The sequence below is a fragment of the Mesocricetus auratus genome, unplaced genomic scaffold (assembly GCF_017639785.1).
Source record: "Mesocricetus auratus isolate SY011 unplaced genomic scaffold, BCM_Maur_2.0 Super-Scaffold_15014, whole genome shotgun sequence".
In the NCBI taxonomy this organism is placed as follows: Eukaryota; Metazoa; Chordata; class Mammalia; order Rodentia; family Cricetidae; genus Mesocricetus; species Mesocricetus auratus.
Genome location: NW_024429186.1, coordinates 11,381,656 through 11,493,680, shown reverse-complemented (window position 1 = coordinate 11,493,680; position 112,025 = coordinate 11,381,656). Strand labels below are relative to the sequence as shown.

At 50.9% G+C, this 112,025-nt stretch overlaps 1 protein-coding gene across 4 annotated transcripts; it reads right to left on the bottom strand.

Annotated features, from left to right (window-relative positions):
- Nucleotides 1–18,803: 18,803 nt before the first annotated feature.
- Nucleotides 18,804–109,582, bottom strand: Bcl11b (BAF chromatin remodeling complex subunit BCL11B). 4 transcript variants are annotated; one of them, XM_013112234.3, is made up of 4 exons: nucleotides 108,501–109,582; nucleotides 95,085–95,447; nucleotides 71,105–71,320; nucleotides 18,804–25,664 (listed from the first exon to the last, which is right to left on the bottom strand). In XM_013112234.3, the coding sequence occupies exons 1-4, from the start codon at nucleotides 108,556–108,558 to the stop codon at nucleotides 23,653–23,655; spliced, it is 2,649 nt and encodes an 882-aa protein (XP_012967688.1). In that variant the 5' UTR covers nucleotides 108,559–109,582; the 3' UTR covers nucleotides 18,804–23,652. The 4 variants fall into 4 exon arrangements, with proteins under 4 accessions (XP_012967688.1, XP_005068402.1, XP_012967691.1 ...); XM_005068345.4 differs by having other exon boundaries at nucleotides 95,085–95,450; nucleotides 108,501–109,581; XM_013112237.3 differs by lacking the exon at nucleotides 71,105–71,320 and having other exon boundaries at nucleotides 108,501–109,580.
- Nucleotides 109,583–112,025: the final 2,443 nt, after the last annotated feature.

Sequence of the window (112,025 nt, the reverse complement as noted above, 5' to 3'; positions counted from 1 at the left end):
CAGATATTCCATGACACTCTAAGAGCTAGGCAGGTGGAGAGACAGTTGGAACCACAGCCACCAGCTCCCATGCTGTGGCCCTTGGTTGCTGGCAGTTAGGCTGGTTCCCTTCGGTGTATAGTACATAAGGTGTTGATTTCACGGAGGGGCTTCGAGGAAAGCAGGGCTTTTGGTGTGGTAGCTGCGGTGTTGGGTCAGCTGTTTTACCTGGGTTAAGTCTGAAAAGGGCGCCCACTGTCCCCTTCTTTCCAAACGGTTCTGTGGCTGGATCTCCGGGTTTTGTTTCCATTGAGCGGCTGCCAGCCTCCAGGACATCCAAGGCCTGTTAAGACAGGTCCCGCACAAGGCCTGGAACCAGACAGGCCCCTGTGCAGAGCTGGAACTTCAACTCCTTCCAGGTCCTTCCAACTGACAACCTGGCTGGAAGGCTACCCCGTATAAAAGTCGGGGTCCTTTGAAGGGACAGAAGCCCCTGCAGAGGAATGGAGACAGCTGAAGGGAGACACGTGGGACCTTCTGCAGGGTCTGGCCCTGCCGCTCACCTCCTGCCCCAGCTCATGGTTTCACCCTTTCCCTCGTCCCTGTAAAGCCCCACCCCTTCTGTCTCTCCGTTTTCCAGGCAGCTCCAGCTGGGTCTGCCCAGTGCCTTCCCGTCTCAGCATCACACTTCTCTGTTCTCTTCTCATTCGTTTGTCCTTGTCCCTCCAGTTTCTCTTCCCTGGAGGAACTCCCCTCGGGTTCCTTTCTTCATCTGGCCACATAAGGGCCGGAGGGCAACAGCCTCAACTTCAGAGTCAGGCTCTAACCTACCCAACCTCCTACTGCCTATGATCACAGACCTCTGACCTCTGAGAGACAGCTTCCCTCACTGTAAAGTGTCTCAGCAGACTCTAAAGGGGACCACTGATGTAATGCATGAAAAAATAATAAAAACCCACAAAGCAGAATTCAGGGAGCAGAAGCTGGTGTGGCGTGGATTTGTGGACAGGAGTGAGGGCATGGATGTACAGGCCTGCTCCGCTCTCCCAGCTCAGCCTGCTGGCTCCTCCTCCCTGCCCGGGTCTCCTTATCACCGGGCATCCTAAGGGCCAGTTTGCCTCCCAATAGTTCTTAGTCCCTCTTCTCCAGAAAGAGCTAGGCCAGAGCCCCTTTGGCAAGAGGGTAAGCTGGCAGACAGTTCTAGAAATAAAGCTTTTGTGGTGGAACAGAGAGACCCTCCTTTGCCTGCTTGCCTATAAAATTGGCAAAATTCAATAGCCACAAACTGGGAAAGAGCAGCTCCTGGGCTGAGAGAGAGGAGACTAGGTTCTGAACATCACTGCTAAGAGAAGAGAAGGCAACGGTGGCAACAGATGAGCACTGTAGAAATAGCTTAGTAAGCACCACCCGGAGTGTGGGGCACACGCCTGTAACCCAGCACTCTGGAGGCTAACCGGGAGGATCGTGACTTCAAGACCAGCTTGGACTATGTAGTCACACACACACACACACACACACACACACACACACACGCACGCACGCACGCACGCATGCACACACGCACTCCCATCTCAACAGAACAAAATGAAAGATATAAATAAAGATTTGGGGTTTAAATTAAAAGGAAAATTTATAAAAGGATCTTTGTGTGTGATGTGTATTTAATAAACTATAGAATACATGTACATTTATATGTAACAACATATAGTTTGTAAATGTATGTAGCTTATATCATGGATCTATAAGATATCTAAAGCATATATAAATTTACAAATGAGAATACCGTAACAATAGGAACTGTCCAGATATGTCACTGGCTACCTTGGAAAGTTGCAAGCTCCCCGTCGTTGGAGGTGTGCAGGCAGAGGCTGCGGGGCTGCTCTGAGCCGCTACGGAGAGCAGAGCACATGTTCTGAGGGTTCTCACACTCTCTGCTGCAGCTGGGCTATGCTGGGAGGGAGTCAGCTCGGGCTTCCCTTTACGGGTGGGTGACAGAGGTCAGAGGCAATGTCAAGGGCAGCCAGCTTCCCCTTCCAGTTGTAATCAGGAGACAGTCGGTAAGTATGTGATGCTCAGTGGGGTATGAGAGGGCTGAGCGAGAGTGGGGCTTGGGGAAATAGCTCTGGCCGGAGCATGGGACAGCGCCACTGGAATCTCAGCATGGGGGGAACATGCTGTGGGTTCTCCCTCTCTAACACCCAGCCCCAGAAGTCTCAATCAGAGAGGTATGGTTCTAAATCCCAGAACTGAACCCTGTCCTTACTTTCTCCTCTATCAAATGGGCTAGAATTAAGCATCTAGTGATGTGGTTGACAGTGGCAAGAAATGGCATTTACAGAGGGGCCAGCTCTGAGTCCTGCCCACTTGCCTGGGCAAGCCAGCAGGACTGTGGAACTCTATAAATGCAGGAGACACTCTGACCCCAAGGCCACTTCTGCCTGCCTCACAGGGTCCCCTTTGCTTCTGTAGACTACCACACAGGAATAAGCCTGTGACAAAGCAAACGTGCTGAGCATTGGGTCCACATCCTAGAGCGTCACAGGGACCCATGACAGACAGAGACTAAGCAACTGCAGCTCACGGATGGTGGCTCCAGAATGCATTGTGTTTCTTTTGGACAACAACCCCGAGAGCCTGGAGGAGCGGAGGCCACGCCCACGTCACTCAGGGTAGCAGACTGCCTCGTTCTCTTGACTTCAAACTCAAAGCATTCCTCACCTCCACTTCCGTTTCCTGGAAGAAGATAAGTGAAACATTCATATTCACAACAGCGCCATGGTTCAGGCAGCCCTGTCCACATTGCAGGACACCCTCCCCCATCCCGGCCGTCTCCTGGTGACATTTTTCCCTTCTTTCTGAGAATGGCAGAGGGCAGAGCCCTGAAGCACTCATGGCTCTCTCTCTCTTGCCCCAGTCAGAGTTGGAAATCTCTACAATGAACCCAAGAAAGGAGCCACAGTCAGAAGGGGCTGGGAGGCAGGGGCTGCAGGCTGCAGGTTGGGGAGGGGCGGGCATTAAAGAATGAAGCAGCCCTCTGTTTCTTCCCAAAGCGGTTTCCATGTCTAGAAGTCTCTGCCTTGATTGGATCTGCATGAGATGTTCCTGGGAGAGAAAAGGACTTGTCACGTTTCTGCCATAAGAGCATGTTCATACCAGGAACAAGGGAAGGCTCCAGCAGCCGCCTCGCCGTCACCACGAGTGGCAGCTGAGTTGAAGTCTCTTTTCCCCGGGCACGTATCCCTGGTCTCCTGCGAAGCGGCCTCTCTCAGGGGAAGGCGGATCTCCCTGTCTGTCAGCTGCACAGCCTCCCAGCCGGCCCTCCGTCCTGTCTCTGCTGCAGGTCTACGAGGCCCTGCTTCAGCAATGACAATCTCTGAGTGAAGACAGGAGAGCCGGGGCCAACTTCTTACAGAACAGACTTCTTGGAAGGAAGCCGAGGGGTGGCAAAGGAGGCCCACAGCCAGACTAGGACAGCCGTCCCCAGGAGGAGCCCAGCAAGGTCCCCCATGATCTCAGTCAGGGAAGGACACCCTCCACCCCCCAGTCAGTCTGCGGCCTCACGTCTACAGAACACCCTGTCTTCCAGGTATCCTTCACGGCCCCTCCCACGAGCCTCTTCTTGCTTCCAGGAGCCCACCTGACATACATCCCAATACTCACCATTCTGTTCTCCAAGACCAGTTGTTGCCCAGAACATTCACACCTGGCTTCAGTCTACGCTGTGGCTCTCCCAGTGTTGAGCGTGGAGTAATAAAACAGCATAGGCCCTAAGCTACTCCTGGGCTTCTGTTCCTGGGGGAGTATTTCAAAGAGTTACACAGTGACACAGCCCTGTTTGTACTCAGTGGGGCCATGTTTCCAACCAGAATTCCCAGCAAGAAATCAAAATGAATCCTTCTGTCTTAAGGACAGGGTTTATACACTTCTGACACGAGACTGCAGAAAGCAAGCCTCCATGCTGAAGGGCAAGAGACTGCAGGGGTAAGAGACCCCTGACTCTGCACTCAGCCCTGTAGCCGCCATCTGCTTGTGCATAGGACAAAGCTATGACAACTTTGTAAGGGGTTTCAGGCATAAAGCTAAGGTGTAGACACAGACTCAGGCCAGTGGTTCTAGACACAGCATCAGGCGCTGACCTGACGGGGTGGGGGCAGTCTCCCTAAGCCTCCTTAGCTACAGAGCAGGGTTAGCCATGCGTGTTTTCTACCCACATATGTCTGGAGTCAGTAGGGCTCACAAACCTGGTTGCGAGTCACATCAGAGTGAGCATGGCCAGGTGAACGGAGAACACCCAGAGAGGCCCAGTTGAGTAGCCTGTACAACCCACCAGCGTCAAGCCCAGCCCACAAACACCTGAGTATGGCTGCTCACGGGACATCCCCCCACAGGCTCAGAGTAGGGAACTTGGCCTATATCCTTTCTCGACTTTACCGTCTGCCCTCGCAGGCCCCACCCCATTCGTCCACCTGTAGTCAAAAGCAGCTTGGCCAAGCGACATCGAAGGATCCCTTCCACCGATGAGACCCCGAGGGCCTCCGCTGTCTAGATTAACACCCAGTGAGGTTTCACAGAAGCCAGTGAGGCGCAGGGTCAGAGCGGAGATGAAGATGAAGGGTTCGCCCTGTACCATCGGGCAGAGGTGAGGCCCAGCTTCCCAAGAAAGCCTGTATGTGGTGCTTCCCCTCTGCCACCGCCTGGGATCTCTCAGATCTGCTCGCCAACCCCTGCCTGCTCCTCCCTGCCCTGGGGCCTCCTTCTGCAGGGCCACAATACAGTAGGGTCCCTTCTGCTCTGAAACAATCAGTGCCTGAGAGATCAAGAGATGTCAGTGGGGCAAAGGGTACCTGGACATTTAGATCAAGGGCCTTAATCTTAACCCAAGACCCCGGGGGTAAGGGATTGCTAAAAGGGCCACTTTTCTGCAGGGCATCGATCAAGTTCTCAAACTATTCTGCCCACTGCCAAAGACTATAGAGGTGAGAGTAAGCAGGGAGTTGGAAGTCCTTTCTCCTTGGTTAGTTGGCCTATCACAGAGTTGTTGGTAGAGGGCCTGCTTGTAAGAGGCTGGGTATACAGTGGATTCAGACCTGTCCTGTAGTCTTTACAGTCTCCAGGGATGTTCGGTTGTCAAATATTAATCAGACAGGTAAGCATTAGCCAGCAGCTCTACCTGTTAGGGTGAGACAGGAGAAGGTCCCAGGCCCTGATCGTGGACACATGACAGGTTGAAGTCATATCCAAGAGCCCTGAGTGACACTTCAGTGTGTGACTTGCAGATAGTTTAGTGTAAAGGCAGGATTACGCTCTACAGGAAGGCTAGTAACCTGTGAAGCCTGATAGAGCAATTTCACTGAGAAAATGAAAATGAATACTCAGGGTGGCTCCCTCTGTGGCACAGGAACCTCCAACTCCCCAATATCTCCTGGAGAGGTTTTGAAGGGAACCCTCCATAAGCCAGAAACCCCAACTGCCCTGGAGACCTGCTTCCTCCTGCCACCACAGGAAATCTGTTAGCTCTTGGGTAGTGGTTCCGGTTCTGCCACCAGAAGGCCACACACATGGTGGCCCAAGGGCTGTCGCCAAGATAAAGAGACCCATTGTTGAAGGAGAATTGCTACAGCCCCAGCAAAGTCCCCTACGTACCTGGGGGCTGGCAGAAACACAGGAAGCAAGGGGCCAGGCTCTGCTTTTAGCATCAAACATTGTTCTAGAACCATAGCACATATACCCACCATCAACAGTCCACAGGTGGAGAACTACATGCCACAGATGAGTTCCTGTGGCCGCTTCCAGTGGACAGAGCCAGGGCACAGCTTTGAGTTCAGAAACCACGGCTCTCATTGCTCACCTGAGTTTGTACCTTTTGGAACAACATTCCACCAGTTCACTGCTTCTGGCAGGAGAAAGCGAGCATCGAATGACCCTGGTTCAGAGGGGAGTAGGACCGTGTGCAGGGACCGATTGTGCTCCCGGGACCAGCAGAAGCTGGTGGGTGGTCCAGCCAGCTGGGCTCAGGCCCCTCCCACTGAAGCAGCTCTCTGCCCCTTCTGCCACTGTGCCTGGGGCTACAAAGGCCTGATCTCTCACCCACACAGTACGGCCTGCCCACTGCCTGGAATTCCACAGTCATGGCTACATCCGGGCCTTGGAGAATAGAGGCCACACGCAGGCTATCTGGGGAACATCGGGGCTGCCACAGAGGAGCAGGGGAATAGGGCTGGACTTGACCTATGTAGCAAGCAAGGAAATGCATCGCAAAGACAGCCAACAAGGGTATTGCTCGGGGAAGGATAGAGATGGACAGAACACAGACAGGAACAGTACAGTGAGGAAGCTGGGGTAGGAGGCCAGAGCTAGACATGGAAGAGGCGCCCATGGCCATGCTGAATCAGGAAGGTCCCCTCTCCAGTCAGTGACAGGGCTCTGGCCAGACCTACGACATGGTCACACTAGACTCTGCGAAGGAAAGCAAGGCAAGGCGGCATGCAGCTGGCCCCCACAGCCCCAGCCCGCCTGGCGCCGATCAATCCCCAAACCCCTCCCCCTCAGGAAGCAGGCCTAGGCTAGCTTGGAACAATCCCAAATCAATAATACATCTTAATCAAATAGTAGCAAATCTTTAATTGAAACCAATCACGAAATTGCCTTCTCCTCCCTTCCCCAGAGTGTGCTTTTGATTAGGCAGACAGAAAGCGGCATAATTTCCCACCCAGGGACTCAGGGTCCTACCCAGGCCCCCTTCTCTGCTCACAGCTGGGGAAGATAAGCTTCCCAAGGGTGGGGAAGTGGGGGTTGTGGGATCCAGATAGGCCTGGGTCCAGGGCTGGGCTGCAAGTATGGGTTTCCCTGTGTGGTCCCTGGGGTGTAGGAAACACTTGGGGACACGTCCTGTGATACCAGAGAAGATTCTAGAGCCTACAGGATGGGCTATTGTCGAAGGACTACTAAGAGCTCCATTTAGTAGAGGTAGGTAAGGATGGTAAGACTCTTGGGTAGCTGAGGACTGGAGGTGCCATGAGTGATTTGCCTGCCACCGGAGGCCGAGGACTCAGACAGACCCTGTCTTGAACTTCTAGGCCTCTGTCCAAATGCAACCAGTGCAGTCACCTCCTGCCCTGTCACATATGTCCAACTTTGAGCGCCTTTTAGACTCCACTAGACCTCAGTCCATTACTATTGACCAGAACACATCGACAACATCCATGCCTTTGACCCTGGCTCTGCAAGGTGACACATACCAACAGAACTCCTGTCTAGCTGTGTGCCGTGTTTGCACACCTAACCGTACCTCAGGTGTCCAGGGGCTTCCTCAGGCCTGGCCTCGTGGTCCCCATAGACCACACCACTCTGCCTAGTGTCCTGCCCCCTCGAGAACCCTGAGTCTTGCCTCTAACTGTCTCTGGGGTTCACCCGGGCATCCTGGGGAGGCAGAGATACTTGTAAGCTGGTGCCATGTGAATATCACACTCCCTTCCTACCCACTCCTCTGGTTCCTTGGAAGATGTTCCAACTCCATATGGTATTGGTAAGACAGTCAGATCCTGTCTCCCACCCATGGCAGTAGCCAAGCTGTCAATCAGAGTACCCCACCCTAGCCACGGCAGCTTGTCGGAGATGGACAGAGGAGCCAGACAAGGACAGTCGGAGGTTCCTGCCGAGCCTGAGACAGCAGAAGCATCTTACAAATGAAGCCAAGCAGAGGCCAATGGGAACACAAGATCCAAGAGGCAACTGCTGTTGCATCATCAGGGGCTCTGAATCCAGCCGGGTGAAGGCTTACTAGAAGCAATGAAGTCACTTTCATTCCACCTGAGCGTAACTCTGTCCCTGTCATCAAACAATTCCTAGCCAGCCTGCCATGTGGAAGGGGGACTCTTAACCTGGTGTTGATGGAAATGTCACGAGACCTGTGAGCATCCCAGTGTCTAAACACGTGGCTGAGGATGGACAGGCATCATTACACTGTCCAGGAAGTCTGGGGTCAGTGGGTCTCAGCCCTGCCCCCATGATACCCTCACATCTCACATGTCCCAGCAAAATGATCCCCGGCCCTCTGTTATCACCTGACTGAGAAAATACACAAATCACTAATGAATGTGTCAGTTCCCTCGGAAGCTGCATTTCCAGAAGAAGCAAAGTGTCCCTGTCTGCTTTCAGTTTTCTGTGGCAAACACCATGACCAAATCCAACTTGGAAATTGTCCTGGCTGGTTTTGCATCAACTTGACACAAGCTAAATTAACATTTACATTTAGCCACGGGTAAACATTTGGGATGTTCTTGGGGTTGAGTCCTATTCTGTATTGTTGGCTATTTTTTGAATAAAACTTTCTGCTTTTACTATCCTTCAAAACAAATGCTTAAGAGTCCTATTGCTGGTTCCTACAGCAAGGATACACTTAACTTCCTAAGACTTTACCAAGCCGTGTTCTAGAACTCTGCCATTTTGCATTGTCCCGGCAATCCCTGGGTGTTTCTGTTGCTTCCCGCCCTCCTCAAAACCTGTCACTGTTAGACTTCTAATGTCAGCAGTCAGTGACTAGCGATTTCTTTCTTTTCCCAAGTTGCATTTTGCTAATGCCCCATGGTAGCGAGCAGGCGTTTAGTATCCATGGAACATCTTTACTATCATGTTCTTACATCCTTTACCTAGTCTTTATGTTATGGCCTTTATCACTGAGTGGTCAGGGTTCTTTTTCATAGACTGTATCTCCCGGCTTGTACCGGCCTTCCTAGCATAGAGGTACCCAGGCTCACAGATGAAGTCAGGCTTGTGGAGGCAAGGATGGCCGAGGCTGAGGCCACTCTGACCACACTGCATCTCCAAGGAGCTTGGCTGCTGGGGAACGCTTTGTGAATTCTACTAGAATGATTCTCAGGGTCTGGAGTCACGGCAAACATGACATTGTAATCTCAGTTATGTTTTATTTATGGGGAGTGTTGCTGCAGCCAGGGTGTGTTAACAAACAAAGATGATTGCATCTGGGCCACTCTCCCTTCCTGAGGTAATTAACACAAAGTAATGCACCAGTTGTGGGGTGCAAAGAGACAGCAGCTTTCTTTCCATAAGAAATTGTGATCCTCGGAACCCAGGCCGAAAGGGTGGGGGCAAGGGAAGTGGGAACACGTTTTATCTTTGGGTAAAGGTGCGTCATTAAAAGGCACTGGCATAAATTATGCTTCCTCTTTTTAAAAAAATCCATACAACATTAAGAAAACTACGGAGTATAAAATGTCAGGGGCAGAGATGTGTGGATTCGCAGCTGTTAGCAGAGTGGGCCGGGGGCTCCCTGTGTATCTCGAACAGCATAAATTAAAAATATTGACTGCAACCCAAATAGCATTTGCAATCAGCTCAATGTTGCAATGTGTTATACACACCATTTGCTTTTAAAAAAATTAAAATATGAATCAAACCTAGATGACAAAGAAGTTCAGCTTCTGGGGGAAAATCAAATATATCATCCAAAGGCCACAATTCATGGACAAATTGCTGTTAAAATTTATTACTTGTTTGCAAAATGTACTCTTGATCATTGGTAACTGCTAAATGCTTGGGCGCTTCTGACTAAATAAATAAATAAATAACACACTCTGCATTTGTTATGGGGGAAACGAATGAAAAAATAAAAACACCTGGAATGTCTCAGCCCGGATGGAAGAGGCTAGAAGTGAGTGCTGTCGGGCTGGGTGAGGCAGAGGCAGGGGGACCAGGGAACTCAGGATGGCTAAGCAGGGCAGTCTCCTTCCTGCACCTTTGGACACTCTGAGCTGTCCAGTAATGTAAACAGCACCAGCGTCCACGCTGCAGCCTCACTTGTAGACTGTACAAGTCAGTGGAGTGTCCCGCCTGCCCGTCTAAGCCTTGTGTGACGATCCAGGTACTCACCCTCGTTTGTTTACAGATGGGATTGCATACGGGGTTCTCTGAGTTCCCACGCTGAGATCATACAGGCTCACCTCATCTCTAGCAGAGTTCCACATAGGAGGCAAGGCAGGCACTACTGTGTGCATTGTGGTCTGCACCCATTCCCACCCCAACCACGTGCACTGAGCAGGGGCGTGGGCAATTGTTTGTGGGCTCCTCCCAGCCAAGGGCCTGGGTTAGGAACGGCCACCGAGACACAAGAAGAGGTTGTCTGGAAGCTCCAGAAGGTCTCCCTGACTTTTGAGAGGGAAATCCCAGAAATCAGTGCCCTGGCATAGACAAAATGGAGAGAGAAGGAGTATGGTGAGCTGAGCGGAGCTGTGAGGTGGGACTAGGCATACAGAGTCCAGCAGGAAGAATACAGTCCCAAGCATGAAGCCCTCTACAGAGTCCCTGAATTGAGGGCAGGGCCATGCCACTACCTCCTGGTCAACCAGACAGGCCAGAAGTGATGGTCATGTCTGTGAGGACGCCTGCAGAACACCATGCTGTCTTCCACTGCGAACAGCTCAAGGCAGAGGCATCTTGGTCGGTGTCATCCGAGCGCTTTCTGTGATGTCAGAAGCACTCCGTGTGAGCTGCCCATCGACAGTCAGCAGCCGTACTGTAGAGCACCTGACAAGCAGCAAGAGCAACTGAGAAACGGGAGGTCTAACTGTATTGACTTCTAACTCACTTAAATATATATTGTTGCCAAGGCAGAAGGAGCCGCTGACGTGTGCGTGCGTGCGTGCGTGCGTGCGTGCGTGTGTGTGTGTGTGTGTGTGTGTGTGTGTGTGTGTGTGTGTGTGTGACAAGTGGAAAAGAGGCTGCCTGGGGGAATTGGGGACTTCCTAGGGACTAACAAAAGGAAAGCCGGTGGGTTGTTGTTGAATACTCTCCATGTACCCCGGGCCCTGTCTCCACTCATTGGATCCTTAAAGTTCTATAGGTATCCTTGTTCTCACATTGCATGCAGGGAAACAGAGGCAGGGAGATTCCAGCCCTCAGGCACTTAGCTAGCAGACAAGAAAGGTGGATGAAATCCCTACAAAAGCCAGGGTTGCTCAGTTCTTGGGGCTGGAGTAATGACTCAGTGGGTAGGGGCACTTGTTGTACGAGCATGAGGACATGGATCCTAAAACCAAGAAATAAAAGTTGGCGCCGGGCGGTGGTTGCGCACGCCTTTAATCCCAGCACTCGGGAGGCAGAGGCAGGAGGAGCTCTGTGAGTTCGAAGCCAGGCTGGACCTCCAAAACAATACAGAGAAACCAAAAAAAAAAAAAAAAAAAAAAAGTAGGCGTGCCCAGACACATGCACCTGTACCTCGGTGCTGTGGAGAAAGGAGACTTGAGGACAGCTGGTCACCAGCCTAACCCCAGATTCAGGGAATAAGGTGGAACATGTCAGAGCAGATCACCCAACTCCTCTGGACTCTGTGGGCATACATAGGCACACACATCCACATACATGTGTATGCCTGCACCGCACATACCCAAATCATACACGTGCAAAATAAATAAATTCCGATTCCTTCCCCACAGATGGGTCCAACATTTGCTATTAATGTTCACACTTGAGAACCACATGATCACGTTACAGAAAGCTTGCAAAACTGAATCCCACTAAATTTTAAGTCCGTTTATGATTTTTGGGCTGAGCTGAATTCATAGCTTGCCTCGGCCACATGCGGCCCGTGGGCCACAGACTGGACCTGTCTGCTGTCACATTTCTCAGGTCTAAAGGACACAAAGAACAGTGCACAGAGTTTGGAAGCAGAGCCATTAGTATCAGAGCTGTGACCACTACAGCCACAGAGGCATGGATGGTAAATGCAGCAAGAGCCTGGATGGGAGCAGACAGCGTGGACAGCATCCAGGATGGCTCTGTGGGGCACTGGGCATCATCTCTTTATTTATTAATAGTTCTTTATAAGAGTGCCTTCAATATTCATGAGGTTGCAATAAAATTACCTAAAGAACAATCTTATTAAAAATGCTGTATCAAAAAGAATATAGAAAGAGGAATTATTTTAAAACCTGAAATGTATATTTCTGATATTTTTATTGAATGTTAAATTTAACACTGAGTTTCCTGACAGTGGTGGCAAAAATGTAAACTGCAGTTAGTTAGGTAAATTTGAATACAAAATGAAGCATTAAGGTATTAAGGGAATATTTGTTCCCCATTGCTAAGTTCTCCTGGTCCCTGATAGAGACATGCGGAAGGATAAAATATCCCCAATACTTCCTATCCTGTTTTATTTATATAAGTGTGCATTTATTATAAATACAAATGCATATCTCAGTGGTATGTCATACATGTACATATATGTATACATGTATAAACAATATATCTGTATGCATATATTCAATCCATGAACCCTAGAATCCACAAAAGCTAGAGAAATGAAAAACAGACTGTTAAGAATTGACTCCACAGACTCAGAAAGGGAAGTAGGGACATTGGGTTCTAACGTCCACGTGTGGCTGTACATACGGAACCCCATATTTGGAGTTACTCATCAAAGCCAGGGCAGGAGAAGTCTCATTCATCAGGAGGCAGCTAAGGAAGTGCGCTGCCCACCTCCACCCTATCTGAGCTTTGGAATTACGAGCGCATGGGGTCCACACAGACAGTCTCTTCCTGTATCCGTTACCCTTTTGTTGCTGCAATGGAAGACTTGGGGAAAGGGTCTGTGTTTGGCTCCCAGGAACACAGTCCATCATGGCTGAGAAGGCGTGGCAGCTGGTCACATGGCATTTGCACCCTAGTAACCCACTCCTCCCAGCGAGACCCCACTGCACGGCCCTCCCTGAGGTCAGAACTGAGTGTTCCAGCGCATGCACTCACTGGGAACGTTTCATATTCAAATCACAGCACTTGCTACCAGCTCAGGTCCCTAGGCAGCACCAGACAAAGCCCCGGGAGGCACTGAAGCTCCAAAGGCTGTTTTCATAGTCGGGACACTGCAGATGCGCTTGGAGGAATCTGCGCAGATGAGCTCGCAGTCTGAAATTACAAACGAAAGAGTCAGATGGACGAGAGTCCTCGGAGGAAAAACCCCTCTGAGGGGGGGTAGGTGACAGAATGCACTGATAGAGACTGTAGAGCTTCTACGTTCCCTGCATGGCCAGCAACTTGGCAGAGAGCCCCTGCAAGCTTTCTTCGTGTCCACACAGTCAAAAGAATTGCTGGGTGTCAGGAGTTCCCCTGGAAGGATCTGTCAGCAACAGATAAAAACCCGAACACTACAGTGAACCTTGTTTTAGATGCTGATGTGGGCAGGGCAAAGGTGACACAATCCAGATCATCCTCAGCTCCCTCAGATTGTGTTTTCCCCGTTGTTCAAATAAAGAAACAAGGACACAACGAGGCTGCACAGTTGGATTCTGAGCCTGCAAGACCAAGGACCATCTGTAAGCTAGGATAGCCAGCTCCCAGCATGCCTCTCTCTCCCAGCATGCCTCTCTCTCCCAGCATGCCTCTCTCTCCCAGCATGCCTCTCTCTCCCAGCATGCCAGTGTTAGCAGCCTCCATGCGCTGTTGTTCGGCAGACAGAGACTCCTTAGCTATGCAACCTCTCAAGCTTCCTGAGTCGGAGAGGGCACTGGGTCTCCTTCCCTGACTTCCTGTCATCTCCAGGCTTCTACTGGGTCTCTGGCTGGCTGTTTACAGCACTGCTTCCATTCTTCACTCCCACACTGTCTCAGTTAGCTACCCTGCTGCTGTGATTAACGCCATGACCAAAAGCAACTTGGGAGGACAGGGTTTATTTTTCTTACAACCTGGAGGCAGGAACTGAGGCAGAGGCCATGGAGAAATGCTGCTTACTAGCCTGCTTCTCAGCCTGTGTCCCAGGGTTTCTATTGCTGTGAAGAGGTACCATGCCCTCGGCAACTCTTACAAAGGAAAACATTCATTGGGGTGTTTTACAGTTTCAGAGGTTTGTCAGGTAGTAGTGGCGCATGCCTTTAATCCCAGGATTAGGGAGACACGGAGGCAGGCAGATCTCTGGGTTTGAAGGCAGCCTAGTCTACAGAGCTAGTTCCAGGACAGTCAGGGGTACACAGAGAAACTTTGCCTCGAAGGAGAAGGAGAAGGAGAGAAAGAAAGAAGGAGAAGGAGGGAGGGAGAGAGAGAGGGAAGGAGGAGGGAAGGAAGGAAGGGGACCAGCTTCAGAGGTTTACTTCATTATCATCATAGTGACATACAGGCAGACTGGTGCTAGAGTTCTACATCTTGCAGGCAACAGGAAACGAACTGAGACATTGCCGGGTATCAAGCATATGTGAGATTTCAAAGCCCACCTCCACAGTGACCATACCTATTCCAACAAAACCACGCCTCCTATTGGCGCCACACCCTTTGGGGGCCATTTTCCTTCAAGTCACCACATTCTACTCCCTGGACCCCAAAGGCTTGTAGCCATATCATATCTTGTCCTCTCCTTCTTGGACAGCTTCAGTGAACAAATGCATGGCTAGATCTTTGGCTGGACTGCAGCTGTTTCATGATAGTTTTCTAGAAGAGAAGTAATTACAGAGATTAAAGAGAAAAAATGAGAGCCGGGCGGTGGTGGCGCACGCCTTTAATCCCAGCACTCGGGAGGCAGAGGCAGGCGGATCTCTGTGAGTTCGAGGCCGGGCTGGACCGATAGCCTCTGAAACAATACAGAGAAACCCTGTCTCGTAAAAACCAAAAAAAAAAAAAGAGAGAGAGAGAGAGAGAAAATGAGATGGCTCCTACCAACACAGGTACAGGAGGGTGTTTGCAGACTGTCCATTGGTAGTAGGAGAAACTTTCTTAGGTGTAGCCTACCATCTGTGCCCAATCTACATCCACACATTAAACTAGGAAGCATGGGATCATAGCATCCAAACATTCTCTAGATTTTTATGTTTGTAAAATGTATTTATCTTTGATTATGTGTATTTATATGTATCTGCGTGTAGGTATGTGCATATGAGTGCAGTGCCTTCAGAGGCCAGAAGAGGGTGCTGGATGCCAAAGAGCTGGTGTTGTGGGCCCCTGTGAATTCCTCAACATGGGTTCTGGGAACTGAACTCAGTCCTCTGCAAGTACAGTGTGTTCTCTTAACCACTGAGCCCTCTCTCAGGTCCCCTTTTCTAGCCTTCAAAGAGATAGCATTATTCCATACACAGTTTCCATGTTATTACCAAAGTAAATATTTCCTAATGAGCAAGCTATTCTTCACTCATTTACTCTTTTGTTGCCAAACAGGGAAGCTGCTTATAAAACTTTGCCATCATACATGTCATGAATAATAAGTATTCTCTCATCGTGCATAATAAAGACCGTGCTATGTTTCTTCTTTCCCTTTGGCTGCCGGGAAGCTTACCCTCAATTTACGGCTTAAGTATGCAGTTCCATTTTCGTGAATGTGCACATTTACTTTAGGTCCTAGTCCCTCAGGTCCTAGTGTTTTGCTGTTTATTTGTTTCTTGTATGTTTCTTACTGGCCTGCTTAGAGCCTTGGGGATCAAGGACAAATACCAGTTAGTAATAACATACTTCACAGGATGCTGAAGTGACCATCCAGGAGCCTAGCTTTTCCCTCTGTCTGCGAATCACTAATTAGTACACCTAGCTTAGTTTTCAAGAATGACATCACCATCACCAGATCAAACACTGAGAATCTCATTTAGCCTCTTGATACACAGTACCCAGAGCCTCCCAGGGAGAAGAGGGACATAGCATTGGAACGCGATACAGATGATCAAAGCAAACCCAACACAGGCGAAGGGCAGGGCCGTGCCCAATGTGGAAAGTGTTTGCGGGGCGTGACACCTGTCAACTACCTCTGGGCTTCCTAGATCACTCTGAATGCAGCAGTGGGCCATCCTCCTCCACTCTGTCCAGGACGTGGAGCAGGCACACAGCAGAGTCTTGCTGACAGGAGGGGAGGAGGCAAGCGGGTGGTGCTGTCCCTACCCCAGGCCTCCTTTTTTTTGGATGAGACGCTAGCCAAGCCTTTGGAGACTGAAGTCTCCAGTGCATTTTGAACAACCAGAACAAAATCTTCCGTGGCCTGGCCCAAGAGCTACATAACATCACTTGGGACTTGAACAGATAAATATCCCTCACTTGTTCCACACGGGACCCCTAGGATCACAACTGTACTGTGTCCTGAACCAGACATTTCCTATTTTCGATTTGTTTTCATATAAGAAATTACAAAAAAATATAACTTTCTTTTTGTTGTGGTCTGAAAAACTAAACCATAGTAAAGGAAAAAAATATAACTTTCTTTTCGTTGTGGTCTGAAAAACTAAACCATAGTAAAGGGAGACATAAAAATGGGAGATGCAGCCGGGCGGTGGTGGCGCACGCCTTTAATCCCAGCACTCGGGAGGCAGAGGCAGGCAGATCTCTGTGAGTTCGAGGCCGGGCTAGACCGACAGCCTCCGAAACAATACAGAGAAACCCTGTCTCGTAAAAACCAAAAAAAAAAAAAAAAAAAAAAAGAATGGGAGATGCTTGCACCAGCTTCCCGCGGAAGCCCATCTGTCAACACACCAAGCCCTCACTACCTGTTCCCGAATTACAGTCCCAGCTCAGATGCAGTGACTCCATGGCAGGCTGTGCTGGCTGACCTGGAAGGGTGGAGCAGGAGGCGGGAACTCCAGAGAGCACGAGGAATAAGTGAGTGGGTAGATGGGCTGGCAGCTGGGTAAGTGGATATGTGGACAACCTGTTCTGCCCACTGAAATATACATTCCTGAGAGGCACGAAGTTTATTTACCTCTAACATCCATTAGCATCTGTGACACAGCATGGGTCTTTGATGTTTATGAAGCGAACAGACTTGTGGGTGGGTGGATGAGTGGATGCTTGAGTGAGTGAGTGGGGAGGTGGATGGATGGATGGATGGGTGCTTAGATTGGTGAGTGGGCAGTGCGTGAATGTTTAGATGGATGCTTCTGTGGATGAATGCATGCATGTAGGATGGATTCGTGAATCGACGATTAGACGTGCGGTACTTTGGGGCCTGGGGGGGGTGATTCCTGTTCCTGTGTCAGCTAGGAATATACTAAATGATTTTTAAGGATTCCTACTTCTCTATGAAGTTGACTGTGCTCTTCCAGCCACCATGAAGTTTCTCCCTCAGACATACTCTGCAGATGCACGTTCTCTCTGTTTCTCTCTGACTGTCTCTCTGTCTCTGTCTCTGTTTCTGTTTCTGCCTCTCTCTGTCTGTCTCTGTCTCTGTCTCTGTCTCTCTCTCTCTCTCACTTGCAATTGTCTTTGAAGGAGCAGCCCACCCCAACCTTCCTGCCACCTGGCTGATCTGTTTCCCCCTCATTTCCGCCCCATCCTTCATTGCCCACACTACTGTCCTAAAATCCCTCCTTACCCTGCTTCTCTTCTTGAGAGCAAAAGACAAGCCAGAGACCTCCTTGTGTTCCCACTTGTGACATCCAGCTCAGCCCTGGCTTTGGGAATTAAATTGGTTTCTGGGTTCAGCCTGTTTTGACGTCTTTTAAGCATCCTCGATGGTTTGCAATCAGAATCCGATGAAGCCGTCTTGAAGAATATTCAGGGCAGGCAATTAGTGGCTCAGGCTTCACCTGCACAGAGAGTCAGCGTTTTCATCCTCCCTGGCTTGAAAGTTACATGAGATTCATTATGTATTTCCATCACATTAACATAAAAAGTCCCATTCATCTAGTTTTATCTCCAAAGCAGACAAGGAAATTTTCTCATTTTAATTGCTGGACCTTGCAGCTCAGAATGGGATGACTAGAGGTGTCCAGAAACTTCACAGATGCCCAAACCACAATGGGATGGCTGGAAACTGCAGAGACCCCATGATTTACGCCATGGGGGAAGCCTTCAAATCACAACCAGAAAGTGGGGTGTTCTGTTCTTGAGGCTGTTTCTCACTCTCTGTTTGGAGCCCAGGCAGCCCACATCATCGCCCTTAGGGGCTTTCTGTCTGAAGGCAAAAATGGTTCCTTGCTGTTGTCTTAACGCTTTACTATACAGACAAGGAAATAGAGACTGGGAAAAGGGAAGGGACTGATCTGAGATCATAAAGCCATTTATCAAGGAAACCGTCTAAATGGGTCAAACCCTTCCACTGCCCTACTTTGTCCTCAATTTGCCCAGTGGCCCTTGACTTGTCTGTGGAAGCCAGCTGTTCTTGAGCCTTTGTTAGTTCACTCATCTGAACAGTTTCCGTGACTCAGCCTAATAATTTGTTTCCACGGCTTACAGAAGAGGGTGTCTCCCCCAAAAGAGCTCACTCCATCGGTTCTTATTGGAAGACACTGGAACATTTCGATTCTGCTATTCAAGGTGTCTCTGGCAGAGAACACCAAGGCTCAGGAATTTGTTTCTAAGCCCACTGGGGGAAAAGGAAAACTCCTTCCCTGGGAATTCTTGCCCCCTAAGCTATAGACCCTAATGCTGCTTCCAGACAGCGCCAGCATTGCTGCCATTTTTTTTTTGTTTCAGTCAAAACAAATGTAAGTCATTTCATGTGGTTCAACCTGGAATTGAACTGAGCTCAAGGGTCTTCATGTGACCGGAAGTTCTCTGAAGAAACTGCAGCTACCGAACCCACTACAGAGCACTTGGCCGCGACTGAACAGGGATTGTGACACAGACTGTCCAGCAAGATCAAAATTATCTTTGGCTGTAGTAAACTACTTTTCATAGCCATTTTTTGTGTTTTGTTATTTTTTGTTTTTTAGACAAGGTCTCGCTGTGTGCCCTCACAGTGTACAACCAGGGCGAGATCCATCCCAACCGTCACCGCTTTGCGGAAGTACTGTCTCTCCTCCTGACCACGGCTGAAGGTGTGGGTCAGAAGGGAAATGGAGAGAGACCTTTAGAAATAAGCTGCCCATTCCCCACCTTTAAAAGACACAGAAAAGGACAAGGTTTGGAGATCAAGTTAAATGTCCCAATTTATTTTCATAACTTGAAACCAGAACAAACTTGGTTTTGAACAAGCGTACAAATGAAATGGCAGACACATGCTGAACTCAACATTGTGACATTAAGGGGGAAAAAACAGGCCCAAAATCATGTACAGAGAAGAAAAGGAACAATAAATATTTTACTAAGCTGTATTGAAATGACCTCCTGTCATCTCAACATTTTATCCATAATTAAAAAAAACAAGTGCCTGTTTTTAAAACAGAGCACAAATACCAAGCAATAATAAATAGCTCCAAACTTGTTGTAAGAGACAAACCCTCTAGGCAAACAATAAAAGCTCATACGATAAGTAATAGAAAAGGTAATAAAAATATTTCGCCTCGCCAGTACAAAAGCAAACAGCTGAAGTCAATGTGCCTTTGCTACGCAGGGCTGACACAGAGAGCACCAAAATCACGGATTCGCCTGCGCCCAACAAAACCTTGGACAGAAGGCCCAGGTGGAAGGCTGTTCACCTCGGGGTTCACATTTTGCTTAGAGTAATCCAGTCTCCTCTCCCCTCCCCCTCCCATAAGGACCTTCCAACAGCAAGTGGCAGGTTTAAGTTGGGAGCAACTTTGGGTAAAGTTGTGGCAGTGTGGAGCCCGACCTGAGGTCCCTTGGGTCACCCACGCTAGAGCCCTTTGGCTGGGTCACCTGCTTCGGGGAGGTTAGTTGGTCGGGTTTTCTCTTTGACAAGAGAAGCAAGTTTCTCTTCTCTCTGCAGTTGACAGAGACACACAATCCTTGTGCTTTAGGATGGCTTAGTCCTGGCATTCTGGTGACAGATGAGCTGGTGAGCGCTGGCTAGCTTTTATGGGCACAGGAGAACCCCACAGAGGCTCCCAGGCATCTAACAGGGTAGCTGAGGGTCAGGGCAGCAGAAGAGCAGGGCAAACCTGGGCCTTGGGGCAAGCATGTGGGACACTGAGACCTCGGCATGGCACCCCACTTGGTCCCCATACTTTAACCGTGCAAAGGCAAGTCAAATAGGAAACAGTGGGACAGGCTCTTTGCGTTTAGTAAGGACCTGCCTGGAAAGATGCACGGTAAGATTTCATCACCTGAAATGATGGTTTCTTACATTTCCTGAAATTAAAAAAAACAATGGCTTCCTGATATAGATATTTGTGAAAAGTGTATTATCCCCTCATCCAATAATCAACCACTTCATTATCTTAAAGCTACTTGGCTTTACAAAAAAAAGGGGGGAGGCTGGGGGAGAGGGGACAAAGAAGGGGAAGAAAAATTAAAGATGAAATGAACAGATAGAGGATTGGAGGAGACGGGAGAGGGCAGGAGGGAACACAGAGGGAGAGAACGATGGAAAGGCACAGAATTCCTTCATCCCAGGCCCTCGCCATTCTGAAACTGATGGATGGATTTGCAGAGAAAAGCAGCAAAGCCGAGAAGGAACGCTAGCAGACACTCTCCACGGAACGGAAGGACCAACATGCGTTCAGGGCCCTCCTCAGCCCACCTGCACCAGTCTCAGTGGCAGAGGCTCCCCTGGGCCCAGCTGCTCCTTCCAGAGGCTCCTTCCCGAGGCTTTACCCAACCAGGTTTGCTCAAGGACAAAAGCAGCTGTGGATGCATTCTCTCTCTGCTCTTGAGGGTGGTCAGAGGGTGGAGGGGGCAGCCACGGTAGCCATAGCAGAGCAGGAAGGTGACCTCAGTCACCCCTACACCCACCATCTTATAGAAGGTCTCTCAGAGAGAGGGCTCTCTTTTCTCCACTCAACACAAATAAAGCACTTCCCGCTGAATCTGTTGTGGCTGTACCAAAAGAAGCCCGATGCAAAGTTGGGGCATTCAGATGGAAGCCCAGAGCCAATAGATCTTTGAGTAGGCCAATTCTGACAGAATATTTACAACTAAAATGACTTGTGAACCAAACCATTTGACTCTCCCCTTTTGTGTCTTTTTTTTTCTTGAAGGTTGTCAAACAACCTTTTTTTTCTCCTGTACAAGAGAATTTAACATACAAATGTGGGTAAGGTTTTTTCTTTTTTTCTTTTCTTTTTGTCTTTGTTTTGTTCTGTTCTGTTTTGCAATATTTTATCCTGCCAAATTAAAAAAATATATTATGGCAGCCTGTTTGTTTTTGTTTTTTTCTTTTTATTTCCAAATTCACTAACAAAAAGGTACATTAAATCCCTTTAAAAGGACAAGCTTACAGTTAAAAAATTACAAGCTCCAGTAAAAATACAGCGAGAGCCTACATCATATGAACCGACCAATATATCCATTCCAGAGGGACGTGGGGAGAGAAAAATAAGTACAGGTCAGAAATGTGATTTTTTTTCTGCAAAGCAGTAACAATATTAAGCACTTTTTTTCTACATACTTTTTCTACACGGTGTAGCAATCCCCTTTTAATCCCCAAATACAAGTTTCTATACATTTGTTTTCGAAATAAAAATTCAACACCCAAGGCAGAAAAAAATTTACTAAAACTCCGACTTTACAGTTACTGTGACAGAACAGATTTCATAGACCCACCATTTAAAACTTACTGTAACGGTTTCAAGGAAAAGAAAAAGGACTTTTTTTCTCGTTTTGTAAAATGCCCAGGCATTCTCAATTATTACAAATACTGGTCCACTTTGACAGTAATCAAGAAATTTCAATATATATATAATGTATACTAAAACCCCGTCACCAAAAGAAAACAATATACACGTAGCCATTGTGGCATTTCTGTATAACCTATTAAGCAAACTTTGAAAATAAAATAAAAAAAGATCGCTCCAACACACATACACACGATTTATTTTACCCTTGTATGTATCCAATACTGTAAACGTATTTTTAAGACAGAGTGCACTAAATTTAAATTTAGAAAAAAAAATTAGCCATTGTTCCTGAATTGTTTTTGCTGTTTGTTCTTTCATTCAACAATATCGGCTTGTGTCACTTGAGTTTTAATTCAGCAGTAAATCACCTCCACTCCATATCTAAGCAGCGTTGTCCCCAAAATAAAAGGGGCTGAAAACAATTCTGCTAATGGATGTCCAGGGCTGTGCTGGGTTTATTTCTTCATTTGATTGGGTCTTATGGCATTTTCGCGTCCTCTATCTTCAACCAGGATTTTTTTTTAATTTAAAGTAAATGTGGCTTTGTTTCTAAAGAATGTACTTTTCTTGTTTGCTTTTTAAAGTCTTTTCATCTCAAAAAAAAAAGTTTTGCATTTGTCTCAAGAGACTCAAATAGGAAGATCAGTTTTCAAGGCACACACATCAAATTGAATGGCAGTAGAGAAACTGTCCAATAAATTATTTAATTTTGTTCTTTATAGTGCCAGTATTGTGAATGCCACGCTTAGCAATACTGACACTCAATCTCAGCTGTCCCTTACAGTTTAACCCACCTCTGGGCCAAAGACAAGAATATGCTGCAATTTCTTGTTTAGAAGCCATTTAATTTAAATGCAAACAAAAGCTCTAAAGTGCGGGTCAACAGAATTCAAACACCAAATCCAAACAGGTCCAATGTATAGTATGTCCCGACTAATTGGAGGAAGGAAAAAAACAAAAGACAAATATGGAGGCAGTGTGGGTCACCTTGGGTGGTACTCCTCCCAACTCCTCCAGCAAGAAAGAATAGGCAAAGATTCCCCTGCCCTGCAGCGCTGCTACAACTACACGAGAGAGCCTGGAGCTAACGTCCCTAGGCCACCATCAGGACCCGTTGTCTGCTTGGGACACAGTCAGTTACTAACCGCTGGAGCTCTGCAGGCTGGGGGCGAAAGAGAAAGGAGCATCACATCAAGAGAAGCCTGAAAGAACAATGCTAGTCTCTTCCTTCCTGCCACTGCAGGCCACTCACTGCTGTCTTCCCAGTAGGTACCCTCGGCCCTTATACAGCCCAGTCTACAGCAAAGGGCAGAGGCGGCTGCCCAGGGTACTCCGGGATCCCGCAGACAGAGACAGTATCTCCTGGTAATACACAATTTCAGGAGGCTGGGGCTGTTCCCAGAGTCACCCTGGAAAGTTTCTTGGGGTCCCGAGTGGGGCAGAAGCTCGCATGCCACACACCCCTCCCTCAGAGGTGTCCTTCCGTAACATGAAAGTTGAATTCCACAGAGAGAAGGTCTCCGTGACTCAAGGGGACATCAGTGCTAAGTCTCCAATCCAATGCTGAAACAAAGTGCTACAATTTTAAAGATTGTAATCCGCTGTCCATCCACCTCCCGGAAAAAAAAAAAGAAAGAAAAAAGTTTGTTTTTGAAAGCCATCCCCTCCCCACCAAAAAAACCCACATGCCACTTTTTTTTTATTTCAGGACAAAAGTAAATGATGAAAAGGCGAACAACTTTAAAAGTCATTTAAGTATTGGCTTCTTGACAAGAAATTACACATGCTTAGCTTAAATTTCAAAAAAGCAGCACCCCCCCCACACACACAAAATTATAATTTAAAAGATAGCTTCCCTCTACATCACTTGAGAGTCATTGCTCAAACTACTACTGGGTTATTAAAAAATGAAGGGATGGATACCCAACAAAATCTTTTAAAGGAATTTTAAACAGAAATAATAATAATAATAAGTACCTGCACATACATGCCAAAAAATTACAAAACCCAATAAATACAGAAATTATTGCACAGTTAAAAGGCTCCACAATTTTTTTTTAAATTTTTACTGCCTTAATCAACCCTCGGGTTTCCATAGGACTTTGCAGACACAGGTTAGGTTGGACTGCCGCCTCCCTGGGCCCCGGGGATACAGAGGCCAGTCCGGTCACCGGGTCCCGTTGGCGATGGTTGGCGATGGTCATGCTGTACAGACGCACGCTGTGCCCCCCAGCACACGTGCTTAGCTCCTCTCGGCCTGCTCGATTTTGACATCATTAGTCAGCAAGTGTTCACCGTGCCACTTTTTCATGTGTTTCTCCAGGGTGCTGTAGACGCTGAAGGGCATCTGGCAGATGTCGCAGCGGTACACCTCCTTGCCGATCTGCCCATGCGTCTTCATGTGGCGCGTGAGCTTGCTGCTCTGTGCGCACGCGTAGTTGCACAGCTCGCACTTGTAAGGCCGCTCTCCGGTGTGGCTCCTCCGGTGCACTGTCAGGTTGCTACAGTTCTTGAAGACCTTGCCACAGTACTCGCACGTGTCGCTACGGCGGCCCTCCTTGGAGCTCGGCCGCCCAGGACCCGGGCCACCCAGGTGAGGCGTGCTGCCCCCGCTCGCCGTGCCGCTGCGCCCCGACAGCCCACCATCCAGCAGGTCCCCCGGTGGCGTGGAGAAGCGCAGGCTGCCATTCTCGGACGAGTGCTCGGACGACGTGGCGAAAGGCGACTGGCGCGCATCCGTGAAGCCCAGGAATGGGTCCTTCATGAAGTGGCGTGAAGCGGCGTAGCCCACGAGCCACTGCGAGTACACGTTCTCGGATGGGATGAGCGCGGCAGGCGGCAGCTCCAGGTCCTTCTCCACCTTGATGCGCTTGGCCGCGTGCAGCCCGGGGCCGCCAAGCCCAGGGCTGGGCAGCGGTGCGGGCTTGCGCGGGAAGAGTGCTGGGAAGGGCTCTGCACCAGGTGCGAAGGCCCCACCACGCCCGTTCACCGCGCCAGGTGCCCCTGCGTCCCCGCAGCCACCAGCACCCGTGTCACCCGCATCACCTGCACGTTTCAGGAAGGCGCCACGCTTCTCCCCATACTGTGGCAGCGCGCCCAGCCCCGCGTCCTCCATCACCTTGCCCAGTGCCAGCGCTTTCTCATCCGCCAGCGCCGCAGCTGCGACACCCGCACCAGCCACGCCCGGCACGCCGCCCCCGTTTTCACGGCCGCGGCCTAGCTCCGAGTCCATGCTGAAGCTCGACTCAGGCCGGCTCTCGTTCTCCAGCAGCAGCTCCTCTTCTTCTTCCTCCTCATCCTCGTCGTCCTCGGGTTCTGGGCCCAGCGATGGGTCACTCTCGTGGTGACGGAAGTCGCCATCGGCTGCTTTGAGGTCGCCGGGCAGCTCGCTGGTGCCCGGCTCTGGGGAGCTGGCAGCCGACAGCCCGTCGTCCGAGCGGCCGGCCAGCGAGCCCGCCTTGTGCATGTGCGTCTTCATGTGGCGCTTGAGCTTGCTCGCCTGCGAGCACGCGTGGTCGCACAGCTGGCACTTGTAGGGCTTCTCGCCCGTGTGGCTGCGCCGATGCACGATGAGATTGCTCTGGAATTTGAAGGTCTTGCCGCAGAACTCACACGACTTGCTCTTGGCGGGCGGCTGCGGCGGCGGCGTGCCCGCTGGCATGGGTGGCAGCGGTGGCGTGCTGAGAAACGGAGATTTGGGGCTGGGCTGGAAAGGGTTCAGCAGCCGGTGCATAGGGTTGCCACGGCCTGGGGACACGGGCGGTGGCGTGGAGCTGTTGCCAGCCAGTTCTCGCAGCCGCCGCGAGAAGTCCATGGCAGGGGAGTCTATGGCCATGGGGTTCAGGCGCATGACTCGGTCGAAGGCACTGGGGTGCTGGGCCACGAGCCCCATCTCCTCTGCACTGAGGCGATGTGGGTCCAGGTGATGGCGTGGCGGTGGGCTGAAAAGTGGCGGCGTACCTGGCAGGCGACCCTCGCCGAAGCCAGGGTGGTCCCGCAGAATGGGACCTGTCATGCGCAGCAGGTTGAAGGGGTTGCTGTCCCCCAGGAAATTCATGAGTGGAGACTGCGCCACGGCCTCGGGCCCGAGCGGAGGCGGGATGGTGAGCCTGGGCGTGAGCGAGCTGCTGGCCGGCCCGGGCTCCAGGTAGATGCGGAAGCCATGCGTGTTCTGCGCATGCTGCAGCAGGAACCAGGCGCTGTTGAAGGGCTGCTTGCATGTTGTGCAAATGTAGCTGGAAGGTTCGTCTTTACCTGGGGAAACACGAAGAGAAGGCAGAGTGTGAGCAGTTGTAGCGGAGCTGGGGTGGCCACAGGGCGGACAGCCCTGCTGCTTCTGCCCCACATGGCAGGGGACAAGATCTACGAGCAGACCCGGGGAATTCTTGGAGTCGCTTGTGCACCCGAAGAGTACCCAGGCCTCATTGTGACCATCCAGATGTCAGGGAGCAATGGGACCTATGAAAAGGCCCCATGACTCCTGGGAGTCTCGCTTTTGAAGCCAAAGATTGGACAGGTCTCCTTGCATCCACCCAGACGGCAGGGGACAACAGGATCTATGAGCAGGCCCCAGATCACCGGGGAGTGACTTGCATTCAATAGGTCTGGTTTTGCTCTCCCTGAAAGCGTTCTTCTTTTCATCGTTTTGGGGACCAGAGGGTAGAGAGTGACAATGGCTACATTATGTAAAAGACAGCCAGGGTAATAAACCTCAGCCCCACACCATCTAGACAAGGATTTTTGACTCAGTCACTGTTGACATCTAGACCCCACCCTCATAATCCATTGCTGGAGTGAAAATCCCCACCCTCCAGTGGTGCAGACAGAAATCTATACTCGTCATCAAATGTCTCCTCTGGGATAAAGATTACTCCATCTCATCCTCCTGTCGGTCGGGGACTACTGACTCCATTGCTTTGCAAAGCAAAGTTTAAGTTTGCTTTGCAAACTTAAAAATTTTTTGAACAGCAATTGCTATGAAGCCCTTTGGTAGAATGCCTGCCTAGCATGTATAGGACTTACACTCAATTCCCAGCGCTGCTAGGGACAGACATCCAGATAGCGCTGTGATTCCTTGCCTACATTTGAGATTTTAGCCACAGGAAATTTCTGCGTCATGGGCCAGTACCTGTGCAGAAAATACTGTCCAATGGAAAGCCAGCTATGTGAAGCAAGACTAACACAGTTCAGAAGTCTGCTATTCTGAGAAAGCCTCCCTTACCTATGGCCTCACACACACCCACAGTGTGGAAATCAGCTCCACAGTCCCCAAGGAGGGCAGAAGGTGGGGGATGGGGCTCTAGCCTAAAAGAGTCGTTTGATGTCTTCCGCAGGGAGACAAAGGAAAGAAAGGAGGTCGCCAAATGTGACAGCAGTCAGGACGAAGAGCCACACGTGTTGATTTGTTACAACTGGCTCGGGTGACATCAGTAACAAATGGTCGTGGACACTAGTGGCCTTGAGCCAAAACACCACGCACTTGTCAGTCATCTGGGCGGTCGCAAGATAGAGGCCGAACCTGTTGTCTCAAGCCGTTGACCTCAATGCGAGGCTGCATTCTGCCTGCCAGAACCTTCCTAATGCTTCAGATGAGTAAGACAGGCGTGGACAGGCCTGTCTGCCTTCATCGGATGCAGCGGCTCAGTAAGAATAGGCCTCTCATTCCAGACCTGGCACAAAGTATGGCAACCTCAGTCTTGAAAAGCCCCTCTCCTCTGTTTAAACTTGCCTGTATCAAAAAAAAAGATACTAAAGCTGACACTAAGTCAGGAGTTTCAAACTCCCTAGCAGAGCCAAACAAGAACAGTTACCATATCCAACAGCAGACAAGACAATAGGAATGGCCCTACCCCATCTCTGCTTACCCCAGCCTATCCTGGGGCTTCTATAATCCTGGGCAGACGTCATCTTCTTCCCACCAGCTAATTTGCATTTCCTAGGAGGCTGCATGCTCACTGTGTATGTATGTTCTGAAGTCCTCCTCGGCCTCAGTTTCCAGGGCGCACCTCTCTAAGTCAGGTTCACTAGTGAGCCACGGTTCACAGAAAAGCACTGTGCCATCGTGGAGCAGGACTGAGAGTCCCTTGGACCAGGGCACCAGCATCAGCACTGGAATCCGGGACATGCTTTTGCAAGCCAGGGATTATCCCACTCTCCCCGGATAGTGTGCCTGTGGGTTTGGTGTGGTAGGAAGTGAAGCAGAGAGAATGGGGGTTGGGGGGTAAACGAATCCTGAAGTTCACCCTCATTCATTCCACTGTATATGTGTGTTCCTGAGTGCACATATGTACGCATGTATGCACACATGCATGTAGAGGCTAGAGGACAACTTCAGGTGTCATTCCTTATGGAGCACCATCTTACATTTCTTGAGACAGGGTCTCTCACTGGAACCTGGTGCTCACAGATTAGGCTAGTCCATCTGGCCAGTATGCCCAGAGATCCTCCTCTGCCCACCTCCCCTGCACTGAGAATGCAAGTGCATGACTCCACCCCGTGTTCTTCAGGAGTATTCTAGGCATTGAACTTGGGTCCTTATACCTGCACGGCGCACCTTTACAGAAAGCCATCTCTCCAGGCCTCACTCCACTTTTGTAAACTGCCACAGGAGCACTGAAGAGCCAGCTTGGCGGTAGAGTGCTTGCCTAGCACGCACGAGGCGTGCGCCGTGCAGCGTCAGCCCTCCAGCTAAACAAACAGGAAAACAAAACACCAATCCTGGAGATCAGGGGCCATTGGTCTCTCCAGGTGTCCCAGCCTGTCTGGATGGGTCTGTACTCTGCACAGGATGCCTAAAGGGACTCTTCTATCTTAGCCTGGTTTTACAGGGCCTGGGCAGCCACCATGCTCACTGTCAGGGCCTTCAACTAACAGAAGAACAGTGTCTGCCACCTCCATGTTCAGTATTAGCTGATGCCCTTGGGGGACAGGATGTCCTGCCTCAGATAGCTCACATTCAAACAGAGCTGGCCAGAAGACAGGTTTTAGACTCCTTCTCACATCTCGTGCGTGTGTGCGTGCGTGTGTGTGTGTGTGTGTGCGTGCGTGCGTGCGTGTGTGTGTGTGTGTGTGTGTGTGTCATAAAAAGGTGAATACAAGTCCCTTTCAGATACTTTGGAGCTACTAACACAAATGAAGTGCCATGTCCTAGGAAGTCCCATGTCAAATTAACAGTTGTTTCTGTGTCCCTCTCTGGAGCCCAGTCACTCTAAGTAATGGATTTATGGCACATGGCTGCTGAGGGCTGGGGGAGTTCTTAAGCCAGGCCCCATTTCTTCTCAACATCTCCATTTCCTCAAGTAGCTCTGAAGCACTTCCTGCCTCTTTATCTGGTGGCCACACGTTTTTCTAGATTGTTCTGCAGCTAGCAATCAAGCAGTGTGGCTATCCAACAAATACAGAAGTCCAAAGCTGATTAGGTAGCCATAATAACTGATTACATTAAAAAAAATAAGGAAGTGTATGCCCAAAACTCGGACATTTATTGAAGGTGTGTATGAGTAGATGTCACCTCTATAGTTAACTGTGAGGAGCAAGAGGGTTGCTTACTCATCAGTTCATATTTCAGGGCCATTTGTCACCCCACGATGAGAGCTATCTTTATCTGAGCCCCTGAATGTCCCACCATTGAACTCAAAGATTCACTGTAGGCAGCAGCCTCCCCAGTACCCGAAGGAGAAAAAAGAAAATCGCCTGGCACTTGAAGTCCCTCCCTAGACAACTCTCTCTCCAGCCACCCCCTTCTTTTTTAAAATAAAATGTTCATTTCCATATGATGACCTCACAGCTCTCTCTTGCCTAGAAATAGCCCTGAGCACAGGGCTGCTCACGTTTAAGAACGGAACAATGTCAGGGAGTCTTGGGCGAGCCACTTGGAGCATCTTTCTATTCAAGAACTGAATACGTGTGTTATCGACGCAGCACACTCACAGATGGCTGGCAGAAGAGCCTCAGACAGACAGCAGGTAGCTTCTGACTCAGGGCTGGCCTGGGCCCATCCCAAGCTTTCCTCCTCCTCCTCCTCAAACTCACCGCCACCGCACACAGTTGTTCCGGAGGATGTCCTGCAGTAGGAGGTGGCTGCTTTGCTAACAGACAGGACAGGATCCCCTAGCCTCACATTGCTGCTGCGGTAGCTGTCGCTAAAGATCCCAACCGCTGGGTCCAGATTGCTTAGAAGCATCCATCCTGGCCTACAGACCTAGAAACGCCAGCTACATCTGTCTCACTAAATCACACAGAGCAACTCAGAACCCAGGGCCCCGCTGTGTCTGCCCTTGCTTCCTGCCTCTTTATGTTCATAGGTTTTTTTTTGTTTTTACAGCACATACTAATTCTTTCTTCCTGCAGCTACCAAGAGGCTGTCTTCCCATTTTCAAATGCAGAATCTTACCCCAGATCCATTCTGACAAGAGGCTCCCACACACGGGAGCATCACTTAACACGTGTGCTTTGCTCACAGAAGGGTGTAACCAAACAAGTGATGTCATTTCTCTGAGCCTTCACTCCCAGTCACTAAAACAGAAAAGCAGTGAAGACCTTCCTGCCTCTGTAACCCATGCATTGCTGTAGAGATGCAGCAGTAGGCATTATACATTTTGGGATTTTGTCACCCATCCTTGTACATGGCTGTGGGTGTTTTGGGGATGCTTTTTGGTTTAACTGTCGGTAATAAGGCCTATGTGAATTGTAATGCAGCTTGCTTCAAAAATAGCAACTTCAGAGAGAAACCTACAGACGTTGAAGGACACGTCTGTCCAAGCAGGGGAACTGGTCTGGGCCTCCCGGACCCCTCAACACTGCACAGCGGTTTGGCATTTTCACCGCCTCGGCTCATGTCCGCCTAGGTCACCACAGCCTCAGAGGGAAGCTAAGGGAGGATCGCATTCATTCTAGATCACGAGGACATACAGTTTAGAGACTCCGAGTCACAGCCAGGAAGTGGCAAGGCCACACCCTCACCATCTTCCCAAGCCCTGTATAGGACCCCAGTAGCCTCCCTGCACACAACTGCCAACCACAGTACCCGTCACCCTTTCTGCAGGTGTGGAGGTCAGTTTCACAATAATAGTGCTCTCTCAGGCAAGGGCACGGATTGTCCTTGGACAGCCTCCATTAGGTCTATGACAGACCTTCACCCTAAGCTGGAACAAGGGGGCCATTTTAGAGAGACAGAGAGCCTGCCAGGTGACATGTGCTACTGGGGGGGGATGGGGAGGGACCTATTGAAGGGATCACGTGATGCTGAGACGAGTGGACTTTGGACAGAGATTTTATTCCTGGATGCCTCTCAGTGATCACCCTCATCCAGGACCCAAACTGGTTTTGCCTCATCACTTACCACTGCTAAGAGGGCTGTCTCCACAGCTCCACAATGGCAACTTGTACAACCATTATTCAAGTGACACGTAGATCCCATGTTCATTTTAAAACTCCAGTGATAGAGCACGTGCCTAGCATGCATGAAACCCTGGGTCCAATCCCCAAATCTCCCAGCACCAACATAAATTCAAAAAAAAACATTTCTTCCTTCATGACGTCAGAGAGAAAAGTGTCAACTGGGCTCCTTGAGTGTTGGTGGTCATCTACAAATCCACAAGCATCCAGCCGGTTCCCAATTCACTCCATCAGGCCTCAGCCCTGGGAGGTGGAAACTAGCGAGGAGGCTAGGCAAAGGTAGCAACAGACAGTAGGAAGTGTATACTGTGAGCCAGGGATGAGCTAAGGACACCAGGGCCTCGGGCAGCTCTCCCGAAGCTCAGCAAGGCCGACCAGTGCACACTCAGTGCTATTTCACGGTAGGGAAACTGAGGACTAGAGGAGATAAAGGGATCTGCCTGACGCCCCACAGCTGGCAAGCGGCGGTACCTACGTGGTGCACTGTCAAGACAGAAGCCGCTCAAGAGAGAAGTGTCCAGAGCTCAGGGACCTAGTGTGGGGGTAGGCACCTGTGCCGCCTCGATATTTTACCTTCCATCCAGCTCACGTGCGAACAAAAAACGACAAGATGTGTTGCTTTGGGCTATAATTGTGGTAAAGGAACTCATGCTGATTGGCTCACGAGAATGGAATAGATGCACAAGTAATCCACTGAAGCAGGGTGTGATTCCGTGGTAGCTGCGACAGTGGCGGGGCAGGGGCTGGCGGGGACGACTATGTATGACTGTTGATACTTAGTGATGGCCTCAGCCTAACAGACAGATCCAGCTATCCATCAGCTGTCCATGCAAACCTTGAATCCTCTTTGGCTGTGCATCAGACAGCGTTGAGCAAATGCGGCCTCTCTGCTGTTTGTGGGTCCCGGTGCACAAGAGCTCAAGCCGTGGGAATAGGCAGGACTAAATAAAGTTGGAAATTCTTCCTATTGGCGGAGGGCAATCACAGCATGGACCCAACGACTGAGCAGGGTGTATGTGCTTGATCCCTCCTCTCACAGAGAGACACATACAGCTCACAGTCCAGGGGGGCCGGAGGTTACCTCACAACTATTTAGTGAAAAATATGGGGGATGGAACTGGAGAGACAGCTCAGTCAGCAAAGTGCTTGCCTCGAAAGATCAATTCTCAGAACTCATGTTTAACAAAATATCCAGGCACGATGACGCACATTAGGAATCCCAGTGTGGAGAGCCCATCGCCAGTTAGCCTGCCCTACTTGGCAATTTCTAGGCTTGGGCTTGTCAAGAAAAGTTTGAGAAGTAAAGAGGTGGTCCTCTGGCCTCTAACACGTATGCACCCAGACACATGAGCATGCGCACACACACGCGTGCGCGCGCGCACACACACATACATGTACACACGTGCATACACACAGAGAAACACAGATTTGTATGAATGGTGCTGGGAGAAAACAGGGTACTAATGGAAGAACCACGGGCTTGACTGCATTGGGGTTTGAATCTGCATCACACTGGTTTCTGTCCTACATCCTCATAATAACTGCACACCGTGACCATGCACGGAAGAAAATAAAGACGGTGTGCCACACGACTGACCTTGGACCATCTATTTATGCTCCGTCCTATGGCTGGATTCCAAGCTGAGTGCTGGGACTGCAACAGCATGGTGTTACGATCATGCGTGGGCTTTCATGTCCGTGCCTTGTGGGCCTGCAGTTCACTGCGGCCTGGGACACTTCCTTAGCCTTTGCAAAAAGAAGCTCCTGCTGCCACTTGACACTGGTCAAGTTGATGGATATCAATGAAGACTGGTTCCCATTAGCGACGTGGAGGCCTTGCTGCAGGTGTTTGTCGTAGTAAACTGCCCAAGACGGGTCCCCATCCTGTACTTCCTGGGTACACAGCAGGTGACTCAGGAAACACAGAAAATGCACAGCCCGCACTCTTCACCACATTCTGTGTGTTTTTCCCTCAGTCTGCACCACGGGAAGTGTCACTACCCGGTTTCATGGAATACCTGTCCTCTGTACCCCACCAGTGTTCCCTCGGGTTGTCAGGCCCCCTTTATGCGAGTCACCATGCTGGGTCACCATTCTTTGACCTCGGCCTTGCTACCTCTGACTCGCATGAAAAACGCCTTAGGAGAAAGAAATCAAACGTCGCCACGGGTGCATGGGCACCACAGCCTCACAGCGTATTAGCTGGAAAAGCTGGAATTCGCACTCAGAGCCGCCTGACCTGCGTTGGCTTTGTGTCCTTCCACACAGCCAGCTGTCCCTGCCACAAAAGAAGTACCTACTACTGTCACCAGCCCTGAGAGCGCATGGACCTCTCAGTGCAGTCATCCACCTATGTCAGTGAGCACCAGACAGGCAGGGAAGCCGAGTAGTAGGGGTCCAAGTGCAGAAGAAGAAAAAAAGCCAAGAAGAAAGAGGTGTGACATTGAGAAAATCTTATTCTCTTCCCCTCCGTGGCTTCATCTACCAGGTGTTACCTCACCCTGGGAGAAAAGCTCCCTGCTTACCACCCTCACCACAGTGGCAAACCAACTGCCACCCAGTCCTCTCGGCAGCCAAGTCTTACTGGAAATGTAAGTGAATCTTGCTTCCCTCCCTTCCAGGAGGCCACGGGTTGGGGTATGGGCATGGTGGCCAGTTACCCAGAATATTGTCAGGCTGAGTGGACGCTGCCAAAGGACTTCAGAGACACTGAGGGGAGAAGCAAAAAGATTAGGGGCGTGGCTGGAGGGCAACACTCAAGCTCCTGAGAGAACCAGAGGTGCTGAGGTGAGGGAGATGGGACTGCAAGGCAGCCTTTGTGAGCGCGTCTAGGTATAGGACAGGCAGTCCTGATGGCGGGCGCAGCTCTGCCCGGTGAAGAATGAGAGGGAAGTGGGAGATGCCACAGCCACCACACAAAATCCAGAAGTTTTGCATTCCAGAGCCTTACACGGAGGACCGGCCCCACTCACCCCCTCAGCCTCCCAAACCGCACTGAAGGCTGGTTGTTAAGAATTAGTCTGTTCCCAGGAGCTCCATCTCCAAGCGCACTCTATGTCCGGAAGCCCAGAGTCTGTACCTTTATGCAAATGTTACCAGCAGCTTCCCAGCACCCTTCATCCTTGCGTCAAATCCATCTGAGTGGTTGAGTCCTCCCCCTTGCACTCTCTACACTCCACGGGAGGGTAAAGCACTGTGAACCAGGATCTCTGAGCATCCAGACATGGCGAGAAGGGCTACCTTCGTGTAACTGCAGCCCGGAAAGACAGTGGTGACTATGGGCTCTTCCAGCACAGGTTCAAGCCACTGGTCCCTAATGAAAAGTGAGTCCTGGCAACTTGGGAGCCCTGGGGAAGACTCTCTGAGGTCACCCTAGTGTTAACTTTAGAAGGGAGAGAGAGGTCAGGCTAGCAGAGGAAAATAAGTGCGCAGAGCGCAGGGATGGTACCCTGGATGCAAAGACAGGAAGCACTGGAGGCAGAACGCTAACAGGGTTTGCAACCCATCTGAGAAGAGACTGGAAAAAATTAGCCAGATACAGAGTAAATCCCAGCTTCTAAAATTCTCAGTGAAAATGGTCAGAGTAAAAAAAGAAAAGTTTTTGTTCCAAGCCCATACTCAGGGCATTTACAAGTCAAGAAGTGTGTTGGTCTAGCAAAATCTACAGCAAAGAATGCCGTTGAAGCCCTGGTCAGTTTCCAACCTGATGCCCCCTCTACCGTCCCAGACGTGGAAACTACAATAAAAATGCAACTTCAAACGGAAGTCTGAAAGCGTCTAATGTAGGCGACAGCTCTCTCTCAGTCTCTCAAGCAGGTCATCTCAGCAACCTCTCATTTACAGCTGAGAACCGTGACTCCGCACCTTCAGGACCAGGGTGGTCTAGGCTAACAGGAACAGAACTTCAGCTGCAGGCACCAAGCACCCCTCATGTCCCAAAACAATCTTTATTTCAACCGTTCAATTTTGTGGTCAGACCAGGTGTGCAATGTCAGGCTCGGGGAAACAGCCACCCAGCCCCGAAACAAGAGAGAAATAGCTGACCCAGAGGCATCTCTGAGCGGGCTGAAAAACATCGGTGTTTGTCACAGACTTGAAGAGTGGGAGGACAGGATGCATGAGGAAGGCATGGGGTGCGGATCCCCTGAAATCTGCCATCCATTGTGGGCTTCTCTGCACCCCACCAACACCTCTGCAGCGGGCTTTGCTTTATGTGTGTGGATAAATGTCCATCTGCTCTTGCATAGGAAAGTATAAGTGTGCAGGGGAGAAGTGTGTGCAGAGGTCACCTAGGACGCTCTTTCTCAAGAGAGATCCATCCTGGATTTGCTCTGTTTTGTTTTGAGATGGGGTCTCTCTCGCTGGCCTAGAGTTTACCAACCAGGCTGAGCTGGCTGGCTAGAGAGTTCCAGGGAAGCGCCTGTCTTGGTCTCCCCAGCCCTGAGATCTCAGGCTCATATCACCCTTCGTGGCTTTTTTTTTAAACATAGGCTCTAGGGATCAAAGGCAGGTCCTGGGGCTGAAAAGCAAGAGCCTCACCAACTGTGCTAGCCTCAGCCCCTCCTGTGAGCTCTGAGGCACTGATGGACAAATCCATCTGAGCGGCTGAGCCACTCCATGCCACCCTCACCCAGTGGGGGGGTTTCGAGAGAGCTCTGGAGCAGGAGCTGCACAGAGAATGTGCCAGAAACTGGCAAACCATGCTTGTCACTTAGTGGTCAAAAGGCGGTACCTTTAGGAAACACACAGAAAAGGCAGGGACACTGCAGGTGTTGGCAAGCATTCACACGTGCACCTCCCTCAGACCCTCTCATGGCAGCTGAACCTCACCCCAGTGGACTTCCTTTCCCTCCTAGGGGACACAGGACCTCATGTGTCATGGCTTCCTTCCCAGGAAACTCTCTATCCTTCCTTCCTTTCCTTAAATCCACAAAAATTTCCACTTTGTACCCCAAGAACTATGGCCAGGGCAGTAAATCTCGTTTTAATGGAGTGTACGTTTAGCTCTGAGGAGATAATTGACGTTATGGAGAGCCTCAACGCCCGAGTTATATAGGTTAGCTAATGCAGAGGGGACTCATTACCGACACACTACAAACAAGTCGTAATATATGTATATTGTTCTGAGTGGTGTTATAGCGAAAGTGTTCTGGTCCACGGGGATTGATAAAGCTCGAGAAAACAGCAGATACGCACTTGTAAATTTGTCTCATTTGTCTCTGAAGTTAAAGGTTATTCCCTTGTTCTGAATTCGTAATAAAAACATGCTAGCCCAGGGTTTGTGGAGAATGTTTGAATATTTAAATTGTGTATAATGATAGGCAATTATAGGGTAAAAACTGGACCTTATGAATGGGGGGAGTGCCATGCGGATCGCCGAGTGCTTTACCCCCAACGACTCTTTTATCTTTAATGCATTTTGTAAGCACCGTCACCACCCCCGCTCCCACCCCCGCCCCCCACGGGGTTGAGGCACACACCACATTCCATAGCCACTAAGCAGGGACCAGCTAGACCTGGGTTTGCCTGGGTAGGTGCCCCCCCCATCATCCATTTTGCATCCTTTGGTATGCAGTGTGTCTCTCCAGCCTCAGATGGAAGCTGAGGCAAAGGGCTCCTCTCCCTCAGAGCTGGTGTCAGGGCTGCTATGCGGCTGAGGAGATGACAGGCTGGGCTCAAGGAGGGGCCCTACACAGGACACCTATGAATTCCCTCTGCCCCCCCACCCCCGTCCTACATATCCCCATGGCCCCAGGAGGGGTCAGCAGAGAATCCCAGCTGTGCCCACAGCCTGGGGTGGGGACAGGGGTGGCGTTGTGGCTTTTTGCTGCAGCCCAGGTGCCCGCCCGGTCCCGGCCACCAGTCTACCCAGGTTAACCAACTACAGTGTAAGAGTAACTCCAGCCAGCTTGTCACCAAGCACAAAAGTCGTCAGCCAGTGACTGCTCTTTTTTGCACCACAATTAAGACGAATCAATACGACGTGCCACAAATGGTATTTTACTCTCAATAAGAACCGGAGCTGAGTTTATTCAGAATATTTTAGCGCTTCCCCGGGGGATTTTGGGCCGACGCAGATGGCAAATAAAGTACTCAGCCTAAGGCTACAGCACATTATGGTAATTCTGATGTCAGATGTACTCTAATATACAGCTCTATTTAATCACCCCATTATTTCACATTTCCATATGAAAAACCTGCGCCTCTTCCGCACAGCTTTCCCTCTGCCACCGTGCCAAGCTTCCTCCAGCCCTCTGCCGGCAGCCGGGCTGTGGTCATCCTTACCAGGCACAGCCCCACAGCACTGGAGTTTCCGGGTGCCCAGACGAACGATTAGAAAATCAGAGGGCTCGGATGCAGGCCGACATCGCCACCATGGAAGACAGACGTTAAGCACATGTTCACCCACAAAAAAAATGAGGAATATAGGGGTGACACCACACACACACACACACACACACACACACACACACACACACACACGCACGCACGCACACGCACACACGGGCACTGACAAGGAAAGAAATTAACGTCAGACAGTGATTACAGCCATGCTTACAACACATCCTCCTCCAAACACTGACAGCCCTAGCATGGTGACTGGGTGGTCTAGCAGCTAGGTACAGCCACAGCCTGTGACCCACACCAGCTGTACCAACTGGTCCTTCCAATACCCTGCCCACCACCCTAGGATAGAAGGAAGTAAGCATGGGCAGCCGGGAGGGCTGGCCCAGTGACAAAGGCTCTAGATGTCAGAAGGGTTAGAGCTGAGGAACCACAGCCTGAAACTGTAAGGGCTGGGGCCAGAAGGTCCTTGGACCTAGATACTGTATCAGAGAACCGGAAACTATGAAGCTCAGACCCCGGGGAGGTGGGGTCCTATGAATTCCACATGTCTGCAGAGCCTCAGGGCTGGCTGGCTGGCCAGCTGGCTGAGCGCTATCGGTGGAAGCTAGAGTTTTGGCTGGGCCCAGGAAATCACTCTTGTGTAGTCACATGGCGTTCCAAAGGAGTTGGGCACAAAACCCATTGACCACCCAATTCTAGATTTCTTGAAGATGAGTCTGCTGAGAGGAAATGACACCTGACACCTGGCCCTACAGAGTGTCTCAGTGATGAGTTAATTTAAAGCCACAGAACATGATTCTTGGAAATGGTTACAGCATGGGTCATTAGAACGAGCATTTGCCTTGGAGCAGGCTGAGTCCTGAAGGGGACCTCCAAGGAAGGAGGGCAGTGGAGAGGGGGTAAGGAGGCAGGGAAGAAAAGAGATGACAAAACCAAGCAAGTCCCAGAGAACATTTCAGAGTCACCAGAAAATTCCTAAAAAGATTCTACTCACCAAGACAAATGTCAGAGCCAGGTATGGTGGCTCATAACTGTAATCCCAGCACTTGGGAGGCCGGGGAACTGCTGTGAGTTAAAGGCCAACTTGGGCTACATAGTAAATTCTCAGGTAGCCTGGGTTAAAGAGACTCTGTCTCAGAAAAAAAGGAACCAATTTTCCAGCATCGTCTTAGGTGCTCAGAATGGGGAAGACTATAGAGAACACCAGCTTGATTACTTGAAGGTACAGGTGTCTGGCCTGGCCTTCCTGACCACACAAGCTCTTAGGTGACACCTTTGAAAGCCAGCTTGCCACTTGGGATCCCTGCTGTCTTCAAGGGACACATCAAAGTCACTCTTAAATCAGAGTCAACCATGTTACATTAAAATATGCTTTGGGGTAAAATTTGACAGCGCAATTCAATCTCGATTTCTAAGGCCTCAGATTCGCTTCCTGTTGTTATTTTGCAACATAAACATGGATCTTCGCATTCCTCCGCCATTTTCTAGTCTTGGAAAACAGGCTAGATCACTGGTTCTCAATTTCACCCCTCTCGTGGCCTTTGTCTGGAGACGTCTGGGTTGCCATGTCCAGCAGGAATGGAGGTAAGATTCTGGCATCTCTTGGGCAAAAGGCAGGGAGGCCATGATGATGCACAGGTCATTCCTCCTACCCACACAAAGCGACCCGGTCCAGAGGGAGAGCAGTCCTGGGCTGGACTATTCACCTTCTGTACTGCCGCCCCGGCATGCCTACCAGAAAAGATTACTGAGGAAAAGTGAGAGGAGCAGTGAAGAGGAGAGAGAAGGGAGGAACAGGTTAGAAGGGACAGCAAGGGGAAGACAGAGGGAAGGAGACCACATTGTATCCTTTTTGTTGACAAATCTCAGAGCTGATGGCAGCCTTGAAGTCTCCATGCCATGGAAAGGGGGTGGCAGCTTGGAGAGCAAAAGCAGAAAGAGACCCTATCCCCTGCCAGCACCCCTGCCCTGCAGCCTGCTACCAAGCATCCCTCCATGTGAAACACACCTCCCTCCAGAGCTCAGTGACCACGAGGGCAGGGCAGCAAAGGCTGCCCTAGATTTGGCAGCTCAGCTGCGAGCCTTGCAGCGGCTGCTGCATGAGATGAAAACCCAAACACACTTCCTGAAGTCAAAGAGATAAAAATACAGTTTCTGCTGCGTAGACCACTCTCGAATTTCTGTGTTACATATGGGGAGGTGGGGGATGACCACGCAAGCATAAGTGATTTTAAAAAAATGATCTAGAGAGATTACATAAAAAGCACAATTAAGGGACGCTCACCATCCTGGGGGCCTTCCAGAGCGTGCCGCTTCTGGGCTATTTTTAGAACAATCACTGAAGTGATTCTTCTTAGTTGTAAAAACACTCCAAATCAGAAAGTCAATTTTTCCTCTATTTGCAGAAGTGAGCTGGCTCCTCTGGACAGAGCGCGCGTGTTTTGCTTGGCGCCTGTTCATAAGACTGTCTTGGCATGGTTTCCTTGGAGCGCGCACGGTGAACCTGGCTCGCACACACAGTAGCACTTTCATTTGAAGCGCCCCAGCCACGCTTCCCTAATAACAGCCTGGGAACTGCAAAAAACGCCCGTGAGCCCAGCCCTTTAAATGGGGAACAGAGCAGGGCTCTGGGGCCAGCTCACCACAATAGGGACTTGGGCTCAGGCCTTCTGTCCAGAAACAAGGCTCCCATTAAAAGCGGAAAACAAAACAATACCAGTAAACTACTTTCTGGCAACAGCCACATGCTAACTCTCATCTCCCTACACACACACACTCACACACACACACACACACACACACACACACACACACACACGCCCACCCTTGCTGGCTTCTCACAGCATCCTGCTACCCGGACAGAAGCCAGTGTTTCTTCCAATCACACGGGGTGGACAGACCCGTCTCTGCAGCGTCCATCGCCTTAGCTGAATTTGAACGAGCAAGTACTACTCTCCTCAACCATGATGTGCCTAATACCTGTACTGAAGTTGTAAGAAAGATGCTGGAAATGGCAGTTAAGGGGGTTGCATCTGGTCAGTGCTCTGTAGACACAGCCCCTGAACGGTAAGACTGCAAGGAGCCAACGAATAAGTGATTGTAAGTGAATGGATGAGTGACTGAGTGAATCAGTAATGAGTGAGTAAATCAGCGACTGACTGAGTGAATGATTAAGTGGTGAGTGAGTGAGTGAATGAATGAATGAATGAATGAATGAGTGGACGAGTGCAAACCAAAAGAGGGGGCTACAAGGTCCCATCTCACAACTGCCTGTGAACAAATTCCTCTCATCACAGATCCATGGCCCTGCAACTGGGACTCAACTGCAGCTGCCACTCAAAGAGAGACTTGCAGGTACAATTTTCCTCCCTCTGCTGCATCAAGAAATGTAGCGATTTGGGCCTCTCGGAGCTGGCTCCTCACTAGCGGCTCTGTTTCACACATTCCCTTTTCTTTCTCTCTCTGTGTTGTTTACAAAGGTTTCATTATGTTTTCAACTAATCAGAAAGGCCCCGCTAATACACAATTAACATGTGATTATAAAAAAAAATTAAAATAGCTTCCAGAAGAAGGAAACGTAATTAAGTAGAGAATGCTTTTCAATAAGAGCTTGCTTTAACCCATTGTCAGAACACAGTCTCCGTTCGTCCACAATGCCTGGAACAGATGCCAAGGGCAGAATGTTAAAAGCAAGTGAAAAAAAAAAAAGGACATTATTCTGGGGGAATAATAACCACCACTTGGCACAATGAGCCAGGGAACTCAGATTCCGGCAGCAGAGGGGCGACCTCCCCCAATCCACTTACACACTGCAAAAATACTTCCCTTCCACAGCTGTAAAGTGAATGACTGTGGCCAAGCCTAGGACAATTGGAACAAGTGTCCAAGGTGTAAGGGACAAAGGGGCACATACAGGTCTTCAGAGCCCACTGCTAGCATTAGTTCTAGTCCCTGGGAGAAGACCTTAACTGAGGCCTCCTATGATTATTGCTGGTGATTATTTTCCTTTAAATAATCTGGGGTTCAAATTCCAGAAGGGTTCTGTCTCCCAAGCCAGAATGTATTTGAACAGGCTATCCAGGAAGCCATTTTACTTCCTTTCCCTACATAATCAGAAATATTTCTGTATGTCCCTAGATGCAGCTGATTCGTTGGTCCTGGTGCAGGTTGATGCAGCTTCAGGCACTGGAATGCAGGTCCCATCAACATAGCCCCAAAGCAAACCAGATATCTGACAGTTCCCCCACAAGACGTGAGTTTTGTGAGAGCCAAGCACATGCTGACCCATGATGCATTTGGGGCTCATGGTTTCTCCCAAACACAGTGGAAAAGAAGCATGCCCAGGGACCTGTCTTCCCTCTGTGGAGGCTCAGCCTAAGGCTAGATCCAGGTTCCACCCTCTAGTTCCCCTATACGGGTCTGGTAATACAGGCTGGTAACAGTATCACCAGGAAGAGGCCTGGGGTGTGGTCCACACACCATCATCCTATTTCTGCCCTCTGCCTCTCAGAATCTCAGTTCACATGACCTACATGCTCAGCAAAGAATTTAACGTAGCAGCTAAGTGACTAGGAAAGGCATCTAACTTCTGTTTGTCCCTGCTTGTGAAATTCCCTATCTATAAAAGAGCCTTGGAGGAAAAAAAGAGAGATTCAAAGGTTTTCTTGGGGCTAGTTCTAGAGGAAGGGAATGGAGCGGCCAAGACCAGGTCTAGGGGATATACTCAAGAACCAGCCTTTAACCAAGGGACGTATTGCCTTCCATGGCAACAGCCCAAGGAGGAAGCTATCAGCCAGCCATGAGGATAGGCATCTCATCATGCTCACACAGCAATCCCATCTTACCATGGCCCCCAATGGGTACAGCAGAGTCAGAGTTTATGAGTGCAGCTCATTTTCCCACAGAACCCATTGACAGGGGGAGGGCATCTAGCAGGATAGAGTCCCACCCTTCCCACTCAAGCTGGCCTTGGTTCAGAGCCTCTGATGTCCCAGGTGGCCGATCCAGGTTTCAGCTCCTAGATTACTGTCCTACTCAGGTAAAGGAAGGACCTATATCTCTTGAAACTAATCCAGGTGATGCTCTCTGAAATGTGCTGAGTAAGCCAGCCTGTGCTCCTGACCTACACTTCTGAGTCCTGCCCAGCAAACCCACCCTAGGCATCCACAGAAGTCCACACTGACCCACACCTCAGTTCTTATCTCTTGGCTTCCCAACATTACCCTGGCTTCCTCTGCGATACACTCCATCATACTTCAGAGGTTGACTAGAACTCAAAGGATGAAGGCACTCCTGGCATCTCAGCCCAGTCCCACTCTATGATAGGACACTTCTATGGGCTCAACATCCTCAACAACATCCCACCCTCCTGAGGCTTGCTGAACAGCTTAGAATGCCGTCAGCAAGCCCAGGTGAGGTTCATCTACCTTAGGTTACAGTCTGAGAATCCAAAGCCCGAAGACATAGAGCAACCTTCCAGAGGCCACACGGTTCACCCCCATCTCAGGACTTCTGGCATATAAATACTCAAAACATGACACAAATGTCATCCCTTTGCCTGCACCCCAGGAAGACCGGTCTCTCGTGCGCAGGAGCTTGTCCTGCTCACCCCCACAATCCTATCACCACACAGCACATAGTAGGTACTCAAGCAACTCCCGCTGGACTCATCTGAGATGCCTTCCTATCCTCTGCCCAGAAGGGCTGTTAAAATTCTGCAATCGACTCCCGCCCCATGCAGCAAGAACTGACAATCCTTCCTAGATAAATATCTGGAAAGAAGTCGAGAAACAATTAAAACTAGAAGCTAATAAATGATGAAGAAGCCCAGGAGCCAAGTCCTGGCCCACTTCCCAGTCTTCATTCATGCATCAAAAAAGCCCCAGCGGTCCGAGGCTTTGAGAGGGCAGCTGGGCAGTGGGGCTGTCCGGTGTAATATAAATGGGATGTGATATGATCGAAGGTACTCATTGATTCCCACAGCAGACACTATCTCCCGGTGCCCCCCACTGCCTGCCACATCCCCCCAGCCAAGCCCCCTTCTCTGGGAACACGTGACAGATGATCTTGTAACCAGGCAACCAGGGGGAAGAAAGGTTCCCAAGTTCCTCTGCACGCGTGTGAGCAGGGATGGCTGCATTCTTTGCATGGTGGCTACTGGCTACAAATCCCTTTCCTGAGTCTTAAAAAGCAGGGCAGGGACAACACTTAAACACCTCAACTTCCCTGTCCACACTAGGTGGGCTGACCCATTCTCTTAGTGGCCACTCTTTGTCCCTTCCAAACACCATCACTCAAAGCTGGCTCCCAAAGAGCTGGCCGTGACAGGCCCAGGACATTGTCTTTCCAGAACAGCCCTCGATCTGCAGCAGCTCCTGCCCATTCCTGGCCATGCTGGGCCCCAGCTGTGACACCAGGCAAGTGCCTGCCCTCAGGGTGGCTGGAAGAATGACAGCACTAGGGAAATGCCTGCCTGGCCAGAGTGTTTGTGGGTGTCTGCTAAGACGGCAGGAGACGAGAGGTCTTGAGGGTCTTACAAGCGAAATGGAGTCCCATGGATGGCCATGGTGTGTACCTGCAACCTCAAAACCCTTGTTGTTGCTTCCCAGGGTCGAGAAGACATCCCAGAGGCCCAACACCCTCTGCTTACTTTGGTACCGCACCTGCTGGGTGTTTGGGGGAAGAGAGCCCACCATACTAACGGAGACTCAGGCTGGAAGTTGTAGGAAGAAAAAGACCCTACTATGTGCTGGGAACTTCATTCAAATGTTTCTCCTGAACTTGAGGATTTACTCTCACACATGGCCGTTTACTTATCGTTTTTTTGTTATTGTTGTTCACAGTTGGAAGAACTGAGTCAGTAGTCACAGGCCTGCCCTTCTGCCTCCCTGGTCCCTGAGTCCTTGGGTACACAACCCAACCTCTGCTCACAGCCGCCTGTCTTAAGAGGACCACTACATGGAGGGCTGGTGACACGGGGCCAGAAGCAAGGAGCGGGTATGTGAAAAGAAAAGGGTCCCTGGGCAGAGGACAAACGGCATCAGGGGCCTGGCAAGTGCCACGCCCCACCCTGGAGACCAGAGACCCAGTGGCCCCGCCTGCCCATCAGCAGAAGCTGCTATGCAAAGCAGGGTCCCACACTTTGAATTCCTGGCAGAAATGTCATTTTCTCTCTCCTTCTAATATCCATAGTTCACCTAATAAAGAAAACGAGTGAAGATGAGAAATCGAAAATTGGAAAGAGAATAATTTTTTCTTTATGTGACAAGACTCTAGCCCCGCTGGGTGTCAGGAGGTGTCGAGGGGCATTCAAGAAGGAAATGAAGAGCTTGCTGGGGTGTGTGGGATGGAGGATCACCTGCATATCTAGTGAACCTCTTCTGATAACATGGAGAGGCCCACCCACTCTGGCCCCCACCCAGGCACACGCACAGAATAGGATTATTAATGCGTCCTTCTGAGTGTCAGTGACCAAAGCCAGAGAGGCTGGTGAGCAGTTCGGGTGGAGGAGACTCGGGAAGCCATCCTTCAATTTACCAGCAGCATGAAGGAACCCATCCTCAGAGAGTCATCTCCTACACATCCCTGCCCTGGGATACAGGACTCTGAAGGACCCTGGGCTCCTGCCTCCCATTTGAAGCCCCCAGTGGGGTATGGAAATCACGTCAATAAACAAAAGGTACCTCCCAGGACACACACACACACACACACACACACACACACACACACACACACGGGTGTGGAGCGGTGTTGGGAATTGATCAATCACAGCCCGCTGACACTAGTATCTTCAGTTGCATCCCCATTACATGTAAGGGCGGAATGGTTTTCTGGGAAGAGAAAGGCAGAGCTAATGAAACCACAGGCTTGGCACAGGCTGCTGGCACAGGGTACCCAGCCAGAAACTTTCTTTTCCCATCAGCAGAAGTCACTGAAACTTTGGGGGTTGAGGTCACTGAGCTTTCTGCTTTTCAAAGGTCAAGTTCATCTCGAAAGAAACGTAAACTATATAGACAAGGATCCTGGAGAGAGTATAAGTGCTAGGGTGTGCTCTGTTAGACCCGGGAGCTGTCATCCGCTCTGGTGCCGGATCTATACCAGCTACATCCTCACATTGCAGAGTCTGAATTTACTGTTGTCCCTCTTGGCATTTCCCCCATCCCTGGAAATGCCTGTGGTGTTGCCACTTTTAATTGCTGTGAAAAGTTCCTTCGTGTGTCCGCTTTCACGGTTCTCTTCCTAGGGGGAGTCTGCTCCCTTCCGGTTTCCCACTACCACAAGGATGCCACAGGTGTGTGCGTGTCCTGATGCGCCTCTACGGTCAGTCTTCATGGCGTCCTTGGAGCAGCATCCCTAAGACAATGGGTGCTCGCATCACATGCTTACGGCTCCTTCCAGACACCCAGTCTCAGGCCCCCAGGATACTGGCCTCCTCCCCTACCAGGGACTGGTACATCAGGAAAAGTTTCCCTCTATGCCACGAATTACCATGGAAAAACATCACCCATCTAAGGCCAGGACGAGGTGGCCTCTCGTTGTTCCTGCCAGGCACATCGCCATCTCCCAGGGTGCACTCCGGAAGCATGCCAGCCCCAGTGACACGCCTATATACCTCACTCAGGCTCCCAAGTCACAAAACAATGCTTTGTCCACAAACAATCATGTTTTGAAAAACAAACAGAAAGAGCATGGCTGGTACTTTCCCAATACTTTCCACTTCCTGGAAATGTGAGATAATGAATAAAAATGTTCATTACCAAATTATTCACTTTTCCTCCCCGATTCACGTCCTGGTAATTACCGTGACCAGCCTAATAAAAACTGCTACAAACCGAGGGTCAACTGGCAGTTAGAAGTGTTCATTTTCATTTCAATGTATTCATCTCTGGCTCCTAATGGCCTCATTTTCTCCCATGCTCCTTAATAAATACCACTGAATTACAGGTTAAATAGCTAAATTAAATTATTGCAATTATAGCGTGCAGAGCCCTGAATCCGGGTTTACCTTTCCTAGTTCAATTAGAGGCGAAGTTTCAACAGCCACAGAATCCTGATTGCTGTCAATAATCTCAATGCTGAGAGTCTCGCCCAGATATTTGGTGGGGTTTTATTCTCCCTTCTCATGTCTAAGGGGCTGATTGGAGCACTCCCCAATGCAACCGAATCACACAATCAAAAGTGGTTTCTGGAAATCGACCACAAGACATAATTGGTTCTTTTCTACTGAAAAGAGAGAAGACTTAGCAGGGTTCTGGCTAGATGCGTGCATGTGTGTGTGTGTGTGTGTGTGTGTGTGTGTGTGTGTGTGTGTGTGTGTGTACACAAGCCCCATTTTCTGAAAGGGAGAGAACATTTCCACACAGACAGACATACAGACAGACCCTGTCTTTCTCATGCCACCAGCTATTTTCCTGGTCCACACTAAAGAACTTCTTCATTATTTAAATATATTCTTCGAATGCTTATTGCTTTTACCTCTCCACAGGATTAATTATCCAGCATCCCTTATAAGACAGAGTATCTTAATAATACAAAGTGCCTGAGAAGGAAAGAAGAAAAATAGAATCTCTGCCAGATCTGTTTCCCCAAATTGCAAGCTGTGACAGTGTATTTCTTGTGTAACAGCTCCCCCTGACTTCTCCATCCCTCGCTTCGAAGGCAACGAATTCTACCATGGACAGGGACTCTTGTCTTTTTTTTAAAAACAACACTCTTATTAACACAAAACACAGGTAGGGGGCAAAACCCCAAGCGTCTACCAAGAGTATACAGAAATCCAGATGTGATGGGAATTTGCGGCATGGAGAAGAGCCCTCTGTCCAGGCACTGAAGTCCAGGTTTGGCCACTACTAAAGGGACAGCAGATTCCCTGGAACCAGAGGAGCCAACCCGGTGGAAGAAGCCCCATGCCCACCACCACTGCTGAGTGACAAAACCAGGATGCACTATCCAAGTCAAGGGACATGAGCAGGACCCAAGATTGTAAGCACAGATGTAGACAGCTACGTAAGCCTTCATGCTTGCTGAAGGCCTAAGCCTGTAACCCACTCCCTGCCCCAATTGTCCATGTGTTTAGAGTCACAGCCACAGTCCCAGATCCCTGAAAATCTGCTCCAAGACCTAAGCTGCAACCCCCTCCACACCCCAGGTCCATATGTCCCTGGCCTAGGGCAGGAGGCTGGTACAGCTGTTGTTGGCCTACCATAGAGCTGAACAGAAGCTGTCAGTGAGCCTGGAGCTTCCAGAAGGTGAAGCCTGTACTCCACTGACCTCCAATCCCAGGCATCCCAGGCGGGCGCAGAGCGCACCGGGTCAGCAAACTAACGGTGAAGCACTGACTGCAAAAGGTGTGGCTCCCAGGCCTCTCCACAGGCCCATGGGCTCAGCCATCCCCAGCAGGTAGGGAGAAGGCAGAAGACTGTAGCAAGGCAGGCCAAAGGGACACACGCCTCCCCAGGTTCCCAGAGAATGAGGCAAGTGGCCAGGGGTGTGTGCCAATACGTCTATAGGGAAAGAAGGGATTCTGGCCAGGGATTTCTACCCTAAAGCAAGAGCTGGGTTAGCTCTGAAGAAGGCCAGAAGGTCACACTAGCCAGTAGCTAAAGAGCTGTTACATACCAGGACAACACAAATACTGTTGGAAATGGGTAGGAGAGCATGAAAACAGCACATGCGTGCACACACACATACAGGTACTCACACACACATGCGCGTGTGCGCACACACGTGCAGATACACACACAGATATACTCACACACAGGTACACACACACTCACGTACACACACACATACAGGTACATACATGCAGGCAGGTACACACACACAGGCACACACTTGCAGGTACACACACACAGAGACACACAGGTACGCTCATACACACACACAGGTACACACACATATAGGTACACTCACACACAGGCACACTCACACACACATGCAGGCACATACACACATATAGGTGCACTCACACACACACATGCACACACAGGTACACACACACATAGGTACATGCACACAGATACACACACATACACACACACGCAGGTACACATACAGGTGCACACACACGAAGGTACACATTTAGGTGCACACACACACATGCAAGTACACATACAGGTGCACACACACACACATGCAGGTACACTCACATCTAGATTCAATCCTGGCACCAAGCTGAGGAATGCATTAGTACCATCATCATTATCCATCTCACGGTGAATCTGAGATGTTTCTTCCCCATTTAGAGATGAGGATCCGCTAGGGTTCAGAGAGGTGAAGTGTCGAACCTAGGATCAAACTGCTGGAAACCGCTGAGTCCTTACTAAATAGGCATTCCCTGGGAAATGAACAACCCACTCTTAACCCTAGTCAGTGGTTCTCAACCTTCCTAATGCTGTGGTCATTTAGTACAGTTCCTCACGTCCTGGTAACCCCCAACCATAGAATTATTTCATTGCTACCTAATAACTGTAATTTTGCTACTCTGATGAACTGTGATGTAAATACCTGTGTTTTCCAGTGGTTTTAGGCAACCCCTATGAAAGGGTCAGTCAATTCCCAAAAGAGTTGATACTCACATTGCCCTAGAGCAATGTATTTACCTTCAGATGCTGCCAGCGGTCAGCTGGACCTCCCCTCTGCACGCTGTCCTGGGCTCCCTAAAGCTGAGCGTCGCCGGTTGATGACGGCCTCAGGAGAGTCCTCCCTTGAACCCTGTGCTCTGGTGTCTCCTCCACCTGCTTCGCCCTGCGAATGTGGGCCCTGACTCGACATCCAGGCTGCAGTTTGGCACAACACACTGCTCACTGTCCTTTAGGACCCACACCAAAGTCTCCAGGCAGATGCCAGGGAGTGGTGGTAGCCTCAACCACGCAAACACCAGAGCCCCTTGCTTGGTCTTGCCTATTAGATCCTTTCCTCGTGCAGGGAAAATGCCTGACAACGAAGTAGAGCCCGAAGAGTTCATTTTGGAAGACAGACTGCTATGGTAGAAAAGCGTGGTGACAAGGCACTCACGGTCAAGAAGCAGAGGTGAACATGGTGTGGCTCTCAGCTGCCTTCCTGGTTCTTATTCACTCCAGAAAGCCAGCCCACAGGACAGCGCTGCTGCATTCTAAGTAGGTCTTCCATCCTGACTCAAACCCCTCTGAAAACCCCTTGGGGGCACACCAGAGATGTCTCCCCTCGGTGACTAAAGAATGGTCCGGCTGACAGGGATAAGCTGTCACACCTGGCGATCCCTTTGACCAAGGATGGGAACTTAGGGGGTTCTTATTACAATTTTTCCCTCTGCAGTAAACTCATCCAAGAATGGCGGATGGTGGTCTTCTCTCCCTGCTGACCACCTGCTGGAGTTTCCATCTGAGAAGTCAGCGAGTGGAAATGTGGTGAGCTACCCAAAGCATACCTCATAGTAGAGAAGAGGACAGCCCAGGCCTGCAGAGGGAAGATCCCAGTGCAACAGCTCCCTTTTAGGAGGGAGCCTAAGAGGACACCAGGGGAAGGTCAGGGGCTCATGAGAGAGGAGGGCAAGGGCCAGTCTCTTCTAGACCCAAACAGTTCAAGAGGCCTGAGAAGAAGGGAGAGGTTACCTCTTAGCTACTGGAGCCCAAATCCAACAGCACTTATGGATACAGGGAAACTGAGCCTCCCTGGCTTAGTGTAACTTAAGTTGGAGACAACGAGATAGGTCTAGAGCTGGGCATTACAAGCCTAAGTCTCTCAGAGCTGTGGCCCCAGCTCTGGTCAGGGAGAAGGTAGACCAGAAGTCTCTACAGCACCACCAAGCCAGCACCTCCCCATCAGGCGCTCTGGAAAAGGGGCAGCTGCTGAGAGTCTGTTTCCATGTAGGGCCAGCTCCTGTCCTATCATCTCCATGCTCAGTGGTTAGTGCCCACCCCTGTCTGGCAGAATAAATGGTAGCCTTCTGAAACCCCTACCATACCAGGGCCGGTACGAGGTTGAGTCCAGCCACATGTTATCTCAGTGAACCCCTGGAATGAATCCCAGAAGAAGATACTGAAGCTGGAGATAGGAAACAGCTTCCAGCAGGCAGCGACCACTCCTCTGTGTCCCCAGGCTCTGTTCTTGTCCTCTGTGACCTTAGGGAGCAGCATGAAAGGCAGAAGGGCAGCAGCTCAACCAGAATAGAGAAGCTTCTAGGATGAGGTGTTACTGAAACATGGAAGCCTTTCTAGCAGCTTGATGGTGTGGGTCTAGGGTGAGAGACTGCAGAATCCATGTCTTTCCTCTCTCTCTCTCTCTCTCTCTCTCTCTCTCTCTCTCTCTCTCTCTCTCTCTCTTTTGGTTTTTTGGAGACAGGGTTTCTATGTAGCTTTGGAGGCTGTCCTGGAACTCACTTTGTAGACCAGGCTGGCCTCGAACTCACAGAGATCCGCCTGCCTCTGCCTCCGGAGTGCTGGGATTAAAGGCGTGCGCCACCAACGCCCGGCCGTCTTTCCTCTCTTAAAGCTTGGGTCGATGGGGTTAATGGGAGAGAAGATGCACACTGGAACTCCACGGACCAAGGTGGAGAAGACTGGCTGTCTGCAGTTCATTCACCGAACAAGCATTTTGTGAGCACCTACACTGGCGAACCCAAGGAAAGACCCTGCCCCGGTAGTTCATTCACTCATTCAATGCCCATTCATTATCTGCTCACTGCACAAATGGGTCTGCTAAGTACGTCTTTGGGTCAGGCAATGTACAGGGGTAGGAGGGACATAAGGAAAGGGAATCGCCCCCACCCAAGGCACTTATAGGATGATAACACAGGAAGGGATAGAAAGCTGTGGGAAAAGGAAGGAAGCAGGGACAGCTTGCTGTGTAACTAATCCCACAGCATGCCAAGCCCCTAGATCCACACCTAAGCTGATGAACCTCACCAGGCTGTCCGCAGCATCCAGAGAACTTTACTGCCTTCCATCCTTAGCCTCTACAAATGGAAATCCTTCCTTCCTTCCTAGAGGCCCCCAGACACTGCCAGGCTCCAAAGCATGGACACCTGCCTTAGGATATAAGAAGCTGCCTCTTGTACGATGAGTCAGGGTTGCAGCCAAGGGGGCAGAGTCCTGAACCCAAACAGCAGTTGTCCGAGGTGGCTAACCATTCCCAGGGGGGGTCTGAGAGGAAGGGAGGTGGCAGGGAGACCAGAAAACCTGAGACCACCACCGCCCCTGTTGGCGGAGCTCATCATGTCTACAAAAGCCAACAGCTGTGAGGTGGGCTAGCCAGAGGGAGGATGAAAGAAGGGGACCTCAGAGCTCCACCCCTCCACACAGAGTGCACACTCCCAAGCCAGTACCCCTGTGACACTCTGCCGCCAGTGTCAACACAGTGACCGACCAGCACCCTCCATCAGCTGCCTCCTCGACTGCCAGGGCTAGTGTCGAGCAGCCCAGAACGTGACAAGGGTCTAGGAACTCCTCTTTTTGTGCCACAACCAGTTCGAGACCAACTAGGAAAGGAACACTTTAGACAGAACTGAGACCCAGAGTGCCCTTCACTCTTGGGACCCCAATGATGGCCAGGAAGGACTGCCAGCATTCCAAGTACAAAAACACCAAAGCCACAAGGAAAAATCCTGGACCTTGCCATCTACAGCCACGAACAGCACCCACAGTTTCCTGGTACAGAGCCCAGACGAAGCCCACTGTGCGTGACCTGTGTAATACAGCCTGTAGCACTGCCCTCATCAAGGGCACACTTGGACAGGTGTGCTAGGCCCCAGATCACCTGCCCATGCGTCTGGTCACATGACTTCACCAGGCAGATAATATTCTAGCTACTTCCCAGCTACACCTCTCCCGGCAGGGAGAGAGCGGGTCCCAGGTGATCTAAAAAGCCCTTACGAACCTTGCTGGTGGCCAAGGGAACCCTCGATGAAGCTAGTAGTGACTGTGCTTTAATCCTGGGCTATTTCTTCAAAGTAGGGTGTCTAGAGGGTCTGAACTCCTAACAACCAACCTCCAGAGACACCCCAACTGAGTTGTCTTCACTCTAGGGGTCCCCATGTTCTAGCAGGTTATGTCCAATCCAAGGCCCTCAGGCAGCATGGGTTCAAGGCCAACCTAGTCTATATAATGAGTTTTAAGACAGCCAGGGGTACATAGTAAGATCCTGTCTCAGAGGGGGAGAGAGAGAGAGAGAGACAGAGAGAGACAGAGACAGAGAGAGACAGAGAAAGAGAGAGACAAAGAGAGAGAAGAGAGAGAGAGATTTTTTTGTGAGTGTGATTTTTCTTATAACTCAATTTGGCAACACAGGAAAGTTCTTCACCCATAGGAATTTCATTTTGCAATGGCAAGGCGTTGGACAGATCTGTATGTTCAGAGAAATCCCACTGCTAGTGTCAGTCAAGTGCATCTGACAGCCAGGTTGGCTATAGCAGCACCCAGGGAGAGGGAACTGTGGCATGAAGGCCCTCCTGCCTGTCTAGCTGGTCCTGGGTAGGCTCCAGGGCTACCTGGGATGAGCTTCCTGTCCTGAGGAGGAACGGCACCAAGGCCCCTGCTGCACATCTTCTAGCCAGCGAGTGAGGGCAGCAAAATGGAAGTATGTGGATGGAATGAGAAGCCAGAACCAGCACCTTCCCCACCGAAGCAAAGGAAACACCAGCCCTCATCTCTACTCCCAGAGCAGCTCAGGTCCTCTCCCTTCTAGAGTACATCCCAGACAGGACTGACCAATGCCACTGCAGCCCTATGTAGAAGGTCCTGGGGGAGGCAGCCAGGGCCTCCTGGAATTCACCAGAGAGGATGAGACACAGGGGCGGAACATCTGAGCCGCTGGGGCTCACCTACCAATGTCCAGGGTCAGTTTCCCCACTGACCACCAGACCCACTCTCTCTGGGACAGAAGCAGGAGGGGCCAGGGTGCAGGGCAAGAGAGCCAAGCCCTCCACTTCAGGATGTGTCCTGATTGACATCAAGGTAGGTGTGTGTGTGTGTGTGTGTGTGTGTATGTGTCTGTGTGTGTTTGACATGTGTAGTATATGTGTGTCTATAGTATGTATGTGTGGGGTATGTGTATATGTGTGTACATTTGGCATGGGTGGTATATGTGTGTCTATGGTATGTATGTGCGGGATGTGTGTGTGTGTATGCGGTTCATGTGTGTCTGTGGTATGTATGTGTGTGGTGGGTGGTGTGTGTGTGTGTGTGTGTGTGTGTGTGTGTGTGTGTGTGTGTGTGTGTGTGACTGCCTGTCAGAGGAGTCACTGTGTGGCAAAGCTGGGTCAAGAGAGTAGGACTGACCATAGTGCTTGTCTCCCTCAGGGGCCTTGACTTCTAAGCCTCAGTTTACCCATCTCTAAGACAGAAGTGGCTATCACCTCTGCAGGACCTGAAGGGGGGGGATGGCCGAACCATTGGTAGAAGGCGGGTGTTCCCGCCTCTCTCCGCTCACATTCCTAGTGGGCCCTAAGACTCCTTGTTGACACACAGCCTCTGCCGACGTCAGCAGAGAAATTCTTGGGTGACTGGAGAACAGGCCATGGCCCAGGGGTGGAAACCCACAGAGACCGCAGAGGCATGTGACAGAACAAGACACAACCAGGGCTAGGGCAGTGAGGATAGGCCCTGCCCCGGGTGTAATTCCAACAGAGCACCCGGGGACATGTGGGACCGAGGGAGGGGTAAGCAGTGAGCCAGGCCACCATCTCAGCCGGCATCTGGCCCCAGGCTGGGGAGACAGTCCTCGGTGAGCCTACCTTCCAAGCAACCAAGAGCCACCTGGAAGCCTGGCATCCCTAGGACTGGTGAAATATGAGAGCCCCGGAGTGGTCCTGGCTGATCAGCCATGCTTCTGCTTCTAAGTTTGAATCTTCAGGTCAGAGCCTTCCCTCCTCTGAACCTTAAAGGCAAACCAAGAACCTGCAATCTATGCAAGACCCAAGGGTCTGACTTTGGCATAGAAGGCCCCTCACCAGGGAAGCTATTATCTAATGTGCTCCTCCCCCCATTCAGCAAAGTCCTGCCAGAAGTGAGGCTTCAACTCCTGGCCGGTACGATCAATTATTACTGCCTGCCTGCCTATCCAGATCACGGAAGGTGGTGATCACCTAATAATGTCTGTCGTGGTGCAGGAGGGAGCCACTGACACAAATGCTGTGTGCATACCTGGCCCGAACGCATTCTCAACACTCTGTTCCTTCCAGGAGAAATAACGAGATGAGTCCAGGACCAGAAAAAAAAAGGAAGGCTGTTGAGCTGTTCCAAAAGAATGCCTAAAACCACTGGAGAAGGGAGGGTTGACTAGTTCCCCAAATCCCTGGGCTCTAAGGGCCCAGGGCAAGAATGCAGCTTTCTTAGCCATCTTGTCCCCAAAGATCCTTACTGTCCACGCCTTCTCTGGAGAGAAACCATTTCAAGATCTCACTGTCCATCCAGTCACCTTCTAGCCCTTGCCTAGCTTTGTCTGAGTCTAGGAGGCTCACAGAAGGATGGAGAAGCCTACTGCCTGAAGTCAGCCATGACGAGGATTCTCCCTGCTCTGGTTTGGACGGGGCCTGAGGAAACTGGGAAGCAGCTTAGGGAGGGCCTCACCCCTGGCTGGATGGAGAGAGGGAGTGCAGGCTTTCCCACTGGAGCACAAGGCTATCACTGACGAAGGGATTCCAAACCTAGACAATCACAGGGTCCCAAGGCGGGGCCCAGGCTTCCCATCATCCTTCAGCTTTGGGGTTGCTGCAGACACAGCAGCTTATTATGGACAAGACACCTTCCTTCCACACACATGGACATTTACCACACAACAAGGCCAGCCACAGCCTTACCCTGAGCACCGTACACACACGGACCAGCATAACGCCATGATCTTCTCTGCCCAAGGAAGGAAACTGAGGCTGGAACATGAAGGTGAAGAGTCGCCCAGCTTCTAAAGGGGCAGAGCTGGGTCAGGAGAAGGTCCACCTTGTACCCCCGCAGGGCTCCGTACCCCCACCTCAGGCAGTACCATGAGAGAGCATCAAGGTGTGTGGGTACCCACCCAGAGACAGCATCTGAACTCTACTGCAGCAGTGGAGTTCAGGGCTGTGCAGCTTCTCTCTGATGCTGTGCGTTTATGGCCCTGTAGCAGCTAGTCCCAAGCAGTCCTCGGAGAAGAGCAGAGACATCCCTCAAATGGTGCACACCGCGCATGAATGCATACGAAGGGATGTAAACACATAAGACAGCCCACACTTGCACTTGAATGCATGGGAACACACTCTGTGCATGTGTGTGCGTGAGCGCACGCATGCATCCACACCTGTACATCTGTGCATCTGCATGTTTCCATGCTTGCTTGTATGTGTACATACATAAAAGCCCGTCTGTGTGTGTTCGCATGTGAACTACTAGTGTACCCACATGCTTACACACATGTATGTGTGCACACTTGCCCCTCCTGGACAGTCGGGCCTGTTGTTCTTACTTCCGGGGCCAACACATGCTCTGGGCCCGCTGGCCCATTTCCCACTCAGAGTTCACATGGAACTTGTCCCCTCCCACCAGAGCGCCCTGCAGCTGGGTCCTCCATTCTAAGTCTTTGTTTATTTTATGGAAAATTTAATGAGTAAACGAGCTGCCTTTCCAGACTGTGTTTCTCATCACTTTCTTGGGCTTTTTTCTTCTAACTCGTGAAAAAAGGAAGCTTCAGTTTAATACAAGTAAATGAAGTTGAACCCCTGCCCATCCCCGCTCCCCACATCCCAAAAAGAAGTGCTATTCCAAACTCAGAAACCACACTCCATATCCCATTCCAAACCCAAAGCCTTTCCCATCGTTGTCATGGCTTCCACTCACTCATCATCCCCACCCCCCACCGTCTTCCCAAGGTACCAGAACCTCCTCCTAGCCAAAGACTCAAGTGAACGGCAGGTAAGCCGCAGCATCTCTCTGAATGAGGAGAAATAAAAGCCACACACCCCCCATCTCTAAAACTCTAAAGGCTGCACCCAAAGCTGCAGAGACACAATTCAGGTCCGTTTGACAGCTGTACTTCCTGGAGTCAGCGTTCCTCAACTGTGCCAACCTGTCCTCGTTCCAGGACTACAGCAGGCAGGCAACACTACAGGAAACATGTTCCTGACTGACAGACCTGAGGTGTCTGTCACGATGGGCTTCTACCTTGACCTGGGCTCAAGAAACCCCCAGAGACAGCTTACTGCAGCCAGACATTGACCTAGACATATGGGATCCACAGGCAGATGGAATCGACCACAATTGGCAGGGATAGGGACTTACAAGAAGGGGTAGAGGTGACCCCAACCTAGTCCCAGGATCAGTGGGAACTGCCCTACCACAATCTGTAGCAACAGGTGAGCTTAAACCTGAGAGGTCGCAGTAAGAGGAACACACAGATCAGGAAAGTTGATACCCAGTCACAATATTCCCCACTTCCTCACCACCCCGCCTACTTTTTCCCAAAGCGGATCTAACCCCTCCACTCTACTCCCCCCCCACCCCACCCCACCGCCACCACCACCACAGCGACACTTCTCTGCCTAGGTCCCTCTCCTGATCATCAGGGATGTCTGGGTCCACCCCCACCTGAGCATAAAACCCCTGGGGAGGGCACAACCGCCCCCCCCCCCGTTCTGAGACAGAGCTGGACTCCCATCTCCTTAGAATTCACGTGAGCAGCCAGACATGGAACCTTATCAACCAGACATGAATCATCCACAGCAATTAGATACCCAAGACCACGCGCAGGGAATCTGATGAGCCCAGAACAGAGGGAGCCCGGAGCGCTACACAGAAACCCTGGGTGAGCGACAGCAAAGGAGACGAAGGCACAAGTACCTCAGTGGCAGAGGCCTAGGTTACCAAGCGTCTGGTGGATTAGCCAGCACTGAGGTGTAATTGCAAGGATTAGTATGAATGTGATGCTTCCCTTCCAAAAAAATTCGAGGAGTGTCAAAACCATTCTCATCTGGGTTGGTGTGACTCATGTTTTTAATAGAAGAACTTAGTTTTACTCAGGAGGAATTTGGGCTCGGGAAAACATTGTCTAAGAAACACTCGTGTTTTTATACCCCGGACAGCAGGAAGTGCCACCACCGCCCTGAAAGTAAAAATAAAGACCCAGAGCCAGTCCTAGACCTTGTCGTGAGCCACGGGGTGTGTCCCTCAAACTCTGGAACTGAGTGCAGTCTTCAAAGGGAAAGTGGGGAGTTAAGTCAGACAGGTCCTAGCTCAGCCCAGTGGCCAGGGGCAAGTCCTGTCGCCTCTCTAGGACACATCTGGGTGATACCCGTGAAAGAAACCCTGCAGTGAAACCCAGAGGCCCCTGGAACAGCCCCCTAGAGGGGCAGCCTACATGACCGATGGACACACAGCTAAGGAGAATCTTTTCCCTCATCTCCAAGGGCAGCATGACACAGCTCCCCGCGTCTACTGAAGAGGGACAAGCCGCGCACTGTGGCCCTCTGGAATCATTCCATCTAGGAAGGCGGGGTGAACAGGAACAGAGAGGCTGAGCCCAGGACACTGGCCCCTCCTACTCTGATTCTCAGATTCCAAAGATAGTGCAGGGAACCTGGGATCATGGGTCACCACAGATCAGCTGCCTCTTAGGCAGAGGCTCCATATGTCCCCAGCTGGTATCTGCAGAGACCCCCAGAACCCACAAACTTCTAGTCTACCTCCCTTTGCTGGGACTCCAGTGAGGGACAAGGTTTCCATAAAATCTAAAGCCAGGGCGTGGGGGCTACAAACCTCCCACAGCCTCTGTACCTGGCAAGATGCTTTGCATTTCCCTTCCCAGTGGACCTCCTTACTCACATAGGCCCAGCACATCCTAGATGGTACTGCCTGTCATCCTGAAGAAGAGAGGCGATTATGGGCGCTGAGTGGTCCTGCAGGACCCTGGCACCCCGCCTCCACGTGTGAGAGAACTCTGCAGGTGAGTTTCCTCTCTGATGATGCTGGGAGGAAGGATGCTATCAGATGCCTGTGTCACACTGGGACTGAGAGCTACTGACCAAGGTCGGGGTCCCCGTCCCTCAGTCTCCAACCCAGTGACGCTGCCCTCCCAGCCCCCACCCTGCAATTAAGAACAGATATGCAAATGTTCCTCCCCAAATCTTCTCCAGCCCTGCCCCAGCCAAGGGAGAGGCACTAATTTATAAGTTGCAGATAATGTCACCGACCATTCATCCAAATGTGTCACTAACATCCCATTAGACTGTAATTATTTTTTAATTAAAACTAAGAAAACTGGCATGCCTGAGCCGACTTTATGCATCTGTTATGGGTTAAAATAGCTTTTAAAAAATGTCTCAGAGACCACAGTCTATTGTGGCCACGGCCTCTGCCAAAGAAAACGCAAGCTTGCTTATTTTCTCCATGGGGCGCAACAGTGCCTGTGTGTGCCGGCACAGAATCGGCTGGCCGTGAAAAGAATTCTAAATAAAACACAAACATGGAATTTGGCAACGCCACAGAAGCAAGCTTAAGACTAATTCCAGCATGCGGACGACGCTCACATAGTAAGTCTGGCTCCAGCATAAATGAAACCAGGCACTGTAAAATACCACGGCAAGTCGGAGCCTCGGCTTAAAGAGACAGGACGCTAACTGCAGGTATCCGAGCTTATAAAAAAGCCAGCTCGCACTGCCTCCATAAATCCATAGGTTATTGGCTGTTTGCATCCAGCCAATCCCTTCGTAAAGAGATGTGTATTAAGAGAGAAAGGGAGGGAAGGTGAATGAATGAAAGCCGTCACTTTGCACTTGACTTTTAGTGCGGAGATTGGAGGGGGGGCTGCACTCGTTATCTCAATTAGAGCAGAAAGGCTCTGAGACCTCAGACACACAAAGCCAAAATGGAAGAGGCAGCATGAAGCCGGTAGATAGGAGACGAGAGGCCCAGGAAGGATGAACAGGACTGGACGTCAGGGCTGCCTGGAGCCACACCAGAGGAAACAGCCGCTGTGATGATCTTGGGGGATAATTACAGTTGTAACAACAATAAAATATAGCAGTGACACCAGGCCAGCGGCTGCTTGAGGAAGTGAGTGTATCACAACCAGGGAGGATCCAACTGCCTCAGTTTCCCCATCTGTAAAGTGGGATTAATGACAATGCCTTCAATTAGAAGAGCAGGGCAAGGAGGGCTAAAGGGACGCTCATGTGTCCTGTTGTCATGGCTGACTGGGACACTCAGTTGTCACTGCTCCCATTTTTCAGATGAGGAAACAGGCCTGCTCACCCACCCACAACCACAACTTGTCACAGCCAGGAGGAAAGCCCACCATCCACTTCAAAGCCTTTGGTATCCCTGCACACACTCCTGGGTGGCCACACTCTGGACTGGTCACCATGTCTTGGCGTTAGGTACTCCCCAGCAGGCACTGGGAAGAGATTCTATCTTCAGAGGCACACTGGTACCAGAGCCACAGCAGGGTGCAATGCTATGCCATGTCAGCACACGCCACAAACCAGGAAGAACACGCCTGTACCAGAGACACACCAGACAGACAGTGTTGTTGTAACAGCACACACTCAGAGTCACATGCAGACTCACAGTACACCTGTAGACAACAAACACCAACATAAACACACATTGACATGCACACACAAATACAAATAGAGAGAGAGAGAGAGAGCGATGGGCTGCACACCTAACTATGGGCACAGATACCACATACACACACACACACACATACACACACACACACACACACACACACACACACACACACACACACACACAGGGTTTTTATTACAGAGACTACGCCAGGCCCAACGACCTGGCAGAGGCAATGGGAAAATGGGCATGACATGAGGCAATATTTGGCTCCCAACAAGAAGGCTTAGAACCCTTTCCTTCAAGGCCCAGTTATCCCTTCGAGGCCCGGTAACAGGCTGGGCTGGTCTCACCACAAGACACCCACCACCCACCCACCCAACCCAGAGCTGAGCCAGCTGTCAATTAGCCAATGCGAAGGCTACCTGTCCATTTGTGACCAGGATATCCCCAGCTATATCACCCATAGAAGCCACAGTCTGACTCTCAAGAACTGTTCTTCCAGCAAACACACACTCAGCAAAGTAGGGCTGAGGACAGGGCTCCCTAACGTCAGACCCTGCTCCCCCAGGAGCTGTCACCCGGTAAGGTGACATCACTACCCTCTGGTGGGCTCGGAGATGCTTTTCCCGAGATGATGCCCGGAGTCCTAGAAGACACGAGCTAAAAATATTCCTGGCTCCTCAGAGCTGCTTTACAAAAATAATTACGTTTTCTTAAAAAAAATAGATTATAGGCAAATGTGTGTCCAGCTATTTTTAGCTTCTATTCAACTCTGTTAATTTTTTTCCCTCATAATCATTGCAGGCTTTTTGAACCCCCAACTCCAAACACACTCACACCCTTTCTGTATTCTTGACTTGACACAGGTTGGGCTGGTGGGAACAGATGTGGCCACACCGCTTGCCATAGAGCCTGAGGAGAGTTGGCCAGAGGTGCCAGGCAGCTGAGAAACATGATATTCCTGTGGCTATATCATCAGGGACCCGCTCTGGGTCCAGCAGGGGAATATGACACAGTGCCTTAGAACTGCCCCAGACTTCAGCATCTCCCCAAAAGGAATCAAGATGGTGTTCCTGACGTGGAGAGACATATAGTCCAACAACAAGGGGCATGCAGGAGGTTGGCTAGTAAGACCCAAAATGTTATATATGTCTGACTAAATCAATGGAAGCCATGTGTGACCTTATTTAGAAACGGGGTCTTTGTGGGTAAAACTAAGAATTGTGATACAAGACTACCTTAGTCCTTAGACCATTGTTTAAAAGAGGATGTGGCAGGCTGCCAAGGGTGGCCACAAAGGTAGGGATTAAGGTGATGTGACCAGAGGCCAGGGGACTCCTGGCGTTACCTGAAGATGGATGAAGGGAGGAAGGACCCTCTGCCGTAGCCTCTAAAGGAAGCCAAGGCTATGGCTTTGAGTCTGTGGCTTCCTCAACTCCCAATGTGTGTTCAGTTGCCACAGCCAGACCCAAGACACTTGCAAAGGGCATCCGAGAGAAGGCACAGGCCTGAGCAATCATCTTTGCAGATGCCTCATGACTAATGTGCCAGCCTACAAAGACCCCAAGGTCACTCAGTCTGTACCCTTCCTCCAGCTCAGAGAGTGGGGCCAGCAAAAGGATGGCTGGAGACAGAAATCTCCGAGGCTGAGAGAGGGCAATGGGTTGCCCTTCTTAACACAGAATGTTTCTGTCAAGCTGACTCCAAATCAGTGAAAATCGCCCAATTTGCCTAAGTTTCTTCCCCAAATCTTCACCCTGGGTGAATGTCTAGCTGGCTGCTTAAAACCAGCTAACTGAGAAGACAAAGTTGTCATGAGGGGAGTGAGGGGCTGAGGTCCTCTTGAAATATTAAAGCAACGCTAAGCTTCAGTCCGTGGGGCCTGCCTTCATTCAGCTCATACCCAGCGTATACTGACTGTGTCCCTTCAGCTGGTTCCCATCTCTCTGTGGAATGGCTTCCTTACCTCTAAAACCCAGCAACTGGAACCTTGCACAACATGAGTAGGGATACAGGACGGGGCAGCCTCTGTGGAAAAGTTGGGTGACACAGAGCCATCTACGACCCAGCTACGCCACTTCTAGGCACACACACACAAAAGAACCTAAAGCTGATGTGTACACCCAGGGTCACAACTGTGCTGCTGGCAACAGGCAGAGATGGAAGCTCCCGGTGCCCACTGATGGATAAATATAATCCATACCCACAAGTACACGGTCCTAGAATGGAAAGAAGTGATGACACCTGCTACATCATGGTTGAGCCAAGGAGAAAGTAGGCACACACACTCACACACTTCATTCCAGCCATACAAAGTCCCGGGAGCTGTGGCCTTTATAGAAACAGGCAGTAGAACGGTGGCGGCCAGGAACTGGGAGAGGAGAAATGGAGTTATTGTTTAACGGAGATGAGACAGTTCCAGAGACGGAAGGAGGCGATGGCCACACCGTTGCAACTGGAGTGCATCCTTAAAAACAGTCAAAAATGAGGGTAGGGTTGCCCCTGAGTGGTAGAGTAAGACCTAGGAAGCTCAAGACTCTAGACTTAGCCACAGCGGCAGTGACAGCCACCTACCAAAACTGTAACTCTTATATATAGTAACCACAATAAAAATATTTAGGGTGGTGTAGGTGTACCACGGGAGGCAGGTGGACCTCTGAGTTCGAGGCCAGCCTGGTCTACAGAGCAAGTTCCAGGACAGCAAGTCTCAGGGGGAAAAAATAATTTCGTGGCCCTACTTTGAACCATTGTGACACTCAATCCATCAGGGACTGAGATGTCCTTCGGGTGATATGGTGCTTGTCTAGTGTGCACAAGACCGAGTTTGATCTCCCGCACCACAGAAACTGGATGCGGTAGCACACGCCTGGAATGCTAGCCCTGAGATGGAGGCAGCAAGTTCAGAGTCTCACACACACACACACACACACACACACACACACACACACACACACACACACACACGGCAGGGCAGGCCTCACCCCGTCAGCCAGTCGTCACTTATTAAGAAAGGCAATAATTAATGTTCAGTTTTATGAACCGATCCCATTTGCCTTTTCCTGCAGATAGTAACTTGGGTTTTGCATTAACCTCCTTGGAGAAGACCCAAGCCCTCTGACCCCTGCTACAGAAACCATAAAATATAGATGGTCTTATTATCCAGGGCCCCACAGGAGCACCATTATTCATGTTTGTACCACCCCCTACTTGGACCTGCCAGGTAGAAGCTGCAAGATAGGCAGCCGTGGTACCCAGACTCAGGGAAGCCATCACCTGAGCCACCGTCCAATACCAATCATGCTACACCCTAGATGCCATTGTCTTCTTCACCTGTGCATTCTGGAGGAAGCCAACCCCCAAGGAGAGTCTGAATTCAAAAGGTCCTAGGCAAGGACCCCATGTGTACTGGGGCTACACAGATGACAGCCTGACGGCCACCTGGTGTGCCCACCGCTAGATAGAAGGCCCTGGGTGAGCAAGCCACCTCCACCACCTGTCACCATACACTGAGGCAATGCGCTATCTCCTGACACCTATTAAACAATGTCCAGAGAGAGGACCACAGAACCGGCCAAGACACGGTTCCTCTAAGGTCTAATGGGAGCTGGAAAACCTCACACGGAGGGACCCCCCCCCCCATGGCTTCTTCCCACCACTGGGTTATATTGGCCAGTCTCAACTGTGTTTGGATAAACTGTGTTTCACGGTTTCAACCACTCGGGGTTCACTGGAACACACCCACAGTAGACAGCCTTTCTCCTTCTGCCCCTGCCGCAGATTTGGAAACCGTGAGTCATTTTATTCACCTTAGCAAGGTCAAGGTTCTGGGTTCAGACTCTAGCAATAGAAGAGGGAGAAAACAAAAGAGTCAAAACTGTAATTCTTATCTATACTTACAATTTTTTTTAGAAAAAAATCCCATTATCATGTCCTTGTACAATGTGTCACCCCAAGCCATGCCACAACAGCAAACCCAGTTTCTCCCTGAGTGCCGGGACGGTTTCTGCAGTGTATGAAGAAAGCAATTCTCCCTAGACTGCTTGCCTATGGACCTGGCCCCGCAGCTTCTTCACCTGTGCATTCTGGGGGAAGCCAACTCCCAGAATGTCCACCAGCATCCCATGCACAACCACAGGAGAGGCAGAGAGCACAAAGCCTTCCAGGGGCAAGCCAGCTTCCCACCCAGACACCAGAAACTCAGGCTTAGGGCAGAATAGTCCTGTGCGGGGCCCACCTTCTCTTCCTCGGTGTTCGTATTCCAATGTCCCTCTTAAGTCCAGTCACACAAGCAGGCCACTGCGCAAGCAGGATCGAAGGGCGGCCTTCCCCACATCCTACCTCAGGGATCTCTCGAACACCCGAGGGTCCCACTTTTCTAGGCCATGGTCAGACACAAATGGGGTCAGTGAAATGAAGAAGCCAGGTGACCTCCCGGGGACTACGTCCAAGCATCAGCAGGTGTCTCACCAGCACGCTCTGTGTCTGTGAGGCAGGTCTACTGCAGCCCAACAGGAGACAGGAGAGAATGGGCAGAAGCAAGGCTTTGAGGTCGAGCAGAGCTCAAACACCACACACACACACACACACACACACACACACACACACACACACACACACACACACACACCGTGGGTTTGGTGCCGTGTGATCTCCAAGGGGTCTCTTGTGCTCCCTAAGCAGAGCTCACCTGAGTGGGATGAGGGTTACCTCTTCTGAGAGGATGAGGACGAGATAACAGGCAAGGGCCAGAGCTGGTGTGTAGTAGGTTTTGCAAACGACAGCAGCAAGTCCCAGAAGCACCGGCAGTGATGGGCCTTGTCCCAGCTTTCATTCATGCTAAGAAACTTGCAGTCGAGGATTGTCACAGAGCCGGTAGACTGGTCATCCCAGGGCCTCTGGACCCAAGGTCATCCAGCCTGCTACCTCATGCTCTGGCAACACCCTGACAGACGTTTCTCAGCGCCCTCCCAAGGAGGTATTTTTGCTCTGTTTGACAAGTGAGGAAACTGAGACTCAGAGAAGGGGAGTGGCAACCCCAGGGTCACACATTCACACTCATGAGCACAGAGACAAGCACCAAGGATACTCTAGGACTGGGCTTCCTTTGTTAATACGTGAGGATCATGTAAGCTTAATTCAAACAAGAGTCTATGCTGCAGTTCCCGGACACTGCACAGCAGCCACAGAGTCACAGAGGTCTCAGAATAGGGACGTGCACAGGGGAGTGCCCCACAGCAGAGGCAAAAGAAAAAAAAAACTCATGAGAGTCACAGGACCACATACGTGGCTCATTGCTGTCAAAATGCTACCTGCTGCCAAGTCCGGTACACAGGGCGTCGAACCTGGTGCAGCCCAGAAATGAGTTTTACAGCGTCTCCCTTGGGTAACAGGTGTCCTTCCCTAGTTCTCAGTGTGATCTCAAGGGGGTTCAGAGTGCCTGCAGGCCGGGGATGTGGCACCATCGGAAGAGTGCTTACCTAGCATGCATGAAGGCCTGAGTTCGGTTCTTGCACAGTATGGACAGGGCATGGTAGGATAGACCTGAAATCCCAGCATCCCCGAGTTAGACTGGATATCTGAAGTTCAAGGTCATCCTTTGCTTCCAAGTGAGTTCAAGGTCAGCCTGGGATACAAGAGCTGCTGTCTCAACATGAAAAGAGGCAGTATGACCTAGTGAGCACAGCCCAAGAGACAGAGCCAAGCCAGCTCTGCCAGCCATTCACGTCTTACGGTGTCTTCCTCACTGCCGGACTCAGTTTCCCCATCTAGATACTGAAGGGGTCAGATGAGACTTCCGGTTCAGTAAGGGTTGGCTTGAACCCTGGGTCACGCATAGCAGACACTCCTTTCTGGATGGGATCCCCTCCACACGCGGGCCGGTGCCCAGCCTCTCCTGCCACCGTCGGATCCCCTTGGAAGGAGCCTGTGGCTGCCTAGCTCTGAGGTCTCTGATGTCCGCAGCCAGAGCTCGGTCTTCACATCCACTAACTGCTTGAAAGTGCTGCATCCAGCGCTGCATTAAAAATTAATTACACATGCTATTTCATTGCCAGTCCATAATGTAATGAGCACCAGCTGTGCTAAACAGCCAAACTCCTTTTTAAGACAGCTATAAAAAAAAAAAAAGGAAGAAAGAAAGAAAAAGAAACTGCTCTTCCAAATGCCTCTCCTGTCAGAGCAGAAAAACAGCAACATCTTGTACAGATCTAAACAGGGTTCTTTGATTTAGCTCTGCCTTCTGAAGGGCCAGCAGAGGGTGACATGGTATCTGCAGAAGTGTCTGTGTGGCTGGGATGACCCCCTTTCGTCTGAAGGCAGTCGCCCGATGAGTCCTGCCTGGACTGGCCACCTGCAGTCTCCCCCTGACCCCACTGCGCAGCCGCTCCGGGCCCCTGTTGGTGCTGAAAGGTGTAATTTGCCCGTTATATGGACAGTGGCCTTTTTGTGGATTCCACCATTTAGTTGTCAACCTTCACCAGCATGGGCACTGACTTCCTGAACTCCGGGGGCCTTGCAGCTCTCTATGGGCGCTAGTGAACTGCTTCCAGGCAGTGAGGACAGTGTGCAGGTCTCGGGCAGGCACTGGGAGGCAGCAGCTACAGTGGGGCCATCCCAAGATGACACAGACACCAGAGTCGATCTTAGAAACGCGCCCCCAGGAACCGCCAACCATACTGGAGATGTCAGTCATACAGTAAGACCGCCGATGTCTTTGTTGTATAGGCATTGTGAAGGGACAAATGACGAATTGATTTTTTTTTTGAGACAGAATCTCACACAGCCCAGGCTGACCTATGAACTTGATGTGTATCTGAGGATAGCCTTGAACGTCTAATCTGCTTTCATCTCCCAAGTGTGAGAGTAGCTTGCACCAGTACCTGCCTTACACCGAGTGGTACTAGGCAGTGAGCCCAGAGCCCCCTGCAAGCTAGGCAAGCACTCTAACAACTGAGCCACATTCCCAGTAGGGCTCTCTAAATTTTTAATAATTCCACGGAGCCACCCCATTGACACAGAGACCTGGTGAGCTCAGAAAGCACCCCTCCCCCCAAAGCTTTACACTGCAGTGGAGCTCACTGGGTGTGTTCCTTACTCTCCCCCAGAGGCTCATCATACACCTCCCTCACACTCAGCTCCCTCATGGCCGTCCTCCTCCCGGGCTCCATGGAGGCTTGATACCCCCCACCCAGCACCCAGCACACCACACCCACCAGGCAGGGCAGACCAGGGAGAACTGCCAATCTCTGTCCTCTGGAAGAGTGGCTGCCCTGGGAGCCACCCCCCCCCACCCCGCTGCTAATCAAACCCAGTCCAGAAAGAAACTCCAGCTCCATCTTCATTTTGGTATGAAATGTGCAGCGCCTAGACCATATCATTAACATAAAACTTCCAGAAATAAGGCCACTTTCCAGACAGACTGTATTAATTGCATCAAGCCTCCACAGCTAGGGTGGTCTGATCCTAGGCATCCCATTGGAGGGTTCCAGTTATAAAAACCAACACAAAACGAACACTGGGATATAATTGAAGGAGGAGAAAAACGACAGATTCTACTGCTAAACCCTACTATTTACTTACAGGTATTCTTTTATCTTTATTGTCCCTTTAACCCATGCCAAGAAACCCCAGACTAGTTAAATAACACAGCAAGCACAATTTCAGTAGAAAAGTAAATTGAATTTAACTTTACAAGATTGCCCTGTGATTTCAGCATATACTAATGACTGCAACTGACTCCCTCTATTAAATCCAAACACTTCCACTTCCCTGAGCCTGGGTGCTGTGTGTTCTTGCGTGAGACCTTGAACTTCGCCAAGCACATGCATTAATCACTCTGGCTGATGACCATTTACAGCTTCTAAATATGCAATGAAGTCTCCCAGTTCCCGTTCCACCTCCTAACGCCGGTGCATGATGGAGCTAGCCAAGAGGCTAAATGCTTTTAAGCAAGGAAAGCAGGGATGCAGTCTGAAGGAAGCTCCCACCGGGTGCCAGATACTCAACACCATCAGGTTGTGAAACCCCTTCTGCTTGGGTATGACTCATGCCGTCTGTGAGGCCTGTAACATACAAAGAGTTGTTCTCAATTGCTGCCCTAGATGACCTCCATAAAAATCCTCCGGACAGCAGTAGAGCATGCCCTACTCTTATGCCCATCCCACAGATGAAAAACATGGAGGAGCAGAGGAGACAGGGAATGGTTTGGGTGTGGCCACATGCCTGATACATTGTAAAGGCCACTCTTGGCTCATTATGCCAGAGCGGGGAAGGATTGAGGGCATGATGTAGCTTTCAGTAACTTTCACTTGTCACTGAGTATCCTCCGATTCTGCCTTGGGACCCTAGATGGGCCCAGACCCACAAAAGCCCAACCATTCTAGTCCACAGATCTATGCACAGAGCCTTGCTTTTCAACATGGGGAGGTTTCTGGTTTTCTTGTTTGTTTGTTTTAGGAGGGACAATGACATGTTCAAGGCCTCTGGGAAGAGCAATAGGCTGAGGCTCTTGATGACACAGCCACCTTGGTAAATGACAGAAGATTTTTCAGTTGCCAAGAGCATCTTGACCCTAAGCCATATGGGACCGCTGTGGGATCCACAGAGTAATAGGCCCCTGTGTCCCTTCTCCCGGCTGTAAGCATCCCAGGGAAGCATGGGTGAGGGATCCCAGCAGGGCCTGGGTGTATCTGGGTAGTTTTCTCTCCTATGAAATCTTCTATAAATAACCAAGAGTGTGTTCATGGGCATGCAATTAACCTGTGTGAAGCTCAGGCCTCCTGAGTTAATTTGAAGAGATAGGTTCAAAGCGGCCCGATCAGGAAAGGGACAGAACGCACTGAGTACCGCAGTGTTCGGCCTTTATGGCCCCTCCTTCCTCGAGGGTCCCCGGCAATTTTATGCCTCCTCTGCAGCTACTAATTAAACAGGCACTAAAAAACACTTCAGCAAACAGCCCAGTGCCAGAAACAGAACCGAAGGGACAAAACCCACTGGAAGAGGACACTTGAATGTGTCAAAATTTATCAGAAAATACAGCACAGCAGAGCAGTCTGATGCAGGCTAAGTTAACAAGGCAGAACAATGGCTGAGAACAGCACTGGATACAGGAAAACAAGCAATAAGAAAGACAAACAGCGGGTCCCTGAGAAGCTGGCTCCTAAAGATGTCCCAGGGCTCAGACCCTCGCTGCTCCTCCCTTCCGCAGCACGGCAGTCTCCACACATGGACAGGATGGCACAGAGCCCTGAAGTCCATGGTGGCCTCCATGCTACAAGTGGAGAAGGTGACAGATGAGAGCCACTTCCTCTCTGTGATCTTCCGTCCCTCCCATCAGCCTCTGCGCCCACACTGTAAGCTGCAAGGGACCCGCGTACTTGGCTCTGCCTGTGTCTGCACACGCCCTGTGTGCCTAAGGACCTACAGCCAGCTAAGGGATGAGCGAGTCTGAGCTGTGAGACCTCGGGGCTCTGAAGCTCACCTGTGAAGTTGGAAAGTAAAGCCTAGGCCCACACACACATGCCTAGTACACGACAGACAGCTACACTAAGAAAACAAGTAACACAAGTGACTGACAGCAGGCTCCCCTGCCTGCCAACGCCCTGCAGACCTTGTCTGTCCTCCAATGGGCCCAGGCAGAGGTCATGCGGCTAGATGAACTAATCCCCAGGACTAACCCCAATGCTGGAACAGGGCTCGGCCATGGCCTCCCAGCCTCTGCCCTTCTCACTCATCTGTGAAATGGTGACAGGAAGGGCTCATGCTCCACACTTGGCACAAAGGTACCAGGAGAGCCCAATCAAAGGCAACTCAGTCCTCCTCTCTGGCAGCTCCTAAGGAGGGCCAGGGGAGGGGTAAGCACACCCCAGTGGCGTGCAAGACAAAGAGATCGCGTTTCTACACGCAGAACTTGACCGAATCCAGCCATAAACGCTCGGGCTGATCTTTGAAAGTGCAGCTCCCCCTAAGTGGATACAGGCAGCAAGGCTGCAGCACACATTACAGGGATCCAGAGAACAGGGCAGCTGCCCAGACCAGCAGGCACTCCAAGCTTGGTGAACAACGGGGTCTACCGAAGATTCCCAAAACAGATCTTCCAAGCTGCATGAAGCCTCGGTTGCTTTGGGGACCAGGTTGGCCAGGAAGAGAAGCCTTGCAAGCTGTTCATCTCTTCCTTAAGAGATTTTGGTCTCTGTTTTACACACTCGAGACGTAAGCCCAGAAGGAACCAGAACGCCTGCTCCTGGATGTCAGATCCAATGACATAACCACCTGTCATGGTAGGAGTATGGGGGGGGGGTACCAAAGGCTGCAGACCACCCCACTGGCAGGGAGGTCTTGCCCTGGCGCCGTGGCTACTTGCTGCCTTGTGCAAAGCCAACGCTACGATAAGAGAGGTTCCTGAGACAGTGTCGATGAAGAGCAAAACATGCCCAAGAAGAATAGTTTCCTTTTCACAGCTTGCGTCAAGAGAAGGCTTGCAGCGTGCCTGGCAATGAAGCAGGGACAGACTGAATGTGCCCCAGCGCTGAAGCCACCCTCTCCCTTCCTGGTCCTGGCCACGGAAACCAGGCCACAGCTGCTCGCCACGTGAGTCTGTGTCAGCATCCTGGCTCCCGAAGCCACAGTGTGTTGCAAACCAGGCCCCAGCATGAGGTTGCAGGGAGGGCCTTCTCCCCTCGACCTCGTGGGGACCCTAGGCCACAGAAGTCTGTGTTTGTGGGGAGACAGAGCAGGGGGGCAATGGAGGCCCTGTCACCACCTGTCTGTGGATGCCCTCTGTGTAACCTGCAGCTCCACTGAGCAACAAGAGCAGCCGCAGCAGCCAAGGGAACTGAGCAGGTCTGGGGTCTGCCCCGAGCTACCAACCTTCACAGTCTCCACCCCAGACGCCCACAATGTTTCGCTGCTACCCGTGGCCACAGCTTTTTTTAAAAGGCTCCTCTTTGGGACGACTTTTTTTTTTTCTTCCCTCTAAGTTAATGGGCAACACATTGTCCCAAAGAGAAAGTCAGCACTTTGAACGGCTCCAACACTGTACACAGACAACCCAGGAATCCTCTCCTACCCTTGTCTGGGGTGGGTGGCAGAGGCAAGGGGCAGAAGAAAACCTCAGATGTTAAGTGTTATCCAATTAAACTTTAGCTAAACAGCCCCAAGAGATGAAACTCGGAGGTTGGGCAGTGCATTCTGGGAGCGAGACTCTCAGAATTTGGGGTTGGAGGGAGGCAAGAGGGTGATACCCCTCTGACCCCTAGGAACCGGCACGGGTTTACAGTTCCATTGACTTCCTTTGCCACTTCCGCTGCCATCCCCCAAAAAAGCTTTCTGAGCGTGGAGGGGTGCATCTCCCCTGGGACCCCACCTTGGGTTCCCAGCTCTGCCCGGGGCACAGCCCGCCATCCCGGGAGCCCGCCTCCCCCACCGCAGCGGCTCCATTACCTGACAACTGACACTGGCATCCAAAGGGAGCCTCCATCTGACCCTCACCCTGAGTCCCGTCGCCCGAGACGGGGCGTGCGCCACAGCAAGGCAGCGGGAAGCAGGGTGGGAGAGCGCCCAGGGCACGCAGAGGTGAAGTAATCACGGATGTGGGAGGGTGGGAAGAGGAGGCAGCTATGGGGGCCATCGATGGCAGCTGGGCAGGCCTGCACGGCCCTGGAGAAAAAACAATAGAAAAGACTGGTCAGTTGGGCCCTGGACTGTACAAGAGGCTTGGGGCAAAGGAGGGGGCCCGGGTCAACGGGGCTACAGTACAGCCTCCAAGAGGGTTGGCAACTGGGGCACCAGCGACGGAGAAGGGGTCAGGGTGCACAGGGGACATTAGCAGGGGCTACACCTGCAGCTGCCAGAGTGTTTCTGAGGGACCCTACCTTTAGGGGCTTAGTGCAGGGGCTTAGGACACAGAAGGTCTCTCAGGGCCCCAACTCCCGTTAGGATTCCCTCGGCGGGGTCTTTAGGAACAAACTAGAGCAGGTATCAACTGAGGATTTGTTACCTAAAAATTTGAGCAGCCCCTTTTTGTAAGAGGCAGGATGCTGTAATTTTATCAGTGTAGGCTTTTTGGACAGGTCTGAGCCACCTCAAGTCTATGTCTAAGGGTCTGGACACTGCTCAGCCCCTGCCTAGCTGATCGACTGGAACCTCTCTCCAGACCCTTGTCAAGCAGCTCCCAAGTTCCAGAGGCTCACAAGATGCCCTGACCTCCTCCTCCTCATTCACCTGCCACAAGAAACCTAGCACGGCCCAGACCCCTCATAATGTCTTCACCTTGTCTCAGGAGTCCCCGCTCCCTCATCTGACAGCGTGACAGCAATGAACAGGAGAGCTGCGGGGAGCGGGGGAATGCTGCCTTGCCTCTACCCAGCCCCACAGTGAGAATCCACTGCCAGCAAGGCCTGCATTTGATTTGGCCGTTTATCTTACATGGTTAAGAGACCACCAGGGCAAACATTTGTGTGAAGCCCTTGCCAAAACCACAAGTGAAGAAGCCCAAATTCCCTGGGTAAATAATTGAGCAGAGAAGCATCAGAGAGACAAGAAAACACCAACAAGATGATGGGCAGCTAAGCCTCACCAGCTCCGCGGGGGAGGTCCAAGCCTCACCCCCTGGCACCTGCAGACCTTCACAGGTGGGCATCTGCAGACTCCACAGCCACCACAGGGAACTCCCGCCTCCCAGGAGAACCACAGAACCGTGCAAGCCCACTGGGAGCCAGGACCCTGTCGGGTCTTCTCCAATCCAGCTTTCTAAGATGCCCCTGAGCACAAGGACGGAGGACACCCATTACACAGACCCAAACAACGGCCACAGCCACAGAAAACAGCAAGCCTTAGCAGTTACAGACCTCCTCAAAATCTCACCGCCAACGTGTCAATACAGAATAAAGGTGCTGGGGCATTGGAGAAGCTTCCCTAGCTTGGAGCTCGCTGATGTCCAGCCAAGAGGCCAATGCCAGCACTGACACTGCTGGATTCCGCTGAGATAGCCATATATTCATACAAGAGCCCAAGAGCCCAGATGTTTCTCAGCTGGCACAGCCCCAGAAGGGCGTGACTGATAAGCCCAAGAATGGTTCCAGTACAAAACATAGAGCAGAAAGCCACACTACCGTTTTCTTATGAGACTCAAGAAAGGACAGTCTGAGGTTGGTATCACTTAGTTCCCATGCAAGGCCAGTGCTGACCTCGATGACCATTGCATTAAACACTGTACTTCACCCTACCCACCAATGGCCTTGAACCCCTGTGTAGGTCCTCCTTTTAGATCATGGAGCGCTCAGGATCACCAGAAGCCATCACTAAGTACAGGAGAGCCACCATGCTTCACAGGGAGGACCACCTCCCACTCCACAGGGGGACACTGAGGCTTGAGAGGAGGGACATGATGTGTCTCCAAAGCCTGCTTTTGCTCCTCCCCCCCCCCCAGGGCTGCAGCTGAGGTAGAGTGACCAGGGTACCTTGTATGTGGGGGTGGAGGAAGACTGAGCACCACCCCAGACTTCAGCGCATCCATGCATGAAAACAAAAGACTTCTGGGTTCTACAAAGGGCCACAACTCGACCAGCACCATGTGTCACGGCCGAGATGCCAACAGGCGCTCCTCAGAGTTGACTCTGATGGGAAAAGTGGCCAAGGAGCAGAAAGGAAACATGATGCTACCATAGTCTGGAAGGATGTCACTGGAGCTGTCCCAGGGTCTGTCAAGATGAAGTCACACGTCCCCACCCGGTGATAACACCCTGGCTAGACAGGGTCTCATCAGTTAGGATAACCTCCTTGAAGTCTACCTGCTCCAAGGACAGGAAGGCGTGGGGTCCCTATGGGACTGTTAGAGCAACCTCTGCCCCACAGGAAGTCCTCTCTAGACCCTGCTTACATCTGAGCTTTGCACACAGACGCACCTCTGCAATCCAGCTCCCACAAAAGCTGAGTGGGAAACCACCATCCTATAATTCTCTGGTGAGCTCCTGGGCAGGCAAATCCATGAAGACTGAGTCGTGATTACCAGGGGCTGGGGGGGGAGGATGGAAACTGAGGGTGCCTGGGTGATGGGTCTTGGGGGGGGTGATAATTAAACAGTACTGATGGGTGTGTGACACTGTACATAACCCAGAGTTACAAATGGGACAGACTGAGTACGTTTCACAATATGCGAACCTTGATGTGAAAGAAAATATGGTCAACACCATGTCTCTGGGCCTGGCCCTGCCTACTTCCCAGCCTCAGCCTTCCGCTGGGAGGGATGCTGACCTCCCGAGACCTGCTAACAAGCTATGCATCTGATGCACACAGAGGATGTCAGCCTCGACGGGGTGGGCGGGGGGAGTATGAAGAGGGCTAGACAGGAACAGAGAAAGAAGAAAGACTGACGGGGTTTAGAGTTCAAATTCCTCCTCAGCCAATTCCTAGCATAAGACCTGAGGTGGTCACTTTGTCTGTCTATGTTTTTAAATGGATTGCCAGGACCACATGCAGCCGGAGGCAGTCACCTAGTAAACACAGTCACTCCTATGCTTACTCGGAAACCTCGCTTATCTCCAGCCTGGAGCTTCCCATGTTCTCCCTCTATACCATTCTCACACCGAGCACCCTAACTCTTGCAGTTGGGAAACACCCTATAAGCCTCCACAAGACACCTTCTCCCCAGCCCCCAAGCCCTCTGGGCTGGAGTTCAGTGTTAACGCTTTCTTAGAATATGTAAGGTCTCGGGTTCCATTCCCAGCACTTCCAAAATCATGAACAGAAGATGTGGGCCCATGAGACAGTTCAGCAGGTTAGGGTTCCCCCCCAGAACCCACATAAGGGCAGAAGGGAGAACTAATCTACAAAATTGTCTCTGAGCTCCACCCGTGTGCCACACACAGTACACATACCTACACACATTCATCACGCATACACAAACACAATAGCAACATGCACAATACGAGTTTTGATTTCCCTGAAAAAGACGCTTTCTTTTGCCGTCTAAGCCAGTCCAAACAGAGCAGTGTGTGGCAGAGGGATGTAGCTACTATCTCAGCTTCTAGAATCCGAGCGGCTAATAATGAAACCCTAGCTGACTCAAATTTTTATCACAAAAGTACGTTTTAACTAGGAGGAAAGAAATAAAAAATTGACACTTGTATTATGCCATGGCGTAAAGTCTTCCAATGGGGTAGGGATATATTTATTGGCCCTTTCAAACATGTGGAAACGAGGCTCCAAAATCAAGGTTAGACAGCCTACTTGGTATTTGGGCCACCTATGAAGGAATACCCAGAAAATCTTCCCAAAAGGTGTCTGGTATGTTTGCTAAAACCCAAACAGGGGGCAAGATCACTGTTAATGCCTTCGTGGGGATGAAATACTCAGAGGGGGCCTGAAGCCTACCTCCCTTGCAAGCAGTCCCTGCAGATGCTGGGCTCCGTGCCCTGCACATGCTCACTAACCAGTGACACGCCCACCGACAGGAACGTGTACACACACAAAATGCCTGGAACCGCCCAGTCCGGGTTGAGAAGAACCAAATCTTCCCAGTGCAGCCTTCCTGGTGCAGAGTCCTGGGGTCACCCACTCTGTAACCGGGAGGTGGCAGATCCCATGTTCCTAGCCCGAGAGGTGGCCTGGCACACACCATACGGAGAGGTCTATTTTTCTCCCTACTGGTGCCTTTCAACAGATACATTTTTTTAAAGGCGAGAACTCCTACTGATAGTGCAGAAATGAGTCAGAGATCAAAGAAGGAGACAGACAGCCACGCCAGCGCGTGTGAGCGAGGGACTCTGGCGAGGGAACCTGACAGTCCCCGCGCCCCTTCCCCCGCCCCCCCCCTCGTGCCAAGACATTAATTCTCACAAGTCGGAGAAAATTACTATGCATGAATGCAAAAAGCATGATCAGGAGTAATTAACATGGCTTCATATGCAAATTTTATTAATGCAGAAGTACAAAGTCATTATGCAAATGAAACTTACGTCAACTCTCTTGACAAATATTCATCTCTGAGGCTCAAGTTTCTCTTTTTATTTATTTATTTAATTCTATCTCTTCCCCCCCCCTCGCTTTTTTTGCCCTGTTTTTGGTGGGGTTTCTGTTGTTGTTTGTTTGTTTGTTGTTGGGGAGGGGGGGCTAGGATGGGCCAGGAGGACTGTGGAGAGAGATACGCAGTCCTAGTGTCTGGGGAGGGACCAGCAAGCTACAAGGGCTGTTTGACAAGTTTGCTAAGTTGTTTTCAACCAGAGAAATTTATTCTTGCATTGTTGATTTTTTTTTAAGTTGTTGGCAGGTATAAGACAGCTCATAGGAGAAGGGAAATTTAAAAGAAAAAGAAAAAAAAAAGCTATGGGCAGCAGGCAGCCAATCAAAACGCCAGAGCCAGTAATGAGGGCGATTGATGGCTGTTTGGCTTTTACTGCAGGGTAATGAACTAGAATCCAGTCTGAGGAGGGGGAGAATATGAATATTCATGAGGCTGTGCTCCTGCGTTTGATGATTAAAGAAATTTTTAATATTCAAATAAGCGCTTGCCAAGTGATTAACAAAGAACAAGCACGCAGAAATATGGAAATGGGAGCCGGGGAAGATTCGAGAGGCGAGCATACTGTGCGGGAGAGGCAGCCCCAAATTTCATAAACAAGATAGGCAGATAACCCAATTCGCACGCAGGCAAATAAAAACATTTGTTTCTGATCACTTAAATATTTTGCCAGCTACTTTGTCTTAAGGATGATAAAAAATGCTGCGTATTAAGGGGGTAGAGAAAAATAACGTAACCAAACGCATTGCTCATATTTTAGAATTATTATCCTGATTCTAGCCCGCCCCCTCCCAGCCTGACAGGAAATTAAGATTCTTTTTCCGGTTTAGTAGAGAGAGAAGATGGAGGTGAAACCAGATTACCCTTGAAGAGCCAGCGCCTGCTCAGAGCCTACACAGGCACACAGGCCATAATACGCAGCCTCTGGGCTAGTCGAGAGGCCCAAGGATTGGGGGGCCACCCTGACATCTGGGGAGGAGGGACACTGGAGCCCACAGTCTGGGCATCTCAGAATCTCCTCTCGCTAGCCCTGCTCCAAACACAGAAAGTGGGAGTGGGGGAAGCCAGCTGCCACGGAGAAGAAACTCAAAAACCCAACTCAGCTGGACGGCTGTGGAGGCTGAGCTCAAACCAGCTCCACCATGGGTTCACACGGAAGCGCATAATAACAGTATTAGCTGGTAAGATGATCCTGCAGTTAAAATTCATCTAATTAGCAGCCAATGACATCCATTTTGGCAATTTCCTACCTTAAAGGGGTGGAGTGGCACCTTAATGAAGACAGGTCTGGGTAGCTCACCAGACAAGGCCTGGGCCTGCCATGGCTAGTCTCTCCCCCACTCGTTTCTTTTTTTAGGGGGAGGGAGTAATTGAGATAGGACAAATACAAATGATTCTAAGGAAACCACTGTCACTCACTGTCAGGGCTCCCCAAGTCTGGGGAGCAAAACTCAACAAGTAAATTCTTTTGTTCTCTCATTGTAAGAAATAAATGGTAATGCTAAAACAAAGCAGGAAAGAAAACCCGAGGCCTCTAACAAACCCTGTCAATTGCCGTGAAACCTAGAAGGCCAGGCCAGGCCTCCTGGACAGAGCCAGGGAGCCAGCCAGTGAGAGGGTGACCAGGCTCACTGCCCCACAGCAGATAACTGACCTCCATGAAGAGTCCACCTCTCACTTCTAATCCTCAGTGTGAGTCACCTGCCCCTCTTGTCACAGCAGGGTGATAGCCATCACACTGTAGGTCTCCAGTCTCTGGCTGACAGGGATGGGGTCTCCCCAGGAAATGGGGTCTCACAGCTGTGCTTACAGAGTTTCTGCCAGGCCTTCACATGGAAGATGTAAACACAAAATTCAAACCCACCCCCTGCCCTTCTTTCTCAAGGGTGGGCGAGTGGCCTGGCAGGTGTCTGCAGGCTGACTGAATGTTGGATGCGGGTGAAGGGGCGTATCTCACTTCCCTAACCCGCTTAGGACAGAACTGTGAGAAAAATGCTGTGGGTGCCCAGGGCAGAGAAGAACATGGCTGGCCACAGCCTGAAGGAACGCAGGCAACTGCCTGTGACTGAGCCTAAAACCGCCGTTACTGCCTTTTCCTGAAATGACTACCCAGGGACACCACTCACAGCCCCACGTGCACAGCTGGACAGCTTTCCTACACCCAGCGTGGAAAGGCTCGATCACCCTAGCAGAGCACAGCACACCTTTCAGATCCGGAGCCAGATTGCCTTCCTCCAAGCTCCTCCCTCATCCGGCATTCCTGCATCTGCCAAAGAGCATCACTGTTTTCACTCCCTGACAGGCATTCCAGGGAAGGGCTAAGGGGGGCAGAGAAAGGGTTGTACCCTCCAACTGCACACCAAAACCTGCCTTCTGCCTCCTGCCAGCCTTGGAAAGGAGAGCATCCTGCTGGGCAGCCGCGTCTAGCAATCAGAAGCAGGTCCACAGCCACACGGCTTCCCAGGATCCAGAACCACCTTTTTTCAACGGCTGCCAGCCCTAACTTCCTCCAGACATGGGGTTGCTGAAACCCTCTCTACCCAGAGCCAAAGACAGGTGAGGCTACACCACTTGTTCCAGAATCTTCCAACAGCTTCCCCAAAGGATCCAGAGGCAGAGGGGAGGGTAGTATGGGTAACACTACGATATCGAAATGGCCCTGAAGCATCCTCTAGGGAAAGGTGCAAGAGCTGGCCGATTGTTTGGGCCTCACCATTCCAGGCCCCAGATGGGCACCCACGGGGGAAACTTGAAGCCTAGAGTTCTCCGGAACTGCTGGAACGCAAGTAGACCACCATCACCTGCCGACAGAGTCTGGTAGCTTTAGCAAGAGCAAACAGAATCCTCAGCTGTGATCCTGGCAGGCACAGCCCACCAAACTAGGGTCCAGGATTCTGGGAACGGCATGATCTAGGGACACCAGAGGGGGAGGCCATGTGTTTGACTAGCTAGGAAAACGTATGTGAAAACATCTACGACACACAGAGAGAGATGAGAGATGCGAGCACGTACCATGAGCACACGCCACTGCTCGCACACACACACAGACACACACACACACACACACCTGTGTCAGAACATGGACAGGTTAAGCCATCTGTCTACCTGGAGCCTACAAGGTCCAAAACATACCTGGATCTGAAAAGATACTCTAAATCCTACCCACAGAAATAGCCAATGCTTAGCAGAGGAAATCCCTGTTTCCCAGCTTGGGCCTTTTAGCCAAAAGCTACGAGCTGTGTCAGCCGCTATCAGATTCTGCCCTCCACTACAAGTCAGTCACTTCTTGAGAAATGTCTTGCTTTGCCTCCACAACAACCTTGTGTCCACGGGAATCACAGTCCATGGAGATACTGCCTACAAATGGAAGTCAACAGCTGAGGACATGGTTTGCATTCCAAGAATGAAAAAAATTGAGACCTAGGGGTCAGGACAATTCAGTCCTTTTGCAGATAAAACTTAGGGCCAGACTCAAACCACAAGCTCAGTCACACATCATATAGGTCCCCCAGGTTTCCTTTCATTTGCAGCTCGGGAATCGAAGGGTGGGGGAGGGGGATCCATAGTGAGAACAAGAGGGAAATAACCGAGGAAATGAATTGCCAGACTTGGGGCCTCCTGGGAGTTTTAAACGAAGCACATCTTTATCCTCCCAGACATCATCCACTGGGCCTGACACCAATCACCTGAAAACACTGAACTTGACCCTTGTCCAAAATCTGATCCTGCAGAAAATATGTTTGAAACTGCTCAGCTCAGGAAGTCATTAGGTTAGAAGGTACCAGAAGCCCCAACCCAGGATCCTGCTTGAGCACCACCCCTCACCCCATCCCTACCCCCAGGGAAAACTCAAGACAGTAAATAGAAGGGAGACAGAATTCTGAACTGTGAGAATCCCAGAGAACAGGATAGGAAAACAGCACAGGCTGCTAAAAAGAACAAAAAAAGAAAGAAAGAAAGAAAGAAAGAAAGAAAAGCCCAGCGGTGAGTGCTGCGACTCCAGCTCAAGGCATGGAGCATGCAGCTGCCCGGGTGAGGAGAGTCAGCACAGCTGCCCTTCTGCAGAAGGGACCGCAAAACTCCACCGGGACAGCAGCAGACTCATGGCCTCTGGGTCAGAGCCTTTTCTGGTTTCGGACGGAATAGAAGTGTACTTGGTTTAAAGAAAGTTCAAAATAAATCAAATATAAAGAGGGTCCTTGCTAGCTCTTCAATGCATGTTTTGTTTTATTGCATGTGTTAGTTATAAGCAATTGATCTCCCCTATTATAACTTTAAAAAATCGGCTCCCTCTAGATTTAGTTGACGATTATCACACCCCCCCCCATCCTTTCATCTCTTTGTACCTTTTTCGAATGGACACGGAATGCCAGGGCTGAATGCTTTGCCTCACATAAGGACAGGATCTTTCTGTCTCGTTATGTTTCTAAGCTAAGTCAGAAATGTCACTGACTGGAGAACTGAGCAGGCCTGTAATTACTTTCAACCAAGTAGTCCCTTTACCTCAGTTTTCTGTATGTAGATGGCATTTAGCATACATATTGTGAGCCTGCTTTGCAGCCTAGTAGCATTTGGTGGCAACAAAAAAAATGGAAAAAAAAAGAAAAGGAAATCACCCGTTTCCTTTTCAAGGGGGACTGAGGAGGACCAAGCACTGACAGTCACCTTCTTACTTTTTTTCTCCCCCTCCCATCCCGTGAAATCCATTTTCATCTCCTAACACACCAGAGGTGATGTGGGTTGTGTACACAACAAAATATGTAGAAATTAACACTTGGTGTGATTAATTTAATAAGGATGCTTATCATGTTAACACGGACAACACTGATGCTTAGGAGTCAATCTAGCAGGCTCACGGCGGTGGCCATAGCGGAGGTTTACATTCAACCTAGGCTTATGCCACTGTTTAGTGTAATTAAAGATGCTGCCAGTGCAGCCCTCGGTGGAAATATCAACTCTACTACAGAGTATTCCCATTAGAAATTGTGGAAATTCGTAGCACGCCTACTTTGATTTTATTGTGATTTTTTTTTCCCTGGCTATCTTTGCAGCAGGGCTGACATGCTGGACCCTGGACAGAATTCCTGAAGGAACCTTCCTTCAGAGAACACGGGTCTCGCCTTCCTCCAGGAGCAACGTGTTTGTCTACCATTCACTTGTTTTTAAAACCGTATCTTTACTTTTTTTTTTTTAATCCAAAAGCCTGCACTTGGCTGTAATCACCCGGGAAGTCCTCTGCCTGGCAGGGAGAACTCAACATGGAAGTGACTTTTTCAGACGCCCCCAAAACATCATGAGTGAAACGCAGAGGTGGGAAGGCTGCATGGCTCAGACCGTACAGTGTCAGTTGGGTCCCAACATGTCCCCACCACCGCAGCCCAGGGTGAGATCCATCACTGGTACCTCAGAGGAAAAATGCAGCAGGCACTATGCAGGAGGTCTCTGGAACTAAACAGACCCAAAAGGTGAACAGAAAGAAGGAAAGGAAAAGGGGATCATTGCACCTATCTCCAAATCTGAGAAAAGAATGTCTCCCAACCAAAAAGAAGGAATCTGACTCGGTTCTCAGGGCCCAGAAGAGCCTCTGCACCTCCTAGGGCTGCCTGCCGCCCTGGGAGAAGCCACCAAGAACAACAAAAAAATCCAGACCTTCCTTCTCTAACCCTGCTTGCTATAAGCCCTGAGCAAAGCCAGAAAGCTTTTTTTCCCCTCTCCTTCTCTATCTGCATTTTTAATACCCCTTATTCCACACCCTAATTTCTTTGAGGGGGGAGGAAATCAGTGTCACTAAAAAACGTCACTCTGTTTTGCAAAATCCAGCAGCTTCCTTGGCAGCAGAAAAGGCTGGCTGGCATTATCCCCTCATTTGACAAAACTACTATTTCTGGGCATGTACTCAAAAACAGGTAGGAAGCAATGCTGAGAAATAAGGAAGTGGAAACAGCCAACAGCTTTTTCACTACCAAGAACGCCAAGCGTAAACATGATTTATTTAGCTGTGTGTAACACGCCTGCCTGTCCTCCACTCGGCTCCAAGCTCACTTGGGTTTAAGGGAAGGGTGGGTAGGAGGAACAGGAAGGGGAAAACTGGGAAGACAAGAGGGAGAGAAGAGGTCATAGCTCCCCGGGGAGGCTCCTGAGAGGTTCCGGTTGGAGTTTGAGCAGGACAAGAATATTCTCCCCCAAAATGCATGCATGTGTCGAGAAAGGAGGCAGCCCTAATCTGCAGGTTAATTAAGTATCTGCCACTAACAAAAGATGCGAGAGCATTCCTGTGCAAACAGAATGTGCACGGGCTCCTAGGATCTCTGCTGTTCCCTGGCTTTTCCACGAAGCATTTGGGCACGATGGAGTCTGGAGTCGGGAAAATTTGAGATTCCAGGTTCAGCGGGGGGGGGGAGAAGGAGGGAGGGGGCAGAGGGGAGGGAGGGAGGACCTCGATACCTCCCTTGCCCATCCTTGCATGCCCGAATGGAACTCACTCGGGTCTGTATTCAATTACAGAGTACCACACACCTGGCTGAGAGCCTACACTGTGATCCAGCCCTCATCCATCTGTGGTCCCCACCCCTCTCCAGCTCAGAGGCTGGAACAAGGGCTCTGCCAAGGTCCCCGAAGGGAAGATGAGAGTGCAAGCACCCACCATGTCCCAAACCCAAGCCCAAGCTGGCAAATACTGCAAATACACAGCAAGGTCAGTATGCCTAAAGAGCAGGACTAGCCTGGAGGCTTTGGGTCCAGCAAGAGGTTATTATTAAAACTCGAATTCAGGTCACCCAGCGTTTGCAGAGGGAAAAGAAGCCAAACCTCTTGGAATTAAAAAAAAAAAAGATAAAACGTTGGCCCCCGCAGGCCACTGGAGGTCTGAATCTCCCTAGTGAAGGTACCATTTCATAGCCGCCAGCTGTGTGCAGGATGGGTGCAGATGCCAATTTCTATGAGCTTTGAGAGGAGGCAGAGAAAGAGAAAGGAGAGTTTCCTCACCGGGCTGACCAGCATTCCCTCTTCACCTGCATTGAGCAAGACTTAAAGGCATCCTGCTGTATGCTTCCCTCCCAAGTCCAGTCTACAGCCCATCCCCCAACACGCACTCCCCATCCACCCCCAACTTACTCCCCACACTTCCATGGCCAGAAGTTAGTATCAGGGCAGGAAAGGGCCTTTCTGGGTTGTTCAGGTCAAGGGCAACAGTGGCAGCAATAGATATGAGGATGGTGAATCATGTGACGTTCCCCAACAATAAGGAGCTGGAGTGGGGGGGCAGTACATACGGGCCTCCAAAGTGAATGGAGATGGGTGAGGGGCGTTTCCTAGCGGTATACTGCAAGCCTCCTCCCCAAAAGCCCCCAAATGCTTCCTCGTTGCATTAAAACAACGTCCTATATATACAAGCAGCTGTTGGATTCCTTTCCTCTTTGCAAATTAGTCACCCCGCCCCCAGGGCCCAAACAATGACAGTCTCGCCGGTACGGAGTCTACGACGAAATCAACCACAGCTTCAATCCACCACCGGCTTAAACTCCTGTCTATGTCTCCATTCTACAGATGCAAGCGCCCACTGAGGCTCCAGTCTTCAGCCCAGTGCCTAAGCCCTAGGGTGGCGCCTGATGCTTCAACCACAGCAAATATTTACCAAACGCCCAAGCGGGACGCAGGTGCCACTGAGGGAGGAGACGCTGTGGGAAATCCTACGAGAACGTGGAGGTTTCTCCAAGCAGCAGAAATGAAAGTGCCGGGCAGTGGCACGGCAGCCGGCTTCCTCCGCCCCTGAAGCTATGGAACAGCCGCAGCACCCAGCTGACAGAGGGCCATTTCCATGCACACCTCCCACACGCTGCTCCAGAGCAAAGCCAAGCAACGCCACCTGTGCCCTGAGGACACAGCCCAGGGCTCAGAGCCACATAGCCAGGCAACCCTGTGTCACTCTGGTACCCAGTCATGAAAGATCTACATGTCCTTCCCCAAAGGATGGTGGAGAAGGTGGGGAAGGATGGGGGGGGGGAGTTGGATGCCAGGTCCTAGAGGAAAATCTTCCACTACATTGCCCTGAGCCTTAGCTCAAATCTGGGTGGGGGGGCGGACAGGCATAATTTTTAAAATCACTTTCAAGTTGTCAAAATAAGAAAAACGTAAGTAAAAAAAATTAGCTTTCTTCTTCGGGTGATGGGCATTAAGCCAACCAATCCCAGGACATTTGTCCCACAAGCAAAGCATGAACAGACCATCCTCTCACAGACCTAGCCTCTCACAGACGTAGCCTCTCACATCCTCTCACAGACCTAGCTTCTCACATCCTCTCACAGACCTAGCCTCTCACAGACCTAGCCTCTCACAGACGTAGCCTCTCACATCCTCTCACAGACGTAGCCTCTCACATCCTCTCACAGACCTAGCCTCCAAAGACACTAAAATGTTCGTCTCTTTTGAATGCAGAGCTGGGATGGACACACACACACACACACACACACACACACACACACACACACACACGGTATTTCATCTTTCATTGTGTAAGGAAACCCAGGTACATAGATATTAATCAAACACAGATCCTGCCTTTTGTTCCAGCCCATTCTGAGGACAAGGTTGTGAACTTTACCCTTATTTACAGATATCCAAAGGCAGTTTCTATCTTGTTGGAACTGACATAAATGGACGTCTAAAAAATCCAAGAGCAAGTTCAGGCAGAGAGAAACCCTTCCTGTCCACGACGGGCAGGTTTCTGCTCCTGGGAACAACTTGCTGCTCCCCAAGGCTTTTCAAATAAATTGACAAGTACCTTCAGACACCACCAGAAAAGCCAGTTGCTCGAAGTTGGAGTTAGCTAAAAGTTTTGAGTTTTGTTTTTTTTTTCTTTTTCTTTTGAAGACCAACTCTTTCTCAAAACGCCAGAAAGACATTGTTGACACAAAGCCCAGAGAGGTCAGGCCCAAGGACCCATGAACACACATTTTTAAAAGCACCTTGCTTTATTGTTCTAACGCATATTTATTCTGTCTAGCTCACACCTATTTCTGAATAATGGGCCCAATCCTAGGTTGGAGGAGATGTCCCAGTAAAGGCAAACGCCTCATCTTCCACAGGCAAACAACACACATGTTTATTTTAGGAGTGCCAGTTCTAGAAGAATGCTTGACAGTTTTCTTAGGCGTTTATTGGTTGAGACCCAGCTTGATGTGGCTCACCTTTAATCCTGCCCTAGGGAGGCAGAAGCAGATTTATCTCTGAGTTTCAGGCCAGCCTGGTCTACTGAGCATGTTCCAAGACAGCCAGGGCTGTTACACAGAGAAACCCTGTCTCGAACAACAACTAAAAGCTTATTGGTTGATACCACCACCGTTTGTAAGGGCCTCTTGGAGAGCTTCAACAATGGGGCCAGTTTTTAGACACAGTGTGAGTACCGGAATTCTAGCAAGGTGACAATTTGCATACAAATTCTCTTTGGGGCAGGTAAGAGAATTAGCAGGAGTTGAGGAGGGGTTTACTCCATTCTCAAGAATCTCGTACCTTCTGCCCCATTCCACGGAGGGTTCCATTCCCACCCAATTGGGAAAACTTTTGTCCCAGAGTGTTTCAAAGTCACAATCCCAAGATCCTTCCCCACTCTCCCACTTTGGGGCAGGCCTGGCTGTCCGGCAGGAGCTCAAGCATACATGAAGGGACTGGGGCCCACCTGGATCGTTAGGACAAGGTGAGCTTAAGATCCCTTCTGAGCGGCAAATGAGAGAGGGTCCCTGGGCAGCCTCAGGACCCAGAGCAAAAGTCACACCGGCTGGGAGGTCTGCCATTCGCCTTGGAGGCTTAGGGGAAGAGACCACGGGCAGCCTCCCAGGGGTTCTGAATTGCAATTCCCCAAGCCAGGGGTCACTCGACTTGGTGCACTCATTCTGGGCAGAGAGGGGATGGGGGGGGGCGGCTAGCAGTGGAGGAGGGGCATCCCGTGCACAAAGGGCCCCAAAGCCGGAGGCCTCCCCGCCCTTGACCTTGGGTCTCCGCCCCCATCCCTCTCCTGCAAGCCCGGGAAAGGGTCTGGCTCGGAGCCAGGAGCTTGCTTGCTGGACTGCGGCTGGGCTCTGGGGGCCTCCAAGGTGCCGGGGTGGAGGAGGCGGGTGTCGAGGGGAAGGGGCACATAAAAGAAAAGAATGAAATCTAGGACTTCAGCCTGCGCCGCGGAAACCCGCACTGCAACTCCTCCAGGAGCGGGCCCTGGCGGCTGCGACTGGGTGCACAGTCCCGGAAACCCAAAGGAAAAGTTGCAAGAGGGGGTGCTCGAAGGACGAATCCACCCCATGGAGTGGCCTTTCGACTCGCCCAGCCCCCACCCCTCCGACCCGGCCGAAGCGGGAGGAGAAGAAAGGAGCGCGCCTGCCCCGCGAGGCCAGACGCCGGCGAGGTCAGCTGCGCCTCCGCCCGCCCTGCGCCCAGCGCGGGCAGCTGGTCCATTAAGCCCCGGAATTATGCATGGACCTGGCTCCCCTCGGCCTCCTGCCCAGGGCACAATCAACGTGCATGGCGGGGAGGGCTGACAGGAGTGGCCGGAGGAGGACCCGGCGCATCCCAAGGCCCGGGAGCGTCGCGGCGGAGACAGGGAGCAGACCCTAGTGGGTCTGGGGAGAGTCATCCGCAGCCAGAGAGGCCTGGGTACAGTCACCGAGCTGTGGGTGTCCAAACGACACCGTGCACCCGGCCAAATCACTGTGCGGCCAGCTTTGGGGGGGAAGCCATTGTGTTCTCTCTCTCACGCTGATTGAACTGGCGTCAATGGACCCAAACTTCAGAGTGCCCTCCAAGGAGGCAGGATCTGAGGTGCACATCACGTGGACCAGGCCGGATGAGCGCAGTCCCAGCCCCCTCTCTCGGGAGCCTAGGAGAAGGCCAGAGGCCCGGTGGGGGGAGGGGCTGCTGGCCGCTAGAGGCGGGAAAGGAGATGATTCTTGCAAGTTGCACCGCCCGGGTGCATGGGAAATTGCATTAGTGGTGCCTTGTGCCAAGAGCCTGAGAGGAGATTCAGTGTCAGAGTCGGGAAGATTTTGATGTCCACCCCCACCCCCCAGGTCCCCACTACAAGCCTCAAAACACCCCGAAACCTTAGAGACCACCGCAACCACGGGCCACTGTCCAGACCCCTGCGCTGCGGTACACAGACTCCGACCCGAGGCGCGGGCCTCCTTTGCGGCCCAGCTCGAGAGACTGTTTACGAAAATGACATTCTTTCCCATTTTCCCCAAAGCAAAGGCCAGGTCAGGAAAATTACATGCCTTTGTTTCCCCTTCCCAGCGAATAAAGCCGACTGCCTGGTTTTGGGGGAAAGTTTTACAAGGCAGTGATGCGGAGAAGACCGCACTGTTTAGGTCTCTTAATTGGCTAGCTTTGAACTAAGGTGGGGGTGGGAGCAGACCCCGCTCTGGCTCCAAGAAAGAACTTAAATTCTGGTCTAGGACCCCACAACGGTTTTCCAGCCATTTGCTGAAGGGGAAAGGGACAAGGGGGGTGTTCTATTTGCTTTTAAGGGAGAAGAATCCATACCCTGCCCTCCATCCTCAAGGGCCCATCCCTAACTGGACTCTTAACCCTCTGCAGAAATCGGGTCTGTCTTGGAAAAGCTGAAACGGGACCACTCAGATAGTTCAAGGGTAACCAAGTTTATTCTTGCAGGACGCTAACTGGGATCCGTTTGTGCCTTCACTGGGAGCACAAACCAGACACTGGGGATGCAGCCATTTTATCCCTGATACCTACGCCCACGGTTGTCTGCCCCTTCAAAGCTGTGTCCACACTGACAACACCCTCAGAAACTGCACCCTGGCTCTAGCCCATGGGTGGCAGCTATGAGCACACATCTTTAGGTGCGGCTGTTTGGGACTTGGGAAGCACATTTGAACAGCTCACCTCAGGTCTACGTCACGAGTGGAGTCTTTCACCATTAGAACCGGGGCCAGGTATGCTGGCTGTATGGGAAGCCACAAAGAAATGCCACTAGGGACCTGTGGCCTGCCAGAAAGTCCAGCCTTTCCCTCTCAGCAATTCCCTCCCCAGGACCGCCCCCCCCATCAGTGGTCTTCATTTTCAACAGTCAATTCTTCAGGGAGACTTGCTTCCCAGTCCTATATGTAAATGAGTCAAGCCCAGGTGACTGGGTAGGAAGGGCTTAGATGGGAAGCTGAGGGTCCCACCTAACACCCCTTCTCACATTTTAGCTTAGAAGATGGGGAACCAGAGTGGGAAGGGGCCAGTTCAAGATCACACAGCAAGAATAGACCTTCCAGGTCTGAGATCCCTGCCAGTCACTCAGCCTGACTCTTCCCTCCCTGGACCCAGGAAGCCACCTGCTGGTTACCATCCTACAGTTGGGGCAGCCACAGCCAATGGTGGACACTTAATCACAGTTATGTCCTACAGGTTCCACTTCCTCTCAGAATGGGCCCCAGTAGACAGCACCCGTTGCCCAGCTAGGAGCAGAGAGCCTGTACCTACCACAGTAAAATCTCAAAAGAGTCCTACAGGAGGAGATGGCCTAGAGAAGACTCCTTCCGGGGCAGGGGGCAGGAGGCAGGCTCCAGGGAAACACCCACAGACTCGGCACTCCCTGCCTTTGCCTCTGCTGCCTCTCCTACAAAACGAAAGTAGCAGCTAATTGACAGCATTCAGAGGGTGGAGATAGCAGATGGAACCAAGATTCAAATATGGCCACATCTCTGCTTGTTTTCCCTTCTGTAAAGTGGGGTTTAGGCTAACACCTACCATATAAGGTCATGGGATTACATGGAGGGTTAATCTTTACAAGGCCCTTGGAAATAGTGGCACATGCATCAAATTAAAAATCCACCGAGGAAAACCTCAACCTCCAGTGAAAAGATAACCCCAGGGGGACAGGAGTGCAGGCCACGCGGTCTACTTTGCATAGCCACGGACACATCTCCCTAGGTTTGCATGAGGCTAACAACTTCATCAACAAACGCTGTCCAACACACACACACACACACACACACACACACACACACACACACACGCTAAAAAACTCAAGTCAATTGAAAACTACTGTCAAACAAACAAACAAACAAAAAAACCAGTAACAGACTGAATGTGGCTGAATTCTCCCTCAAAGCCAAGTTGCTTCCTCCTCTCTCCCCCTTGCTCAAGCTGCTGCTGCAAGAATAGGCCAATATGCCATCTAGCAAATAAAGACCCCACACACCTAACAGGGCAGGGGAGGGGCCGGGAGATACCCTTCTAGAGACCAATGTTTTGCTTTGTTCTTTTTAACCCAGCAAAAATTTGGACTACAGCTCAGAACTGGGGTGGTGTCTGTTCTTGGCACTGCTGTGGTCTGGACAGTTCGGGAGCCTCTGTCTCCTGCCATGTAGAAGCTCACCCCAGCCACAGGTGAAGTGGGACCTCTGGGGAGATAGCTGGCCCCGAGCCTCACGGCTGGGCAGTGATGGCTAGCAAAGTGCCACCTATCCTGACTGGGGAGCATGAGAGCTAACTCCAGACAAGCCACCAAGTCTGTGGTGACACTGCCAGGTCTTCCATAGCACCTGAGGCCAGCCTTCCTCTGAGCAGCCCTATAACAACAGCTTCTGGTCCAGGGGCTGAGTGTACAGTCACACAACATCAAGTAAATTTTACAGTAAACCATCCGACCTGGGAAGAAGCAGACCATCCAGTTGTACAGGCAGAACTAAACAACTAGTACTTGCTCAAGCCCACAGTTCCACAAAAGAAAGCAAATGATTGGTATTTGGGGGTTACAAACAACAGTGACAATGAGTATAAAATAAAACAAATAATTTTCGTGAGTGAAAAAAAATAATATTCCAACCCAGGCCCATGGAAATCCACATCTTTCAAATCTCACAGCTTGCTTGGCTGCTGCCTGCCTCTCCAAAGCCTTCACATGCAAGGGTCAAGTTTTGGAGGCCTGGAATTCCTGACTACATCCAGACTTAAGCGTGGGTTTCAACTATCAGGTCAGATGGGCTACAGAGGCGTTGCCTGCTACCCCAGGTCTGCCAGGCAACTGACGCAATTCCTCTCCCTGAAAGCCTATGCAAGCTGGCCAGGCCAACCAGGCCTGACTCCCCTTCGCTATGTGACTATGGGCAAGTTCCTTAACTTCTCCAAGAACCTTCCAAACCTGGACTCAGTACAGGATTAGAAACACCTATTTGGAGGTTTAAAAATTAAGCGAGAAATCCCAAGAAAGCCATCTAGTACGGCGAGGAGGACCCAGGGGGACTTTCCTCTGGGCCTCCCAGCAGACCCTCCTGAGCCCTGAGGTCAGTTCACAGGCAGTGTTCACCCAGGGCTATGGCTCCTCAGACAGAACACGGGCCTGTTCCTCACTGCAGCTGGAACTAATAATTAGTTGTCATGATTTAATAATAAAAAGAGATAATCCGTGCCACAATATACATGGATTTAACTAATCTTAATTTTGAGGGAAAATGCCAGCTCCAAGCAGATCAAATGCAAGTGTTTTGAGACGGCCTGCAAGTGGGGTTATCTCCGGCTTCCAGCACAAGCCTACTTTCTCTCACATCTAGGGTAATGTTTTGGTTTTTCACATCGAATTTTCTATATAGCCTGCAGCAAATATTCTCAGAGCAGCATGGAAGTCATGGGGCTCATCAGGGCCCCTTTCCTCCAGCAGTGATAAACCAAACCCCTGTCTGTGCAAGGGCTCTCCAGGATCCTCCTGGGCTCGGCTCAGGTTTCCAGTGAAGACACAGCCAGCCAGCACAGACACCATTGTGATAGCCACCTGTCACCTCCAAGCTAGGGACCTGCCACCTCCCATCACCGCTACCCTATATCCGATATTTCAGAAAACTAACATTTGGGCTTTGGAGTGTGAGGGATCAAACCTGGCCTATTAACATATCAAAGTGGACCCAAGCCACAAGGTTCTCCCTCCCAGCATCCCTCAGTCCCTGTCTATTACAAGGTCTTCCTGGCTGGCATACCCCATCCCCACCCTAAACTTCTGTCCAGGGACTGGGCTGGGCTTCCCCTCTCCTGACTATGCCAGTCTCTTGACCTGGATGCCCCTCTTGGCCAGCAGAGTCTCTCTTGCTCTTCTGCCCCCCCTCACACATAGCTCAGCTTGGTCTGGCCTTGTTTACTCCGGACTGTCCCAGATGTTGCTGTTTCTGCATGTTTTTCCCCTTGTATCAAAAAAAAAAAAAAAAAAAAACAAAAAATAACTTCAACCCCTTAGGAAGAGTCATGTCCTCCTTTTATTTCGTCTTTTTCATTCTGGGATGATCGAGAGCAGATTCCTCCCCGTTGGGCCCCCTTTTAGGTATGGACATGATGATAACATGAAGAACCAAGTTTCCTTTGGAGGCCATCGAAGGAGAACGCAAAGGGCCAGGTTCAGCTCCAAGACTGAGACTGAGGAAGCAGGATTCCCCTCAGTGCTCAGCCGGGTCCACTCTCTCCTCTGCCGGGCTGTCCCCCTCTGATCTGAGCTGTCTGGTATCCCCAGGCCTCATTTCACTGAGCCCTCTTCGTGATGCCGAAGAGTGGGTGCAGGAAGAAACGGAGGCTGGAAAGGGAGAGAGATTCGCCCTCAGACCAGCTGGGGCAACGGTGTTTGGGTTCCGTCCAGGGGACACCAAGGTCCCCCCATCCCCTTCCCAGGGTGAGGCACTGTGACAGCATCACCATGTGACACTAGTGTGATGGATGAGCCCTTGCCCATCTCGAGCCTGCCATTGTTTGCTGTGTGTGAATCTCAGAACCCGGTAGAAGCTTCCACAGCACTGTCAGAGTCTTTCCTCAAACCCAAAAATATGTGTGGCTGCGGAGCAGAGAGCCACGGTAGAAACCTCCATGGGGGTGGGGGTGGGGATGGCGGACACAGACGTGTACTGCACACGTGTATCACACGTGTGCCCTTCCCCAAACCAGCTACCCACACGCACGCCTGAGTCGTCACACGCCGCGTGCTCACATAAGGAAACTGAGTTTGTGAAGGGCTGGGAGCCTGGTGGCCTCACATCCTGTCTTTCCCACACAGCTTCAAACCTCAAACAACTGAACCCCTTCCTCTCCATCCCTTCCCTAGACAACCTCTCAGCAAACCCTGTGTCTCCTCATCCCTACCCAGGTCAGCCTGGGTGCATGGACCTGGATCCTAGGTAGAGATCCTGCTAGAGGCAGGGAGAGGCCAAGGAAGCCATCACTAGCCACACCCAGGACCTCCTCGGGTGGGTATTACCATAAGTAGGCCTTACGCTCTTCACTCAGACCTCCAGCCAGAGGCTTTATTTCTGGCCAATCACCACCATCCCTAGGTGGGCCTTGACACTAGCTGCCAGGAACTTCCTCTAACCACAGCAGGCAAGGAGGCCCCAGACCAACACACCAATGTCAAAGACAAAACTGCTGTGTCCTCACACAATCCCTGTGAGGGTCACTTTCTCAAGAGGAAGAGCGTAGGTCTTCAGTGAGTGAGTGAGTGAATGAATGAATGAATGAGTGCCATCCAGGAACCGAGTTTTATAAATTCCTCTCTGTGCTTTCCTAACCCTCTATAGTTTAAAACAACAAAAAGATTACAAACTATTTATAGCCATTTCCAGAATGGCATTGCCAAAGAAAGGGTACGGAGCCAGTCCACAGCTTGGTTGAATAACTGGTCAAATCCCAACTCAGTTCTCACCCTGGGGACACAGTTAAGGACAAGAAGACTCTCAACACCTCCATTCATCTCTGGGGCCCTGCTTCTAGAAGTTTCTAGTAGAGAGGAAAGGGGATGCGAACCAGAATGTGCCACTCTCACAACCAACCCTCCAAGGACTCAGTCACCCTGGTCAGCCAGAAGCAGAGTCCCGAGAATCAGCAGCCACCTGCTCACCAGTTACTGGCCAATGAAGCCAGCAGCAGGGCATGAGGCAGCTGGGACGAGCCCTGAAGCCACAGCCGGGGGGCAGGAGCAGGGGCCCACTGAGGCCGGTGTGCCAGGGCCTGGACAGCAGCTGTAAGGCTTTCCAGAAGCCTGGGTGGAGAAGAGTCCGTGATTCCTAGCTCCCCTCTTAAAATATAAAGACTCAATTATCTTTGAGCAGCTTGCTTTACACATGAATTGACACATTTATTTTACAATAAATAACTGAAAGTTATCTGTGTTTCCTTTACTGTTAATCTACACAGAGAAATAATAAACAGGCCTTGTCTACCAAGCTGCAAGGACTGCAGAGTCCTCAGAATTCAATTAAGCTAAAATAATTAATGCTCTCACCATATTAAATTACTTTATACATTTGAGCCACTGATGTTTTATTCTTTAATCTTTCCTTTCTATTAAATGGAGAAAAGGAAAGAAAGACAGAGAGAAAGAAAGAAAGAAAGAAAGAAAGAAAGAAAGAAAGAAAGAAAGAAAGAAAGAGAGAAAGAAAGAGAGAAAGAAAGAAAGAAAAGTTGGTACCCCAGTAGGGAGGGACCAGGAGACCCTGGGGCAGAAAGGAAGGGTAGGTTGGGTAGTAAAAATGAAATGACCAGTCGCAGCTGACGCAGCATGCAGAGTACATTACGCCTTTGATTAGAGTAACATTTTAAACACTTTGAACAAACATATCTCTTTAGATTTCCAAGGGCTTATTCTACCTATTTCTTCTAGAATGAAGAAATCCATTCCCTCACCTTGCTCCTCTTGCCCTGCCACTGAACAGGAGGGCTGAGGATGTCTCCCGTCACACAGAAAATAAAATACTGTGGGTCATTCACAGTGTGGGGGTGGGGCGCAGGGCTGGGTGGGGGCCGAGGAGATTAACCGCCTTCTGAAAAGTCACACTTCGCTGTCTTCTTAAGCAGACTTCCCCACAGTGATCCACAGGCTCTCCTTGGGAAAGGCCTTCAACATAAAATGAGGATTTGGGGGCTGGGCTCAGCAGGTGAAAGCTAATAGGGACCAGCCACCCCTCAAAGGCTGCTGGACACCGTGGACACCAGATGCCCCCCCACTTTTTGAAATCCATCCCAAGTGGCATGTCTGACAACACAGACAAGGTTTCACCAGACACCCTTCTTGCCTTAATGGTAGGGTATCACGCCGGCCATGTTTTTATGTCTGGTTATGTTGGCATTGTTTTCATACCTGACTCCTACTAGGTGCCCACCAAAAAGCAAAGTCAAGAACAAGCTAGTCCACAGGGTTGGCAGACTGTCCAGTTACTCCCAGGGTACAGGCAGACAAGCTGGGGACCAAAGGTGTACAACTGCCATGTGGTGGAGATAGGCTTGTTGTGACAGTGACTGCCTCTGATGTGAGGTCCTGGTCTATGCTATGTGTCACCTCCTGAGAACAGCCAGTGCCCCAGTGTCCTTAGGGTTCATGACCCAAACACCGCAGGGGCTATCTTTACATTTCCCCATAAAGCTACCTACTTACATGATGCAAAGTCAGAGGGAGCCCTTTCTCTCTGCACCCCACACCAGGCCTGCCAGGATTGTTCCCTCCCTACCGACAAAAGAGGAAACTGAGGCTCAAACTCATGAAGCAGCTAGCCCACAGTAGTCAAAGAGCAGGACTTGAACCATCGTCTGCACGAGCTTTAAAGCCTATCTTCTTGCCTCTTTGTGGGAACACAGAAGAACCCAGTTCCCAAATTCCCTAGAAGCAATACACAGAGGCTCCCTGGGAGACCCTCGCATGCCACGGTATGGCCCGGAAGGAAAGATGTACAGCAAAGTCACCAGGAAGGCACATTCCAGCAAGGATACAAGGGGTACCTGGGGCAGAACAGCTACCCAGGTAGAACCAAATAGCAGGCCGAAAAAGAACATCCCTTCTCCCCTATGGTGTCAGAGCTCAGACTGGTTCCCACAACAGGAGGCTCGGGGAAAACGAGAAGCAGGTTCATGGAGCAGATGGCCTACCCTCTCTTTTCACAGCTGGGGAAACCAAGTTCCAAGAGAGGAGACAAAGGCCACATGTGAATGCCTCACAGGTACTGCGGCACTTCGAGTCTTCTGAGTTCTTACAACAGGCGGCACAAAGGGAGGTCTCCTAAACTCCACCTTAGAAATGAGGACAACCCTGTATCCAGGTTGGGAACAACAGAGTCCAAACCAATCCTGGCTCCAAAGCCAGGGACTGAGCCAAGATCACCAACAAAGAGAGGGCCAAGCCAACCCCCAAATTTCCATCTTGTGCTCCAGGCCACTTCCGGATTAAGCACAAGATAGAGTTCCCTCACCAAAAGCGAAGTAGCCAACAGGCAGCCAACATTGGGCCTCCCTCAGGTGTCTTCTCCAGAGGGTCACAGCCCCAGAGAGTGACCCAGGGGCCATCTTGAAAGGCCCTGGACCTCCCCAAGAATCAATGCTCCAAGGACAGAGGGACGAGACCAGTTGGGGGCGTGGTTTCAGCAGCCACCAGATGAGCAAATGCCATACCTGTAATGTTCTCCTGCTTGGGACAGATGCCTTTCGTGGGTGATAGCAGGTGGTCATCTTCATCAGGGGTGACCTGGATCCCGATCTCCACTGGCTCGGACACTCTCCTGAGCTCAGAGCGAGAGGAGGGTGGGGGACTGCCCTTGTCCAAGCCTTTGTCGTAGCAGGCGCCCAGGCCCCCACACTGTTTCTTCTTGTGCTCTATAAAAACCAGGATGTCCCCCAGCGGGAAGTTCATCTGACACTGGCCACAGGTGAGTAGGTCAGGGTCGGGGCCACCCACCATCAGCCCCAGGCTGCTAGGCTCCTCTATCTCCAGACCCTCGTCTTCCTCGAGGATGGCAGCCTCCACATGGTCAGCCTCTGCTGGAGACAGAAAGGAGACAGGGGGGGGGGGGGGAGAAGGAGACAGAGAAGACAAAGATGTGCTTAGGTGATCACAGGCACCGGCTCCCCCCATCCCTTCCCACTAAAAAGCAGGCCCCTTTACTGCCGGCTTCTGCGGCACCCCAAATCCTCCCAGAGTTGGGAGTCCACCTTCCCATACCATCACAGCCCCACAGTCATCACAGAAGCACTGATTCTTGGCCCCCCACCCAAGAGCACACCTTGCCAATGTCTCCCATCACGCACATGTGCATAAGCACGCCACACCCCCCCCCCAGGCTGCCAGCAGCATCAGCAGGAGGAGAGGCTCTCACACTGGGGGGGTACCTGAGCATCGCCCAGACAGCCTCTCGCTCCAGATCAATGACTCGGGAAACCGAACATCGTCATTCTTTAAACTATCCCAGGTTATTCCAGCGGGTGACGCGCCCCAACCCCTCGCTCCATCTGGAGCCCTGCCCTTCCCCTACCGGCTCTCTTCATTCATGCTCTTAGCCTGCCCATTCATGAGCTTCCTACTCCCATTCTTCTACCTGAGCCCTGGCCTGGCACCAACCTGGAAAACAGAAACCCGGGAACCCAGACAGGCGCTGGAAAGCCAGCCCTGCCCAGAAAAGAAGCAGGGTGCTGGGAGACAGCGAGGAGTCAGGTTCCAGAACGCAGAAGGGTAAAGCAAGCTGAAGAGGGCCTGGTTTCCCGCACACTGCGCTCCTGCTCAGACCTCTACACCCTCATAAAATTCTCAGGGTTCAGCAGCTCACACCATAGCTCGCACCATCCTTTTTTATCGGTTGGTTTTCTTTTCATTCCAACACAGAAAGAAAGACGAAAGAAAAAAAACTCTCTTCAGACTCCAGAATCATTTCTTGGCAGATCTCAAACCACACTTTCAATGGGTTGGATGTTTTTAAATTTCTTCAGCAGTCAGGACACTTCCTTTTGTTGTTTACGTTATTATTTTGGAAGGGGCACGGGACCTAAATATTTTGAAGCTAATAAATGCGTCGAGAATCAGCCACTCCCTCAAGGGATCTTTGGAAAGCTTAGCATGGAAGTGGCATAATAAATCAAAGGCAGGGGACAAGGGGGTTCGGTGTTCCCCCTTGGGGTCTGGACAACCCTGGCTGGAATTCTTCCATGTCGGCTGGGCAGAAGGCACAAGCGGCTGGGTCTTCATAGGCTCTGGGAACAGCCACGGGTCTGACACCAGGGAGGAAGGTAAATTTCAAGCTATAGAGCAGCTAGGAGAGGGTGATGATTGGCACAGAGGAGCTGGAGGGGTGAAAAGGAGAAAGATACAAATTCCGTGGCAGTGAGGTTATTAATGGGCCAGAGCCAGAGTGGAAAGCTGAAGAGAAATATTCTATGGCATCTGTAACACTCCATGTAAGTCGTTGACCCGTGTTTTCTGAGCATAAGCTTGCACGGGGCCTGTGTGAGTCCACGTGCAAAACTGAAGGCAGCATCCGAGGCCCGTGACTTAGAATGTACCCCCCTGGAACCACGCCTGATACAAGGAGAGGAGCAGGTACCGCCAGTGGAAATCACACCTTAGTCTCTGCCCTTCATCACTGGGAGGCACCCAGGGCCCTCCGTGAATTAGATGTAGACAAACACCCGAAAACATGGCAGTTCAGAGACACCCTGCAGATGTGTAAATCCTAAATCTGTTGTCTATAGACTGTTAACAACAATAACCTCCCCCAAAAAAATAGACAGGTAAAGGGGCAATCCTCACCACACCGCCCAGAAACCATTAATTACACTTGAAAAAGAAATGGGAGCTTACTTAAAAGGAAGCTTGAAGACAATGCTACGTAATTAATTTACTGATTTGTCTTATGAAAAGCTGCCTTGCCGTGGTTAAAACGAAATCACAACCTTCAAGCTGGAGGTTCGAGGAAAAGACTGGATTCCTGTAAATCGTTTGTCAGGACGTAAAAGGTAATTATTCGGTGCCTCCTTTCCCTTTAATAATCTAACATTGAGCAATACTGTTTATATTGAAAAGCTTGTACCTTTAATTACCAATTACATATACATAATTTCAGAGCCAAAAGAGAGGGCTGTGCAAACAGTCCTTTAGAAATATAAGGATGTATTGTGCCCCGTTTGCAGAAAGAGAACACTAATAAATGGGAGGAGGGTGTCAAAATATTATTTGGTCAAAAAAAAAAAAGGCACAAAGGAAATGAGCTGAAAAGCAAAAGAAAAAAAAGGAAGGCAAAATAAAATTGAGAATTCAAACCAGGGTAAGGTGCTATATCTAGTATGGATTTTCAATGCCCGCCTTGAATCAGCCTGGTAGTGCGCCTGATACTCACAGCCTTTGATAAAAACAATAAACCCACAACCCCAGGCCAACGTTCATCTCCACAGCAAAGGGCTCCATTTTACCTTTAACTGAGTCTACCACTAATGATAATAAAGAATAATAAAAATATCACTGTATTATTATTATAACATTTTTGTTATTCTTTATTATCATTATTATTGCTGTTAACTTTTTCTCTAATGTTTGACTTATGTCCTCTCTGCTAGAAGGTTTCAGGCCACAAAATTTCAAAACAATTCTCTAATTCCAAAGAAACACAGACTCTTATGAAAATTAGTGTCATAGATGCCTATTTACAGTGTCCCTCCCCACCACACCTTCTTTGACCGAGACTTCCAACCAGCATTGTTTTTTGTAGTATCTGGCTGTGTGTCTGCCCATCTGTGTTCAATCTGTCTGTCTGTCTTGTTTTCCTCATGCAGCAAGCCACGTGAGCCCCGGCAATTTGGTGTGAAGGTCTCCAATACTATTTACTAAGCTGTCCTTCGGAGTTCTGTGTCTCCCCTTGTACAGGCAGCCAACCTGGAGTACCAGATCCCTACAGACAGGCCTGCTGTGCCAGCACAGGCTCAGCTCAGAACTTAGGTCTTGGCTTTAAGACTGGGTCCCAACCCACTGCTACTACTAAAGGAGTTGGGAGGAGAAGGCACCAGGAAAAATAAAAAATAAAAACTACCTCCCCTCCCACTTTCAATGTTGAAAGTAAAACTCCTGAAGGTGACGGCAGGCTGGCCCTGTCAATGCCAAGAAAGGAGTGGGGTTTCCTCTCCCCACCCCCAGGCTGTGAGTGGATCCCTGAACTCTGGCCTGTTGCTACTGATTCTCTCCTGAGGAAGGTGGCAAGATTGCCCCCCAGCATTCAGGCAGCATAGACCCATTGAACCCCAACTTCTGGGCTAGAGTGGGTGAACCAGCCAGCTGACTGGGCCTGAAAGCTTAGGCAGAGGCTCTCAGAGACACCCCCAAAGGCTGTGGTTTCATTTCCGCTGGCAGGCGGATATGGGCTGGGCATGGTGTGTGTGTATGTGTGTGTGTGTGTGTGTGTGTGTGTGTGTGTGTGTCCCTTCTAAGAACTGTACAATAACGGAAGAAAGAAAATGGGAAAGACTCTTGGCCGAGTCCTGAGAAAAGGGAGGCTGGCCCTCTGGGAATCCTCCTCAGCAGCCTTGTACTGGAGATGAACGTCTGGCCCAGACACTTGTGTATCTCAGCTCTGTACTGCCTCGGAGGACCCAGCCTCTGCGGAGGGAGCATCCCACACGCCACACAGAGAGGAGACAAATGAAAGCAACTATCCCAGCCCAGGACTCAACACACCAGCCCCTCCCTCAGCCCCATCCCACAAACTGGGGCCTTAACGAGCAAGGCGGTAACAGGTAGAGCAATCCTCTGAAAAGACAAGTGCTTTTCTGAAAAGCTCCGAGTGTCGGGCGGCTAGCAAAATATTACTGCTCTCAATACACCATGAGCCGAATAAAACAGCGGTTGCTAAAATGTTTGACTCATTAAAGAGGAAAACTGAATGGACGGATACAGTGGGCAACTTGCTTGAATGTAGGATACCACAGGATTGGAGAGAGTTCTGAAATATTAAATCTAAAGCACGTGAACAAATATATATTTACACACACACACACACACACACACACACACACACACACACGGGGGTGGGGGGGAAGCTAGATTTTCTTTTACAACAAAACCACATTTTATTTACAAGGCTGGGCCTTCTCCCAGCTGGTAAACGCATTTAGAGGCAATGAAATCAGGCTTCACAAATAATGGGCAGCATTGTTAAGTGGAATGGGAAACCCTTGATCCTAAGGCAAACTTCCCATGTCTCAGCTCCACTAGGAAGGAATCCGGGACAGAAGACAGAAACGGAGAGGAGCTGTTCACACTGGCCCAGCCAAGCAGCTGTCAAACCTCCAACAGGGCTCAGAAGGCCTTACCTGGCCTCAGAGTCTCCTGGGTGCACACAGATCCTAGGGCTCTGCCCATCCTGGTCCATCAACAACTGTCCTGCACCTGCCCCTCAGGGAATTCCAGTCAAGTGATTAGCTACCTACTATCCCCAGGCCATGGGGTGTGTGCACTATTACACACACACACACACACACACACACACACACACACACAGCTGTAGACACTGCACATGGATTCATGTTCCCCTTTGCTCAATGCCAAATCTCCATCCTTAATGGCTAACCCACAATAAGTACCATTTCAATAAGATAGGTGGGGTCAGTAAGGAAGGGTGAGGGGAGACAGGGCAGGTTGTTAAATCAGTGTGCCGCCAACGTCACAGCCGCCATCAACAATGCATATGTATGTTTACAAGAAATGCTCAGCACCAACCGAGCTCTGCCTCCTCTGAGTGCAGACTTCATGCCTGCTTCCCAGGAAGCCGGAGCCTCAGCCGGCTGGCTAGCCTGTGCTTACCAACAGCCTGCAGAGAGTTCTTCTCATTCTCTTCCGGGTGGATACTCGGGAGGGGCTGAGACAGCAAGAGACACAGCAACAGGAATACCACCTACTCTTCACCCGGCACAGCACACCACTTTCTGAGCCCCCATCAATTTTTAATTTACTGGATCAGAGGGAAAATAACAACCGTAGGGAGGGAAGGAGGGAACTAGGAGGGGAAAGCAGGAATCAATTCTTGGGGGAGAAAATGATCTACGACCAGATGACGCAATGCACGGCCAGAGGCTTTGATAAGTTCTTCAACTGAGGGAACAACGAAGTGCCCAGGGAGGAAGACAGGGAAGCTGGCAGGAGTGCCCACGCTGGGTCCCAGCCACCAGGGTCCAAAGCAGGAGTTACACATTCTACTCCACTCCATCCGCCCTGACCACTGGCCCTCGGTGGATTTAGAAGTCCAGCAGGCCCCAGGTGTCACTCCCCTGCCCCTCCCTAAGACTCTCCAAGAGCTACCTCCCCAGAAGGACAGGGCCACCCTGCCTGTTTAATGCCAACTATAGCATACAATTCAAACTGAAATTTGAAATTTTCACCATTTCTTTTCTTTCTCCTTGTCTTATTTTTTTTCTTTTTGTTTTCTGTTTTGCTTTGTTTTGTTGTTCAAGACAGGGTTTTTCTGTGTATCCCTGGTTGTCCTGGAACTAACTCTCTAGACCAGGCTGACCTCAAGCTCAGAGATCTACCTGCCTCTGCCTCCTGTGCTAGGATTAAATGCATGCACCACCACATCTGGCCTGAAACTTTCACTATTTCTGACAAGCAGGATAAAGACAGAGAGAAATACATTGGTCTCTCCTCCCAGCAAAGTGACCAGGATAATACTGAGATGACCACCTAGGGGCATGATGGAGCCTTGTCAGCATTCCAGAAAGATCGGGAGTTTCTGATCCATGAAGATGTCCTGGCTACAGGGAAACCTTACTTATACTGGTTCACAGACTCTAGGTAGGGAAGTCACACGGCAGGGACAAGGGATCCCTATCTGCACAGACTGTCCTCTTAACAGCCTGGCCTGGGGAAAAGGTGAGTGGATTAAGATCAGCCTCTAAACATGGCCTAAAGTGATCCCACAGGTTTAGCCCTAGCCCCTTCTTCCCTCTTCACACAGCTCCCCAAACCCCAAAAGCAGAGTTCAGCAAGCTGGATCCCCTCAAAACTAAGAACAGACTACAGAAGGAATAAGGAAATTTACACTCAGACATTCTCATAGGCCCTCACCATACCAAAAAGTTAAAATGAAAAGCTAAGCTCATGACAGATTAGAAAGAATCAACATAAGCTTCGATAAATAAAACAGCTGCCTTTAAAAAAAAAAAAGAGAGAGAGAGAGAGAGGAAGAAAAAAATCTATCAACGACAGAACACCTTCTAAACACATTTGTCCATGAAACGGCAAATGCATTCCATCTTCAGAGCTACAACGGGGCTAGCAATGATTTGATATAAGTGTGTTCTCTGTGGCCAAATGAGGGCATTTGTTTTGTTTAATGCTTGGGTTTTCAAAGGCGGGCGTGGGGGGTGTCCATGGGTACAATGCACATAAGGCTATCTCTAAGGGAATCCAGGTCCTCAGAGGCCTCAAGAAGCCCACAAGGGGAGCAGTTTCTTCCCATGTCTCCTCTCCAAGGTAGAAATTTAAATATGGCTCCGACTCCCTCATCTTTGGTTTGTAGCAATGCCTCCATCGGAGTGAGGCACTTGTTAATCGCAGTAATATTGGCACTCAGCTTTCCCGAGTCTCTCCGCATGCTGTTCTGGAAGGTCCTTAGAGCAGTTCGAAAATGTATTTGTGTTTTAGCAGTTCAGTGGAACAAGGTCATAAAAAGTTATAGCAAAACAGAGCATTTTTTTAACTCTTTTTACTTTGAAGTTACTTAATTTTGTGTGGTCTGGCATTTCATTGCAGTAAATAGCTTGAGCTGGCTAATTCCACACCCAAGCAAATTATCAGCTGCCACAGAGAAAGAGAGAGGAGGGGGGGAAAGAATGAAATTCTGGAACTTCAACAGCTACACAAAAGACTTGCATATGTCAAAACGCCAGCGAGAGTCCCCGGAACAGAGCACTGCTCACCGGCTAGTGCCGTTCTATGAGTAAACAAGAGATCGCTGATGCCCACCTCTCACCAGCCCCTGAGGAGGACACGAGATACATGTGCCCGTGACAGCCTGCTCCCAGCAGTGTTTAGGCACATCCTGGGAAAGCTAAGCACCGAGGAGAGCCAGTCCACAAACCAGAGACACGGGGAACGGAGTGTGAGCAGCTCTCACAGGCCAGTATTCCACTCCCTAGTATGGGAAAGCAGATTTATGAGGCAGGAGAGCTGGCGGAGGGCAGAGCACTCAAGACACCCCCCCCCACAGCAGGATCATAAGAGTCAACTGAGTGAAGAGACAAAGCCACTATCGGAACAGCTGTATGACACAGGACCACCATCCCCAGCATTCTTCTGTCCCCTCCCGACCAAGCAGAAAACAAGTGTGTCTACAGCTAATGAAGTCTTCAGGGCAGGGTGCTCAGCCGACATCAATACCTCGACCATTCAATGCAGGGCAGAGCCCCCCAAAAGAGTTCATTTTCACCCATCCTCCCCAGGTGTGACATCAGCATTAGCCTGGTGGACAAAATCCTTGGAGAGTTTAAGCTAAAGGGAAAGCCCAGCCGAGCAGCCAAGGAGCCCTGCCTTCATGAATGAGATTCTCACAGGAAAACATCCAGCCACCATCTGTCCCATCACCCCATATATATATATATATGTATGCATGTATGTATGTATATATATGCATGTATGTATGTATGTATGTATGTATGTATGTATATCTCGTATATCTCCCCGACGAATTGAATGTCTGTGTTGGTGTGTAGCCACAGCTCAGAAAGGCCCCCAAACTCCAAGACAAATGATTGGGAGTACCTATAAACTGAATTTTAAAAAAAAAACCCAGTTCTCTGCAAGCCAAAAGCCACTGCCCGGACCCAAGGCTGAAAGGCGCCACATTCTTCACCTCCCAGCTATCCTCTGCCTCCTCGGTGCGCTTGCAGCTGGCCGGATTCAAACATTAAACGAAGTAGAGAAATCACCAGATAAATGGCTGGCCCTCTTCCTCCAGCTGGTGACAGCGAAGGCTTTTGTCTGACCTAGTTTATTTCTCTTTCAGGTTAGAATAAAAGCACTTCCCTGTGTCATGGCAAGCTCTCCAGCTCACCCACTGAACTCGTGTGCGACTCCAGCTCGCTGTGCCAGTCTGCAGATTTCTCCAACTCTAAAGTGAAGGCAGACGTTACAGGTCTAGCAACCCCACCATCGATACTGTACACATTTTCCCCAGCACTAAATCACATGTTTGGGGAGCAGTGTAGCCTCACGACACGCCATCCACGAAGGACACTGCCCCAGGGTGAGAGGTATGGCTGCTGCTGGCCCTGGCAAGCACACACTCCTTACAAGCAAAATTGTCCACATTGTTTGAGTGATGGCATGTCTTTAGGGGAAGAGCTGGCTCCCTTAGTTCCATGGGCTCACTATGGAATAGATGGCATTGGGAGTGCTATCAAATAGGAGCTGAAGGTATTTCCATCCATCAAGCTGTCTTATGTCCAGGACTCCCTTAAGCAGCGATTCTCAGTGACAACCCACCCCCACTCCGGCCAGGTAACATGCACCAAGATGGACCACCCCTAAAATGATGTCCTCTGTTCCCAGACTCCCTAAACGGATTCTGAATGCCTTACCAACAAAACAAAATGTTCAGAACGTCAAGACCATGGACAGATCAGGGGACGTATGCTCATTCAAGAATAACAATTTTAATTGTTTAAAAAGAAAAGGAAATCGAAGGAAAAGAAGATACCTCCCCACCTGCCAGGTAAGGGCTTACAAATCGATGGCGATAGCTTGAAAATAGATTTCTCAAACTTATATTCTCATTTTGTCCTGCACGAATCTCTTCTGGAAAATCAATATTACAACTTCACGCTTAAGACATTGTGCAGCGACACAAACTGCAGCCGCTGCTACTGGGGCGGCCTAAGCGGCTGATGGACGCGGGTTCCCAGGCACAGCGGCGGAGGCACCGCAGCCATGACACGGGCACCGAGCGCCCCCTAGCTGACGAGAGGCGCTAGGCGAGGCTTGGAGCATCAGGCTTGCCATTAACCAAAGCCAATTCCACCGAAAGTTTACTTTGGAAAGTATTTTATCACAACAAGCTACAGAGAGTGTAAGGCAAAGGAGATAGGAGGTGCAGAATGGATACCTAAAGGCGGGGAGGAGCGGTCAGGAGTCAGAGTTCGATAAGGCACTGAAAACCTGCTCGCTGTTGTAGGAAACTGGAGTCTACAGCTAGACTGTTTTATATGCATCCATATCACCTGAGACATAGTTCTAATTATTATCAGATACACCGAGCATTGGCCTTTCCTCTGGCCAAGGAAGACCCCCTGGGTCCTTCAGCGGTGAGCTGAGAAGTGCATCTAGCCATCTAATCCAGACCCTCCCAAGTGTCTTAGGCCAGCTCCCTAGGAGTCACTGCATTCACCCCAAGACTGCAGAGCCGACTTGTTTTCCTGTTATGAAGTATTCTGAAGACCACACAAGATTTGCCAAAGCCCAGGCTCAAGCAGATAGCAACCTTCCCCTTCCAAACAATAAACATGCATCTATTAAAAAAATCTTCAAATAAGAGGAGGAAAAATACCCTTTAAAAATATTGGGGTTGTTAAAATATGCTCATAGCTGTTTTCTCTCTGGTGTGAATTACAAATGAATAAAACCAACCTGGCATAACACCTTTGACGAACACATTTGTATTCTCCCATGGAATCCAAGCTGCTGACACTTCTAATGACACGGGCTTCCCTTCTGTGCAAAAGACAGACAAACTTCACTGCCCCTACCTGACTACCAAAAAGAGAAAAATAAAAGAGGGTCCCCATGTCCTATGAAATTTACCAGAGACACAGGTTAGTATGATAGTGGACCATTATCGGTACACTGTACCCTAGGGTTCAGATTATTGTGAATGTAGGCACCTTTAACGCATACAACAATCACAAAACCCAGTTTGAAGAGGCTAGTATGGAATCAATACAGCTAACCTAACTTCCGCAGTTAATTTTGGGTCTCCGGTTGTTGTGCAAAATCATGAATGCATACAAAAAAATTACTAGTCTTCCATGGAAACCTGTTAGTGGGTTATTGAAAGTTAGCTTAATTGGGACCTATAATTGACCACTCCGTCTTACCTCCCCTGCTCCATCAGAAAGCCTCTAGCTTTCCCACCGACTCTAAAGTACATTCCTTCTGCCTGACCCTGCCTGGCATGGCCCTTCCCTCTGCCTGGCGCGCCTGCCTCTTAGCTCCCTCCTATCATTGCCCCTGTGTTGTTCTGTGTTTGTTTTTATTAATGGCTGTGTCTGTCCTCCTGTTTGAAAAGCCGCATCCATCTGGGTCAAACATTTTGAAACAAACCAGAAGCCCAGGTTGTCCTCTCCAGCTGTCTCCCACTCTCCTAGCTCCCTGGCTCCTTTTCTTACCGGCCCTGTCTGTAGAATGTAACTAACTCATTACGGAGTCCTTCTCCAGCCCCCACCCCGAAAACACACCAAGATCATGGATGTCGTTTTTGTGCTTTTCTGGTTTCCTAGGCCATTGGTGATTCTAAGTTGCATCATCCCCAAAGAACCTTAAGCTGCTGCCCCACAGGCCCAAGGCTGCCACCCAACTGAAAATGATACGCCACATTTTAGATGGTTTCCTTCACATCTGATATCTCGCATGTGAGTGCCTGGAGGAGCTGTGACAACACCTGCTTTGCTGGCCAGGGCTTCAGAACCCTTGCGACCAGGGCTCCTACATCCCAGTTTGTGACTAGTCACATTCCCCAGGCCACTGTACAGCTCCTGCATCCCTGTCTTGCCACCTCCGGGGTGACACAGCACAGACAGAAAAGCCAGCTGCTTTGGGGATAGCAGCATTTTCTGAGCACTGGTCGGACCACACTCTTGGCTTAAGCCCCTTAAACAACGTGTGGGCACCCCGGAAGGCAGGTAGAATTGCTTAGCAGCCTGGTCTCCTGCCCCTCTTTTCTTCCCAAGACTCTTTGCCTTCTCTGTCTCTGCTGCAGCGTCAGCTGGCTTTTCCTAGCTGCTCTGAGCAAGGGTGAGACAGTGAACCAAGGCAGAATGGAAGGATGTCACATCATGCACCCCTCACCCCCAGGCCCAGCTGCCACCAGTCCCTCTGGTCAGAGCTTGCTCAGGATGTCCCAAGGATGCCCAGAGAGGGACAGCAAACCTCCTTGCCTTTTTCCCTAATACTCAACTGCAAACGCTCGTGAGTCGAGCTGGGGCTCCCATATTCTCCCCCTTCCCATCGACTCTCTCCCCTCCTCAAAAACAATCCTTACAATTATACAGGGGCTCCCGGGGGCAAACTGCCTCCTGGACAAATTAGGCTCTTAAAAGTATGGATGTTTTAGCAACCACCTCACCTAAAGGTAGGAAGAAGCTGTAAAATAGCCCATGGCCATGGCTTACTAAAGGAAGGAAATAAATGTCAAGTGGTCAAATGCATCTTGATGAGACCAGGCTCAAATCTGGTTGCAAAACATTTTGTTTTAAATGCAATCAGCAAGTCTCCTTTGACATTACAACATTGAAAAAATAAATAAATAAAGGAAGCTCCTCTTCCCTCCTCCCCTAAAAGGCATCCGTCTCCCAAGAACCTCACTTTAATATATAGCCCCCCTCAAAATAATAATAAACGCACAAATTCTTACTAACGAACGCGTCTGCGGTAACAAAGGAGAGATGGGTACAGCAATAGCTTCGAGCAGATGGCTCCTGTGCTGGGTTGGAGGGGAGGGGAGAGCCCCTTTATATATTTATTTATTTATTTAAATTCTTTAAAATATAACATAAATATTCGGCTCTCGACCGCAGGACAGCCAGTCCTAGGCGGCGGCCGTCTCTCACAGCCTTCTACAGCTCCAGCGCCGGGAGCCCGGCCCCGGCGCAGCGAGGTGAGCGAAGGATTGCAAGATTACAACCTGCCCGCGGTCTCGATGGCACCCAGAGGAAATTTTATTTCTATTGCAATAAAAAATAATAATAAATAAAAAAGCAACCGCGACCAAAAGAACGCGGGGAGAGGCACAAGCAGGCTGCGGCGGCTGGGGCCGGCCCGGAGCTCTGCAAGCCGACCTCGCTGATGCCAGCGCGGGGACCCGGCGGGCTCCGGGAGAACTGCGTACCTGCGCGGCTCGCGCTGGCGTTTTCTTTTCTAAATGAACCCAGCTGGGGCGTTGGAAGCTGCTGCGTGTCTGCCCTGCTGCCTGACTTCGCGAACCCCGCTACTTGCTTGAAATCCGGCGGATTTGCACCGCGACCTGCCTTGTTTATTTAGATGGGGAAGATGAAAGATATTGAGATAGATGGATAAGAGGCTGATAGGTATTTTTCTCCCCTTCCTTTTTTTCTCTCTTCATTTTTACTGTTATAAGCGCATCCCTCTTTTCCCACTCCTGACAATCTTTTTTTTTTTAACTCGTGGCAGGAATTTTTTTTCACCAACCCAAATCCTCCCCCCACACCTTTTTTTTTGGAGCTGGGGGGGAAGAAGGCAAGACCGTCCCAGGAGACGGAGGTGGGGAAATGAGGAGGGGGTGCTCCAGCCCAGCAAACAGCTGCGCAGCTGGATTCTTTTGCAAATAGCGAGAGGAGGGGAGGGGACGGCGGCTTCGGAATCCTAGCACCAGCGCGGCCGGCGCCCTGCCTGGCCGGGCGCAGAGACCGGGTACCCGGAGCCTGCGGCCACCCCCTCTCCCTGTGGGTCCCCGAGTCCGGGGCGCACTCGGGGCTCGGTCCGCCCGCTCCTCGGAGCGCGGACCCACGCGCTCGCCAACTTTTCCCGGCTCCCCCTTCCCCTCCGCTCCTCGGCCCCCTCCCCCTCCTCTCCAAACCCCGCCACCAGCGCCGCCGCCGCCACACACGCCGCTTGGAAGGCCGAGCGTCCAGCCGGGCTCGGCGCGCATAGCCGCCTGCAAGCCCTCGCGCCCTTTCCTCGGCCCGGAGCCCGCAGCGGCTGCCCCCCGGCTGCAGAGAAACTTTCCCAGGGCCCCGCGCCCGGCCGCTGAGTCCGGTTTGGTGTCCCCAGCCCCGGGCGCCCGAAGCCCCGGCCGCTGGCCCTTCACGCGCGCCGCAAACACTTACGCGTGATGAGTTCCCTCTGGGACAAGTGCTGCGGGTTGCCCTGTTTGCGGCGGGACATTGCCCCGGCATCTATTCTGGCATCGCCCGGAGAGCTGCACAGATGCGGGCCGGGGAGGGGGTCCGAGCCGCCGCCGCCGCCGCGCCTCCTCCTCTGCCCGGGTTGGTGCCTCTGCCCTTCCTCGCTTCCTCCTCCTCCTCTTCTTCTTCTTCGTCTTTATTTTGCTCTTTCTTCTGGGCTGTGTTTTTGTTTTTGTTTTTGAAAAAAAGAAAAAGCCAGGAAGATGGCTTGGTCTAAAATAGAAAAGGCAAAAATAAATGATAAAACTGCTGTTGCTCGCCGCGGGCTGGCTGGTTTCTTTAAAAATATATTCTTTTGGAGGAAAAATATCTCTCACACTTCTTCCTTCAAAGTGCTTGGCCTCTTAGACTTGTAAATGTCTTCTTGAAGTTACGCCGGGTTTTGCACCGGCCTCTGACACTTTTCTTTCGGGGTCTGGTAGGTGGAACGCGCACTTCCACCCAAGGGGAGGGGGGGAGGAAAACGCAAACAAATTTCAAAAAAAGAAGAAAAAAAACAAGCAAAGAAAACTTGGGGACTTGTCTCGTACCCCCTCACCCCGCCCCCTCAAAAGCCCAAAAGCAATGAAAAACTGCCTTGGTTCGGCTCTTTCTGGGTTTTCTGCGCGTTGCCTGCTTTTTTCTTTCTCGGAGGCTGACCCCTCCGAGGCTCTGGGGGGCTCCGGGAGCGGCTCCTTCCCGGGTCACCTGGCAGGCTGGCGCCGGCCGGAGGGGCTGCGAGTCCCCGCGCGCGCTCCCCAGCGCTGCCCGGCGCCGCGGGCCCAGGGGGAGCAGGGCTGCGGGGCGGCTCGCCCAGTGCGCCCGGGTCGGTGCGGGCGTGGACGGGAGCTATAGATTGCAACGTGAAGATGGCGGAGTCCGGGTTCTCCGGGAGCTCTCGGTCTCTCTGTGGCTGGGGCTGCCTCTGTACAATGGGATAAAATTCAAGTTCAAGTGCGGACGTGACGTTTAATCTGCTCTAGAGACAAAAAGACCCAGAGAGTCGGAGCACTGGGGGCGACTAGCGGTGGCTTTTTAACATTGTACCCTATAAGAGAACAAGAAAGCACACACCGAGACACGCGCGCGCGCACTCACACACACTCGCCAGTGCGCACACCCGCAACCCAGGCCGGCCACACGTGCAAACTGCTGTTTTTTGTGTGCTGGTCTTATCCCCCAGCACCGGCTTAGCAAAAGCGGGGGGAGTAAATAAAATAGTCTTTGCCCCCCCCACTCTCCCTCCCTCGGGAGCAGGACCCCTGAGAAAGGGGGCGGGGTGCTGTGTGAATGACTGAGGTACACTGAGTCCAAGCAGGTCCAAACCCACCCACTCAGAAAGGGGGGCTGGGCATGGAAGGGGGTGTGAGTGTACTGGGAAAATATATGCAATCGCTTCACTTCCCTGGAAAAGTAGTTACAGTAGGATTCACTTGGGGGGGGGCACGTTTTGTAGAAACTTCCAAAAGTGTCTCCGTATAAACCGTGTGGATTTGGTCCTCTAAGAGAACAAAATAAAAGATACTAAGAGGGCACAGAGGAGGGCCCATTTTGTTTGAATCCCATTCCAGAAGGGATCTTCGCCTTTCCGGGCCCCACTAACTCCTAGGGGTCAAGCATTGCCCCGCCCCCACACCCTAGTCTCCTTGGGAAGCACGCGCTAGAGGGGCAGGGGCACTCCACGTGGGAGAAGACTCCGACACACAGATCCAGAAGTGGGCGTGGCCAGCTCTCTGCAGGAGGGTGACTCTGCGAGGTGCCCCCCAATTCCCTCCATGAAATCTCTGCAACCTGGAAGTAGCCCCCCTCCTCCACCGCCCGGGATCGGACTTGAAATTGCTTGTCCGACCGGGAAGGACAGAGCCGCCTTGTCAGCCGTTTGATCTCCAGCCGGCGAGGACAAGGGGAGTTGTGGGGGCCTGCCCGTGGCCCGGGGACAAGGCCAGGCTGCAGTCTCCGAATGCACCGCCCCCTCCCGGCGCTCTCCTCCAGGAGACCAGCTGGGTCTACTGGATAACCTGGCCTCCCGCGCTGGGCGAGCCAGGCAGCTGGACCCCTCTCCCTTCCCCGGCGGCCAGGGTGGGTCGGGGCCTGGCTGGGGCTGGGCTTTGCGGTGAGGCTAGCTGCATCGGCCTCACCCCGCCCCAGGCCGGCGCCCCAGCTTCAGCCCGGGGATCGGCGAGGTTGCAAGGCCTCCAGGCGAGCCGCCTCTCCCGGGGCCTGTTCCTCAGGGGGCACCTGGGCTTTTGTTCATCCTGAAAGCCATGGGAGGGGCCATGGCACCAACGTAGCACATAGTGGTAGGAGCAAGGACAGAAGGATCTCTCTCTTCCCTTCCCACCTCACCCAAAATAATCACTTTACAATGTGCCCAAGCTTGCAGTTTTCAGCACCGTGGGCTGCAAGGTCCACGGACCGTCGCGAGGATGTGCCGAGGAGATGCTGGGTTGGGGGCGGGTTTGCACCTCCTTCCTCAGGCCCGGCAGGCCGCGTGCAGCTGCCCACCACCACAAACACATGCACCCCTCCACGTGGTCAAAGTCTCTTCTCAACCCATCCCACCCCACTGGGGGTAAAAATATTTCCAGGAAAGTGGCCAGAGTAGGAAAAAAAAAAGTAGCCCACACACCCACCCTTTAATAAACCTCCCAAGAAATCCATAAACTGACCTTACTTGCTGCACATCCCCTACCCACCCACCCCCAGCTTCCATTTGAAAGATCAATTAGTCTTCTGTCTCCGTAGGCCCGCGGATGAGAAGGAAGGCCAGAGAGGGTTAGGACTTTGCCCGAAGACACACAGCACATCAGGGGCAGGTATGGGCTTGAAACACTGCAGCGTGCCAGCTGCAGCCTGAGCGCGAAATTCAAACACGTGGCCCTCACCTACTGGGGGACATGGCTACGGGGAAGAGGGACCCGGCCAGAGGCCCAGGACGAGGGAGGAGGAGCTCGATTAGCAAACAGGGAGCTTAGGGGCCCCCGGAGTCAGCTGCCTACTCGAGCACCGATGGGGACCCGGAAAGGGGCAGCGGGAAGCGGCGGGGCAGCCGGGACTGACCCGGAGCACGTCCTCCCGTACTGCGCGTTACCCCGACGGCAGGAAGGCGCGCGCACTGATGGCCCGGTGCAGGGCCCGAGCTGTCGCCGCCGCGCGCTCCACCTCGCGGCCGCCGCCAAGAGGCCTCCCTGCCCCGGCCTGCGCCTCCTCCTTTCCCAGGAGGCGGCCGGGCGCAGGCAGCGAGCGATCCCAGCTGCCACTCCAGTCTCCTCCTTTTCCCTCTGCCCGTCTGGCACGGCATCATTTGCGCTGAAAGCTGTTAATGTCTGGTCTCACAGCTCCCCCTTTAGTCTTGCTGCGCTCCGTGTCTCGCGTTCCCAGCCAGATCAATAGCTGCCTCTCGGCCGACCTTGACCCCTCGCTCGACCCCGCCCTGCTTAGGCTTCTGGCTCCAGGGTACCGACTCTG

Excerpts from the sequence above, each read along its gene's own strand:
- Bcl11b (XM_005068345.4), bottom strand. The coding sequence starts at position 108,558 with ATGTCCCGCCGCAAACAGGGCAACCCGCAGCACTTGTCCCAGAGGGAA. Across the intron at positions 71,321-95,084 it reads CAAGCAGGAGAACATTACAG|GGCCGTGCAGGCCTGCCCAG; the intron begins GTATGGCATTTG and ends TTTTTTCTCCAG. Across the intron at positions 25,665-71,104 it reads ATGCCAGTGTCAGTTGTCAG|GTAAAGACGAACCTTCCAGC; the intron begins GTAATGGAGCCG and ends GTGTTTCCCCAG.